Below are 121,896 nucleotides of genomic sequence, written 5' to 3' on the forward strand. Positions count from 1 at the left end.
TTTAATCAAAGCTCGTCCTGCACCGGTGTAATAATTCACAAATGGTTGGCAGGTAATGGCCAGTGGAAATTGGATTCAGAAGTAATCTCATTGGTTGTTATTCTGTGGTTCTTTTCCTCCCCCCTGAATCCCCATCAGGTCACCTTCGACCCCTCGACCTATCAAATTGTATTGTATTTACATTGGTCTGACACACACAGACACACACACACACACACACGCCCTGTCTCTTTCATGCATCCTTCACCTGCCATCAGTGTCACTGATTGACAGACAGAAGCAGGTGGTTTTGATCCTCACAGTGCTGCCTCAGCTCATCACAGCACTTAAAAAGAAAGAAAAAGGTGTGGGTGTTTCATAAAATAGGCTAATCCAAACCCTTGATGAAGCACATGGAAATGTGTTTTCATGATGTGTAGTGAGCCCGTGTTTCAAGGCTCCGCAGCCCCCACTTCTAGTGTCCTGAGGCTGTGGAGAATAATCACTAGCCCACCCCCCTTAGCCCCTTCTCCACCTCCCCCTTAGCCCCCATCCATTATTCAATACCCCACGGAGGGGAGAGTGTGTATGTGCGCGCATAAATGTACCTGAGCATCACCTATCTGTGTTATATGTGTTGCCTTTTTCATGTCTACGTGTTAGATATGTGTGCTGTGGCATTCATATGTTGAAAGTGTGTTGGTGTGTGTGACTACAATATTTTCTGTGTGTTTCTGAGCTGGTGTGGCCAAATATCAGCCTCCCTCTGTGGGCCTTATAGGTGAGCTAATACTACTGGAGATTTCTATCATTACAATAAAGAGCAGCATGTTTTGTACACAGTAGAACGTGTTGGATATTTATTCTGGGACTCTGACAGTTTATTTTGGGAGACACGACGCCCAAAAAGGTCCTCCAGCACAATAACATGAGGTTCTTGTTAATAGTCATAGTACTGCTGCTTCAGCTCTGGCGCCACCTGCTGGTGCAGTTTCCTCACTACATTTATCATACAGCACAGACACCAGGGGAATGGAGATTAGAATGGGATTTACAAAAGACAGAAATAATCCAAACAATTTCATGTAAAAATGTCTTCATGTCTTATATATAATAACATATACATAGAACAACAGTATGTATAGTTTACTTTATGTAAAATTCAACTTCATCACATGTTGCTAACTTTTTGCCAGTGGGTGAAGTGTAATAATAAATAAAAACATAGTAACCATGGCTGCTAGCATACGTATCAGCTCATTAACGAATGAATGTCTTCTGCAGTATATTGTGATCTAGGCTCACACTATCATCGGTCTTCCACAGTTAGCCAAACAGTAACAATGACAATGAATTTCCTCTGCTCTGAAAGGAACAGTTCACCCAAAATGTAAAATCCAGTCATCATCTCCTCCCTCCATGCTGAGAGAAAGTCAGGTGAAGTTTCTCTGTCCACAAAACATTTCTGGAGCTTCACAGCAAAACAGAGTTGCAGCATTCTGCTAAACAACTGAAGTAGCTGGAGACTTGTGTTAAAACTGAAAAAACAACCAAAGAAACATAAAATTGCTCCACACAGCTCGTATGATGGAATCCAAGTCACCAGAAGCCCCTGCATCAAATTATCAAATTTGGGTCAGATGTTTTAATACTACTGGGGAGGGTTCTGCTCTTATATTTTCAAAATAAAATGAACCTCCTCCTCACCCCGATAACTTAGTTCTTCTCAGATTTGTGGGAGACTGTGCGTGTTTGTTGTAGTGAATGTTCTTCCTTGTTCGAGCGCCTGATTGCCTTGCATGAGGGGACTTCTCTTCATTGAGTGTGACCCAGTTCTGTAATAATTAATCTACATATTAAAGATAACATGTTCAACAGATGAATGTGTTTAAAATCTGCATGTAAGCATTACAAGAAAAATGTAGGGCTTCAAGATACAGGATCTTTGAAGACCAGACCTCAAATAGAATGATTTGCTAAAGGAGCATGTCTGGTGATCGCTTGCTGTTTTATTCAAATCAAATGAGAAGGTCAATATCTGTTTCATCTGGGCCTATCCAGATACAGCGGATGTAGTTGATTTATGGAACATTCTAATGCATTAACACGATTATGTTCATTGCAGGAGAATAAGAGGGAGGACCCAATACACCACATGTAATCTATTAGATCTAATAGAACTACACGTCTCTCCCCATTATATCTAGTGATACTCCTACTAAAGCCATCCCACTCAACATAATCAAGGATATATGTTAAATTTGTACTTCCAAATCTATGATGATAATTATAGATTAATTAATAAGATATAATATCATATATTAATATGATAATTAATAATAAAATAGTAATTATCCTCTTTGTTTGCTTTGTTTTTGAATATCACAATTGTAAATAGAAATCCAGGTCATAGAGATACTCGGTGATATGAGCCATTACATCCACTGAAGGTTTTTTTTTCACATAAAAAAAAAAAAAAGAAATACAGTAAAAGCAGAGAAGCTGTGTACAAAAGAAACATACACGCTAAACAGTTCCACAAAGCATTTGTCCATCCCACCCAGCATCCATAACACAGAATGAAATATAGATAAACAGCTAGTTAACATTTTAAAAGATTGTTTAAAAGGTTTGTTCATTTGAAATAATGTATTTTTTCATTTTGCTTGAATTTGTCAAATGTTAATCACTTCACTGAGTGATCAGAATTTCCCGTTACATTTGGAATGTTCTGTATTAAAGTTTAGATTGAAGTTAACAATTTTTTTTTGCATTTCTGGTGAATATGAAAGCAACTTCTCGGCATTGTTACCTAACGTGATGCTGTAAACTATATCTACATATACTAATACATAATTCAATTTGATTTTAATGTGTCTGATTTAACAACCATGTGGTGATGACATCCTCACTCCAACAGTGAACCTTGAAAATAAATAGCAGCTGCAGGCTTAGCGTGTGGTGTGCACACACAGACACACACACTGACCTCTGTATGTATGAATCCATACGCACATATGGTATCAGAGATGATGAATGAGTGTTGAATTAGCCAGATGTTCCTGCTTCAGTCGGGATTTATGGTCCAGAAGTTACTCATCCTTTTCATTCATTCACAGGTGGATATTACTGCACATCACTGCACACTGAAATCTGTCCTGATCTATATCTATATTCCTTTCCGTGTTTTTAGGTGATTAGTTAAAACATAGAAATGTAATCAATCAAGTGGCACAATATCCTTCACGGTAAATGGTATCTACATGAAAAAGTCATCATTTCTGGCCTCGGTGTAACCCCAGATGCAGCCATAAGCAGATGATGCAACTGGTTTTATAAACCCTGTAAATCCTCTGGTGCAGGATAGTGGTTTTTGATTAACAGGTTGGCTGAACACTAAGCTGCTCCTGAGATATGGAAGATACTCTACACTCAGCTCGTACCATACTCTATAATATAGCATTGTGGTTCCCTACAGATGAGGGTCTCAAAGCAGACAGATCTAAAAAAGAATGGTACGAATCCTGAGTTTTAGTCCCCAGCACAAATCAAACTGAATAAAAATGGATCATATTCCATTTCACCCTTCCTGCTTGGTAAACACTGTCTTTCAACAAATTTGACATTGATCAAGGAAATGTCAAAATTTGAGGTATAGTATGCAAGAGTTTTTTTTTAATAAAAATAACAATTTTAAAATATTTATGACCCTCTAGAAGTGTTTGGGGTGCCCTCTGCCTGTCTTTACAGATTTTCTTAGTATTTCACTTTGTTTGGATGTTTCTGGTTGTCAACCTTTGAGCAGTGGTGTGTAGCCCACAGCCAATAACAGGGTGTGAGGTCAAGACTCTATGAAAACGTAGCGATCAGGTTACATATCTATCTTCACCACTCTCCTCTCTGTCTGTCATAAAGAGCTGCATGTCTGTGTGTGTTTGACTGAGGGTGGGGCTGAGCTACACACACACACACACATACACACAGAGGCAGAGCAGAGAGGCTAACAGCTGACAGGATAAATGTGTACTTTGGCTGCATTCACACAAAATCTGGAGTGTTATGCAGAGGTGTGGGTGGGTGTATTTGTGCTTTAGAATGTAACCCTTTGTAAAACAATCAGAAAACAACTCGCTAATGCTTCCCTCTCTCTCTCTCTCTCTCTCTCTCTACGTTCACACCTAGATTTTTAGATTATATTTTTAGATTATATTTTTTTAACCCATCATGACATGTGTAGCAAAACACAGATGCATGTGTGTAAGTGACAAAGCAGCAGGTCATGTTTCCACATTACCTGTGTGTGTGTGTGTGTGTGTGTGTGTGAGAGAGAGAGAGAGAGAGAGGAGAGAGAGAGAGTGTGTGTGTGTGTGTGTGTGTACACTCCGGCTTGTCCGCCCTCCATTGTTTCTTTATTACACCAATCTGATTCTAGGTCAGTAGAAAAGACTCCTCTATTTTTGACCACATAATCCCCTCTAAGGTTGCACACACCCTCTGTGTGCACGCATCTGTTAGTGTATGTGTGTGTTTGTATGTGCGCGTGTGTCGTACGCAGTGTGTTAATACCTCCTGCATGTTACACACTAATCCACTCACAGTCGGCAAGACTGTCCTGCACTTGCGCCTCTTCCCCCCTTTCCCCATCTCGTACACACACATTACGCAGAGCACGCACGCTTCCATCTTGGTTTAGGCACTCCAAGTCAGTCACACATTGGATCTGTTTCACCCCGGGGTGTTGTGGCCTCTTTGGGAGCACCCATGAGCGCAGGCATGGTGGTTGGAGCAACAGGCCAGGTAAGCTTTGATTGGCAGGTCAGCCTCGAGTTCTCACCATCAACAACTCCATTAATGGATCGATTCTGAGCTCCGTGTGCGTGTTGTTGTCATGTCACGGAACTGTACTGACAGTGAATTGTTCAGAGTTTTAAAACAAGTTCAGTGTTTAACTTGTACATTTAATGGCCTGGATGCCAGTTTAAACTACCAAGTTGACTAAACCGATCACTTGTTGCTCTGTCTGAGTAATCAGCCTGCTGTGTGCAGTACTGTGCAGCAACCCTCTCCATCACTGTTTGAATTATCAAGTGCAAATCTAGTGTAAAACTAGTTTAAAATGTATTTGAAGTTGGAGTGAAGTAAATGTGAAATCGATGTGAATACGGTGCAAAATGTGGTGTGAAATTGACTTGTAGACTTTGGTGTAAAACAGTGGTGCAGTTGATGCAGCTGCATTATAAAAGTTGGTGTAAAAAACATAGAAATCAGTGCAAATTTCATGTAAAATGTGGTGTAAAAAGATTTGTCTACATTTGTTGTAAAACATTTGTAGACAGGAAAAAATTATAGACCAAATTCAGCATAATGGTGCATTCGAAAATGGTGTTTCTATGCACATCGCTAACCATAACTTGACTTACAGTATTTTCCACAGTCTTTCTGTCAGCAGAAGCTCACCGCTCCCCTCCATGTGGCTTCTTAATAAACCTGTCAGTTGGGCTCGAGTTGAAGACTTGCTGTGGTTTCTCCCCTCTCTCTCTATCGGGTTTTTAACCCCTAATCCCCCCAATAACCAGGATCCCCTGCTCTATCTTTTCACACCGGATTAAAATCTGAGAGACTCATTAGCCAGACAAAAGCTATCAGGCTAGTTAAGCAGGTCTTTGCATCAGTGTGCAACACTTGACTTAAAGTGGTGCTCATAAGACTCCATAAGCCTGACGTGACTGCACAGTGAATATTATAATTTGTGGGATATTTAAGAGGGGCTGGTCTGGAGTTAATCACATGATGGTGAATAGCTTCTGAAGTTTCTGATGATGCGGTTGTTTGTAGTCACATGAAGGCCAGGAATACTGCATTCATCATGTTCCAGCCCTGTTCCTTCTCGCTAGATATCAGCCGAGTACTGACCCACATGTAATCCTCATAAACAACCAGCGTCAGGATCAACATTTTAACATTATTATTTGAATTGCGGGGGCTGAGCTGCAGCTTGCCCTGTCTGTGAGACTATGACATTAGCTAACATAACATTAGCTTTGCAGCCAAAGTGAGACTGATGACTACATACTACATAAGTGCTCCGCCATTACTGAATGTAAATTAAAAGTATTTTTTAGAGTATTCATTCAATTCAAGTATCGTCACAGTAATGTCACCATTGAGCAGTTTTTATTTACAGGTGCCTGTAGTTCACTTTCTTCAGGACCACATTGTCCATCATATGATTTTATTATTAACTAAAAATTCTCATTTAACGACATAAAAAATGTATATTAAATTGCAAAATAACAGTTCTGTATTCTAATATGACTGTGCGTATATTTTTTAATGTACCTATGTGCAGTTTGACAGTATTATTTCCTCCCAGGGAGCAGTAACCTCGCACAAAAGTAGTAATGAGCACACTCTCTTTACTCCCAGTCTCAAACAAAACATTTACAAGGCAGGAAGTGACAAACATAACAAAGAGATGTAGGACGCAGAGTTTTTGGAGCTTGTGCATCAAGAGGTTTATCAAGATACCATATCTTGATAATCCTGTAAAGTGTAGCTCTGGTTTCTTTTGCTTTTTGTTGCTTTCCACTGGCATGTAACTAGTCTGCGTTGGTTATCTTTGTTGTTAGACATGATCTGTTTGTAGTACAGACGAGTGATGCTCAGACCTGAGATGTAAGTCATAATACGTCAGTGATATTTACAATGCTGCTGCAGGAGTGACTGAACTGGGCTGTTGTCAACCTGTTGTATCGAGTAAAAACACTCAACCTATTGGCAGGTTTTAGTAGCTGCGAACGGCCAGGTGTGTGTGTGTGTGTGTGTGTGTGTGCGCGTACAGGGATGTTCTCCACTTAAGTAATATTATTTTGCATGCAGCCCTCTAATGTCAAATTAGAGCACAAACTGGGACATGCTAAAGATGTGTGTGTGTGTGTGTGTGTGTGTGTGTGTGTGTGTGTGTGTGTGTGTGTGTGTGTGTGTGTGTGTGTGTGTGTGTGTGTGTGTGTGGAGTTAAATAATGCGTGAAGCAGCAAGGGGAGCAGAGATGGATGATGTCATCAAGGCCTCAGGGGAATTCTGGGACAGCTCATTTGGCTCATTCGGGCGGGTGCTGTTGAATCGAGTCCCACCCCCCACCCCTCTCTCTCTCTCTCCCTCTCTGTACTGCTCCCTCGCCCTTTTGTGTCCACTATCAGTACAAGCAGTAGGAGTGGGGACACTTGATAGTTCATTTCATGACATGTGACATTCAGAAGTGCCACACACACACACACGAATATGAGCCCTCATGTCTCAGTGTGTGTGTCAGCGTGTGAGCTCGTTAGGTGAGGAAGGATCGTACTAATGAAACCCAAGGGACTGGGTTATCTGACACACACACACACACACACACCCTGCCCATGGAGAGTCTTTTCTCTATTTTCCTTTGCTTCACTGTCTCTCCGTTGACTACGCCCTACACCCTTGTTGCTAGGCAATGGGCGATGGAAAGCAGCCGCTGTGTTGGGAGTGTTACTATGATGAAGCTTTCCATGATAGTGCAAGTCTAACAAAAGAATTAAACATAAATGTAAATTGCCGTATTTTCAATGCACTTTAAATCACATTTAGCCTCTTATTTCTCAAAATGAATGCTAGTGTTACTGTGTTATTAGTGTTACTGTGTGTCTGCTGGACGTATGACAAGATCTTTGTTGTCTGCAGCCATTGGAGATGTTCCTGCAGCCCTGCCCTGCATGTTCTAACATTTCCCTGCTCCAACACACCTCATTCAAACGATCAGCTCCTCATCAAGCTCTGCAGAAGCCTCATAACGACCCATTCATTTGAATCAGGTGTGTGGGTGCAGGGAAACATCAGGTCAGGGGCAACCAGGCCCAGGATTGTTGTGTTTACAGCTTGTTGCCCATAAGTGGCCAAAATATTCTGCAGCATAAAACTTTGTATCTGGAGCTCAGGTGTATTCTGCGGGTATCTCTCCCTTGAACAGATTTTCTACCTCTACCTCTGCTAATTTAATCTTAAATGCATGTTTGATGCTTTAATATCTAATTTATAACAACACTTTGACTAACGTTTGGCTTAAACCTAATCCAAAAGTAGGAGTTAGTCTGAGATGTTGCTGTTGGGTAGATACGGAAGATGCTAGCAAACCAACACAGAACATAAAAGAAGTGGTGAATGTTACAGTGATGGATGAAAATGACAACAGAAACTAACAAGTTTGCTGATTTTACATATCTCTCTAGTGCAAATCAACTGTCTCCCGGAAAGTGACTGTTGTTGTCAAAGCTCATCTGAAAGGCAGAATTCAGGGGCCTTGAAATCCCCTCCTGCTCAAAAACCTCATTTTACTGTAAGAGTATGGTACTAAGTGAAGGCCCATTATTGATTAGAACAAGTCAGGAAACTCACTTGGAGCCATTTTGAAGAAGTTACAGGTCCAAAGATCAACTGTACAAACAACTGTTTGTAAGTATAAAGTGCATGGCACAGTTGTGTCACTGCCACCATCAGGAAGAAAACACAAACTATCCCCTGCTGCTGAGAGAAAACTCATCAGGCAGAAGATTGGCTCCTGGGTGCAGTCATTTGGTCATACGATCACTGACACATTAATGGTATTGCAGCTATTGCAGTTAGAGCTGTAACATGACGCCTGGTCACACCGACTTTATTTGCCCCTCGGGATCCATCAGACAACTGGGAGAGACTGAAGCTGGTAAACAGCTAAATTGCTCCATTGTTGAATGTTGACACTATCTGGTTGGCACATTACACACACATTACAGCTCAATCTGAGCAGCAGAGCATCGTTTGGCTTTGGTTTTGGCAGGGGCAATAAATTAAAGACCCTTCCCCCAGGCCTCTGAATGACACACACACACACACACACTATCCCCAACTCTTAATGGTTTGATTCCTACATGCTCACATTTCAGAGGTGAGGGATTGTGTTTAAATGGTTTTGAGGAGCAGTTCATCACAAACAGACACAATGGGAGCAGATAACACTCCACATGTGACATATGTTTCTAATCACTTTAAAATGACGATTGTGACAGAAACAGAAGCTCCGCTCTGTTATAATAAATGTGTTAATAATAGTGTATGCTAGTGTTGGAGAGGGTAAGGCGTGGCCCAGGTTAGCGGTGCCTCTTTGTCTGCTCTGCACCCATGGGATACCCCTCAGGTCGGACACCCATGTCTTGGGAAGGAAGCCCCTCTGGGTGGTTGGAGGGATGTTTGTGTCATGTGTGGCGTCTCTCTGTCTGAGGTCATCTGTAAACATGTTCTGTGTGTCTATAATACCAGCTTTGCAACACTATAATAAGGGCACGGGGTGAATTGTTCCTTAAAGAAACTTGTGAGCTGTTTTTAGTGTTTACCAAGAGCTCTGGTGTCTGTGTCACACATTATTGTGCAACCCTAAAGTGTTCATGGTGTGAAATTGCATGTTTTATCATCAGTATCTCATCATCATCAAGATTATCACAGATCATTCTGCTGATAATAACCAAATCTTTCTGTCTTTGTGTTTTTTCTAGGTAAGTTCAAGTGGACACGGGGACACGTTGACATCGGGGCCTGGTTCTAGGTATTGTTGACTGATACCTAGATACCTAGATTACACTGATTGTAACACTTGGACAAAGCACATTTTCAGCTGAGTAGTGAAACCTGTGTGTGCTGCTCCAGATGGCCCACAGAGCTAATCCATTACCATTCTCATCATATGAACTCAAATCTTTTATATTCTCTGTTTTGAAGTCCACAATTTCTACTCCAAATAACCAACAAAACAAAATATAGCACAGTATATTATTATTATATTATATTTATGTGCTTTGGGTTTAGAAGTTGTTGCAATGATCTTTTGAAGACTGCAACACAACTGACCTGCTAACATGGTGACATGTTTTCTCCTAATCGCCTTTCTTGGCTCGCCCTCACTCCAGCCGGTTCTGAACTAATTACCTGAGCTAACTACCCCTGAGGCCACAAGGCTCTGAGGTCACGGCTCTGTCAGGGCCATAAACATGCATTTTGTGGAGGTTGTAAGCTCCAGTATTGAGGAATACTAGGAAGGTAGAAGCAGCTGGAAGTCCTCTTATCCCTGAGACCCTCAGCCGATTACTGATATAATACACACCAGCTCTGTTAGTGAAGATCTGGACCAGATTAGCAGACTTAGCACAGGCATCTGCTTTACTTCTTTCTTGCTTTGAAATGTTTTTCAGGATGACGGGGGTTATTTTGGATCTTATGATTGTAGGTGGAGCTGTCATTTTCTGTACACCGCGTTTTGTTTGTTTTTTGTTTTTTTTTCCCCAGACGAAGCAGACCCTGAAAGTCACAATATTGATTCATTATGTTGTTTTGGAGCTTCTTATATTCAGTTTATGGACTGCATGTCCTATCCCTCTGTTTTGTCCTTTACCTCCACTCAGCAGGGGTTGGATAGTCTCATATTACACCTGTTTTTAGCTGTAATGTTGGGTCCGGCCATGGGGTGGCGCCATGGTAATAAAAACAAAAAGGGGTGAGGCCTTGGAAAAGATAAACAATGCAGTCGATGTCTTCATAGAGAGTAAAGCAAAGACTTGGATATTATAGATGTAAGCGCATCACTTGGTGATGGATACTGGTGCAGTTTATTTCTGTGAATATGTTTGTGTGAATATTTATGTGAATAGATGATTGTTTTCTTGGTATGATGCATGATGCTGCCTGAACTGAGACTGTTGCTGATAATGCCAGTGAATACATTACCACTGCATTCCTCCATAGTGCCTCTGACCCAGACTGTTTCACACTAGAGATACTGGCTGGTAACACTGGTTAGGTGCCCTTCAGTGAGCAGCGTTGTAATTTCAGCACCATGGACAGGGATTGTGTGGCATGAGGACTGCTAAACTGAATCCTTGCTCATATTGCTTCAGTCTCTGCATCATAGTACAGAAATTATATTAGGGCTGCAACTCATGATCATTTTCATTGTCTATTGTCTACAATTATTGTCATGATTTATCGATTTAGTCTATAAAATGTCAAATTATTGTGAAAAATGCTCATGATAATTTCCCAGAGTACAAAGTGACGACTTTAAATTGCTTCTTCAGTCCGAAACCCAAAGACTCTTCATGTACTATCATACACCCCCACCCAGCCACAGTCTGTTTACCCTGCTGCCATCTGACAACAGATACAGAAGTATCTGCTGCTGTACCACCAGACTACAGAGCAGCTTCACTCCTCAGACTGTGAGACTGCTCAACTCATTCTCAAAAATATGTTTTCTTGTGGAGCATAAGGGGACTACAGCTTGCATTTTGTTGTACATCCCTGTGTACTTTGAACCTTGAAATCCTTAAATGTCTGGGACCACCAAATGGCAACATTTTTAACTTGAAAAATGAGTGAAATTAATACTCCAAATAGTCTGCAAATTGACGAATCAACTAATTGTTGCAGCTCTATATTATGTAGAAGTGTTGGAGGTCATGATACATTTGATTTCGGCTCATACCATGGCTTCTATGCCCTTAATGTGTCATGAAATCTAGACAGAAGATGTGATGCTGATGTGCATGCAAATATGCACAAAATAGCTGCAGTCAGGTATTTTTGACCTTTTTCATGACTACAAGCAAAACCAACTGTAAACATGTGCTTGAGGAAAAAGGACTTATGTGTCTTTCTGTGTGTATTTATGCTTGTGTGTTTGCTCTGGAGCTGTGAAATCTCACAGTCACTGAGGCAGGCCGTACCATTACACACTTCTTAACAAGGGGGAGGTTGAAGACCCCCCCTCTGACTCCAGGAGAAGTGGTACCTTCCCTTACTCTTTTTCCAAAGGACACTCACTGATGCTTCCGTGTCCTGTTTCCCCTCCCACACATCGTTTCCTCCTCCCTCCTCCCTCACCCCGCTTTCTGTAATCCCCCACACACCCCCTAGCCCTACCTCCCCCGTCTGGTACATGATGAGCAGGGAAGTCGTGTGTTTGGAGAGTCCAAATCAGAGGCTTCCCAGGTTCCCAGTGCATCTGCTGCTACCTCTGCAGCTGAGCGGTAATGGAAAGGGAGGAGCTCTCTCTGTCTCTTTCTAGCTCCTCTGCCTTTCTATTGGTCTCCTGGTATACCTCTTGGTGGCGTGCTCCGGCCCACCCCTCCTCTCTCTCCATCCCTGCCTCAGATGCAGTTGTCCAGGCAGCAGGGAGGGAGGCTTTACAGACACTCACACTTTCTGCATGGGTGAGGAGAGCTGGTGGGTTAGAGGACTAGAGGATATCAGCGTCACCTCTATCCTCTCCCCGCTTACATTCGCTTGCATCGATTTGTCCTTTCAAAGAAAGTCACCTGGTGAGGTGCGGGCTTGTTTCCTTTGATGACAGGCTTGCCAATAAGGCAAGAGGACTTCTGAAAGTGATCTAAAAGCTTTAGTTTTTCTTCGTGTGGAGACAGAGACAGTGCAGCCATGGCTCACGCTGCGGCTCACATTAAGAAGGCCAGGTCCGAAATGGATCAACCTCCGGACCTGAAGGCTCTGGAGAAAGCCAAAGAGAGGAGGAGGCGTTCCCGGGAACGGGCTGAACGCAAGCGCAAGGTACTGGGCAGACTCACTGGAATCACCCATCTATTCATTCCTGCTTTGTGTGACCAATCGCTGTTTCACTGGTTCCTTCATCCCACCTCCAGTCATCCCTCCACCTCATCATCATCACTCCACCTTCACTGAATGAAGAAGACTTTGTCAGACTCCATTATCACGGATCGCAGAAGAGTTTGCAGAACAGAAATCATCATCAAAGTCTGTCCATGTCAGAATGTTCTGCAGCTGAATGACTCCCAATCAGATACAATTATAATCACAATTAACAATCCTACTCTAGTCTGGTGCTTTATCTAATACTGTGTTCGAGAAGAGGCTCAAAGCCCAGGTGTTATTTTTGATTCAGGATTGTCTTTTGATGCTCAGGTGACTAAAGTGCTGCAGTCCTAATTTGCTCAACTGAGACAATGAACCAAGATCAGGTCGTTCATTTCCACTGCAGGCTATGAAAAGGTCACCTATTACTGCCCTTCACTGATTCCCTGTCAGTTTTAGAAGTGATTGTACGACTTTACTGCTTTACTGTTTGTAAAGCCTTGAATGGACTAGCTCTTGCCTATATCTTCAATCTGCTAACTCTCCATGAGCATGACTGTTGCTTGAGATACTCTGGTAAAAACAACACTGCCTGAAGAGCTTCTTTAAAGGTGCAATATGGAAGAATCTTTGTTTAAAACAAACAAACAAAATTGTTCTCCTTTCCACTATCTGCATGTTTAGGTTTTCAAAATTCCTGTCGCCACTGGAAGCAACAACCTCCAAATGGCAGGGAACCCTAACCTTACTTGTCCAATAACAGACCAAACCTAAACAAGCTAGCAGCTGTTACCCTTTATTTTGAGGGGATTTCCCAGTTCCCTCAAACACTATTTTGCAGGGCCTCTGTTGCTGCATCCTGGAAACAATTGTGATTGGTTTAAAGAAATACAAACAAGGCATAACTGTACCACAATGATGGTATGCTAACACAACAATTCAAGAAATAACCATACTGACGTACCTTAAAGGCATCCATGTGCAGAGATGTCTGCTGAAGTTAGCCTGCTAACCCGCTAGCCTCGGTCAGCCCTGTCTCGTAATACCACTCGGAAACTCAAGATCAATAGTCTAGTATTGCTCAGGTCCCCGGTGGTTGGTACTGTCTGATGCCTGACCTCCTTCTAGCTTCTCCCCCACTTCACACCCCTCCTGTGGTCAAACTGGCTTCAGGTAAAGGTTTTTCACTGAGAGGCTACTGAGCCTGATTCTGTTCCAGCTCGCCTGGTTCTGGTGCAGTTCCAGCACTGTTCCCTGCCAGAATTCCCCTCTATGCCCCCCTCGTCCTGGCCCTGAAAACCTTCGCCACCTGACGATCAAACACTACTGAGCTAACAGTGTAAAGAGCAGCAACACACCCCTGGTGCTCTGAACTCCCTGCTCAGACCACTAGCTGCATGGCTAACTGAGCTAACTAGCTAACTATAGCTGCAGTTAACAGGAGTTGGTGGTCATTCTGGTGATACGCTCCCCCTCATATTTAGTGAGTATGAATTTGACAGGTTGCCAATTCTTACATATTGCACCAAATCACTTCTACCTTATTTTTTTTCCACTTCCACCATCACTGTCACCTAGTTGTATGCTTCAAGGGAATAAGAGAGTAACAGGGACAAATTTATAAAAAACACTGTGTTCAGAATGAAAATCTTGCACAAGATTGAAGCTCTAAAGCACCAAACACTGTTCTGTGATCAGTGTTATCAGTCCATTGTCACCCACAAGAAGCACAAATAACAGTAAGCTGTGATTCTGACAGAACAACATGCACTCTGCATGATCCCTGCTGCTATCGGTGCTTGTCCTCATCTCATCTGCTGGAGGATCGTCCTCACTCCATCCTTCATTGCACTCATCATTCTGTCGTTATGTACCTGCCATAATATTATAAATGACCTCGTCATCAATGACAAGTCATCAATCACTCAATCAGTGCCGTGTCTCCCTGCTCAAGCCGTCCCTGGATGGGCACCATTATAACAGTCTTTGTACAGTAACATTCCTTCATACAGCTCTGCTCGTCTCCATAGATGTACCTACGCAGATCAGCCTCTGGTGCATCGCTAGGCTGCGTAGTGTATGTTCCCTCTATTTGCTCATGAGCAGACACATCCTCTCATGCCAACACAAAATCCTACTGTGGGGTTTTATTGGCAAGTTGTATCGCAGAGATATGCTGTGTTTTATGGTGAGTGGTTTTATAGTGAGGTGTTTACTCTAACAAGCCATTTTAGGGAGCATATTTGTGGGCATGATTCTGTGCAGGATTACTGTAGTGCATGCTTTTTTGGCAGCAAAGCGCATGATGTGCGTGCATACAGGCTTTGGATACACACAGATTAGATCATTGCACTGTTAGAAAAGTCAAGTGTCACTTAGCAGAATTTATACTGATGCCAGTAAATGTTGTATGAAAGGAATGGGCCCCCCCATTTTATTCTCAATTGTGATATTTAATGAAAACAACCTGGTTATTAAGCATTAGGAGGTGTTAGCTTGGACCACTGCAAGCTACTGTTTTATTCAATGGAAACGGAGGATGACATAAGGAACTTAAAGTTGAATTCAAAATATTTTGTCAGGTTTCAGAAAACATCATACTTTGGGTTAAGATAACTATGTTAAGTCTCGCAATGTAACTTGTGTCGCATAATGTAAGTGTCATCATTTACGTGCGATAACTTACTGACGTAACATTAACTTAATTACGTAAAATAACATTAAAACAAATCACTGTTGACTCCCGGTCACTAACGGGACGTTAACAGTCCAGTGTTTCACCCATCCAACGCACCGACTGTCCCCTGACTCTGACTGTTCCTGCTCTTTACATTACTGCAGTAGAGGGGGACTTCAAGAAGTGATGTGACGGATAACTACAGTGTCTGTCCAGGCTGCTGTGTTTGACGTGTTGGAGTGAGAAAGGGCTAGACAGGTAGAGGCAATCAGGAAATGGGAAGAGAGGCACTGGACCAATGACAGTTGCGACCATGTGCCCTGCACAGTAACTCAGCTAATTAATTAGTAATTCAGCTACCAAGGTGGTCCAATAGGCAGCTATGTGAAAACTAACTGTGAAGGAGTGTAAATCCAAATGTCCACCCTCTGGACTTACAAACTCCAGAAGTCCTTGTGCACTTCAGTTGTGCGTACTGTGATGTGAATGTCATGACGCTAAGCCTGCAGTGGAACTGCTGATAGACAGGCCTAAACACTACATTACAAAATCCATCCTTACAGCCATACATTTTTCTGTATTGTGATATAGTTGAACACTATTTCATGCTAGTATTGTTCAAAAGAGACATGGACATTGTCATAAGCAAGTAGCATTTGGAAAGATTATTTTATGTGTAATCAGTGTCTAACTGAAACATCCAACCAATGTTAGAATATTTTCCTCCTGTGATGGCTGATGGTTATGATACCGACTAACAAAGGTGAAGCCCATGTCTGACCTTTGGAGCTGTTCAGATGAAGAGCTGTCATGTTGTTTACAGCGTTTTCTCTGTCTCTGCCCCCTTCACTGCTATTACTACTGACTGAACGGCAAGGGAGATTATCACATGGGATTATTGGTGTGCCCTGTCTCTCTGCCTGTCTCTCACTCTTTCTCTCTCTCTCTCTCTCTCTCTCTCTCTCTCTCTCTCTCTCTCTCTCTCTCTCTCTCTCTCTCTCTCACACACACACACACACACACACACACACACACACACACCTAAAAGTAATTAATAGCTTCAATTTGGTGGATTGTCCAGCAAGTGCTTGAGGGCTGACATTCACATCACAGCGACACGCACACTGCTGTCAGATCACAGTTTATCACCGGCGTTCAAGTCCTGCTGAAAACAATTAAGCCATGTAAATGGTATCAGAGGGCTCGGCCCGGACAGGGCATGGCTGGAGCGTCTTGTTATGAAATGATGAAACTCATAGTGGACACTATATTGGATTTCCCCTCAAATAACGTCATCATGAACGTACATTTGCACGCGCATCACCATTATTATTACATAACAGAGCAAGGAAGATGCATCCCGAACATGTTGCGAATGCAGTGAATATCCATTACATGCTCAGGGACCATCTGGTGACCCGAGCCCAGTCTTAAACAGGATTTTTAACTTAGCAGTGCGCAGTTATGTAGATTAGTAATCTGGAAGCTCTTTTTATATGCACTGAAATGATAGCAAGGAAACAGGCTTGTATTAGAGACAGTTATAATTTGAGTAAAATTAATAATTTCCACGGTTTCGTAAATATTCTTTTCATCATATGTGAGTGAGAAACCCTGTTTATGATGTCCATCTGTTTTAGTTCATTGCTGATGTTGTTGATAAATGTCTGTCATCATCTGAACACGTCCTCGATGGCTGTTGCACATTAAAGGCCTTTCAGCAATTCAAAATCCTTCCTGTTCCTGGTATTTATTTTGCTAATCTCACAGAGGTGTTCATTAACATTAAAGTATTTCATTTGATAATGTCCAAAAACAACAAAGAAGCATAATAGAAGTGACTGGACCAGGGAAAAACTGACTATTCGTTGGTGCTGGCCGCTCAAATAGTTATAATTTAAGTGGAGTGTTCTTGCCTCCACTTTGTCCATTAGTTCCTGATCATAGACACCTAGAAGGGCATCAACCCCTCAATATCTTTGCGTACGTTTGGCAAACAGTAAATATAATTCAATGGTATGTTTAACAACAAGACCAGCTGGCTAGCCAGACACGTCACTATCCCCGGATCAATATCAAGATTTTCACGAGCAAATGATAGGCCGTGTGTCCTGCTGGCTTCGTAGCCTGAAGCAGCAAGTTGAATAGTGAATGTGATGTGAGGTGAATGCTTGATACCAGTAGGTTCAGAGGGACAGTGTACTTCCACTTTGCCAGCTGATTCCAGTGCCACTAATTTTAGAATGGTGAGCAGACAGTTTCACTGGAACTACTTGAGTAGGTGTATAGCAGGAGTTAATTGACACCCTGCGTCCAATCAGAATGAAGTAATGGTATAACACACGCACTCGACTCACAAAAACTGCATGTGTGTACCTTGTGTTTGAACCAAACTGTAACATTTCACATCTTCAAAAAACAGGAAAAACAAACAGACAGTTGATCTTTGTGACCTTTGACCTTTGACTGTAGGTATATAAATGGCATTGGACCCACACTTCTTACTGGTTCCAGAGGATACACAGTAACTCCTGAAAGTGGGTGAAGGTGTAGGGCAACATTTTCAGGTTTCTGGGTCAGGTCCTCTGCACTGAAACAGGTGGTGCTCTGGATTTACACACAGAATAGTATTTGTGTTATTTGTTTGACATAATCCAGCCTTTTACCAGCCGGAAAGCTACTCTCACACAGAAAACAAATAGGCAGCACACGTAAAAGCACTTTAGAAAAACACATTGTGGAAATAAACCTACAAAATAAATAAAAGTTGTCAGGTGAGATGTATTAGTGAGCCACCTACTTCCATTAAGGAGTCACAACAACATTAGACAGAACATGTTCACTTGTTCAGTGTCTACACATCTCAGCATGTTAATCACTACACTACTATTTGGTAACATGAATCACTGCACCATCGAACATTAGTGATTTAATCACCCACAGTGAGTCAGGAACTTGAAATCACAGCGCTATATGGCGTGCACGAATCCAGATTTCTCTCAATGTAAAATCCCAGGAGAAGATGAATGTGGCACACCCTGCCAGCCTCGCGTCACAATATATCTTTAATGAAACTCTCTTGGTGTTTTATGTGCTGTGGCACTGGGCGAGATGTAGCAGATGTTGCAGAGTTTTCATTAGTCTCCGGGAACATTAAAGAGTAATTCAGCGCTGAATTACAGAGAAACTGCCACACCTTAATCTGTGATGTCACAGCAGGTGTCTTCCAGTGGCTGTCCATGAACTGTTTGAATAGCTTTTAACACGTTTGAAGAATACAGCAGTAAAAGTACAATTCAGGTCCGAATGTCTGTAAAAGCCAATGTACGTCAGCGTGTAATGTAGTCATCCTCTCAACCTCTGGGATCTTAATGAAGTGACTCCCACACCACATATATCACAGTCCCAAAAACAACCCTTTACATCACCTATCGCTAACTTAAACTTGTCATTTCACTGATTTGTGCTCGAGCTAACCAGTGGATATTTACCAGCTTTTGCAGAGCTTCAGCTGTGTTTAACATTGGTGTCTTATCTGTCGTTCCTTCTTTCTTTAAAAGTTACACTGTGCTGCTTTTGTCCTGCTGATGATTCATTATTCAAAACAAAATGAATCATTGCAGTTGGTAGGTTGTTTATTTTTTGCAGCTGTCGTCACTATTGAGACTTTAATCAGCGAAACTGACGAGCCAACATTTACTAGTATGCCCAACCTCACACAGGCGCAGAGAAAGACACGGGTATGCTGGGATACATTTGCTTTAGTCGACTTCAGGACACATGAAAGGTGAATGCGCATTTTTAGCACTGAGCAGCACCCTGCTCTGCTGCAGTACAGAGCCGAGACAGAACAAGGGGAAGGAGGGAAAGGACAGCCAAATGTGACAAGGAACATGTTGGAGGGGAAGAGATAGCAAACCGGGGGAATCAAAGCAGGTGAAATGTTGCAGCTTTTCTCAGTGTATTATACCTGCAGAGGAGATAGGTACACTTGTCAGGATCGCACTGCAGTGCTGGAGTAAAGGCAAGGGATGACAGACAGACAGAGAGAGAGACACACACAGCATTAACCAGCTCACATAAGGAGAGTCTTAAGACTCAATTAAAATGCATGAAGCAGAATCTTACTGTCAGATAATGAGAGGCAGTGCGAGGCGAATAACAATAAAGGATAGGACAGGAATTTGGACAACAGGTGAAATAGAATGGTTACATAATCTCAATCTGCAATGACAGCAATGTGAAAGATACACACCAGGTAAATTGACTCCTCTTGTAAAAATTAGGGTAAACTGGTTGGTGTATGCCGCACCACATGTGAGGATACTGTGGTAGTAGTGGAGTATCAGCTGTTTCAAGCTGTCCTGTGTCTGTATCAGCTGCCAAAACACACAGATGGAGAGAAGGGATTTTTTTCTCTCTGTCGATTTCCCGCATGTTGAGTCATGTGGCCAAGCTGATTCTACGGGAACAAAAATAACTGTAGGAATCTTTACAGGAAAAACATTAGTCACTAGGTGTACATCAGTGGTTCAAGACTGTGGGATCACATGTGACAGAGGAGCACATGCTGTAAGAGTTCTGTCACTTCAGCATAAATTGGACTGGTATGACCGATAGCGTATGGTGGCTAATATTGTATAAGAGTCAGTTTGTTGGCCTTTTACTGTTTTACTTTTCTACTGTGTTACTCTTAGATATATTAGAAAGGGATATCTGCATCCATCTAGATTGCTGATGTTGTTGATATAATGGAAATAACTTCTATATATACTTTTTTTAAAAACTCAACAGCAGTGTCTCCTTCCAAATCATGAACCGAGTACTTAAGATAATCCACAGACCGTGCTGTGAGTAGTTTCTTATTGGAACTATTTTCTTTCTACTAAACTACACCTGCCAGCTATATCACCGTGCAGAAGGTGAAGGAAGTTGCATGTAGTCATGGACGAGAAGATGGCTAACTAAGCTAGAAAACATTACATCTCAGCTGAAGAGGATGACATTGATGTTAACCTGTGCTTCCATCTGCATGGTGGTACAGTAGTAAGACAATAGTTTTTATATGAAATTGTTCGCAACAAAGTCTGTGGATTATATCGAGTGTTGAAGTTTTTTAAGTATTGCTGAGTGATATATCTCCAAAGCTTGGCAACTCACACCAAAACATTGCCTACTGCTGTTAGGGGATTACGTAGTTCCACTTAAAAAGTCATGATTCCTGATGATTTACTCACCCAGCCTACCCACCATCTGCCCTGAGGAGTTTTATTAGTTCTAGCTTAAGTAAAGAGTTAGTATCCTGTGATGGTTTGAATGCTGTTTGCGGCGTGTTTACACTGCCTGTGATAGAAAACTGTTCACTAACTTGTGAATATACATCAATGCAGAAGGATTGCTTCAGGTTGGACTCTAATACAGTACTGTTTTTACCTTTACCAACCAGCATATTGTTTTGGGATATTGTTTTTTGAATTCTTGCCAATGCACCTGGTCATACACTGGGATACTGTGATGTTTATCTAGTGCAGCATAAAGTGAGAGTGTGGGGGATGGGAAGGAAGGTCACATTAAACACTGGAGACAAGTCAGTGCTGATATCTTTATCACATCACCCTGACCATCATTCCTTCACAGTCACTCTCTTATGTTTTTGTAGTTGGTGTACACTGAAGAAAAACATAACAGTGGCATTATATTTTTCCCAAAATTGTATTTGGCTACAAACTGCATGTGCATATAATTCACGTGTTAGCAGCTAACAGGGAAAAGAACCTTAGACAAGTTGAATTTGCAAGACAGTGCCACATTTGTTCCACCATCTCCAGTTCTGCTGCTAACTGTTGTGTTACTACATCAGTACGACTGCAGAGAAATCTGACTTCTCACCCAGAGGCAGTTGCCTTGACGACAGTGCCAGCTGTCAAGCAGAAAACTTATCTTACAAACTTGTTTGGCTCTAACATTTCATACTTAATTACTTGATCGACTCACCCAGAGGAGTTGTTATGAAGCTCCCGCCAGAGTCTGATTGAAATAAATTGAACGATTACATAATTCCCCTCCCTTAATCTTCCCCACCCTAGTCTTTCTGTTTTCTGCTGTTTCTGTCTCTATCTCTAAAATATAACGGGAGATTGATGGCGTACGACTAATCTGCTGTAGGGCCCGAGCGCTGTGGTAATCCATTTGCCATTTTCGTCATGGTTGTTTTTATGGCCATTTGTGTTAGACACAGTGCATTTTAGTCTTAACCTTTTTAAAGTATTAGATGGTCGGAGTAAATGGACTTCAGCTGGAACATTATTTAGAGCTTCTGTGGACTTGCAAATTGAAATAAGAGTGATGTATAATGGATTTGTACACAATATTTTTTCAGATGCATTTAAAAGCTGTAGGGAAAATACGCAAAGACAGAAATGGACAAATAGTTCTTTTGAAACGGCTTGCCAGTTGCAGCATCACACTGTGACTGCCTTTGTGTGTGTGACTGACTGTGTGTGTGACTGCCTCTGTGTGTGTGACTGACTGTGTGTGTGTGACTGCCTCTGTGTGTGTGACTCATTAGAACACCTGTGGTTGTCCAAGTGGGTACTCTGTCTCTACACACCTTTTGATGCTCTTTTTAGTATGTGGGCAGCACCGACTGAGAGGAACATACGCATTAAACATTGACTGGAGTGTTTTACACACAAAATATTAACTTTTATATTACTCTAATTAATCATTTCTCATAGCCTTGAATGCTGGATGAAAATGTGTAACCACATACCGTATGTCTCAATGAATACGTACATTGAGCTATTTAAAAATAGTGAATATCAAAACATTTTCGTCAGCCGAGCCAGGTTCTTAGTCTTTTAACCAGCAATAGCAGTCTGCAGCATACGGGTAAAACGTGCAGTCTTCAGGCGAAAGCCGAGGCTGATTATTTTAGAAACTTATTTTAGAAACCTTTGAATCACCACCTACAACTTTAATTTGATCACTGATTAAAACAGGTCTGGTGTTGTGCTTACTGACAAAACAGGGACACCATCATCCTACACAGCTACCATAGCTACCCAGCTAGCTCCATGAAAAATACAGATAGAAAAATAGACACAAAAAAGGGGAATAGCCATTTTGAGCAGAGATAGCTGAAGCTGCACAGGGTGTTGTAAGTCGACTTATAAAAATAACAGCTTTGAAATCAAGTGTCTTTGACTGGCATGGAAAACATTAAGGCTAGTTGCCTCCACCCCTACTGAAGCTTAGAGTAGATTCTCCATTTGTCATTGATTCATTCAAACAGTCAGGTTTGTCTTATACAAAGGCTTATACTAATTGTTATGAGTTGACGATGTCAATATTTTAGGGCTGGTGCTCTGGCACTGGGTATAACTCTCAGCCCCCTAGCCCCCTTACCCTTTTAGGGACATTTGGTGAACTTCTTTGACCAAATTCTTCATGGAGACAAACCTGCCCTAGAGTTTGCTCGCTAAGCCATCTAGCAAAGACTGCCATTCAGCTTGGCTTATCTCCAGAATGGAAGGTGGGAGAGAATCACAGAGAAGTTCCATCAGTATGTTTTGTGTATTCTGAACTAGAAGTGTGAATCTTCACTGGCCTCACAATTTCGATTACGGTTCAGCTGTCAACGATTCAAATGCAAAATGATTCTCGATGCACCACGATGCATCTCAGTGTATGGCATCCTCAATTATCTATATTACTGCACATGGCTACTTTTTCATCATTTAAATTCCCCTTTTATTCAGAAAGTCCTTCCAACAATCAGACTACAGCAGTCTACAAAATAAAAGCTGCATCTTTTCAATACATAAACATTACAAATCTACAATAATATTGTTTTCACATAGCAGCTTTAAGATAACTTCTTAAGATCACTCTGCTGCACACACCTCTCTCAGAGTTGGATGGCAAAGTTGACAGCACCTCCTCAGATCTTGGCTGATTAGCTGGGCTTACTGTTACAGTTATTATTTATGGCTGCAGACATTAGCTTCATGTGAAAATGGCTTATTAATTGTTGTGAGGCAGAAGTCACGCTCAGCATGGGTCGCATCCAATTTGTGCTTCCCAGAAAGTCATAAAATCCGACATGTGCCCGACAGATATCGAAGCATTCTGAGGTCTTAAAGTTACTCAACTCTGGGAACTCACAAGCACATTAAAAGGTCAACATGTTTGGTTTCAAAGCTCAAATAAGTTTGATTATGGCCACAAAGATGAGCCAAAAATCATGTCATGGTACCAATACAGCTAATGCAGTCTCACTGTCCATTGAATGTGCTCTTAATGGAACATGATCATAGAATCTGAAAAGCCACATTAGTATGAGTTTGGGGTAATGGCTTCCAATGGACATACAGTGTGTATGAAAATGTTGGCAAAATGTGTGGGTTCTGTTTCTACCAAGTGCATTCCATCTGGGTTGGTTTGGATACTCTGAGCCTCCTACCCCCTCCAAAGCATTAACGTACATTATTTAGCTGCCCTGCTGGCAAAGCCACTCTCCTGTCTGTTTTTACATCTAATCTCAGGCCACAGCTGGGTGCTCAGCTGATGCAATTTAGGAGAAAATGTTTGTGGAGATGTTAATCACTGGCTGCACCAACCCCCTCTCACCTCCTTTCCATCTATATATGGATGTATTTTGTTATCCGCTTTAGATTTGGGCAGAATGTTTGCACACTCTGTTTATGTTAATGGTGCGTTACTGTATTTCAATCAGTGTAATCTGTTCTGGTAACTGTGTTACATTCTTTAAGACCTGGTAACGGTTTCATTCATTACCACGGCCTTTCGCCTGTTGGGTAATCATTTGACTGGAAACTTTCACAGAGTTTATTCTGGATTTTATGGTGGAAAAATAAGCACATGCAAAATATTCACTTTAGCCGTGCGCGCGCACACACACACACACACACACACACCCCACTGATGGTACATGGATGTTGAACATGCACCACTGTGTGATGCTGAACTGGGATTGGCAAAATCCAGGATTAGAGCATTTATAATCTGGTTGCTGTGGCACTATGGGACACTGCGGCTCAGGAGAGATACCAATCCTATCCCCATAGCAACCAAGAGAAGGAGAATCCACCATAGAGTGTAACAGCAGGGTCTACCCTGTAAGTGAGAGATTCACTATTACTGGGTTATGGCTCTGTGGTGAGACAGGAGTGCAAGCAGGAGGTAGCTTTTGCGAATTCTATTGTAGTTTTAGTGTCCCATGATGTTTATCAATGGAGACCACCGTTGTGTCTTCCAGGTCTCCATGAGATCTCAACAGATTCAGTCTGCCAGTCTGTGAATCTGATGATTTGTTGATGTGAAACTGAAGCACATTAGACCAGCGGGAGTGTCAGACACCATCATCAGAGTGACGTGGCCCAAAATTGGACGAGCAGCGCAGTATAGCAGATGATTGTGGGGCTTAGTTATGGAAGGGGAGAGATCACCCAAAGGAGCTTAGCCCGAGACCAGACTTCTCCTGGAAAAAAGCTATCTGCCTCAACGTCTTTTCCCAGAAGTCAAGATTTAGCTACTTTAGGTCTTAATGGACTACACTCACTTTTAGGGAATTTGGCCCATGAGGCTTGGCATTGAAACCACCTCTGGCGTGAGTACAGCGCTCTAGATAGCTCCGCCTTGTTTGCAAAAACATATTTTCTCACCTACCAGTAGTGGTGTCTGGTCCGATAGTAAATAGATGGAAGATGAATTTAATTTTTTCAGGTTTTGAGGTAACTTTTCCTAGGTTGTTGTCCTGACTCTAACACAACAGAGGTGAGTTGCATGGATGGGTAGGGGGGCCCTAAAGGGACATTACAATACACGGTTTTGCCTCAAGTTTGTGGCGTAACCATGTAGTTGCAGAAAAATTTTATTAAATTTGTTTGTGAGAAAGTTTACAGTGATCAGTACAGTATTTTTTTTGTTAAGGGTTATAGCTGACTGCCCTGAATTCTGTAACTTTTTTTATTGGTAGATGTAAATCTGGTTCAGTTGGTTGATGATGTTTTCAGGTACATTTTGTTTTCTCATTGAGGCGAGTGTATTTCGGTCTGTCGCCATTAGAGAAGCTGAAAGGCTTAAGGGGAAAGTAAGAAAAGGTATTCTGTTAGTTCCTGATGTGGAGGATGGTTTCCCATGTGCACCAGAAGCTTGATAAATAAAAGTTTTGGCTCATGTCCCCTTTTAGGGGCTTAGTAGATAAGTAAATAAAATAGACCTTACTCCTTAAGTTTATATGGTGAGCATGTTAGGGGACGTTAGCCTATTTACACAGTAATATTAGCAACCATTTGGACTTTGTGTCCACCTGATTGATATGAGTGCAGTATTTACCTTTCTTCTGGCTCTGTTTTGGTCTCCACCAACTCCTGAGAGAAATGTCTGGTTGTTGAGATGGAACCAAACCATAAAGTAGTGGGCCATAAAACCAAAATGTTGAACTTAAAGAGGCAAAAAACGCTCCATAGCTGATGGGAACTGCAGAGTTGATAACTGGTGATGATTCTCTGTGGTTGGTTCAGCTTTAGTTATGGAGGAGTCTACAGTTTGGACCCTGATGGCAATAATGCAGATTGTACATGAGCAATGCATTCGAGAATTGATGGAAAACAACAAGGAAGGAGCAGACAGCTCAGTGAAGAAAAGGAGGTAGAAACAACAGTGGGTGGTGGAGCAAGAGGCAATTATTTAAATTCAATGTCAACACAGACACACACAGCGTCTGAACTCCAGGCAGAACGATGTGGTGCCAAGAGGTGTGATATTAGGGTTGCTACCTGGAGACTGTGTGTGTGTGTGTGTGTGATTTAGTTTTCAAATCTTCATCTCTTTCCTCTCTCTGTCTTTTCTCTTTTCCTTCTCCAGTCAGAGCTGTTCTTCTTCTCATCGCTCATACAGCTCTGTGGGTGTTTGGGCTGCTATTTTTGGCAGGTTCAACGTACCTCCACACACCAGTTTCTTCTCTGGGTGATGGTGTTTTTGAAATGCTATGCTAAGGTTGCAAGGCTTGGAACAATGTTAATGTCACACCAATTCAATTAAACAGAGCAGGGGTAGAGAGGCTCACTGAGATTAATTTGCTTTGCTGGATCCAGGCCAGGCACCAACAGTACCTACAACTGTGTGTGTGCGTGTGTGTGTGTGTGTGTGTGTGTGTGTGATTACTAACTGTTTGTCCTTCAGGGTGTCAGACACCCTCTTACAGACAGACTAAAATGACAAGAAGAGGCAATTTGAAGCGTATCACTTTTTCAAAAACAACAAAATCAAAGTCCATCTAATATCCAGATCAGTGTAAAAACATATTTTTTCACATATTTTTTTTCTTGATTAAGTCTGCATTTTCTTTATATAAAGTGGTAAAATTTTCCAATTTCTTTATTTTCAGCAAAATTAGTTTAAAGGTGCAGTACAGCAATTTAGCACTAGCATTAATTTAGCCTGCTTTTACATGCAACGGTTAAAAATAATGGTCAATAATGGTTAGGCTCTAGTATGCTCCAAAAATCCCTTCCTACAGTGCAACTTGGCAGCATTTTATAAGACCTACCCAGCATGTTAAATGTCTTTCATACTCATGTAGAATGACTGGATTGTCCCTTAATAGGAGTGTAAAATGGAAGTCAAAGAGTTATAAAGTTGTGGCCTATCCAACACGTTCTCACTACCAACTTGTCAGATACTGAAGCTTGGTCAGTGGTCAAATGTACTGTACAGCATCAAACTGAGAAGCATATGGACATTAGCCACTCACCAGGTGTTGGAAGTGATAATGGACTGGGTTTATCTGAACATATACATAGTTTTTAAGTTCATATTTTGTAGATGATTGTGTATTAAACTTAATATCATCAACTTTATTTAAAAAAAACAACTAACTTTAGTTGCATGTTTGCCCTCTCCATTTCCTGTCATGTTCCTACTGTTGGCTATAAAGGCATAAATGGGTCCCATTTTAATAATTTCAACAGTTTACAAAATTGTTTTCGCAAGTTTAGTTTGAGATAATGTTGTACTTCATCAGGTTATCTTATCAAAGATAAGGTCTAAGTACCAAAACGTTGTTTTTTGTCATCCTTCGGTCTTCTCCTACTCACCTGTCGTATGGTGTGCAGAAGCTGTGCTCAGTTTACAGATATTTGGAATATGATTTTCAATATTTAAAATCGCTTTTTTTTTCTTTCTTCTTTTTTTTCAAAAAAGGAAAACATCTAACCATCTTGGTGTCTCTGGCTAACTGTAGGTTGAAGATAAGACATGATGCAACTTTAATGATCCACTTGGAGAAACTGGGACACCATCAGGAGAAAAATGTACAGTAGGATCCAGCTAAAAGGAACATAAATAAGAACAAAACACAGAGGACAGTGTTAACAGAGCTTACTTAGGCAAAGAAAATTATGAATAAAAAATGTATAATTTCAGACTTTTATGGAGAATATAGATATAGTAATAAAAAGCTTTCATATTTTCTTACTACCTGGATGTCAGACTGAACTGCAGAACCATGACTCCTCTGTGACACATGACCTGGGTCGTGTGGGAGGTGTATGATCTGGATTACCCTGCTAATCTGTACAACATACGTATGTACACTGAATACATGGTGTATGCTGGATTGGTGAAGCTGGAAATTCAGTCAGTGTTTGAGTCAAGCGGCTGGTTGGTCCTCAGCAGGGAGTCCCAAGCACTAATTTCTGATCGGACATGCAGGCTTTGCAATTGCTGCAGGACTACAACATCTGGCCCATCATAATACCCAGTACCAGCTGGATAGTGTAGCACCAGTCTAGTGTGGTTTGACTCTCGCAATCAAGCACCAAGTCATTGGTATTTTCTCCACAAGTATCTCAACTGTAACTCAAGTCACAAAAAGATGGTCTTGGGACTTGACTTGGACAGTAAGACTTAACTTTAAAACCCGACTGTTGCTGCACTATCTTTCTGGTACTGGATGGTATGATGGGCCAGATGGGCAAGTAGAATTAAGCACTAGTTGCAGCCACTGTAAAGCCTGTATGTCCATTCAGCAATGAGTGCTGGGGACTCCCTGCTGACGAACAACCAGCTGCTTGACTCAAACACTGCGTTTACATGATGTTAGAAAAAGTCGGACTATTGTGTTAGTCCGACTTAAACCAAACTTTTAAGTCCATGTAAATGTGTTAGTGCAACTGAAATTGTACTAAATCGAATTTCTCAAAGTCAGACTAACACACTCATTTAATGCTGTTGGAAGTCGATTTACTCTATCATGTATATGCCTTAGTCAGACCTGAACTGGCCTTGGTGTTCAACAAAAGAAACAAAAAAACAAAAGAAGAAGATGATGACAAAGGTATTAATACAATATATATTATGTAATGTACAGCACCGAAAAGTCATCTATGTTTTCACCGTTCACTGTGCATTCACTGTTCTGGTATGTGACGTAATGTGAGGTTAACCTGATGAAGGTCCAGTAGCAACTTGCTGAAACAGGGGGTCTGGTACCGGGACGTTTGTAGTGGATCCTTTGGGTTGTATGTTGGGGGGTGGCGCCTCCATGACATGCCTCTGGACTTGTTCCAGCACGTCCCACAGATGCTCGATCAGAATGTGATCTGGGGAATTTGGATTGCTGTTGCCATAAGGTAGTAATTGGTCTGCAACAGTGTTTGGGTGGTTGGTGCATATCAAGTGGCATCAACATAGATACTAGGACCCAAGGTTTCCCAGCAGAACATTGCATTGTAACGAGAAGATCAATATTACTCACATCACCTGTAGGTGGTTTAAATGCTGTGGCTGAACAGTGTATATCACTCAGCAAGGTTAAGGCAACAAAACTAGGACTTTAGATTAGATTTAGTCGCTAAAACTACTCACTAAAGTTCAGGAAAACGTTGCAGTTTAGGTTAAAATGACCATGGTACACCTGTAACTTTAGTTACAAACATAGCTACGTTACTTACATAACTTAATTTATGTTATGTAGATGACATCACCCTACGATGTTAGTAAGGTAAAATAACTTACTGTTACTGCTTTCACACTGGACAAAAAAAGTGGCCTCCTATGTGAAGTTCCTGTTTTTGTTTGACCTGACCATCCATCCCCAACCTCAACCCTATGCAGACTTTGTCACTCTTCATGAATTCCTCCTTTGCTGTCGTTATAATTACTACAGCCACTAGAGGTCGCTGTCTAACAACAAATGTGAATCTGGGTTGTAATGAGCTGTTTTCATAGTCAATCAGTCATGCAGTTGTTTTTTAATGGCTTGGTTAATGTAGCTGTAAAAGCACACATTACAATTGGAACGCAATCTGATTGGCCAGATCACTTCTGTACATTCTGTAGTTTGCATTGTGATTGGATCTTTTCCTGGTGTAAATCCAGTCCATACAGCCAGATCACAACCTAAAGAGAAAAATCCACCCAGCAACATCTTTTCATTGGACTCTCTGATATGATTCCAACATGTCACTCTCCTGTCACTTTCAGGTCTATACAGTAGTATAGTCAGATATGTCTTACTGAGGTCTGACACAGAAGAAGCCATTTTCTGCAGGTCTCTTATTGTGTGGCAAAAGAAAAATCCATGTATAAACCTTTTCCAAATCTGTGTTTCCATAGCAACCTGGCCTCCAACTTCTATAATTCATCTTTTTTTCATAGCAGTTGTGTTAAACTGTAGACTGTTCCTTATGTATAGACCCTGCAGCACGAATCAAAATAAAACTGGGTTTACTTTGTGTTTAACACTGATTAATGCGTATATGTACATGTGGCAGCAATGTGCTTGATACAGTGTGTTGAATATTAAATCCCAGACTTGTGTTTACTTGGATAACTGACTGCACCCCCTGCTGCATTACACATCTCTGTTACATGGGATGCACTTCTTGTTAGTTTTTATATCTGACTTGTGCACTAGTTCAGCCTCAAGCTAGTGTTAGCTTTAGCTGGTGGTCTTATGTTAGCATTAAAAACAGGTTTATTGAATGACCCATTGACTGTCGCACATTCACGCTATGAAACTTATAAAATGAAGGATACTTCAGTGATTTCTTTTGTAATTTGTAAGTGTTAAACCCTACGTTAGCATTTAGCTGCTAATGTACAACGCCCTATATTATCAAGCATTTCTGTTTCCTTTCCACCGCCATTAAACCCGTCCATGCAGCTATTGTACACACACACACATCATCACATTTTCCCCCACAGCGGGAACATAATGCAGTACAAGTGGCTTTACCCAACGCCCCTCCTCCCACCGCAGCCAGTGAGCCATATGGTCGATCACAGATTAAAAGCATTTGTTGTCTATGCCTGCCCCGCCCAGTGGATTACCAACCCACAGAGGGAGCACAGAGGAGGAGGGGAAGAGGAGGAGGAGGAGGAGGGGTTGTGTGGGATGGGAGGGGAGAGGAGGAGTAATTCAGTTAGCATTGCGGAGAAATGAAAGTTGTGACTTTCCTGTTTAAACTTCTGATGAGTTGAAGACATGATATAACCTTCCTGTACCATGTCTTGTTTGACCTTTGTCTCTTTGAACCACACACACACACACACACACACACACACACACACACACACACACACGTCTTCATCAACTGGCTAACCTAATTGAATGACTTATTTTGGCAGATGATGGCTGTTTAGAGAGGAGATTGGAGGAGACGTTAAGTGAATTACATCCAGGAGAAGGTTAATGAAACTAAAAAGGCCCATTAGGTGACAAAGCAGTGGAAGGCCATGTCTAATTGTGTGTATTTTAACTAGTGATGGCGCTGCACTGAACTGAGGTGATACGGTATGTGTGTATATCTGCAATTTGTTACTACGCTAGCGTTTAGCATGAATGTGTGCGCGTTAACCGCACATGTCATTTAGTCAAGAATGGCTCCTTAAGATTTCTTGAGGCAAGACTAATCATGACTTCAAAGAAGAAATAGCACATTCTTTCTCTTCCAAATGAAAAGTCCAATTCATAACCTTTAAAACACACCCTTGCACAGTTGAATACAATCAGGAGTTTTGCTGCTACAGCCTTAGGTGGTCTGTTATGACCTGAAGCTTATGGTAGCTAATGTTAGCAACCCTTACATAGATATTGGTTTCCAGTTGACATTACTGAGTCAGCTGACTGTCAGACTCCACTTCTTGTCCTTCTGTTAAACTTTTTAGCATGTGACAGATGAACATATCAAAGGTTTAATTTTTTTTCCTTAATGCTTACACAGGAGACTCTTAAATGGCCATTACGACCCTCAAGGCGGGGGTCACATGATTGATTTGAGTGAAAAGATACCAAACATCATTGTCAATGACCAGTTCAAACTGAAATCTGCTCAACTTAACATGTTTCAAAGAAAAAAACCCATGATACTGACAACCTCACTTGGTATTCATTTGTTACTTTGCTTCTCCATCTGACATGTACACTTAACATTAGTTCAGAGCTGTCAGACGCTGTTTATAGAGGGATATATAACCTTGTATAACCCAACAGCAACTTAATGACATGCGTGTGCTTATGTGCATGCGCAGTACTACTACATACTGCTATGAAACATGACCACCTACTTACATCTCACCATAAGAGAAGCAGGTCATTTTTCTCACCTTACATCTGCAGTAGAGAACCAGACTCCACATGTTTACAGCTAAAGATCATATACAGCCTCACCTGACAGGCGTTGGTCATGTGTTTGTCACTCGTAATCAGCAGATGTGCTAGAAATAATCATATTTGCCTTTGATTGGTTGCTCAGGTCATACTCACATTCAGGGAAACTGGCTTAAATCTTCTGAGGATGTACAGGATACCCTCTTCATTCAGTGGATGTTTTTGTATGACCATTTTCACATTTTGTCACATCTTAGATAATTTTGTCACAAGTTACATAACCAGTTATTAACCATGTTACTCAGACAATATGACATTTGGAATGATCTATTAAAGCCTTTAAAATGTATTCAGTGACAAAAAATTCCAAATAACAAGGCCTTTGATTGGGTAATAGATGGAAATTAGATTAGATTAGATATCAGTGTATATCAGTGGTGTCAGCCTGTCAAGTCTCACTCTGCAATGGTATTCTTAGTAAGACCACATATCTCATGATATTTTAAATGTTTGTTCAGAAGACTTTCAACCATCTAATGATAGAAAACTGTGAAAACTAGTTAGGTTTAGGCATATTTTAAAATGATCCAAACCTGCTCTCAGCTTAAATCCAAAAACAAAGTCAGTATTGGCTTTCTAACAGGGAGACAGTTTTAAAGGTTTTTGAGTGTGTTTTATATAACCGTCACTTTCCATATGGTGTTCCACAGGGTATACTTGGTCCACACATTTTTCATTAAACATACTTCTGCTTAGAGTTTGGGTTCAGTAGTTTTTTATTTACCCACCCTTTTCGGATACTCAACATATTTGCTGTTTAGCTGAATGGCTCCCTGAACTTTTAATTTTCTTAACTTACTGAAAAAGGGAAGAGAAAACTTGGAACTGGAATCAAACTGACACAGCTCTCATAACCCAACCCAACTTCCATTCAGCCACTTAAGATGACAACACAGTGTAAGATGTAATAGCTATGCAGATGACATAGACTTGTTTATTTGCAAGCACCTGATGACTGCATGAAATTCATGCTTTGCTTTGCTCTTTTCTTGACTATGGAAATTATTTTTTTAACTCAACTACACACGAGCTCAGAAATTAGATGTCACTTGTTACAATAGATTCATGTAGATGGATGAAATTCTGATAATCTCCAAAACCAAATCTGATCTGAGTTTTCATTTTTAATTGGCCAGACATGTTTTAATTAATAATTCATTACAGAGAGACACTCTGTTTTTGATCGTAATGTTTTTCAGTTTCAGAGCTTCTTGTCTCAACTAAAAAGCTTAGTGTGATTTTGTCAGATAGGGGAAATGTGAAGATCATGTGCTTGTTTACTCAGTTTGTATTCATTCATTCATTCATTAAAAACTCCAAAGCTGCTTTCTCATGTGGTTTCTGTGACTCTCAACAATGAGGAGTCTTTCTCCCTACGCTAACATATTCCGTGAATGAGAATTGTTTGGCTGATATTTTCTACAGTGGGAGTATTGTGTGAGTCATGACCTAGAAGAATGGGGACATTTACCTCCCTGATGTGATCAGACAAGGACATATGTGCACTAGAGGTGAATACAACATACATCTGACCGTGGATAAGACATAAACCGACGTGTAGAGACAGCAGGGACAGAAGCTTCTATTAAACAGCATTCCATTTATTCTGTGAACCAATCAATTGCCTTGAAAAGGTCTGTGTTACTTTAATTTGCATTCAGTCCAGCTGGATCGATGCAGCTCTGCTGTGGGCTATAGTCTGACACCAATCTGCGTTAGCAAAACACCATGTCTGCTTCCATTAAACAGCCCATGACGTGAGGTCTAGTGATAACAATACAGAGGAAAAGTCACTTTGGGGGCTTGACTATGTTAAAAGCCAGGCATGCTGCTTGTGTTGTACACCAGACACCAGGTGGGCTCAACTCATGCGATGACCACTAGTGCTCATACTTTTAATTAGTCTATAGTCTAACTGTGCCAATATCCAAGACAGTAATGGCAGATAGTGACATGGATCTAGTGTTCTCCCCCGTAATTTTCTTGCATAAGGAAAAAAGCCACTCTTACTCTTTTCCAAACAGTTCATCTCGGAGATAGAGAAGCACACAAGTACACATTGACAGTGTTTTTTACTAGTATCATTTACTGCTATGTGCATGTACTGGCTTACACCAATATTTCTTTTCTGATGTTATTTTCAGCTATTTCACCATAGTGAGGAAAACTTTTCATACATACAGAGAGTTAGAATCAGGTTAGTAAGACTGCATCTGTTTGGTAGATAGTGCTAATACTGTCCCACTTTGTCACTTCAATAATAGACTGACCCATTCAGTCAAACATCGTCATCGCAGGACAAAAACAATGAAGTGAAACATCTGCACAAACACAAGACCTGACACCAATCTTTTCTTGCTGTAATCTGAACCTGTGGAAATCTACAGATTGCGACTTTGGCCCCATTTACATGTGTAGTATCTCGATATAATTCACATATTATTTAAAAAACATTTGCTTACGCCTAGCAGTACAGATATATCTCTGTTAGCCAGGCCACAAATCTGATTGTATTCATCTTGCTTTTCCCGGGCTAGATTCAAACTGGGTATGCCTTCTCCAGTGCATCTGAGGCTGTTTATTAACTGCCAAAGACACTAACAGAACAGTATCTTGTGGAAAAAAAACTGCAAATAATAGTTTACTAGCTAACAACTTTCCACCAACTAGCACATTGGCCAGTTCTTACCAGGTCATCTGTGCAAGCAGCTTAGTACAACCACTGTTATCAAGTGCCAGGTGGCAACAAGCACAAGACTTTCACCAAGATAATATGACAAGAGTAGTATTAGTAAGTAAGGATAAAATAAATGAAATACTAAAAAAATAAAGTACTGAAATATAAAAGTACTACAATATAAATATATAACTATGATATTTTCCTAACCCTAAGTAAGTAGTTCTGGTGCCTAAACTGTTTCACAATATTAAACAACATATCAGTGAAGGTCCGGTACACCTGTCATTTATACTCTCCATCAGTCATATGTGTCGTTTAGTTAGTAATAGGTAATGGACCCATTCACTTGTTTAGGTATCAGGACATGTAACCAAAAGAATGACTCACATGGACTATTAGAATAACACAATGTGGCAACAAAGGCTGTAATTTGAGTCGACGGACCATTATCACAGGGAAAGAAGACCTTGGAAATGTCCATTTCACTGTAAATCAAATACTGTATCAGTCCATAAGAGTCATTTATTATGGTATTTATTGGTCATCCAACAGTGCCTGTCTTTGAGCAGGGGTACCACTGATGGATGATGGATATAATATTGGGTTTCACTGGAGTTTTAGTGTCTAATTGGAATATAAAGTGCTTGATGTGACAAACACAGCATATTATCACAAATTATAAGCACATATAGGCCTTGTGTCAGTCCCTGCTCTGTGTATCTACTGTGTGTCCTCCCCCTTCCTGTTTTGGCATGCCACCCTATGCCGACCACCCTCTCCCTGCTCTCTCTCTCTACATGCATAGCTTGGCTGGTGGGTGTAAAAATAGCCTGTTTGGTGGAGTGGGGAGGGGGTGTTGGTCAATGGTCAGAGAGTTGGAATTAGCATTGAGGAAGAGCTAGCACTGTGCTGGCAGCAGTCACAGGACACAAGTCCAGTTAAGTGCTGTAACAGGGACAAGAGCGTTTAGGCTGAGGCCAAAGGGAAGTGAGGTGTAGCTGGACTGAGGGGGTCGCCCCCTGGATGGTAGCCTGTGAGGTTTTTAGGGGGAGGGTAGAGGAAGCAGGGACAGAGAGTGGATTATCAGAGTGATTAGATGCGCTCACTTAGATTCCTTCTTTTACGTTCTGATGGGATAGACTTGTAAACCTTGCAGCATGGGCAACGCGGCCATGTGTAAGGTGTGTGGCTCGGACAAGGGCCTGAGGACCACCGGAAGCCTGTCTAACCTGGACCTGAATGCTTTGCCAGACTACTACTGTGTGGAGCATTTTCCTGTACAGCCCCCACTGATGCTGGTAAGAGCCCTCACTGGCAGGTGCAGCCGGCACTTCCAGGCAACAGGGACGCTCCTGAAGTGCTCTTTTTGGGGCATTTTAGGAGATTTTTTATAGATGAGAAGGTTTCAAGTAACTTTTTTAAAGCAGAAACTTTGAAGCACTTCAACTCGTGACTTTAGAGTTATTTTTATGTGGATACAATCATGGATGGCAGAACTGTTGTTTGTATCTGGTACTGACAAACTGCACAACTTGCATGTAACACCTTGAATTGACCTGGTACATTTCCAGTTTCTAATGAGAGCATGTGTGACATACTTTGAACGTCTGACTTCAGAATCAATCCTCATCTGTATCTTAGAATAGGTATTAATAGACAAATGGTTCAGGTGTTTAGGTTTGGAGCTTGTGTGTATTAGTGGTGTAGGTGTGTGTGGGATGGGGTGGGGTGTTGTTATCTCTCCTCTCCCTTTAAAGGTCAGTGTGACATTTTTGTTCCTAAAGTATCCCTGCACAGCAGCATGTGGACTCTTGTGGCTAATTTGAAAAGAGATGTAATGACTTTAGCAGCATGTTGCTACTGCTACTGCTGGAAGTACAAGGCAAAAAATATCACTCATTGAGTCTGCTGCTGAGTCTTAATGTGTGGCTTTTCTGCATTTTATTTGTTTCTAAATGATATTTCCCGAATTAAGTGACATTTTTGAGACAGTATTTGACCTGCCTTAATGTCTAGTTTTAAGATACTGGAACTTGTTTCTCCGTGCAGCCAAATACAATGCTATAAATGTAGTATCTCAAACTATTTCTGATCATCAAAAATACGTGTTTTAAACTTTTACATAAATAGGGGCTGCTATTGTTTGGCCATATGATAAGCCAACAATAGACTCAAGGTGGTCACACTTAAGAAGGTTAGGACCCAAAAGCATAACACAACTGGACAAGCTTTATTAACAAAAAGCTGAAATTATGCGAAAATCAAGAATCCAACAAAAACCAAGAAGAGCAAACACCAAAAAACAAAATAGAAAGACAAAAGACTAAACAAAGTACCAACTAAGATGAACAAAGTACAACTAATTGAAAACAAGAGGACCAAAAAAACAGAAACGTACCACAGGGTAAAACAGGGAGACGCTGGAGAACACTGGAAGGCACTTGACTGGACTGGAGATATACACAGGGAACCACACAGGCGGATTACATAAGGGGAACACAAGGGGAACGCAGGAACGAACTGACAAAGACAGAATGAAGCACACTTCAATGCAAACAAAACAAACAAGGGGATGAGGTGCAGGTGGAGTGAGGCGGGGAAAGGACAGGTGAGGGAAAGGAACAGAAAAACACTGGAAGGAGGGAAAATCACACAATATGAGGAAAAGAAAAGCAACACACGACACAAGACGGCAAAACTTCAAAATAAAACAGGAAATCACAGAAACACAACCAGGATCATGACACTAAAATTGTTTACAGGGCTTCATAAGCATCATGATAGTGGATTTGCATGTTTTTACTCTGAAATGATCACAATTTTTTGTCTTTTTATATTGATGTACTACCTGTCAGGCAAGTTTTTAAACGTTAGCATAAAAATCAACCTGCAGATACTTAAAACACAACATAATTGTCTTTTAGTGATGCAGTTACAAGCAGGGACTATTTTGCAAAGATGTCATTGTTGGTGCATTCAAGTGCTAAAGGAAAACTCTGGTGCCCAAAACTTACCTGGTGAACAGTAGTCTTTAAAGGTACAGAACTAGTTCACATGATCCAGTATGTAGTACAAACTAATGATTATAGCACAATGTTTTCCATGAACATACTTTAGTATACATACTTTTAGATTTTATCATACCCTTTTTTTGTCACTTTTGTGAACACACTAAAAGCCTGCTTACAATCAGTGTGTAGTTTAGGACATGGCGAGAGTTTACTGCATTACCATTTAAAATAACATCATCTTAACAAAACAAGCTTCAAGCTGCACTAATGGGTCAAAGTTTTGCCCATATAGTGATGAACCACCAGATAATAACCACTTGACTTTGCGGTTCCCTTGGGCTCTACAGAGCTTTTTAGATTCTTTCAGTTCATTGTTTTGGTTGTATTAGGGACTAAATTACAGATTCGGACTCTTATGAACATTGTTTCCAGCTGCAGCAGGCTGCATGAGTAGCTGGTAAACATTATGGAGAATTTAGCAGCTAAAAAGCCATATATACTTTTCTTAGATGTACGTGGAGAACAAACCAGAGCTTAAAGACAGTAAATATTACACTTCTATTCAACAGGTGGACCTGGCCTGTGTGTGTGTTTCATTACCTGTTTGAGCTAATTTCAGCCTGGGAGGTAGAAAATCGTTTGTAAAACATGTTGTCTTCTGAAATAGTCAGCAGTAGTGGGAATTTACAGGAATAAGAATTAGCTAAAACATTCACAACGACCCATATGGTCTTTAAAAGTTACGTTCAGACTAAATAAAGCGCAGTTCAAACTCTCATATCTCATACCACAGTTTTTGTAGACCTGAAAAACACCTGAATGGTTGTAGTGTAACTCAGTGACGGCCGCTGTAATTGGCCAGTGTAGGAGGAGGAGGCGGTGACCTGACAGCCTGCAGTGACCCCTGGCAGCACAGGTTCCAGCTGAGCTTCTGTTATCTGATGGGATGAAAGAGAGTGGATGAGAGAAGAGTAAGTGAAACAGCAAAGCAGTACAACAAATAGAGCTGGACCGTCGAGTAAATGTGTGCCTGTGTGTGGTGGAGTCACACATGTTGACCCTCAGCAGTCAGTTTTCTCCCTCGACACACTACAACGGTCCGTTACACCAGCTGATTAACACGTGAATGGATAATTACAACAGATCCAACAGACCGACTGACTGATGGTGCCATCCATGGAGCTACTTCACTGGCTCAAAAGCAAACACAAGGTCCATTTGAAAAACCATGATATGCGGTCTTAAATGTTGGATGTCATTATATGGTGATAGGTCATAAGTGCTCTACTTGTTCTAATACTTGTCTTTATCCACTTAGCCATTATATCCACATTATTGATGGTTATTGATCAGAAATCTTACTGTGTTCATATTTTGTCCATTAGTTGAGGTATTTGGTCAAAAATAGTGTGATATATGATTTTGTCACCTCAGTTGAAAATATGGAGGTACAAGGTAAATTTATGTATTTGAATATAGCATATTGTGTGGTAATATAGACTAAAAATATTGCATTATTATTTTAAGGCTATATCACCGAGCCCTAGCACAGAGGGCTCTCTGTCCTGCTGGTGGGGGGCTTCAGAAGTGCTATGACAGATAACGTACTGTATTTTTGTAAGTATGAAGTGATGGCATATAGTTTGTACACCTCTTCTTCTGACATATTAATGTATAGAAGCAGGAGGTCAGTGACACTACTCCCATTCACTACTGATACTGTAGTAGCAAGGGTGCTTGCTGGTTTTCATGGCACATTCTGTGGCTGTTTTAGAGAGCTAAACTTCCAGAGCACTGAAAGGGTGTTGACTATTGGAACATCAGAGAAAACATATGACTTCCTGGCCTGTTCACAAGCTGCTAAACCGAGGATCACGTTGGGTTTAGCCATTCTATTTTTCTCAGCCCCATATCTATGTGCTGGTAACTCTGGTAACACAACCAGCTTGTGAAATCAGCTGGCTTTTTATTCTGTGTAGGTTGTTGGTGTGACATTAAAACTCCTACATCTTCTCGAAAAGGCACATCCCACCCACCTCCTGATTTGGACACGATCTATTCTGGAGAGCTATACGTCTTGACCCATAACCCCTGACCCACTGCACACTGATATACTGTAGCCATGGGCAGCTTTAAATTGCCTGCCGTTTTCTCCTTCGTATGAGCTGTAAGTGTAACATTTACAGGGACATAATAAGAAACATAGTCCTGCACCACAAATGAAGATAGCCAATACTTGATAAATACATACATGCATTGGAAAAGTAATTCTTTAAAAGTCTTCTTTTTAAGATATTTTCTGTCAGAATAGTGTGAAAAGAGACATTGGAGAATGGTCCTTCTTACATAATGTACTGTATTTGTAAGTTCAAAGTATATACTGTATACACCTATATTGCTTCAGTTGTAGAAAACCTCAACAAGGACAATTCCCCAGCCCTATGTCATTATATCTAAATGTATCTGAAACAAATAATCCTCCAGGTCCTGCACTGTATGCTAAGAGGTCCACAGGGACAGCTCTGATTGGCTGGAAACAGCCTGGGGACATTTCTGAGTTGTCTTCCAAGGCTGGTATCGAAGGTAATGGAAATTCAGTGAAGGTGAAGGTGGGGTATATAGTTGGACCTACTATAGTTCCAGTTATGTCAGCTTGATGATAATGAATTAGAGCAGGCTATTTATAGCACTCTGCAGGAATACTCTGTAGTATGTGATTATTAATATGAAAGGCTCACGCCTCCGACTGTAAAATAAAAGCAGCCTTTTAATTGGCTAATTGTGGGGGTTTGGCGATTGTTATGATATCGGCTGCATTGATTGAAGTGCTGTTGTAATTGCCAAACAGTGGGTGTGTTCATGGTCTAATGTGTGCAAGGCAGCCCAATGGAGCTTTGAATATCAGAAACACACACACACACACACACACACACACACACACACACACACACACACACACAGAGGCAGCACTAAGAGAGAAGTGCAGTTGCTAGTAAACACAGATACTGTTATTCCGTCCTGATAGCTCAGAATAGAATGTGCTCCTTCAATCAAATAAACAAGGACACAGCTGCAACTTATGTGTGTGAATGTGTCACTCTGGTTCTGATGTGGGTCACATGTCCTCTTTGAAGTCATTCAAGTTAAAGAAACCCTTCAAGTTAGAAGTAGGTTTTGGTTTAATTTGCGGTGTTGATTAATGGTATAGCAATTGGCAGTTAAAGTAATGCGTTCCGTTCTTGGTATACGTGATGAGAGCGTACTCCTATTAGCTTACTTGGCTTTGGCTTAAAGGGACAGTTCCTCTCCAAAATAAAAGACAAAACAAACATATTTTCCCTCTTACCTGTAGTGTTATTTATTGGATTGGAGTGGTTTTGGAGATATCAGCTGTAGAGATGTCTGTCTTCTCTCCAATAGAGAAGAACTCAATGTCTTCTTCCAGAAATCATGACCCCATTAATCAAGATAATCCACAGACCTTGTTGTGGGGAAGTTTTACGTAGGAAATAACTTGTTTCTGCCAACTGTATCACTGCGCAGAAGGAAGTGTGCATCTACTTATGGAAGAGAGGCTAGCTAACGTTACAGCCCGTCTGAGGAGGATACATGTTAAAGTCCTGCACCGTCATGAGCACGAGCCTCGACCATGTTTAGATGCCCCTTTCCCTGTGCTTTCCTTCCTTGTGCACAGTGATACAGTCCATTACTGTATGTTTGAAAGAAGGCAGACAGCTCTATGGACCATATTTCCAAATTTTGGCAACTCACACCAAAACAATCGAGATGGATAAATAGCACTACAGGTAAGAGGGAAAATATGTATTTTTGATTTTGTGCTAAACTGTCCCAAAGAACTCTAAAACAAGCTGACAGACACACACGGGTGAAATATCGCTACCTCTATTAACTTTATCTCGCTCATATTTATTTGGAGTTGTGTTTCTGACCCTTTTACAAATCTCCAGTGTTCACTCTCAGTTATTTATATTTGGTTTGCCCATCACCAGTCTGACTCTTTAGCTACTGGACCCTCCTCTATGTCCTTATGTACCTTCTTTTGAAAAAAGCTGCCTGCTGTTGCTGGAAATAAGACTGAACCATTGAGCTGTGAAACTAAAATGTACATTAAGTTACTTATTTTACATAATGTACTTAACTTCATCACATACGTAACATCACATATTTAACCTAACGTAATGTTTTGTATTTAATTTAAGAAAACCATCTTTTCCTAAACCTAACTAAAGATTCTTGTTGCCTAAAACTAACCAAACTGCAAATGTTTCACAACATTCATGTCATAACATAACACAACATAACGTAACATAACACAACATAAGATAACATAACATTACACAACATAACATAACATCATATAGTGTACGTTATGTCGTTTTGGGAGCCATCGGAAAATGACCTATTGTTGTTCTTATAACACTCTCTCTCTCTCTCTCTCTCTCTCTCTCTCTCTCTCTCTCACACACACACACACACACACACACACACACCTATAAACCCAGTAGTCAGTTCTATACCCTTCATGTTTTCTATGCTTACTTTACTAACTCTGCTGACAGATAGAAAGCCTTGTTGTCATGGTTACCTCCAGAGAGGGCAGTGCTCGTCTCCGTGGTAACTGGGAGGGGCAAGGATGCTCCCAGCCTGGGCACTGGTGTCTAACAGTGTGTGTGTGTGTGTGTGTGTGTGTGTGTGTGTGTGTGTGTGTGTGTGTGTGTGTGTGTGTGTGTGTGTGTGTGTGTGAGGGGGGCGGGATTGGTTTGCATTATTGATAAATCTCCTTACACTCCACAGATAAACTGACTGACTTTGTAAATGAATGTTTGATGCAGTGTGTTGCTGGAGGAGCTTTAGGACTGTGCTTTATCATGCTTGGCAGGTTTGATTGAGTCATGAAGTGATGTGTCTAGACATAAACTGAAACAGACTTATTACAGAATGGACACATGACACGATTATATGTGATTTTTATTTTCACTTTATTAAACTACCTATCCCCATTATAAAATCTACTCTTTAAAAGTGGTGAAAGAGCAAAGACCTTCTTGTTTGACTAAGATTTTATTTTTTTATTCCAGTTTATTGCCAACTCACCCCAAACATGACCTTGATGTGACTGCAGGCTGTTTACAGCAGTTTTTCTGATCTGCACAGCACATTCATAACACTTTCCCATCAAAGAGAGTGACAAACTGACTAAGCTCCTTATGACGAGGATTTATGAAACTATTTCTGTAGGAAGCTGGCTGCCACAATTCCCCCTCTCTCTGTAATGTTAAGTGTTTTCCATAAAAAAGCCACATTTGTCTGAGTCCTGTTGGTCGAAGTGTAACTATAGCAACCAGCCAGTCACAGAACCATGATTAGGGCAAGGTCTTGCATAATGTGACTCTGCAGCCCTGGAGGGAATGTGAGGATATTATCAGCCTCATTGTGGTAATGGCTGCTTTGTGCAGTGCTGCGAGAAAACAATGCTAACCCTGTACGCACATGTACGACATACTGTATATGAACAAGTCTTTCCAGAACTTTTCTATTTCATTGTGAGTGAGCGTGCCTGGGTTCTCCATGCTTTCCATTAGGGACATGCACGTGATACAGCAGCACAGACACAGGTTTTGATTTGGATAATGCAATGTTTGCAGCGTTATTCATTTATCGTGAGCTCTTCTGAGATCACAAAACCTCACATTCCCAACATACAGTACATTCGATAGTCAACCGAAATGGCCATGTACTGACTCATCTGAGCTGCTGCAGTTAAGAACATCACGCTCTTGACTCCTTAGTGTAGGGTGTAGAACTCAGCGTGTGACCAGATGTGATAAAACGGCTGCTATTCTGACCTTTTGACTTGGCTGGTGGTGTGTCGGTTCAGTGTGATCACTTTATAAAAGCACTCTCCAGGATGAAAGTGCTAGCCTAGCCCTATCAAATCTGCAAGTAATGCCATGTGCAGGAGTATCAATAGATACTAGTATGATAGTACCTTATCTAATGTTGAAGCTGTCCAGGGGGAAGGTTGGACCACCACATTTCTCTAATATTTTATAATGGAGTCACTTCCTGCCAATGTTCCTGTCATATGGCTTCCTCAAAGCTTGGCACACTGAGAAGAAAGTTTGATGAGCCATAGAAGCACTGGCAGTGTCTCCCATAATGCACTGGCTCACGTATATGTCATGAAAGACTTGCATTGCTCCTTTAATGAATTGGGCAGTGTGGTAAAGGGAGAGAGAGAGAGAGTGAGAGAGAGAGAGAGAGAGAGAGATGGTAGCTGGAGCAGACAGATGTTGTTGATCAGAGCAGAGAGGAAAGTTGAGCAGAGAAGTTGTCCAGTGGCAGTAAATGCACAGTACAGCTTACACCATTATAGCATGAATAAACTCTGCAGCTCCTCAATACACAAGAGGAACTTATGTAAGAGTGACAGCTATCTCTGTCCTTGCTAATATCCATGCTATCGCTATCCATGCTAATGATGTTTATCTTGCTAGAACGTCAGTCTGGTTGCGATGTGAATGAATTACTTACGACTATTAACCACATCCCCATTCTCTGTTTGAGACATATCTTTACAGTAAGTGGGGGAATTTCCCTGTTTACCCTAACCATCATGGGCCCCTGAAGCCCAAATTGCTGTTGTGAAACAATAGTAAAGCACAATCAGCTGTTATTATAAGGGGTGTACCCTGCATTATTACATGCGGTCTGCCTAAAAATGTACAGGGTTTATATTCACCAACAAAACTGTGTTGATGGTCAGTAGGTGCCCCTTATCTCATCTATGCCCCTGGGCCCCCTCCAGATGGATCCGCCCATGTTAATGAGGTATTAGTGTTCAAATATATTTTGTAGTTTTTGAATATACGACAGAACTCATGAATCTTAAATTCAACTGCACCATCTATCTCGAAGAGGCTTCAAGTCTCTGCAACTTGACTTCTGTGGTTGTGGCTTTAGTGTTAAACTGCTGGTAATGTAAACTTCAAGGTGATTGTGGCGATGTTGCAGAAAGCTCCAGTAGCTGTGAGTCTGAGTGATGCAGTGCAGTCCTCTGCAGCTGACTGCAGGTCAGCCAGAAACATTAGCTGGGACGTGTGTGAAGTAGACATCAGTGCTGCAGTGTCACTGCTTGTTTCATACATCATCAGTGCTGCATTCTTCTGTGTGAGGACATGTCAGCAGCGTAATGCTGTAGGTGACTGAGCCTGGGACAGACTGTGATAAAGGAAAGGACACTGAAAAAGCTTACTAATAGAAAAATGACCTTGCCAATGAGAGACCATTCCTCAGCTAGAAAACAAATGCTGATTAGCAAGTCAGTGAGTCTCCACCATCCTCCATGTGGTGCTACAGTATCATTGTATCTGAACTCTGACCTCCCTGTGGAAGGAGTAACGCAGTTTGAATGCAGTAAAAATAAGCATCAGACGGTGTTTTTCCACCACAGGAGCAGAGAGCTGGGAGCTTTGAACAAGCTGTGAGTGTGAGCCAAGATTTAGCTTTAGTGAAGGCACTGAGAGGAAACTGCTGAATCATTCTGCCTCCTTACAGTCTTGGTCTGTATCCAACTGCTGCACAGTCAGTATCCAAAAACAAACAGGGGACATGTCCTTCCCAAATCACGGGCATGCACATTATTTTGCACCAGGGAAAATAATAATTATTGCACAAAATGATTTATCATGTGATTCTGCTCACTTCCAATTTTAAACTTGAAGAAACCAGTTTTTCCTCTATAGATGACTTAATGCATCCATGTTACCAGTTTATTTTAGTTTATTTTTTCTTTTATTGTAACGTACAGGACAATGCACAATACATTTGCTATATTGAAATAGTGATATATTACTTTCAGTTCACTTTTCAGTCTGGTTTATACAGATTATGTAATGGTTGCATTGATGTCGTATTTGTCTGAAACCAGGTTGTTACACAGTATGAGAAGTGTGACAGTCCACTTTAGTGAATGGAACTGTTTTATGGGAAGTGTAGTATTCATATTGTTGCGTACCTTGTTCATGTTCCAGTGGTTGAAGCTTTTGTTTCAAGTGTTGTATGAATCTGGCTGTTTGAGTCCATGTCAGGTTAATGGTTCTTCATCATGGCTTTACAGGAAAAATACTCATCTATCATTTAATAGCCATTAAACGGGATTACTTTGAGACTCATTCAGCCGGAACGACTTGGTTACAATTCTGTTTGACAGCCAGTGACAAAATATGAATGTGGTTTGGACATAATGTGGACTGTTTTTGAAAATGTGTTTCTTCTGTCTCCTCCAGTCGGACAGTAACACCAGTTTCCTGCGAGCGGCGAGGGCAGGGAACATCGACAAAGTTTTGGAATATCTGAAAGGGGGAGTGGACATCAGCACCTGCAATCAGGTAGGAGACGGATAACATCATTCACTCACACACTCCCTATCGAGCACAATACAGACAAAAAACTATGTCTTTGATTCATGGTGGAAGTGTGCAAAGACATTGTAAAAGACCATGTAAAACACAGTGACAATAGCCAAGGTCATTTAATCCCAATAAGAAACAACACAACACAAACTCTAAAATAAAGTTTAATCTTTTAAACCTATGAAACAGGTCACAGGAAACACATACCAGCAGGGGAACAGACTTTGACACAACACCGGAGACGCTCTCCATCAAGTGAATGTCCGTCTGTCTCTCAGTTTCTCTCTCTCTCCCTCTTCACCTTCTTTGCGTACTCCATCAGCGGGCATCTTTTTCTTTTGCAGTGTAGAGTTTCCACAGTTATTCCAGTTGTTCCACCGTTACCTGGGCATTGTGACCGGGGGAGACAATGTATCTTCCTGTTTTAGTTGTGCGATTGCACACGTGCTTCCTTTGTATGGTGAAAAATTCCGCTGATGGCAGACCGCCGAATAGCATTGTGAAAGCGAGACTTAAAGGACACCAGTCTATACGTGGATGGTGTCATTTTCTCTACAGACATTATACAGTGACAGAGTGTTTACTTCAGAATACGAAAGTTGTCTCTTGCAGTTTAAAAGGAATGGAGCCATTGCTGATGTTATTAGTAACCCCTGTAATTTTCCTGCTATACCAAGTCAAAGTGCAGGCCTTGAAAAAGGTCTCTATGTAGCATTAGACTGTTGGAATTTAAAATATAACATAGACAGACAACTGGTTTGGTCTCCATCACTTCCTGAGGAACTGGTTATTTAGCTGCTAAATACTCCACTATGTTCATCAGCTGGTTGCTATCAGTGTCTGTCTGCTGTTTATTGCTAAACTTATATGTTTATCAGAGCCTTTCAGCTACTGCTGTTAATGGAAACGATGTTAACGAGAGTGAAGTTTGCAGGGCATATACCGAAACACTAAGCTAAAAAATGCTAAAATGCTGTAAAGAACTGAGGAAAACTGCAAAGCTGGTAACACCCCTACATGTGATTGTCACTATATGCAACATCTTTGACATTCCACATAGTCATTTGATCCATTTGTGATATCAAAAAATATTGATAATGCAACTTTAACTTAGCTGTTATGTGAGTCCAATGGTTTTTGCTACCTAATTAGCCTACAATCCACAGAACGTATTATTCTAAGTGCTAACGTGCTCACTTTGTCCACCTCTAATCTCCATGTACACATTATGTATTATTATCATCAAAAATGGCTCTGCGTTCTTGTAGTGGAGAGGACTGTGTTTGACCAGGGAGAGTTTATTTAGACCTGCTCATTATCTAGTCTCCTCTAAGTCCATTAGCATTCCAGGAATGTGCGAGGGGGCAGTGAAACCTGATAGGATGTAAACAGTCCTGTCCTGGCAACAGTCATGAGGACCAGTCCAATAAACAAAAGTCACACTGAGTACACGATTTACTGGTGACTCTGTGGTGTGCGGAGACTTTGATTGAGCTGATGTGGTAGGAATGATGTTGGCACAGACTGTTTTTTGCCCTTATGTTTCTGGTTCTGTCCCACTGTCTAGTAAACTTGGAGCAAAGGGTCAGGGTAGCCTGACAGCAAAGGAAGTGTAGAGCTGATCAGATAGGTTTAAATAGCAATCATAGTAAATGTCATATGTCAAACTAGCATGTGAAAAGAAAATACACATCTTGTAGGATGTTCTTGGGAAAGTGGTTTTAAAATATTTGACTACTTTAATGTTTTATAGTGGATTGATACATTATCCTTCCACACATCATAATGGCCTGTTCTGACATTTGCATCAAGACACCAAAGCACAAAAATTGGACATTCAAATTTTTTTGTGTCATAGTGCACATCCTCTCTTTCCATTTTGGATAAGGTGACCAAACTTTTCAAAAGTTTTCCGCCTTGCGTCCGTCTGTAACTCAAACTCATTGTAGAGCAAGCTTCACTTAACTAACAATTAGCAGCAGTTAGTGACTTCAGTGTTCCAAGAGAAGAGATGTGTGTTACAACCCTCCCCTGGTACTTTTGTATCAAGGTGCCACTCCGACACTGAGCGTGAGGGGTTTCTTTTCTTGCGACTAATGCACTGATGCTAATGCAACAAAAACTTGGTCAACTAAGATCAAGGGGGCAGCCCTAGTAGATTCAAGTTAATCTATGACTTTCACTTTTCAATAAGAACTAACAGGATTTATTTGAACTGCTACACTCATTTAAGTCCTGTGGTATATCTCAAGTGGTACCTTGTGGGTGCATTAAAAGGGGGTTTATATCAGCTATCAATATAAATAATTCAGGTTTTCTAAAACTAAACTGCCCTTCTGTTCATAGAGAGGTTAGGCAGAGGGTTAAAGACGTTATTGATGTTTGACCATGAGAACACCTTGAGGTTTTTTTCGTGCACACACACACTCACACTTCATGTGCAAACACATATCACTCAATCAGGCAAAGAACCATTATCATCGGTCAAAACTTACACCAATGCAGGTTCGACACCCATGGGACCATAATGATTCCATTACTGAGATGGAGCGTTAGTGTTGGTCTGTAGTTACTGTAGTAAATGCTTTTTGATAGGACAGGGGACTTTCATGTCTCACTGCTAATAATAATAATATCAGTGTCTAGGGATAGAGGGTGTCCTACTATACACACTGTAAAGCAAATTTGTGATTTGTGATGTTGGGCTACATAAATAAAAACTGATTCAAGGGTGACAACTGTTAACCAGGTATTACAGAGCCTATTCAATCCCTATCCCAAGCCTGGAATTCCTGAGAAACCATCTCCATTCACTGTCCATGTGATGTGGATGAAAGCTTTGGAAAAATCGAGTGATGGACCTCAATATAACCTTGATTTGTACTATTAGCATGATCAAGAATGAACTTAAACTTTCAAATATCATTCTTATCAACAATCATGTTTGTGTAATAAGGTGTTGCTTGACCACTTTAGCATCTATAAGCTCATAGTTTGATTTTCTTACTCACAAATTCCATTCTTAACAATCATGTTGCACCATTCTTCAAGAATTAAACAGCAGACAGTCACTATTACAGTAGTGTCTAGACTAGGAAGCACTTTGTGGAAGCTGATGGGGGTCCAAATAAAGAATAGAGGCGGACACAAACACTCCAAACTAGAAGAGTACGGTCAGTATAGTGACGATCTCATCCAGGCTTAAAGCCAAGATGGCGGGGAGAAGATAATGAAAATGGGGGATTTATTCATCTCATATAATGTGAGGCATGATCATAACATACAGAATTAATCTGCAGATGCACTGGTTCAAGATTAGATTGAACTTTTCTATGAATGTGGGTTTTTGAGCCTCAACAACGGCCAAAATATGGCCTGCGACAGAAGTGCTTTTTGCCAAGTCCATTGCCAGAAATGCATTATTTGAATTTACAACACAGCCCACTCTCAAGTTACCGAAATTATACAACAGTTGATCTTACATCAATAGGTACTCGGTAGTAGACCAAGAGTGTCTAGTGGAAACCAAACTGAACAAGTTGTTGATCACTTGCAACCCCATGCCAGCTAGTTAAGAGGAATACAGTGTAGTCATGGCTGTAAAAAATCAAACAAAGCAGTCCATAAAATAGGTTTTTAAAAAACTGTGAATAACCGCAACCACAAGAGGTCCTTGTGCACACAGTCATAAATGTGCAGTAAAATATTGGGCTGATGGGTCCAGTTGTATGCAAGATTAACTGCAGACACATGCACACATACACACACCTGACAAAACTGTGCTTTGATGCTCATTATAGCTCAATAACATACTGCACTGATGAGATGGTATTTACTCTGATTATAACAGCATCGCTCCCCTGAGACGACTCTAGCACTACTAAATTAGTTTTTCAGCACAACCCACTTGCATTGCTTTAAAATTGATAGCTAACAGATCTAGCAGATGATTGGGAATCGTCTCTTAAGTGATTGTGTTCATGTGGGCTGACAGAATGAGGTAACAGATAATATGGATAGAGGCGTGGGAGGACATGCCATGGTACATGATGAAGGGGTTGGTGGGTTCTTGGAGGTGGATGGAGGGCATGGTGGAGGGGGTGTACAAAGATGTATAGGGTCCCTCAGGGTTATGGTAGAACTGGAGGTTGTTCTTTTATGAGTGGTAGCTGCTTATGTTTCATATTAAATAAAGGAAAACAGAAAGTATATCATGATTTTGCATACAGAGGATTCATAATTAGAACGTTGTGAATCACCAACATGCAGTACTTTTGAAATTTGAATATATATTTTGTGACAGCAAACAAAAAGTCCCTCCCCGACCACATGGGAATATGGTGTTGAAATAGCATCTTTTATCATCGGACTTCCTCTGTCTGTGGACATCCTGTGGGTCAAAAGACAGGAACTCATTCATCTCCGCAGCCTCAGAGACGCAGCTGAAAAATAGCTGTCTGGTCTTTTATGGGAGAACAGTTGACAGGTGCTACTTCAAACACTGCTGGATGCTTGTTCTGAGATGAAAACGGTGTATACAGAAACCAGGAGTTAGCAGTTATGATCCGTCCTGCCATTCCACTGATGTCCTACATTTTCTTTACATGCTTTGATGATGATTATTAACCATCATAACGATCCAAGGTAGACAAACCAAGAACTATGAGATTGTTTCTTAAACAGTGATATAAAGCCACAAGTCCATATGATATCAAGTTATAAGAAAAGCATGTCTGTGGAGAAGCACTACACTACCCATAATCCTAAAGTGTAACAATGATCTGAGGCTCTGTTCTCTTTTCTCTCTAAGCTTTTCAGCTCCTCCTTTATTGTTTGACATTTTCATCTGATCTTGCTGTTGTTGATTTTGTTGATGTTGTTTTTTATTTGTTATAAAACCGTTTTCAGACATTCCCATAGCCTAAGGCAAAATATAGATAGATAAAAAATCTCAGAACCAACCATAATAGTGAAGTACAACCAGGGGAAATGGTATATATATCTGTTGCTTAATCATTGTATTAGAAGGCGATACATGTAAAACTTTTAACCTGGTTAGATGACGACAATGAGCGATAGAAAGGTAGGGCTGGTGAAGAGGTCTGTCCGGCTCAACAATGCGGCGACCCGCCGGGATTTGTCCCAGCGTGCCAGATGGCCAGTCGACCACTGCTTGGTATCGGATCGAATCCAATTTTTGTGGTATCGCCCACAAAAGTACTCCCCAAGACCTGTAAACACACTTCAATGTGGAAAAAATTGGAGAAACCCATCAATAATTTAGCCAAAACACACTGTAACAGATGACTTCCCCATACAAATAGACATGCTTTAAGCCTCTCCATTTAAAATGAAGAAACAGCAGGACAGAGCTTGAATATATATACTGCTTTGTTACTGACCTCAGGGTAGTGAAAACTGAAACATAGTCAGATGATTCTGGGACAAACATTGGCTCTCTCTTTGGGATCCCACAGGGAGCCTCTGTAGGGACCCTAGGAGTCTAGTGGGACCATCAGCCTCAGGGGGCTGTGTGACGACGGTTAGTTTGGCTGTGATGGAGGAAATTACTTATCGACTCAGCAGCTCTTTTTATACTGCAGCCTTATGCTCATGCTAGGGTTATTAAATCAGCACTGGGTCATTTGGAGAGAGGCAAACTGGCCCTAAATGCACCTCTATTGTTTTCCTTAAAGAGGTAAAAGAAAGAAAGGGAGGCTGGTAAAGAGGCAACGTTCAGTTTGGTTGTTCAACTGTTTTTAAATGTCTTCACTGTCATGTTACTATTATAGCTGCACTAATCAGTATTATTGATATTAACAATGAATGACGTGACTGTGGGTAATGTAAAAGGTGTTACTCATAGTTTACAACCCCACAGAGGATCATCATTAAGAAGCTCTAAGAAGGCTTTAAGCCTCTTTTAGCTCATTGTTTTGGTTTTACAGCCTTCAAACGCAGCTCACTTAAACCTTGTTTTTAGCACCTTCAAAAACAAAACACTCTAATAAGTCCATTATGCATACCTACCTGGAACACCAGACAGTAAAAGACAGCACTAGGAAAGAAACTGGTGCAATTAGTAGCTAAAGACAGACACAGTCATCTCTGGAGTTGGTGGAAACTAAAAGCTAAAAGGAATACTTAACTTAAAGGATTTTGTTCCATGTCTGCTGAATGTGTAAATAGGCAACTGGTTGCTTGCTTCTTTGACCCCAAGTGGCCAAAGATATCAAATAATGCAGTTTTACAACTGTGAGTATTCACCACAATGCTTCAATATGTTTATATGCTGTTAGCTACTGTTTGCTAATGGCTCAAGTACTAAAGGTAGCAAGCAAGGCTAGGATGTGAGGTTTTCCAGCTCGTTCTGACTCCCAATGCGTCATATACAGTCTGGTCAGTGGCCCCAGACTGTAGTTACTCCTCTAGTGTCATTTCTTGAACTGCCCTTTGAGTTCAATAGTATAAAGAGCAATAAAAGTCTGTGTTGGGCTGGGTCGGGTTGGGTCGGGGTAGCTGGATGTGTCATACATAGAACTGACTGGTGGTCAAGTCCCACCAGTGATCAAGTCTCAAGATTGACACAGTAAGGTAACTCACATACATTACACAATTAAAGTCACATACTGTAAGTGACATAATATTTAACCTGAAGCATGAGCTTTTCCTAAACCTTACCAAGTAGTATTAATGCCTAAACAGACCAAACTGCGACTGTTTCACAACATTAACAGCAGTCCAAAAGTCATTGTATTTCATATTATGTGAAATGTTTGTTAGCAAGCTTTATTTTGAAAGTCTGGCTGGATGTTTTGTATTATTGGTAACAGAGCATCCAGGCTGCTGACCAAGCTGCTGTATTTGACCAGTTGGGTTTTCCATAACAAACTAATAGGTTGATAATGTGTCAAATGTTTTGTTTTCAGATTTGTCCACTGCTCCCAAGTGGAAAAATAATAATAATGCAGCTTTAAACTATAGTTAATATGTACTTCCTTGATTAAAGCAAACTTATTTAAAGCGTAAAGTAAGTGTAGATATCTCTGACACTTAGGTTTGTGTGGTACTCTCTCACTTTGTGTATTGAGTCACATCTCGGCTGAGCAAGCCCCTCCCATCTCCACCCTGCCAACCGAGCAACACATGACACTCGAGAGCCTGATACAGATATTAATAGAGGTCATGAGTGATTTAAAACTTGGAACTTTAAACAGCACTTCTCTGAACTACCCTGGATGTCTAGTCATGGAAAAGTCAGTTGTCATTGTTATTGCCAGTAGAAATATATCAAGTCTTAAATAGAAAGACAAGCTTCTGTACGCTTGTTTAAAATGTGTTTCTGTTCCATGTGGTATTTTAGAATGAATCCCCCATAAATGTATTGTCTCAGCCATCACCAATCAATACCAAAGACATTGATATGTGAGTGCAAGGGATCGATTGAGAATAAAAATAAGAGGATGTTTGCCTGACCTACACACACACACACACACACACTCACACACAAAACTATTTTTATCTTCATACCCAGAACTGGCTCCTCTCCACCACAGCATAACATGGCACAACATCTAACCCAACTTTGATTGCCAGCTTTGATATTTCAGTCCCTCTCTGCACTTGTGAGAGTAAAGAACAGCCGCTCACGGAGAAAGAGAGGCAGGCTGGTTTAGTTATGGACCTGGAGGAGGTAATCCCTTCTCTTTCCATTCGGATCTGTCTTTGTTCTTTGTTGATGTTGGGTTGTCGGACGTTAGGACTGACCTGTCCCCCCTCGTCTTTTTTTCCAGAATGGTCTTAATGCACTCCACCTGGCAGCCAAGGAGGGACATGTGGATCTGGTCCAGGAGCTGCTGGATAGAGGTGCAGCGGTGGATTCAGCAACGAAGGTGGGTTATCTGAGCTTCCCACTGAGAGAACTCCGGTTCCTGAAAAGTCTTGGAAACTCCTTGTGGGGAAGCTGAACACACAGTTCACACTCAATTCATAAACAGTATTTACAGTAAGGTATGGAGACATCAGTGTTTACTGGAGGGTATGACAGTGTACAGGGAAGTTCTTCTTTTTATTATTATCATCACCTTTATATTATCTATGGCATTACTTTACAAACTTAATCTAATAAAAAAAAAAACAATGATTCATTTAATAAACCAAAAATTGTTATGTTGATACTTTTCAAGTATTTAACGTCTGATGGGGATATTTTCAGTTTCATACTTTCAGTGTGAAACTTTTTCTGCCATATTTCCCAGTGTTCCACCAATAGAATCAAACAGGGAGTCATTTTGTACGCAGCCAATAGCTGTTTAAGCTATCTGCCTCGCTAACTGTCATTAAAATGTCAATACAAATATTAAATACAAACACCTACACTGAGTGGCCTCAGAGCCATCATGGCTGTGCCTGTCAAGTAACAAATACACTTGGTTCACTCTGGTTCAAATCTCATATTGGACTAATTTGACATTAATAACCATATCAAAACCAGACTGCAGGATGCTGTTCAGTGTCTGACTACAAACTAACTTTTTGGAACTGTTAAATTTAGACAAATCTTACTTTTCCTTATTTATTACATACCTTTCTTTCAGAGCGTTTTGATTAACAATAATTAGGAAAATCTGTGATAGTCTCTAACCAATAAAGGCCTGGTCACATTAGCATATAAAACAGTGATAGTAAGGAGTAAAATCAATCCATTTCAGTGGATCTACTTTGCAGAGCCAAAAGAAATCTGTAAATTTGGGCACCAATAGTAAATACACTGACAGTGCTGACATATAAGGGAATTGAGAGCTAGAGAGTCCAAACGCAATAAGCTATGATAGCTCATTAGCTGCGTTGCACAATCCACTTTATTTAAACCTCTGCTCAGCTGGAATATAAACAACAAAATAAGAAACTTGACTTGAATGAAGTGTGTTAACTTATTGTCCCGTTAGCAACCAACTACATACCTAGCTCCGCTGGCATCAGACTATGTAGAAGTTCATCATGAGGCAGACTGATCTTAGATTCGACTCTCAACCACAGCTGCGTGTTAGTAATACATTCATTAGCCTTCGCTAAAATAAAGAGTTGAGACTGTGACTCATCAATACTGTGAGCTGGAAATTATTGCAGACTTCACTCACTTCACAGCTGAATCGTTTAAATTCACAAATAGTGTCCTTCATTGAGGTTAGGTCATTATTATTGTAAGCAAATGCTTGTTCTCATTTTGCTTTTTATGTATTTCATTTGTCCAGAAAGGAAACACAGCACTTCACATATCCTCCCTAGCGGGTCAGGCTGAAGTCGTGAAGCTCCTGGTCAAACGAGGAGCCGACATCAACGCACAGTCTCAGGTGAGCCTCTCCACTCTGCTCTGTCTTTGACAGTTGTACCGTCTGTATTAATCATCACAAATATCATGTTGGAGAGCAGTGAATTTATTTCGAGCAGTGTTTGGTTGAATAGCTCCATGACCTGTTGTTGATTGGTAACCTGCTATATTTGCCTGTGTGCTGTAGAATGGCTTCACTCCTCTGTACATGGCCGCCCAGGAGAATCACCTGGATGTGGTGCGATACCTGCTTGAGAATGGAGGCAACCAGAGCACTGCGACAGAGGTGAGAGGACCCTGCTATGGAATCACACATACAGCAAACTGTAACTGATTAAGTACTGAACACAAAGAAGATTCGAGGCTGATTTGGCAGTATTTTGCAGGTACTTAGTCATAAAGTATTTGACATATTAAGATTTTGACCTGTTGATGGTGCTATATCAGAATTCAGGGGCCAAAGATTGATGGCAATCTATCCAGTATTTGTTGAGACACAAAGTGGTGGACTGACCAACATTGCCATCCCCCGAGTCCTGCTGCTAGCATGGCTAAAGAAAACTAATTAAATAATTGAGACTTTGAATTGATGATGGTGCTTAATGAAAAGTGATTTCCAAACTTATTAGGACTCTTGGAACAATAAATGTCCGTACAAAATTCTATGGTAATCTATCCAGTATTTGCCACAACATTTCAGTATTTGTTGATCAAAGTTAAAGGTCCCATATTTTAGAAAGTGACATTTCCTGTCTTGTTTTCTTATAAAGCAGGTCTAGGTGCTATATAAATACTGTGAAACTATCAAAAGAACCTCCACAGAGAAATGCACACAGCCTGTACTCAGAAACAGTGTGATGTCACTGCCCTCAGCCTCGCCCCCAGCACAGTCAGGGTTGCAAAAACATTAACAGAGCTAATGCAGAATCATGGTGGGTGGTGCCTGCAAAGGCCCGTGCAAGCTAAATAATCAGAGTAGACTACCACTAAACAGGCAGCATTGAGACACAGCATGAATAGAAGTGCTGCAGCAATGGACAGTGTGAAAGAAGTAATGTGTTTTTTGAACACAAAAGCATTTATTTTCTACATTTTTTAGTAAACATTTGAAATAAAACCTTAAAATAAGTATAATATGGGGCCTTTAACCAACAATTAGTAAAACATCCCATACAGAAGTTTCATATTTAGAAACTTCCATGGCTCAAACAGAATAGTCCCTCCCTGTCTTGGTAGGCTTTTAACTTGAAACATTTCCAGAAAGCGTTATAATGTATATAATTATATATAAATGAGAGTACATATTAGGTGTTAAATATTACAATAAGACTTGCTCAACATTCCCAGATGAAGGATTTCTTGAGAACCAGATGTAACTTATTCTCTTAACCTCTCTTCTCCTCCCTGTCTTCCCTCATCCAGGATGGCTTCACCCCTCTGGCCATTGCCCTCCAACAGGGCCACAACCAGGTGGTCTCTATCTTACTGGAGAATGATACTAAAGGAAAGGTCCGCCTGCCGGCCTTGCACATTGCTGCCCGCAAGGATGACACCAAGTCAGCCGCCCTGCTCCTCCAGAACGACCACAACGCTGATGTCCAGTCGAAGGTATGCCCACAGCGCCGTCTGTATCTGATGCATTGGCATGTGTGGAAGTCAAGCTACTGTGGTGCTACGAGTCTGTGCCAGTATGTCTAATCTGTGTCTTTTATGAAGTGTTTGGATTGTATGAGATTGTAGTGGATTTGACTATGTAGGATCTGGTGATATTTGAGGTACAGGATACAGAAGGTAAAATGTTGAAAACCGGTCTACCTCTCTTTTAATTGTCAATGGTTTTAGAATACTAACACTGGGGATCACCCATGGGTGCTGTGTAGACTCTTTGGCTGGACAGACCTAATTTACATCTGCTATTAAAATGTGATCTCTCTCTGGATACGTGATCCTGATAATCATCAGTCTGATCACGCTCTCGGCAAAGTGGGCGAGTAAAGCAACTACAGCTACTTAGAAGGTGATGTCACAGTCCAGCTGTGTAGAATTCTTCTGTGTGGGCTGAGCTGTAGTTGTAGTAATGACATTACTGCCTGTGGTGATGACGTCAGTACTCTTATAGATGAGGTTTCTACCCACAGTTATGATTTCTAAGCCTGTAGCAATGACATTCCTACCTAAACATGGTCTTCACAATTTCTAAACATAAATGTAATGTGTGGGCACGCAGTTCTACCTATGGTTACGATCATTCTAATTCTCAACAAAATTGCTTGAATCAGTAAAATGATATATAAACATCTTCAGGAGGCAACTGTGGTTTAATTTAAAGTCCCCATGAAGACAGTGTTTTTGTCACAGACAGTATGTCTTGCAATATATTCAGCAATGGCAAAAAAGTCATTTTGTAGGTTTTCTTAATGGTATTTTAGAATTTGTCAGTGTCGATAACGATGCCATCGATGAGTAAAGAGAAGGACGCAACCAGAGTGTTTCTGGCGGCCAGAAGTCATGGATTACTGTTCACAAACACAACTTTATATTTTTCGACAAAAAAACAAAAACAACTTATGACAAACGTGATCTGTAACGGTAACTTTGTTACTAAAGTAACCGCCAGCGACTGCTACATGTAGCTGCTGTTAGCTAGTTAGCTCAGTTAGCCATGCAGCCGTCCTCTCCAGGTCTGTGCAGTTCCATCCCGGTCCGGCTGTGTTCACTGGAAGCTGCCGTCAGCTGTCAGTTGTCAGTCGTCAGTCAGCTGATCGCTAGCTCTATGCCATTACATAGCGTACATTTAGCACTACTGGCTACTATAAACTACATTCAAATATACAATTCCCTACATAGCTGCCTGTTTTTACAGGAAACACATTACTATGTCGGAGGAAATGTCACTCGACTGGCCATTTAATGGGAACTTTTATATGACCACAAGCTTTCCTCAACCTCGATCGAGGTGATTTTAGTTGCTCAAACTCAGAAGCTCAAAGAAATGTTTCTTTACAAAATCTGTAGGTATACCAGATCAGAAGATAGTTCCTTACCCAGGTCACAGAAGGTGTGAAAGGGTCCTGTAAAATATTTATGTATGATTTTGTGTGTCAGAAGACCACATATATGCCGTGATATACTTTCCCATGTAACAGTGTACCTGTGTATTGTGTGTTGGAGTCTCCATCTGTCTGTCTGTGCATCTCTCTATGTCTCTCTTCCTCTCTCTCATTCAGTGTCTCTGTGCCTGCCACGTCACTCCTGGTCCTGCCACTAACTGGGTCTCTCCCTCTTTTTCCTTCCTTACTTTCAATGCTACCTCTCTCACACTACCTCCCCCATCACCCCCTCCTACCTCGCTGCGCCGGTGTCTAAGTGTAGCACTGTCCACTGCATGGAGTGTGCCACTGTCTGCAGGTTGTATGGTGGTGATATTTAAGGCTGCATGCGACCGATGGGGGGGGTGGAGGTTGAATTTACAATTGCTTTTCGACCATCCGCAAGGGATGGGAGGGGTTAACATGTCATTTCGGTATTGGTGGGAATTCACAGTTACCTGAACGCTGATCTTTACTTGTGACTGTTCCTCCGATAACGAATAGTGGCTTTAAGTGACGCGGCTAGAGTGAAGATGATTTACTGCACTACAGGTTTGTTTATCAATCTGCACCTGAATGTTAAATATTGCTTCTGCAGGAGCTACAGTATATTTCAACAAAGGCACCAATTATGTTGTTATGTAACAAAACACAGCTGCAGTAGCTCAGGGTATATTGCTTTAGTGTAATGCTATATGTGCATTTAACTGTTGCAGTCCTGCTCTCCACTGGATGAGTCATATAAAAGGCCCAGAGGAGAATGGTTATAAACGGCACCATGTACAGTCACATCAAACACATAGTGCTGTCACACACAGGGCACAGTTCTAATGTAATACCTCGGGAAAGCAGCAGTGACAGCTGCCTGAAATGGTCTGCTTACATCTCATCTCATTCTCTGAACAAAGATTGTTATGAACGATGTAGCTGTCACGGAGCGCAGCGAGCTTACATTGTTAAAAAGAAGCCCAACACAGTCAGAGAAGTTGTAGACAGACCCAGGTCAGCCAAACTTTTTCTGTAAGAGAAAATCAATTACAATTAAATCACTACCTTTCAACTAGGGCTGTCACAACATCACAGTTTCTCTAGAATTCACAATAATGAGATCAGTGCGATATCTACCTGCACTAAAGGGAAAGTGCAAGACACTTCTCACCTGCAATCTCCTCTGGCATAGCTTTGCATGGCAGTAGCAGCCACACTAGTAACATGATATCAGTATTTCATTTAGTATGACTGAAGGAAGTTGAAAAATATTGTTGGACGACAACGTTTACAGCAGCTTTAAAGTTTTAGAGCCAACAATTAAACCCATAAACAAAAGACAGATTGATCGATAATGCATCATTAGTTCGTTCTCCAGAAGATCTTAGGCTCTGATGTCCGTCTACTTACCTGTGTGTGAACCTGACATCATGCACTGACAGAGCACATTAAAGGGAAGTTGCCCACTCCAGCCACGTCACTTGCCAGTTTTGTAACTGACTGCACAGCTGCCTCGGAGCTGCTGTGCATCCGCCTACAGTGCACTGATGTGTTGAACAAGCCTAACTGAACTGATCTTTCCCTCCCTCATTCCTCCTGCTTCAGATGATGGTCAATAGGACTACTGAGGTATACACATGCTCCTTTAATTCTCCATAGATTCACTGTACAGTCCCATCCCTTTGTTACTTATCTTTTCTTTCCTACCACCATTTATTTTTCCACTTCCACAGCACTGCATGGTGTAAAGAGATCCTGAAGAACCCTTTTGGTTCATTTTCCCACCGTTTTCTTTTACTTTGTTATACCGAGAGGTCGACATGCACGGCTGACACGAATGGCCAAGCTGCTGCCGTGTGTCCTGCGCTCAGGGACTGCACACAGTCTGCTTCTGTTTAGTTTCTGGCTAAACATTTAGTTTATTCATTCTGTCTGTATGCATTTCATTCTTTTTTTAAGTTTATATTCATTTTGTCACCGGCTCAGACAGCCTCCTTTGTTTTTGTCAGCCTTAGAAAGAAACTAACCAACATCCTCACTGAGATGTGTGGTTTAGTGATTTATGTTAAATGATTACATTTTCCTCCTGCAAGGTTTTGATTGGATGAATACTGTGCTGATGCATTTTAGGAACAGCTGTGAATGTATACTGTCCACTAGTCTGTCTTGTAATTGTCTGTATGTGTTGTTGTGCATGATTTCTAGAGATGCACTATGAACTACTTAGTTTAAAACAGTATTGGATAAATAATATACTGCATACAATACATAACTCCTTATGTATGGAAGGTTGGTGCTGCCAAAATTAAAATGATTTTAATTTACTCAAATTGAAATGTAGCTTTCCATCTGTGTGCCGGTGATGTATGGTGAAATGATAAAAATGATAAAAATCAGACTTTTGTTTTAATGTTTGAAAATACATAAACACAGCCAGAACTAAATTGTTCAAATTTAGATTACATAAATTGTGAGCAATTCTGAAAAATGTTAAAATGAATAGTCCATTTGATGCTAACTGTATCTGACAGTGTTTTATTTTGGATAAATGGACATTTTTTGCCAATTTTCATTTTCACGCATTTTTAAATGTGAAAACACTTTTTTTTGTCTTGACGCCTCATTTGCACTTTTGTCAGATCTAGTGCTGTTTGTTTAAACCACAGAATCTTCTGCATGTTTTGTATGCCCGTCTCTATGGACACTTTCCTCAAGATGGCGACAGAATTATCCAATCATCGTGAAACCTTAAGCGCCCCACCCAGCCCTTTACCCAAACACTGACACTCTTGGGTTTGGTAGTCGGAGTTTGTTTGCTATGATTCAAATGAGACTTTCTGTCAGAATTCTCGGCATACAGGTGGGATCCAGATAGCGGCCGCTCATGAAATTCAGATCACATTCTCAAAGTAGGCAGTGCTGAATAAACGACTCAAGATGCTGTGATACAAGAAAGTTTGAGGCCAGCTTGAAATCAGACAAGTCAAAACCAAGAACCAGAACCAAGCACTGCCCAGCTCGCAGTGCATCACCCACAAGCTAATGGCCTTGGTGGTTGTAGGGTTTCTGCCTTTTTCAGTAAAAGGGAATACCACCGTCCAGATTTCTCTGGCTGTTTAGCACATATTTTTTTTAAATATTTGCATCTTTCTACAGCATAGACAGTCCAGTTTTATGAAAAGACTAAATTTACAGCAGTGAAATTTCTAAAATTGATGATTTTACTGTAATATTGGCAGTCCTGGTCTTCCATACTTACCAGCTACCTGAACAAATATTTCAAATGCATGCTTGTCTACACAAGACCTTCAAATCACTGATATATATCTCTTTTACTACTGCAAACAATGCGCATCAGTAACAGCATGGGAAGCTTAGAAAAAAAGCCTTACATACAGTATATGACCTGCTTGGCCAAAGACCTGGCACTGATTAGCATGTTGCATCCACGCTACCTTCATTTGCACCATTCAAAGCTTTTGACTGTGTAAAGTTTTTAAACCATCACGTTAGTCACTGTATTCTTCACACTTTGTAAACAACTTTTCCACATTAAATCGGACCACACTTACAGAATGGCAAGGTAAGGCAAGAATTTCACAACTCCTCAAACCTGCTCTGCAATCTCTAACTTTTCTCATATATCTCTCATTGCTAACTCTAATTCTTCTACGATGTACAGTTTACATAGTGCACTTTGGTGTTGATCAGAAATCTACCCCACGTTATGATTTTACTATGATTTGGTGTTGTTTGGGTACTTAATATTGTTTGTCCATCTTCATGTCAGTCTTGATGACGATCTGTGTGTACTGTACATCTGTCTGTTCTGCTTTTCTTTCTCACTTTAAATGGTTTTCTGAGGCAGAGGAAAGCTCTGCCTCTACATTTGTTCTGTGGTTGATAATCTGCATGGAGGTGTGTTTTGGGGTTGTGTGTGTGGGTGCTTCATATTCTGACTTGAATACTTTCAAATTTACATTTTTCTTTCTTTCCTGTGACTTTTCTGTTCACTTTTCTTTGCTTTGGTTCAATTTTTGTTCACCTGTGATGCTTGATGCGACTGCTGCATGCTGGGAAGACTAAAGATCAAGAGACATAAGTGAGTTCAGGGACATGAAGTGAATATGTCTGACCTCTCTGCCCTCCTTCCTGTGTGTCTGTCTCTTTCCTGTCTGTCTTCTAGAGTGGATTCACCCCCCTGCATATCGCTGCCCACTATGGCAACGTCAACGTGGCCACGCTCCTGCTGAACCGAGGGGCGGCAGTCGACTTCACGGCAAGGGTAGGATTCCTGCCTGATACGCACAGTGATTTGTTATTTGATCAGTACATTAAAAGACACTAATTTACTGGTTCATTTTATGTCCTAGAACAAAATGTGAAAATCTGTTAAGCTTGTGTTAGCCACAGACCTTATTTCAAAACCCATCGACTTTGAGAAGAGGGAACCGGTGGTACAAATATGGTTACTTGTTTCCGGGCTTTAAGACTCATTCCTGCGGCGTTCTATTTATGTACAGAGCTGCAGAGATGTCTACTGAACTTTGTTGGTCATAGTCCAATAGCCACTGTAGTTTCAGCTTGCTAGCCCAGGCATATGTGAGCTGATCAATCAGAGCAGACTGGGTGTTCAGTAGAGAGACACGAGCTAAAACAGAGCGTTTCAAATGTACCTCCAGCCGTCTCAGAGGATGCGTTCAGTCCCAGCCTGGCGTCCAGCTGCGATCACTCTCAGGCTGCCAAATCGTGTTGCGCTGAGCTGACCCTCCCTGTGAACTGAGGTCTCAGGCCACTGGCTCCACGGCTAACTGAGCCATGAGCTAGTCATGTAGCCAGCTAAAGCCAAGGATGGCGAGCAAGTTGTCGGTTTCTCTGGTGATGTGCTTCCCCCTGTGATTCTGAAGATACCATCAATGTCTGGCCATATTTTACAAATTAGTCACAGTCACAGTGGGGGGGATTTTTTTCTTTTTTTAAATGTGTTGTTCTCTCTCAGCTGCCATAATGAAGGTATTACACAATTAGAAAATCTAGATCTCAGTCCCAGTATCCTCTCTGTCATCCCTCTTCAAGCAGGTCCTTGTCTTTTAACTGAGGTTTTGAAAAGGCCTTTGCCTCCCCACCCGCTAACTCAGCAGTACACACTGCTAACTCTCATTTCTGGCCTGTCAGATGTGTATTTTGTCCCTTCAATCAGAATAATCCTGAAAACAAATTCAGCAGCTCTATTTTTATCCATGCGAGTGTGGATCAAAATAGCTCTTTTCTCACCTCTGCGGGAAAAGAAGAGAAATATACAATCTGCACTCAGTATAATATGTGGAGTTCAGAAGCATTTCTTCCTGAGCCTCATGGGATTGGCTGTGTTGTTTTAAATCGTGTGTGGTTAAAATGTTTGAGAGCTGAAATGGATTCTAAATAACACGTGAAGACAACTGTGTTTACCTTTACATTAAATACTCAACTCTAAATTCAATTTTGCTCAGTATATTTTTTACATTACTATCCAACTACTCATTATATACTTTAGTATTATTATATTTTTAGTATTACTTTTGACGAGATTATACTTTCAATTGTTGTTTTACTGTATTTCATATTCTTTAATTAATGACTTTAATAATATACAACTGTATACAGTTGAGTGTGAATTCAATCTCAATATTAACCTTTTAATCAATACTCAAAATGTAATTAATCTAAACATTAAAATGTTTTAATGTGTCTTACTACATCACTGAAAGTGATTTCTCTCCCTGCTGTAGAATGGGATAACTCCTCTACATGTGGCGTCGAAGCGTGGCAACACTAACATGGTCGGTCTGTTGCTGGACCGAGGCTCTCAGATTGATGCCAAAACACGGGTGAGTATCATGAAAAGCAACTGTGGTGATATCATTTTAGCTGTGGCTGAACATCCTGATTAAATGGGAATTAATCTCAAAACAACAGCACAGTATGCATCGTCTCCTTCCTCCTCCTTCTCTCCACAGGGGTCAAATGTTTCCGCTATTAAATCCACAGGAGCATAAAATGACCAGCTCGTTATCATTATCTCCATTAGTGACAACAGATGTGAATATGAGCTTAATGCTGTTGTTGTTAGTTCAGCTGGACCTCAGTGGGTCAGTGGATTAAATTCAGTATCCAACTGGATGGACAACCTGACCTTTGTGGTGTTATGTTGGTGTGTGGCAGCTAACAGGACAGTCGTGTTATTAGCTATATTTCATTCTAACCAGCACAAACAACATCCAGCCCGTGTTAGTCACTGGCTCCACCTGCATTTAGACAGAAACATGGCTGTATTTATATTATAGCAGCTGATGAGTTATTTTTTATGGACTTCTGCATGTAAACGATGAGCTAAGTGAGTGAAACCACTGTTTGTTGTCCTGCAGGACGGTCTGACCCCGCTTCACTGTGCAGCTCGCAGTGGACATGACACATCTGTGGAGCTGCTGCTGGAGAGAGGAGCACCTCTACTGGCCAGGACCAAGGTGTGTCACATGACCTTTCACCTTTTACAGTTAAAGAGACAGAAGCATGTTACTCAGCCACCTTTTCAAACTGTTTCATGTTAGCAACAACACAACAACAACCTCAGGGTTATAATTTCCTCACTGAGGGTTCTGTACGTATAATAGTCCAGTACATATTATATATAGACTGAATTAGAATATAGTTCTTTAGGCTTTGACCCTCTTTGTGGTGGAGTCAAGAACTTTTGAAACTTTTTAAAGGAACAGTCTAACTAATACACATGTGTGTTGAACAGTGTACAACCACTACATTACGATACAGTACAATACAACATATTAACATGTCAAACAAAGTTCAAACAAAGTGCATTGCTATACCTAAATGCCGGATGTTGGCAAATGTGACTAAACATAACATTTTAATACATTACCTCATCAGTGAATATCTCTGACCGAGCCATGTAGATAGATTTTCATCAGCACTTGTGGTTGTTTGACAATGAACTCCCAGGATCCCACTCTACCTCACGACATCATCAAACTACGTCTTCCCCTGGCTGCAGAAAATGCATCCTGTTCTTTTAAAAGCTGTATTGATATATTGATCAGTAGCATCCTAAAAAATCCTCTACTGTTTGTCTCCATCATTATCTGTCTTCTACATTTCAGAACGGGCTGTCTCCTCTTCACATGGCGGCACAAGGCGACCACGTCGAATGTGTCAAACACCTTCTGCAGCACAAGGCTCCTGTGGACGATGTCACGTTGGACTACCTGACGGCGTTACATGTGGCAGCGCACTGTGGTCACTACAGAGTCACCAAACTGCTGCTGGACAAGAGGGCCAACCCCAACGCCAGGGCGCTGGTACGACTCCGAGATAATGTGGAACTTTTTTAATCCTCTCAGGGAAATTCAATCAGTTCTAAGATACAATTCCAAAAGATAATTTAGTCAAGCGATTTATACAGACTCAGTCGGCTAAGATGAATAATGTGGATATTTAGTAAAGTTAAATATGGTTTGGGTTCACCCTTCACTGTGTGTGCCATGTTTAACCTACAGAATGGCTTCACTCCGCTGCACATAGCCTGTAAGAAGAACCGAGTGAAAGTAATGGAGCTGCTGGTCAAATATGGAGCCTCTATCCAGGCCATCACAGAGGTAAGTCACACACCTGAGTGCAACCTAACTCAACAAAAACTGTTTCTGTTTCTTTGAACCTAGTGGGGGGACACGATGGGTCAAGGCCTGGCTGTGTTGGGAAGGGGCTAGCTGGTTAGCATGCAAACTTAGTAGACACCTCTGCATCACAATATATTGGCATCTTTGACATGAAGTCCACAGTGGTGTTTCTTCACACTCTGTTGATAATGTTATAAACTAAAACACTTACATATTGTTGTTTTAAAGTTCACTGGTATCTGGACCTTTAAAGCTGTGATACAGATAAATATTTCATGTTTGCTAATTATTAATTGTCTAGTCTGATCAGCATCAATTATATTGTCTTCTAGGCTCCTTTCATGATAATTAGATAGCTAAGAAGGAATGCATTCATACGTTTTATTTCCTCCGTTTTCCCGTGAACAAGTTAATTTTATTTGTTTTCTCGAGATCTCGAGTTATTATCTCGAAATAACAACCGCCGTTTTCCCGAGATAATGGGATAATTTTCTCGAGATCTCGAGAAAACGAAACTTTGTTTTCCCGAGATAACGATATAATTAATTTGAGATCTCGAGATAACGAAACTTTGTTTTCCTGAGATAACGATATAATTAATTTGAGATCTTGAGAAAACAAAACAATAGTGTAGTATATTAAATCATTGCAGGAAACATCATTCAGTGTAGCAATGTCAGAGGAGCAGGAGCATATCGATCACCACGTCACATATCTTTTCAATCGAGGCCTGACACAGGCTGAAATAGCATTATGCCTTGCTATTACAGATAATATACACATTAGTGTGCGTAATCTAAAAAGACGGTTAGCAAGGCTTCAGCTATATCAGCGGCGCAATCTAAGTGAGCCTGATGTTGTCGTTAACTACGAGGTCCCGGGCGTCTCCATAATCTCAGGCCTGTCATATCACAGTCATTATCTCGAGATCTCAAATTAATTATATCGTTATCTCGGGAAAACAAAGTTTTGTTATCTCAAGATCTTGAGAAAATTATCCCGTTATCTCGGGAAAACGGCAGTTGTTATTTCGAGATAATAACTCGAGATCTCGAGAAAACATGAAATTAACTCGTTATCACGGGAAAACGGAGGAAATAAAATGTATGAAGGCATGGCCCTTTAGGGCTTCCGTATATTGGACACTAGAGCAGATACAGAAATTGCATGATAGAGGTACAAACATGGAAAGTAGTAGATGTAACAGACTGTTAAGTAAGACTGTTATAATGCAAAATTATATATAATAATGGAAGAAAGAAGAAGAAACTACACAGTCTAAACGCAAAAGTCAGACAGTTCCTGTATTTTTGGCTGCACAGACATTGCTAGCAATTGCCAGATTACATCATCACATTTTGCATATTAATGCCTTTGCTGAGTTCTCCTTGAGTCAAAAATTGATGTTTGTCATGACTGACATTTTATCCTATTTTTCCTCTTTTACTTTCCTTCCTCTGTCCAGTCTGGTTTGACTCCGATCCACGTTGCAGCCTTCATGGGTCACCTGAACATAGTCCTGCTGCTGCTGCAGAACGGGGCCTCGCCTGACGTCAGCAATATTGTAAGTAATGGGAAACGAGCGAATCAGAGACAGGGAAAGTGACTGAAAGGATTTAGTAGTTTTAAAGTGAGTCATCAGAGAGGTTAAATCAGTGCATATTTCAGTTGAAGTTGTGTTTGTTGACTGTTCTGATCCACCACTGCTGTATGTTGTGTCTACAGCGTGGAGAAACAGCCTTACATATGGCAGCCAGGGCAGGCCAGGTGGAGGTGGTCAGATGTCTGCTGAGGAATGGAGCACTGGTGGATGCCAGGGCACGGGTGAGACTGCTGTTATCTAAAGTGGCACCCCAGGAAGTGCTGTAGTTTTTTGTCACCATGCAGAATAAGGTATCATTATTCTTCTACTGTGTCATCTTCAGGAGGACCAGACTCCCCTCCACATTGCGTCCCGTCTGGGAAAAACAGAGATTGTGCAGCTGCTGCTGCAACACATGGCCCATCCAGATGCTGCCACAACCAACGGCTACACCCCCCTCCACATCTCGGCCCGGGAGGGGCAGGTGGAGACTGCCTCTGTCCTGCTAGAGGCCGGAGCTTCACACTCACTGGCCACCAAGGTGGGTCGAGGAAACATGTTCTGTCCTTTAATTTGAGTGCTTTCACAACAACTTACTCAAAGAAGCATTCAGGGAGCATTAAAGATTTCATTTAATGAGGATCAGATGTAGCCATGAGAAGCCAAGATGTGGTTAGCCTAGCTTAGCATAAAGAATGGAAGCACACAGCTAGCCTGGCTCTGTCCAAAAATCCCAATACATCCACCAACATGTCTAAAGCTCACTGATTAATGTTAGATATCATTTGGTTCATCTGGACACAAACAACCATTTGTGGTTTTAGGGGAAGTTGCATGCTGCCATTGTTTCTGACAATCTATTTCTTCACCTTAGCCGGAGCAGTGATAGGTGTTTCTTCCGGCCTCCTGTCTTTAAGCTAGGCTAACCAAGCCCTGACTCCAACTTTGTTAGCTATGCTGTTTTTTCTTCAACCACAGGGACAAAATAAGGACTCAAACAGAGGACTTTTAAGAATAAATGAGGAAGTAGCTGAGTATGACCCACTCCCCCAATACAGTTAGCATGTTAGCCTGCTGCACATTTTCCACAATGTCTCGATTTTGATTGAAAATTTACTGAAATGAGCTTTCAATTTATATCAGAAAGAAGAAAGAAAGAGAAAAAAACACTTAAATGCTAGCTTACTGTTAGTCCGCAGCTGCAGTTCCAGACACATAACCTATTTGCACAGAATAAAGAATGACTGCATGCTAGGAAGGTAACTCTGGCAGCATCTGAGGTGTTTCAGAGATCCTTTATTGATTTGTTTGGGGAGAGGGTTTACTCTGGACAGATAAGAGAAACCAAACTTTGTAACAAACTGAATTTCTATCTTCTGTTGTTTATTGTTGAATCACTGAAGGCTGGTATTTTTTGTTGAAGTCTGGACTCTTTATTTTTGGTGAATATTACTGAACTTGTCTAACACAAACCTGCAAGAGGACACCAGGATAAAGTCAAGCGGTTGTTGTAAAATCCAGATGTGAGACCAACAATAGCATTACCGTCAGTAATGAAAACAAAATCAAATTGTGGGTTTGGAGAACCGTGACCTCATCTTACCAAGCATAGGGAACTACAACCATCTGATGTCTACATCTGCTGAAAATGTGCAATTCGGGGTTGAATTTGCAAGTGCTGCTTGGAAAAATGATGAGCTGTGTGTATTTATAAAAACAAATCTGTTGAAACACAAATGCACTGCGGGATCTAAACAGATTAACTGAATGTAACGAACAACAACAACAACAACTTATTGTCACGCACAGATGAAAGAATAGAGTGCAAGTACACAGCAAGCAGTGGTCCCATGGTGGCCTCTCCTGAAGCCTCAGTGTTACTGCATGTGCAGGTCTCTGTCTGTTTGACCCACTTGTGATGAATGATTGATGACACTGTGAAGCTGCTGCCTTCCTCTGAATCGTGCGTGTAGCCTGAACGCAGTCAAGTGATTTATCATGGTCACCGTGTTTACCAGAGGAGGCTGCACAGTCCAAATCATTACTGTACATCCATTGTAGGACAGATAAGTCCTTCACCTGGTTGATACACAGTGTGTTCGTCAGGGTTCACTGCTTCTCGTCTCGCCCCTTTCTCTCTGGGCTCTCTCTCAGGAGGAAGGGTGTGGCCGTCGCTATGGAAACCAGATTAGGGAAAGTTGTTGTCATGCAAGTGTAAGACTCTCCATCCCTCCAAGCATGTTCATAATGGTCCTTATCCTTGATTTGCATAGAACAACGTGTCTTTTCCAGGCGTCAGTCTCCTCCACCCCTCTCCTCTCCATCCTTTCCGTTCTTTTTCCTTCGATCACCTCTTACATCACATATAATTCGGGGGTTTGACAAACAAAGGATCGCTCCCTCCGTGGGCAGGGCTCGGTCATAAACACACTGATCATGTGGTTTCTGTAAGCTCCAGTCTAGTTCTGTATTTCAAAATAGATAAAGTGCCCCCTCTGCTGGTTGTATTGTGGAAGTTAAAAGACTGTTTTGGTTTAGGGTTACACAGAATTGCATCAGCATGTCAGCAGCCGGGACTTCTTTATTGTTAATTGTCAGTAACAAGGTGGTGGTGAAGAAAGCTTATCAGAAGCCATTGTAGCACATTTTTATGATGTATGTATACAATGATGATGTCAGAAATAAATGTCAATAGTAGAATGTGTCTGTGAAAGAGACATATTTGTACTTCCTGAGGTGTTGGTCTGAAAACTTGTAATACAATAAACATTTATAAATTGTTTATTTGTGAGGGGAAATAATTGATCTGCATTCATTTAGTTATTGAAATGATATAAATATTTCTGTATGTAAGGAGAGATCAGAGGAACCAATAACACAAAACAATGGCCATTGCCAGTGATGTTTGACTTTGATGCAAGTTGACCAAAGTTGATTATATGTAAGGTTTCTGTATTAGAATGTCTAAAAACGACATCAGCAACTCAGCACTCAGCAGAGACTCTGGTTCTCTCTCTTCTTTCCTCCTCTCCTCTCTGTAACGTTACGTTCATGAAGTAAAGTACATTTCCCCTCCAGCTCCAATCAGCAGTCAACATTACAGAACATAAACACCCGACAATGGAGGTCACCTCCACTGATCACTGCTGCAGTCAGGCTGATAAACAGGAGTGGAGATAATTTAATCCAAAAGGTTAAAAAGTCATCTCTGGGCTCTCCTTCTGTTGGTAAACAGCTCCAGATCAGAACAGAATCTGATGTGACTCCGGGTGTTTATTCCTCCAGAAGGTCTGGATCTGCACTCTGGAGGCTCTGAGCAGCTGAGCAGAGATATCCTGTATTCACTGTCTTCAGACACGTCTCTTAATCTCCTCTCTGGTTGCTTCTTTCCACAGAAAGGTTTTACTCCCCTGCATGTGGCTTCCAAGTACGGGAGCCTAGATGTAGCCAAACTTCTGCTGCAGCGTCGTGCTCCACCTGATTCAGCTGGGAAGGTATTTATCCAACATAAAGGCTATACGCTATAGTTTTTACTGTAAATGTTTTGGTGAACCTTTTTCCTGCATGTTAAGATTTTAAATTGAAGTGGTTTGCTATTTTTCTGTATTGAGGTTAAGTTCACTGAAGGAGGACCGGTAAGACTAGTTTCATAAAATCAGCCGTTACTTTGTTTGGATTAACTTTGTTTTATTCCAGAAAGCATAAAACAGATAACAGAAGCATTTTCACATCAACATTCCTTTTTTTCCTTTGAATATGTTCGTCTTTGCATCATAATAAGGAGCCGCTCAGTGATCCTCTCAGCTGTTGCCGTCTAATATAACCTGCAGTCTTCTCCCCTATAACCCTTATTGTTAACTGTGTATGTGTGTGTGTGTGTGTTGTTAATGGCTTGGTGCTGCACTAACCGCTGTTTAATCCATGTGCGCTCACCGTCCATCCCTTACAGAATGGCCTCACCCCGCTCCATGTCGCAGCACATTACGATAACCAGAAGGTGGCGCTCCTGCTTTTGGATAAAGGAGCGTCCCCCCACACCATGGCCAAGGTGAGAGTCCACGGCAAAGAGCTGGAGACACTGTGCTGGAGATTAAAGAGCTGAGGGGAAGGTTCAGTGACAATAAGATGGTACAAGGAGGAAAAGGAAGTTTAGCCAGAAGTAGAAATATGTTTTCTTTCCTATTTAAGTCTAACATTAGCCTCAAAACTCATTTATTTTCTCATAACTGAGTCTAATCTGACTACACAGCCTCAGAAACATGCAGCTCTACAAGCAGGACTTTCCAGTGCTGCAGCAGAGAGGATGAAATTCACCTAGAAGCTTGACTGATGTTTCACAGGTCTCTCACCTCATGATGTGATGTTCAGGCTTGGTACGACTTGACAGTAGATTTTATTTCCATTATGCAATTCTTCCTGGACCAATAACAGTTAAACACATCTGTTTCACACTCAGTTGCTTTTTTTTGTTTAAATGTCTTTAGTATTTAATGATATAGGCATTTTATTTAAACATTACATTACCTTGTATATTCTAACACATATATAGGTCTACAGAATATGACAGAGGAAGGTGATTTAACATCTAAAATGAGGCAGTATTGTTTTGTTTTTTTGTCAAACTACTTTAAAAGAGGACTACTTTCAGCTTCGGATCATTGTGTGTGCCATTGAATATTTGGGGCAGCAGGACAGTGTATGTAGGATTGTGTGTTCATGGTAACAGAGGACCAGTGCAACAGTATGACTCTTTGATGTATTTTTTCAGTTTGTAGAGAACAATAGAGGAAGATACATCAGGCTTTGATACACATGCTTTACTTTTTAATAGGATCAGTTCATTGTTGGTTTAACTCCACACATGGGAGTCGTTGACAGTGAAAATAACGAGCATTATTCTTTAATACTAGTCAAACTGATGTGTACTTCAGTAATGTGTGTGTGTGTTGACACTACATGCTACTACCATGCCAAAACACTGTACTCATATTGTGTTAAATACATTTGGTGCTAATAAGATTATACAACAACACTACTGAATAAACTACAAGTTCATATTAACATTCAGCGGTGACACCAGTTCATCTCCCTCTCTGTCTCCACGCATCAGAACGGCTACACTCCTCTACACATCGCCGCCAAGAAGAACCAGATGGAAATCGCCACAGTGCTGCTGCAGTACGGAGCCGAGACCAACATTCTGACCAAGCAGGGTGTCACTCCGCTCCATCTGGCCTCCCAGGAGGGCCACGCAGACATGGCCGCGCTGCTTATAAGCAAGGGAGCCCAGATCAATGTGCAGACTAAGGTACTGAACAAACCTGGGTTGGATTTGTGTGATACATCAATAAATCCTCAAAACTACAGCATCGCATTAGCATACCAAAGGTGGTCGGCGTATATGACACAGTATAAGACACTTAAAATCATTTCAGCTAGTGTGGTTTCACCTATTGTTTACTGTTACCACAGCTACAGTATTTATGAATTACATTGAACTGACATTACATACGGTACTTGTGACTATCAAAGTCTAATCAAGTGTTGAAATCTCACCAAAAGTGCTGATTTTAGGACAAAATTGATCTTCTTTACAGAGTCAGATTAGCTGTGTTAGCCTACAGAACAGAATGTGGTGTGAATATGGCTGCTGTGTATGTATTAACTGTGTGTGTGTGTGTGTGTTCCTCATGCAGAGTGGCCTGACTGCCCTCCATCTGGCAGCACAGGAGGATAAAGTGGCTGTTGCTGAAATATTAGCAAGAAACGGAGCCAACCTTGACCAACAGACCAAAGTATGAACAATCCCATTGACAGATTTTCTTTTACAATTATTCCACATAAATGTAAGTTGTTATTCAGTCTTATTCATGATTGGAGGATTATAACAGACTTGTTGTTGTATTGCAGTTGGGATACACACCGCTAATTGTAGCGTGTCACTATGGTAACGCCAAGATGGTCAACTTCCTCCTTCAGAATGGAGCCAGTGTCAATGCCAAGACCAAGGTACTGAAACTGAGTGAAAGTAAATGTTTGCAGGGCTCAGATAACCGTTCTCATCTGAGCTCTTCGTGTTCTTTTTACAGTCAGTATTTAATAATTATGGTAATATCATAATATTCAGCTTGAATAAGTATAATAAGTAAATATATATACATATATATGCTATTTTTTCCTAATTATAACTTTGCAATTATACATATGTATTTTCAATAATTATTCTAATTAGAAGTCTGTGCGTACCATAGAGAAACAACTGTGAACATGTTCATTCATGTCATGGTGGATTTAACCTTTTCACTTTAATGTTGTTTCCTTCCAGAATGGATACACTCCCCTTCACCAGGCAGCCCAGCAAGGAAACACACACATCATCAACGTACTGCTGCAGAATGGTGCCAAGCCCAATGCTATCACTGTGGTGTGTACAGAGACCACACACACACACACACACACACACACACATATATATATATATATATATATATATATATATATATATATATATATATATATATATATATATATATATATATATATACATATATATAATACATATATATATATATATAATACATATATAAATATATATTTTCAGATATACATCTCATTCACTGTGCATTCTTGTCCAGAATGGGAACACTGCTCTGGGTATTGCTCGGAGGCTAGGCTACATCTCTGTGGTGGACACGCTGAGGGTCGTCACTGAGGAGATCATTACCACCACAACGGTAATTCACACACCTACAACATTTAACAAACTACATTTTTAAAATAATACACCTATGCTCAGTTAAGTCCACTCTGTTTCTGTTGATACAGCTTTCCATTTCCATACAAATACTAAGAACTCATGTTAACGTACAATTACCTTTCAATTGCAAGTGTAAGATTGAAATGTCCACCCTACTTATGTTAATGACAGTAAATGTTAGATAGACATTTCAGTTAAATGCAAACTGACAACTGTTTGAACGCAAACTGAACATTACAACCTTCATGAAGGTGGTATATGTTGCACTGCTGTTGTATTACACTACATTGGTTTCAGCCAGGTCTACTGGACAGACAGGCAGCTGAGTTTGGTGTGAAGTGAGTTTAATTGGATCTTTTTCCTCCCATGCTGCCAGACTGTGACAGAGAAACACAAGCTGAATGTGCCAGAGACCATGACTGAAGTGCTGGATGTCTCTGATGAAGAGGGTGAGTAATGTTGTCCACTTAAGCCTGTCAACCATCAACCAACAACACAGCCCTCATATGGAAAGAGATATCTTAGTGGTATTTTAAGTCCAAATTGTGTTACATGCTGCTGTCTTCCTTTTAAGGACAGTTTGAGGTGTTTGTCTGGCATTAGTAAATATTACGAGGTAGTGAGTGACTGTGCTATCAACCCACAGCACTGAGATGCATTGATGATGATGTCATGTCAGATGACCTGATGGACGAGGAAGGTATTCAGCACGGTGCTTTGTGTGACGACTTGCTGTTCTGATTTTTCCAGGAGTGGGGTGGTGTGTGAAGCATGGTGAATGAGCCCAGAGCCACTGCTGTTTGGTTGAATGCTACAATACTAACGATAATGTGATATTATGGGTGGCTGTGGCTCAAGGGTAGAGCCAGTGTCTAGTTATCAGAAGGATGCTGGTTCAATTCCCCTGGTCTGCATGTCAAAGTGTCCTTGGGCATGATACAGGAATTCCTTAAATTAAGGAAAAGTTTTGGGAAATGCACTTTTCATTCATTTACTTTCTTTCTGAATTTGAATTGAAGATCAATAACAGTCCTATGTTATAGTTCTAAGTTGCATAGGCAGCTGGTGTCAGGACATGTTTATGCTAGCTAGCATGAAGTAATGGGGGAAACAGCTTACCTGACACTGTCCAAAACTCAAAAGTATGCCTTCCAACACCTGTAAAGCTAACTAATGAACATGATGTATCTTGTCAAAGAGAATACAAATATATTTAGAGGTTTTAAGGGGAGTAACAGGGACAAAAACAGGCTGTTTCTCCTGGACTGAAAATTGCTTTGTTAGCAGGTATTTTTTTGAAGTGTTGACTGAAAAGTAAATGTTTGCAAAAAGGTAGGAGAATTCAGAGCAAATACAACAAAAAATAATATATTTCTTACCTAACAATGATACATTGGGAAATGCTAACTCCCTTGGAAGCTGCTAAGCTAAACTTTACCTCAACTTCGGCTCTGTGGGTGTTAGCATTACAAAAATATTATAATATAATATGATTTGAAGTGATAACCCAGAGATGTTTTTTGTGAAGGCTAATTGAGGGCAACTTGGGAATCGTAGTGTTTTGTAGGCGTAATCAGTGGATTGTGTGATGACACAGTGACCTACTTTGAGGACACAGTTAGGGAAACTGAGTCAACTGTAATTTGATTTATCTCCGTACACTCTTCCTCCTCCAGGTAGCCTGTATGCTAATGGAACCAGAACATCTTTGTCTAACTGCAGTATGTTTTTCACTTGTTATGCTGGCCTAGCATAATGCTATCTGCCAGACCTGGGCCAAAGGCAACGACAGCTGCTTAAATTTAAATTTTAACAAATCCTTCTAACTTTAAATCATCAAATGACGACTTTATCATCTGAGTGTCTGTTGCAAGATGTGATTTTTTCCATCAGCACCTTAGGCCGCTCCGAGTCAAACTCTGGCAGCGTTGATTTGTTTTTTCCATCACCGGTTTTACTGCAGCGAGTTGAGCCGAGCCACACTTGCGATGGACCTGCTCCTGGGTAGGGCCAAGCCGCGGCCGCCCCGCTTCTAGGCAGGCTGTGGTGATGTCTCGCAACTACAGCCAACCCAAAATAAAACACACGCCTCTCACTCAAATCGATACTCAACTCATGTCTGTGCAGAAAACCTGAGAAAGACGTTTTTAAAAGTCAGTGTGTTCAGCTCTCAGTACTTATGTAGCTTCTAACTGAATCTCTTTAGTTTCTCTCGTCCTGTTTGTTCTTTCAAACATCTGCTGTGTTTCATCGTGTTCACTTTCAGAGCTTTTAAATGACTAAATAACGGGGGGCTTTTATTGTGAAAATGTTATAGTAAATTAAATGTGTTAATTAAATTAAACTGAATTAGCAGAGCCACTTTGTTAGCAGTGATTCTTCAGTAGTACTGCAGGGATCAACACAAGCGCGTCAAGCAGGTAGACCAGTTGTGGTGTAAATGTAAATTCCAAGTCAAACGGAGCAGAGCTAGGCTGGCAGATGTAATGGAAAAATGGCACATGCTGATACAGAACATTTTGGCCCAGGTTAACCTGCACCCCTGCTGTACAGTAGTGGAACAGCAGTAGAGCTCTGCTATGATACAGATGACACAAGATATTGAGAAAGCTACTAAAACATGCTTCTGTTTGGTGTCAGACAACAGATGAACCAAAAGAAAGAAAACTGCTTGCCTGGACAAACTATAGATCATAGTAATCCTCTGGCATTATCTCAACAGTGAGAAGCTAAATGCTAAGTATGCTTATGTATCATCATTTTTCAGAAGTCTAAATCTTTAAGTAACAAATTAAACATATTCTTTCCTCTAACTCTATTTTCTTTGATACTAATTGCCTGTTTTTGCTTCTCTATGCAACATGTTTAGCCCCAGAGCTTCATTTAGATCATTTGATGTGAAGGCTCATATCCATCAATAGTGATCTTACCGATCCCAGAAACTTCATTCGTGAGTTCACCCTCTGTCTGCTCTCCCAAGGCGATGACACGATGACGGGTGACGGAGGGGAGTATCTGCGGGCCGAGGACCTCAGGGAGCTGGGAGACGACTCCCTGCCAGGACAGTACCTGGATGGGATGAACTACCTGCGCTTCAGCCTGGAGGGGGGGCGCGTCGACAGGTACGTCACACTCTGTCACATGTAACTAACAAGCAAGCAGAGCAACAATTGTGTGATTTTGGTAAACTAATTAACTAAACCTCTTCCTGAAAGTGAAATCTTTTTTCTATAGTAAGACAGAAACAAGTTATAGCTGTGTTGTTCTAACTTTATCATGAATCATGTGTGTCTGTATCTGTTTGTACCTTTCCTGCCGAGGACAACAAACTCACCAACTAACCACCTGTGTTTGTATATGTACGTGTGTGTCTTGCAACCTCTCCTGCTCATACTTCATCGTTGGTCTTCCTTGTCATGCCTCCACATAGTCGAATGCAAAGGTATGTGCTGACGCTAGCCAAGTATCTGTCCTTTTAAATCTTCAGCACTGCTGAAATAACCTGTCTAACAGTCTACATGGGACTGGTCGTTGAACTCTTTTAGACACAGGTCACAGTGTTTTCTTCTTTATTAAACTAGATATTAAAGTATGATTTAAATCATAGTTTGAGTTTTTTGGCAACACTAAACATCTACTCGAGGAAAGGCATTGTTGGTTTGGTACTCTGTCCAGATGTGACACTTTATACAGACATTCAGTATCTACAGAGAATGAATCCTGATGACTTTGGTGACCCCTTTTTCATATACGTTGCTCCATCATCAGGTCAAAACTTTAATTTGTCTAATACTAAAGCGCAGTCTGTCTTAAACTGATGACATTCCTCTTATTGAGACTCCACTGTGTTTACTGCTACTTAACAAATGTTAAATGTCATGACTTATCCTACCTGGATAATCTGGAATCTGCCTTGGTGACAGAAAAACTCTAATAGCCAAGTACATTGTTACAGCAGTACACGGCTGCTTGTGAGGCCAAGACTCCTAATCTTGTATGTTAACTTTTGTTCTATTACATGAAATCTATGAAGTAAGATGTGTGTGAGATAATGCTAGCCTCAGTGCTGTTAATCTTTTATTTTGACGGTGTCCCTGTGAGGTTTTGTGCAAAGAACAACTATTCCTCTCTGTTCCAGTTCTGACAGGTCCTTCACACCAACCCACCACAGCTACTACTCCCCGAAACATGAAGGCATGATGGACGAGATGCTCAACTGTCAGGTACAGCACATAGTCACAGCCTCCAGCTTTAATAGTCACTGTGGTGAATCTCTGATGTGAGTTCAGAGTGAAATTTTTTTTTACTCCATTACATTTCAACATTTGTTCGACAGCTGTAGTTACTGATTACTCTGAAGTTGAAGGTTTTAAACTCAAAACATAAGATACAAAGATCTCTCATAGGTCAAACACTGTATAACGCTGGTAAATAAGGATGCGAGTACACCCATATCTGTTTCTGTACCTATATATGAGCAGCCAACTAAATTATCTGTATCCGGAGTAGGCAGGGTTCTTACCGGGAGTGGGTGATGCTCAAACCAGAGGTGGGCAGGACTAACCAGCAGTTTTTAATTTAAGCCTGAATTGATATGGGTTGGCCAGTAGTTAGATATTAGAAAATTATTTACAAAGCAGCCTGAGAATTGAACTTCAGATGAATGTTTTTAGTCACAAGACTGAATTTCTTCATCAAGTGAACGGATGATATGTTATATCTTTGGTTTTTGCAGTTTCTTTCTTCTTTGATTCCAGGTTTCGTCACTTGCTAGAGAGAATGAGAGGGACTCATACCGTCTGAGTTGGGGCACAGAGAACCTGGACAACGTGGCTTTATCCTCCAGCCCCATTCACTCTGGGTACGTTCTGTCAGACTGGAGAGAATCCTTATTATTAAGTACACAAAGCAATAAAGATGTTACACTCTACACATGTTGAACACACAGTGCGTGGGCACAGGATGAAATGCACAAACACTTTGTATACATATACACACACATTCTGAAACATCTTCTAAATGAATGAATATTCATGAACAGTTAACCCAATCTTATCAAGGTCCTGATAGCTGAGCTGCTGTGTTTCAAATACTTAATTACGTTCAATTATAGCATTTCTTAATTAGTTAATTTGCTTTCATTTATCCGTTATGTCCCGAGAGCTCGCAACAAATTGCCTCTTCCCCTCAGTCTGACGCTGTCATGTCTGCTCTGTTCTCCTTCTCTTGGTTCCTCTTTTACTCGATTGTTTCTGCTTGACTTTTGATTCCTTTCTGTCTGATGTGGTATTTGTTTTTAGCCATTCCTCTCCGTGCCCTGATCATGGAGACCACAGCAGGTGACCTTCTGCACCTTGGTTAAATCACTGTCCTCCTCATCCTCATCATTCTCTTCCTCCCTTCACAGTGTGCTCTCCTGCTGGAGAGGTGTATGTGTCACTATCCTCAACAGACATTGCCTCTTATATTTTGTCTTACAATGTGTCAGATCATTTAAATCTGACTTCAATTGTCAGAGTATTACATCGAGAGTCCCAGAGTTTATGTCTCCACATGGGCAAGTTAAGGAACACAAACCTTAACTTGTGGATATCTGGGCCAAAAGAGGTGGTGAAAGTTGAGGATATGTTTGTTGATTTCATACAATGTCTTGTGAATTGTGCATTTCCACTAACATACCCGCCACAGCATTAAAACAATTATTATATAAAATGTGATCATATGGTAACAATTATTGTAAACCATATACAGGAAAATTAGGATCTTCTCAACCAGGAAGTGTTTGTGTCTTTGGGCTCTATCATGTGCTCAGTGCAAGGCGACTTCATATACAGAGTTGTTGATGGGACATGATTTTGAAACGGCGGGGCAGAGGGGCCAGCAGCAGAGAACCACATCCCTGTCCCTCAGCGAAGACGAGTGCCACTGTTTAATATGTACCAGGCCCTGGCACATCTGGCTCTTGAATGGGAACACCGGGATTGGTTCAATTTATGTCCCACCCAAAACACACCCATGACTTATTCAGAGTCTAAATACAACCCTTTACACCGTGCGCCTCACTTAGCGGCCTGATCATCCGCCAGTTAACCTGCAAAAAGGACGTGGATGCCCTAAATGCACTTGAGACCCCATGGATGGTCTAAATACGGCCCTTTGTGTTCTAACAGTTGATTGTTCATTTGTGTTGCTGAACTCAATAACACGTGTTTCTACGTCTCTGTGTGTTTTAAAAACTGTGTAGTTGCTTTACTGAAGCCAGGGCAAGATCACATTAGACCTGAGTATGGTGTCAAATTGTAAAGTCACCTCATCGCACTTACACACACCCCCCCTCATTGAGATGTCTGATCCATGTGCATTCAGTATTTGCCACTTGACAGGATTCATGGAGAGAGAACTGTTCATCTTTTACCATTCAGTGCTGAGAAAATAGATGCCAAATCAACAAAATGGCCACTGTAGATAACTGTCTGCATGGCTGATAAAATATAATGAGTAACTGTAGTAGCAGTAAAGACTGACTTTTTAAATATATATATACGGTATATTACAAGTTAAGTCCAGTCTTACTTTGACCAGTAGCATATGGTGGCTAATGTTAGCTAATTTTCAGTAGCTTAACCTAGATAATGCTGTTAAGCTGACAGTAATGAGTCGTTCACTGAGTTTATTATTACTGGTCTGTATGCGTATACCCATAACTTTGCATTTTAGCCTTCACCATCACTATGTAACTACCACAACTGGCCACAGGTGGCAATGTTTAGCAAAGTTTTCATACTACTGATACTTCTGATACTACTTCCAGAGGCGGATCAGAGCCGCAGACAAACTGTCCCCCCTCTCTTATAAATATACAAAAAAATAAATATGAATTTAGTCACAAACACTCTACCAGGTAGCTTTGGTGTCTATGTTCTCTCCACTTAATGGAATCAATAATGAAAGTGTTTAATTTGTGGCAATATCTCCTCTTCCACATCAGCTTTCTGGTCAGCTTCATGGTGGATGCCAGGGGCGGAGCCATGCGTGGTTGCCGGCACAACGGCCTGCGCATCATCATCCCACCCAGGAAGTGCAGCGCGCCCACACGGGTGACGTGCCGGCTGGTGAAGAGACACCGTCTGGCCACCATGCCCCCAATGGTTGAGGGCGAGGGCCTGGCCAGCAGGATCATCGAGGTGGGGCCGTCTGGAGCCCAGTTCCTCGGGTAAGGCTTCAGGGGTGGATGATAGAATGAATGAATGTCTTCAGTGTTGCAGACATTCAGGATTATGAGGAAAGGAAAATGGAGAGGTAGCTAAAAGTACAGACAGCACGTAAATGTATTGATACTACATGATAAAGTATTCATTGCTAGTTAAAGGTATAGTCATTGATTCTGGGGAAAGACCATTGATATTTGAATTTGTGGCCAAACAAACACACCCATCCCACCAGTGCTCATTCAGAAACTCCGCCCCCAAAATTCATGGACAGATCTGTGAAACATAACAACGCTCAAACTGCCCACCAGAAACACAGCAACCTCTGCACCCGCCTTCAGCCCTTCAAACTGTCAGAGGTCTCTCCACCTTTGAGAAGCCCCGGCAGTGATGACACGGGTCTTCACCCTGGCCTTATCATAGTCCTTCTCTCTCAATTTTTGTTCTTCTGACCTTCTCTTCTTTGGCTGTGATCGGCCATCTCTCAGTGCACGTGGCAGAATTACCTCGCGACCGGTCCGATTGCTCACTTTATAGCATTCCCACAGCTCCCCCTGCCTTGTGCGCAAGCACGAACCCCCCCTCTTGCTGATTGGCTGGAATGACTGTGTGGCCCGCTCCAAGCCACTATGTTTTGTTTTCCATTTACAGAGCCGGGGTGAGTATGAAGAGCTGTTTTGTTTTTTTCAGCGAGCACACAGAACCGACAGCTAGCAGCCCAAAAGGAGATACACACTGAATTTGACAGAAAGGGTGTTGGATTAGCATCAATGACTATACATTTAATGGTAGCTCTGAGAAAAGTTGTGTTCTGGTACCTGTAGAGTACTTCTACTCAGGTTTGAATATTCTGTGCCAATAGCCTTTTAAATAAAATGGGAAAATAGAATTTGGTAAGTGTATTTGTTAAAGATCTCTAGTGTAACAGGGAAGAGAGAGGAATCATGAGTCAAACAGGAACATGAGGTTCTGCAGTGGATGATATAGTATCTGTAGCTACCTCTACATTCAGGCTATTGACACTGATTTTGATAAGATGCTTTCAACTTGCTGCCCCTTTTCTTTCAGATTAATTTATCCTCTGCCTCTGCCTTACTAAAACTGTTTGTGTATTTGCTCTCGCTTTCTCCCAGCGCCAGGGATCTGTAAATCTTTGCTCTTCAGCATGCCCTGTTTTCTTTCATAACAGCTGCAGTCTAACTCTTTTAAACCTTACCCCTAACCCCTAATGACAGAAACCTTTCTTATTAACTCCACCTGCAAAATATTGCACCATGATTGGTTTGATATGTGCCCTCAAATTCTGATGTCTGCTGGAATGTTTGACGTAGTAAAGTATAAAAACATCTGCATTACGGTTAAGTTCGCAGTATGTGATTCAAGTTTTCTGTCCAGTTATCCATCACTCTCACCGCTGACATGATGTAGGTTCTCCCTGAACAAAGCTACTGAATATGTTGTTTTTATTATTATGTGTATATGAAATGTTTGAGTATTTAACTCTGCAGAACCTGATGATGATCAGTCTCATTATCAATGTAAATGATCACTTTTTGTTTTTCGTTTTCAAACATTTCTACAGCATATTTGAAACTGCGAAAATGTCGGCCTGTAAAACTTGGACACATACGTAGTGTAGAGAGACCAAACCTTTTCAAAATGATTGAAATACAATAATTATAATTGAATTAAATATGAAATAAATGTATTTAGTAATATATCTGTTTAAGTAAATGGACTTCTCTGGTCTAGTGACCAGTAAAAGCACTTTACAGCGATAGCCCCATTCAAGCACATTCATACACTGATGGCACAAGCTACCATGCAAGGTGCCGACATGCTCTATCCAAAGCATCACGTGGTATTCTATTCTCAGCCATTCACACATCCATTTAAACGCTGATAGAACAGCCATCTGGTTCAGTATCTTTCCCAAAGAAACCTCAACGTGCAGCCAGAGCCGCAGATCAAACCAACCATCCTCCGATCGGTAGATGACCAGCTCTTACCTCCTGTTTAATTTTGCGCGGTTTCATAGTAACATCGTTAATCAGCATGATTTCGTTGTTGCAGCTTTTATTTGGAAAATTCCTTTATTTCAATTTTTTCCATAACATCATAGGCTCGATGCTCATTCAGGCCAAAGCAACAATCACATCCAGGCTTTGCCCTCGTCGTCTTGATTGACAAAGACTCTGCAATCAGAAGTGGTGTATTGAAATAAGTTTTCTAAGTCTCCAGCTTTTTTTAAACTATTATTTCAGTCGGTCATTACTAGAGTACACACATGTACTCACACATACACATAAATACAGGTATATCAGGTGTATCACCTACATATACTTTTTAAATATAGTACATATAGATACTGTATATACTCCCACTGAAAGCGTTTTGTTTTTTGGTTTATGCAGTCAAAAAGAAAACAAAATTAAAAAAAGTAAAAAAGTAAAAATGAAGACTACTGGAACTGAATAAAACTGACAGTAATTAAGAAAAATAAGTAGGAGTAAGGAAACATTTCATAATAATGAGCTTTGTTTATATTATATGTTTTGTATATATTTATTCTTAATCTTATATAATTGTTAATTTCCTATTTTCTTGTTTATTCCTTTATTTAATTTTGAGCACTTTTGGCCTCCATAGACATGCAGCTAAAAATCACCCCACTCCACCCGACCAAAACATTGTGTGTGCTCTTTCTTCCTCACTGCTGCGTATGGACCACACAGTAAACTCCACCTCCCCAGTGCCCCTCCACCTCTTAATGAGGGCGAGAGTTTGGTTAGCAGAATCCTCCAGCTCGGCCCGCCGGGGACAAAATTCCTTGGGTAGGGTGGAAAATAATCAACGGTTTTGCATATGAAACAATCCATGGATGCCAGTCTCATTGTTTTCTTCCATAAACCCCTCCTTTCGATATTATTTTGTCCAGACATTATCGTCCTGTCATGCTTGCACCACTGTCTTGTACCCCACTTCTTCTGATACTCATGACCATCTAGACATCACATTGCTGGGACATTACTTGCTGTTGCTTCCTTTCTTTAAATCCCCCTTTACTGCTCAGCCTTCTCTCTTTCTGTGCTTCTGTTTTTATGCTTCCCATATTGTGAATAAATGTCTTAGACATTTTTTTTTTAAAAATCATTATTTTTGTGTGAGATTTAAATGGTTTTGTGGCCTGTGAGTTGCGAGGGAACCAGATAACATTCGACTGTAAGTCCCCGGTGTAACCATGTGTATTTTTTCACCATTTTGAGCCAAAACTAAAAAAAAGAAATATATATATAAGTGAGTGATGGACACAGTCACACTGTATGAATTCTAGGTATCCAAGTTTTACCTGCCACCACTTGGGGTGACATTAACATATTTGAAAGTGTAGTGTAAAATATTATGATGTACTTTCAGGCCACAGAACCCAGTAAATATCACACAAAAATATCAACAGTTCTGCTTTGATAGCTGAGTTTGTCCCATGTTGGATTGTACTTGTAGCATGCTTCTCATAGATACAGTATGTGTTGTAGCTATGTGTTGTGATTATTACACATCAGGTAAGTATTGAAATGATGGTTTAATACTTGAATATTTATTATAGTCAATTTAATATTAAAAAATGCTTTAGGGGGAAATGCATCTCCTGTAGGTATTGATTAATCTTGATATAGGGTCATTCCACACCAACTCACCTAGGACCTCCATGAACTGGGAGGATATGGAGGTTCGAGGAAATTAGAAAACTAAAACAACCGTAAAAAATAGACAGAAAAACAAATATATATGTTAATTATGTCAGCTGAAGAACTAAGGATCTAAGATTAATATTTTCTCCAATGACAACAAGATAACATCATCCAGTATGCAACTAACCAAGCCATTATAAACTGTAACTTTGCTGAATCCAATGAACAACAGGCTCAATAGGTATCACACATAGATGAAAATATCATACATACAAATACAAATACAAATATCTACCTATGAAATAAACTACAATTTAGTTGCAAGAAAGTGATTAATAGAGATATGAATTATTGAAAATCAAAGATGCTGTGACAGCTATTTAAATTAATATGTGATGTAAATTATCCTTAGGGTCACTTTGATGTTCAGGACAAATTTCAACCTAGACCAGTGAAAAGTACAGAAAAAAGGAGTACAGCTATAGGATATTGCAAGGTCCCGAAAATGTAATGGGATTTTTTACATGATTTATTTATTTATTCTGAGAAAATCCATGACATGAACTGGAAAAAGTTTTGAATTCTGTGTGAGTTGGGATGGAAGGACCCTATAGTATATTATAGTTAGATATAAAAGTAACCAGTGACTGTAGTAATAGCTACTATAGTGTCCAAAGTCAAGCTTCAGCCACCTTCTCAAACCGCCCCTGCAGCATCATCCACTTCTCTGCTGTGCTAGCTATGTTACCTGTAAATGTGTTGCCCATAACGAGCCTTTTAAATTGTGTTGAGCAACCAACAGCTCACAATCATTAGAAATCTGGAACGTTGTCTCGATGCTCAACAGGTAAACTGTAGAATTAACACAGTTCTACGAGGTTAACAACACAAAGTGATCAGCCTGGATTGTGCCAGTGCAGCGAGAGCAACTTGATCAATGTTTGGTCAATAATACATAGTTTACATGTCTCTACTTGTTCAAAAATGATTTATTAACCATCAACTTGATATAATGCATAAGCAGTAAGACGCTAATGCTAGCTGTGTCATAACGTGCATGTAAAGGCAAGAAGTTGAAAAAGAGACACATGCCCAGAGACAGTTAAACACACTTTATGTTATCATCCATGACATTCTGTATTTACTTACTCACACCACCTGGCCTCTACCCCTCCAGTCCTGTAATTGTGGAGATCCCCCACTTTGCTGCCCTCCGGGGAAAGGAAAGGGAGCTGGTGATCCTGAGGAGCGAGACTGGAGAGAGCTGGAAGGAGCATCACTGTGAACACACGCAGGAGGAACTCAACCAGATACTCAACGGCATGGATGAGGGTCAGTTCCTCTGTGAGGAAAGCAGACTAAGAACTATCACTTTGTTCCGACATTATTGTCCCTGACACATGTCACTTTCTGCTGCCCTCCTCTTCTAGAGCTGGACACGCCAGAGGAGCTGGAGAGGAAGCGCATTTGCCGTATCATCACCAGAGATTTCCCACAATACTTTGCGGTGGTGTCTCGCATCAAGCAAGACAGTAATCTTATTGGTCCTGAAGGAGGCATCCTGAGCAGCACTGTTGTGCCCCAAGTGCAGGCAGTTTTTCCTGAGGGGGCCCTCACCAAGAGGATAAGGGTCGGACTACAGGTAACTGACAAGAACATCAGTACATCTACAGCCACAGTCACAGTTTACATACACTTGTGAAGAACATGTACAGGTGCATCTCATGGAAAAGTATTTTTTTTCTGTAATTTAATTAAAACTTTCATATATTCTAGATAGCCTGTGGCACTGCTGAGGTGTTATGGAAGCCCAGGTTGCTTTGATAGCGTCTTCAGCTCGTCTGTATTGTTGGGTCTGGTGTCTCTCATCTTCCTCTTGACAATACCTCACAGATTCTCTATGAGGTTCAGGTCAGGCGAGTTGGCTGGCCAATCAAGCACAGTTATACCATGGTCAGCAAACCAGTCACTAGTAGTTTAACTGTGGGCTGGAAAAGGAAATCAGCATCTCCATACTGTATGGAGATGCTGATTTCATTCCCCAGCACTACTAGTAACTGGTTTGCAGACCATGGTATTACTGTGAACCAAAAAACTTACTTGTAATTTCAAGAGATCAAGAAGGTCATTATGTCTCTAGGTTATAAAGGTCTCTACCTAGCTTTGTCCCTCTGTGTCATTCCATCTCACAGATGCTCCAGCAAAAGACTTGACTTGCTGGTGATGTTTGAAGGATCGGCATACTGGCTAGGATTCATACTCTGAGGATATCTGTGCAAAATGTACAGTCAGGAGACCATCCTCAGTGCATGACCTAACGCTGTGTAGGATTTATTGACAGTAAGAATTGAGGTTGTTGTTTTCTCTGTTTACTCTCTCAGGCCCAGCCAGTGAATGTGGATGTAGTGAGGAAGATCCTGGGCAACAAGGCAACCTTCAGTCCCATCGTCACTTTGGAACCACGCAGGAGGAAGTTCCATAAACCCATCACCATGACCATCAAAGTCCCAAAGACCAACTCCGACCCGGTCCTTAATGGCTTCGGAGGGGACACCCCCACATTACGACTGCTTTGTAGTATCACTGGTCAGAGAGCGCACACACATACACACACAAACCTGCAAATAGACCAGCCAGACATATGCTCACATTCTGATATGTTAATCGTATCTTTGCGTCCATGTGCAGGTGGAACAACGCCTGCTCAATGGGAGGACATAACCGGAACCACTCCATTAACATTCATCAATGACTGTGTCTCCTTCACCACCAATGTATCTGCCAGGTATTACAAAAAAGAGATTGTTATTGCCCAAGTAAATCTATTACTGGTTTTACCTGACTCAGATGCGGCAGCCAACAAATACCCAATCTCACTGCTTCTTTCCAAACCCCCTCTGCTTTCTAGATTTTGGCTGATAGACTGTCGGCAGGTCCAGGAATCTGTCAACTTCTCCACTCAGGTGTACCGAGAGATCATCTGTGTCCCTTACATGGCCAAGTTCGTCATCTTTGCAAAGACACACGATCCCATCGAGGCCCGACTGCGCTGTTTCTGCATGACAGATGACAAGATTGACAAAACCCTAGAACAGCAGGAGAACTTCACTGAGGTGGCCCGCAGCCGAGACGTAGAGGTGAGGACGAAGAGCATAGGATATACTTTCTGAAATGCTATATTCAACAGTTAGGCTAGGTTGGAAATGTAAACAATTACTACTTGTCATTATTATGTGTTATTTAGCCCTTGTACTCACCTGTCTGTTATATATCTCAGGTACTAGAAGGCAAACCTATCTATGCAGACTGCTTTGGAAACCTTGTCCCCCTTACCAAAAGTGGCCAGCACCATCTCTTCAGCTTCTTTGCCTTTAAAGAGAACAGACTAGCACTCTTCATCAAAGTAAGAACTATTCAATATTCAACCATAGGTCATCATATTGATTTTCTTGCATATTGTGTGCATATAACATTGTTTTTTCCTGACTATTGCTGAACTGCTTTGCTGTTGCAGATCAGAGACAACACTCAGGAGCCATGTGGTCGTCTGTCCTTTATGAAAGAACCTAGGAACTACAGGTCACTCACCCAAAATGCCATATGCAACCTTAACATCACCCTCCCATCATACTGCAAGGTAAGGGCACCATACTGTTATCTGACTCAACAGAGGATGCTTTCTGTTGCATATCTTGTTAGTTCTTGTAAGTAAAACATGCAGTTTGCAGCTATAATTTAATATGAAAAGCACGACAATAAGCTGGACCATGCTGTAATCTACAGCCTATTCCTCCTGTAATGCTGTAATACATACTAATCTCCAACTTATCAGTTACAATACCTTTGCAAAACATAACCCTAATTTATTTTAAGCAATATTTCTAGTAGTAAATGGTTATTTCTTATATTAAAGTTTGACATCCCAAATAGTACGCTGTCGTAATGCCATGAGCAGCCAGCATTATTGACAGTAATGCCTGCTACTCGACAGTGAAAATTGAAATTGAAAGATATTCTGTAGGGTTCAGGAAAACAAGATGAATCTTATTTCTTTGCCTATACTGCTTTTTTAACGACCACTGTGGCTTTCCCAGAAATCACACTGACTGGTTGTCTTCGTTGCTGTGGTAACCATACATTGTCCACTGTCTCTTTTTCCCTCTTTAATGTTGCTATCATTTCTATTTGTACATCTTTCTGCTTCTTGCTGCTTCTTGCTCCCAAAAGGATTCCGATTCAGACCAGGAGCAAGAGGAAGAGGTAAACGCAGCCACCGCTTCTCTCTCCCTTCTACTAACTAGCTCTGCTCAGCTATCCTGTCCACTGCCTTGTCATCGAGACTAAATGAAAGACGTGTTCACAAGTAGTCAAATGTTATATTTTAGATACATTTTGTCTATTGTAGTAGACTAGAGTGTGATTTGTCAGTTGCATAGCTCATTTTTGCTGTTTTTTGCTGTTTGTCCTTTGTGTTCTTTTTCTCAGCTAGCGATTGTTGTAGTCGTAGTTAGAATATTAAACACATACAGTGGATGAAAGAAGACTAACTATGATCTATTTCCCATGTTTTTTTCCAGACCAGCAGAATGCTAGAGAAATGTAAGACATTGTTTTCCTATTTAATGTTCTTTATTCCACAATCTAATATACTAAAGCAGTTGCTATTCTTTAATAATATTGCATGTCTGCTTATCTTAACTAATATGACAAAAACACTGATATTGTATGGGTGATTAGTCTAATGAAGTGAAACAGAGCAATAACCAGACTGACACACTGACACTGCCATTGAAGCCCTTAGATCATAGCTGTAGATCACATCCATCTAATCAAAGCCCTTTAAGCTTCATGTTTTTTCGTCTTGTCAAACAAATATTTCTTTCCTGCACCTCCCCCTTTCAATGTTCTGTTTCTCCTGAGGCTTAACTTCACTCTTTACTTTCTTTTTCTGATTTCACAACTGCCACAATGTCTTCAATTTAACTCTATCCCGTCACAATTTGAGATCGGACATGTGGAGAAAGAGTCAGACGCTGCCATCTACGTATGTACACGAAAATTAGACTCATTCATACTGTGGTGATGTTTATTTGACAAAGGCCTCTAATTTTGCGCCGGCCAGAAGCTGCCAGTTACAGTGCCATTTTCGTCATTTATTATGTTTGTGCCTGTTGGGTCATTTAGTGACTCCACATTAGCTTGAGGTAGGTGCAGTGACGTAACTGGGGTTGTGTTCATACAGCCAGGCAGCGCATTTTAGCTACATATTTTGGAATTAAACTGCCTGCATTTTTAAGCTGCATAGACCATAACAACAAACAAATGTTGTGGTTTCGTTCACATCTCCAAAATCAAACTTTTAATGACATTAAGGCTGACTTAGTAGAGGTTAGGTCGCTGAGAGACTGTTAATATTGATATATATAACATCGATCATTATTATTATTAACAACTGCTTGTGGGATGTAAAATTTCCTATCCTTTGCAGTTGGTTAAAGGGGAATTCCAGTATTTTTTAATCTGGGCCCTATTTTTATCCTGTTTTAATGTGTAAGTGATTCATACTAACCTTAACCTCTGCCGGCATTTGTGCATGTGCTCAGTGTGTGCCATGCAGAACCAGGGTTGTGCAAGTACCCGCTGGCCACCCAAATCTCTGAACCTCGGTTGCTCACACCCATGTGCGCTTGTGCTTAGAGTTCCTGAAATTGGGTGCTAGTAATTGCAAAAGCACACAGTTCCAAGAGCGTAGAGTTCAGAATATTAGCATTCCCTCTAGTTGTAGTCCTCTTGTGTAATGGCAAAGCGAGTTTTCTGAATCCTTCCCCTTCTACCCTTCTAACCTTGTTCATGTAGTAACATGAAAATGGCTAAAATGGAAACTGGCAAGTAAGATTTACTTGGGCAATTTAATTAGCCTATACATATATGGGTGATGTGTTATTCTCTAAAATCCCATGTATGTGTTTTTAAGAAGAATTGAATATGTATAATATGTACAGTATATTTAATGTAGATATAACGGACAGTGTATATTATGGCAGTATTTGTGTAATTGGACCAAAAACTCACCACATTACTGAATGAAGACATATTAGCAAGCAGCTCTTGATCATGAACATCTCTTTTGCACTAAGTATAAATTTAATCAGTACACTGAACTTTCCACTCATTCTTTACCACAACCTTTCCATCAGCACTTCCCTTCGCTATGCATGGAAATAACTTGCCTTACATTAATGTGTATGCGTGTGCTTGTATGTCTGAATAGTTACATGTAATGTCTTGTTAATAAGAGCTAAGTTGTTTTTGTTTTTTTCTTGGTGTGGTTATGTTGGAATGTTCAGTCACAATACCATCTGCTTATGGTTTTGTACACAGTTATTTGTTTTCATTTGAGTTACATTTCACATGTGTAGTTAAACATAAGGCTGAATGGCGGGCAAAAGGAGTTACAGTTTTGTCCCTCCATGCAAGATGTTTTTTTCTAGTATTTTAGAGATCCTCCTTAGATTCTGTGAAAGTGATTGATCTGCTTTGTCTAGAATGAAAAGCATGACAACTCATCATAGACTATCACTGGCTTTCTTTGACAGAAGCAACTAGTATTCTAAGTTGTTTTCAAGTCATTTTTATCACATTGCCATTTTTGTCATACTGAGCAGTCTTGAGATGTTTTGATGTTCTTTCTTTGTTTCCTTTGTTTTCCCATTTTCCATTGTATTTGTTGGTTTCTTGGTTATTGAGTTATTCATAGTCCCTTCACAGTTGGTATACTTTTTCAAATGTCTTTCAGTCTTGTTCAATAGATTTGTCTTGTGAGTGTGGGTGTGATGAGTGTATAAGCAAGTTATTTCCTGCTCATATCATTTGCCATTGGTATTATTTAGCCTTTGCTCCCCCACAGTTCCCCAGAGACATGAAAGTATAAGCCCAATTCCTTCAATACCCTGATGTAGAACCCACTGTGAATTTGTTGTCCTATGATCCCTGCAGTGTGTTCCAATCTTGTCCTGACCACATTCTCCAATGTCTGTCTCCTTTCATTTGAATTTTTGATTTTCTTTACTCCTTACTTGTTCTTCTTCCATATGGAAGATGAAGAGACGGAGACATCAGTCCTGAAATCAGAGCTGATCCGAGAACCAGACCTCCTATCCGACGTGTCAGAGATGAAACAAGATTTGATCAAAATGACTGCCATCTTGACTGCAGACTCCACAGAGAAATCCCCTTCCTTAGGAGGGTGTGGTCTAGAGAAAGGGACTGAGGATGTTTCTGGAGAGCCATTAGAAATAATGGAGAAGGACTTAGAGAAAGTCAAAGAGGACCTAGAGAAAGTCAGTGAAATACTGAGGAGTGGAACATACGAGGGAGAGGCAGCAGAGGAGATAACAAAAGCAGCTAGAATGGCCGAGGAGTGGGTTCTCCTCTCAGACAGTGAGGTAGAGGAGGCCAAAAGGATGGCAACCTTAGAAATGCAAGAGCCTGTCTTACGTGAAAGTAGAGCTAACAGAGGGGCTCCCAGACCTAAAGCCATAAAGGACAGTGGTGACCTGAAAGAATACCTCCTGGATGCACCTGTGAGCTCCAAAACAAAAGCTAAAAAAGAACCAGCCGTCCAAGAAAAATTCACTGATGTTGTGCTACGCAAAAGTGCAAAACCAACCACTCCAACCAAAGTGCATGACAAAACAGCTGCTGGAGATGTTAAAAAGCCAGTCAGGAGGAAGGGGAAAGATCAGGGGCATGCAGAGGAATCAACAGACACAGGTGCTCTTCTAAGTGTGCCCGCAGCTCCTGCCCCAGCATCACCTGTATCCCCAGTGGTTGAAGAAACCCCCATTGGGTCAATAAAGGACAAAGTCAAAGCCTTACAACAGAAAGTAGAGGCAGAGCAAAAGAGCAAAAAGGTCACCGGAAGCAAGCCTTCACAATTGCCTGTTATGGGCAAAGCCTCTCCAAAACCCAAAGAAAGCCCTAAATCAAAACAGGGCCTTCCAAAGTCCCCCAAAGCTGAATCTGAAAAACTTGAAGAGACTATGTCAGTTAAAGAGCTGATGCAAGCATTTCAAACTGGGCAGGACCCCTCAAAGAGAAAGTCTGGGCTATTTGAGTTAAAACCATCCACCACACCAAGATCAGAGAAAACCACAAAATCAGAAGTCATCCAGTCAAAATCCACGACCAAAGCAATGACCTCACGTGTCTCCCAAGAACGAGAAGTATCTTTGGATTCCAAACCTCGCAAGAAAGAGACTACTCAGCAAGACAGAGAGAAAGAAACCAAGTCAGTTGCTGCTGCCCATTCAGAGCTAACTGAAACTGTAGACTTTGGAAATGGTGGCCTTGATGATAGCTCTGACAGCTTAAAACACGAGGGTGTAGCAGACTCACTAAGTGCCAGTTCTGGAGATGGAACCCCTCATATGAGCTCTGAGGACAGTGACAAACATGAGGGTCTAGCCACTCCAGGCACAAGCCCGGAGAGTGGGTGTCTTTCTCCCAAAACTGGACAGCAGACCTTGACAACTTTGGCATCAACTGCCACTACAGTCAAAAAAGAAAGTAAAGACACAGAGAAGTCTGGAGACTCTGGTATAGGGACCACTGGTGACCAACTGTCTACAGAATTGACCCTCCCTGTCTCATCCAGCGAGGCTGCAGATGACCACATTACAAGTGAGTCCATATCTGTTATGAGGAGTGAGTCTAAGCCATCTAAACCTCAAAAGCTTACAAAGCAAATTTCAGAGACTGTAGAAACTTTTCTTAGCGATGACGAGAGCCCTGATCGTCAGCTAGTATTGTCTTTAGTTGGTTCTCCAGCCTCTAGATCATCTTCTCAGCGTCATGAAAGCTTAGAACTGCCTTTAAAACAGGACTCAGATGCTCTCAGTCCATTAGCTGATGACTCTTTGACAATAAGCCACAGAGACTCTCTAGAGGGTAGTCCTCTCATGGAAGAAAACTCCTCCCATAAATCCCCAGACTCAATTGACCCTAGCCCAACCAAGGAATCACCCCCTCATGACTCCTTAGAGAGCAGCCCTGTAGAGCAAAAAAGCCACCCGTCCTTCCCATCAGTTCTAGATCCACCTAGTGAACCATCTAGCCATCCAGAGCCCTGCAAAGCTACAGAATTCCCCCAAGATGCTTTGCGTGGTAGGCTGCTTCGAGACCATGAGGCTAGTGCTGATGATGACAGTTGTGAGCAGACATCTCAGATGACAAGTTCCGGTAAGAGTCCCCTCTCCCCTGATACTCCTAGTTCTGAAGAGGTAAGTTATGAGGTAAACCCCAAACCCCCTGACCATACATTCCTCTCTGTTCCATCCAAACCGGCTGTCATCCCTGAAGATCCAGACGAAGAGGATACATCAGACAGCTATGAAGCTAAGAGAAAAATCACTCCAGAGGAGGAGATGTTTAAGATGGCAGCCAAAATTAAAACATTTGATGAAATGGAACAAGACGCGAGGAGCAAAAAAAACTCTAGAAAAGATTTATTTCCTTCAGCAGATGCCAAAATAGGGGATGACAGCTATGAAACATTAGAGCCCACAAGAGAGAAGCTTTCGCAGAGTGAATGTGGGCTCAATAGACCCGCTGAAGATTCAGAGTTAGCTCTTTTTGTTGATCCCCATATTAAAGTACAACCTCCCTCTCCTTTTTCAGCAGGTTTGCATGATGGATCCCACAGCAAAGAGGTCAAGAACACAACAGCCAGTGTCACTTCAGAGGGACCTCACTCTGTCTCAGGCCAGCATCAGTCAAAATCCAAACTCGAAACTGCACAGGCACAAACAGCCCTACCATCTGCTGATAAAGACAGTACAGCCAAAAAGTCTGCTGGAACATCAAGTGCTGAAAACAGGACAGATGAGCAAAAGGAGGAGAGTTTAAGGAAGTCAAGAGAAAACAAAAGAGATGACAAGAGTGGTCAAAAGTTAGACACGACCGATCAAAAGATTGGTACACAAAAACAAGGTAGCAATGTAACTGATGAAGTGAAAGGAGATCATAAGGTGCATACAGGAGCACCAGAAGCTGGAGCAACTGCTTCCATAGGTCAATCAAAGGAAATGTTCAAACCAGAGGTCTGTATCTATGATGATACAGAAGAGGATGATGATGCACTGGGACCTCCCAGAACTGAGTCAAAAGGTGTCACTGCAAGGGCAGACACTGACTCGTGGTCTACCATGCGGGAGGATGATGCTGCTTTTGCAGCTCGTGTCAAAGAGGAGGAACAAAAGATACTGAATCTGGCAGTAGATCGTCAGTCTCTCCAAGCAACTCCAGACACAACGCCTGGTAGAACACCAACAGAAGAGAGCACTCCTACCAGTGAGCCCAACCCCTTCCTATTCCAAGAAGGGAAACTCTTTGAGATGACCCGAAGTGGTGCTATTGATATGACTAAGAGGAGCTATGAGGAAGAGGCGGGTGGCTTTGCCTTTTTCCAGATAGGAGAACAGCCTTTAGAGGAGCCTCTCTTAGAAGAGCCCAGTCAGGATGTTGTGAGATCAGCAGAAGAACCTGAAGTTGGCCTCAATCTAACACTAGAGGTAAAGACTGAGGAGACTGAGGAATCAAAAGAAACAACCGACTTTGAGCTTCAGTCCCCACCTGAATGTGACCAGCCAGCCTTGAAAGCTGATGCCTCCAAATTTAAAATCCCTAAAATGGGCATTTCAGCTTCATCCAAATCTACAAAGAAAGATCAGACATCCCCTGAAGGTCTAGAGACTAAAACTGAAAAACATGTAAATGAAGGTTGCTTAGATTTAGAAACAACTTGCCCTGACCAAATGATAACGAATGTACAGACAGCAGAAACTACAGTCACTAGATCAGTTTACTCCGAGCAGGGCCAAGAGTCCTCTGATTCTTCTCCAGAGGAACCACAGTCAGTGATAGAAGCCCCCAAACCAACAGGCAAGTCCAAACAAAGTGCTTCCAGTAGTGTTAAAAAGACTCCAGTCAAAACACAAGCTAAGTCTGCTTCTCAAGGTCGGGGTAAATCCTCAATTCCCTCTCCATCTCATGCAACCTCCTCTTCAACAACTCTTAAAAAAGAGGCCTCCTTCACTTCTGAATCAAAATCTAGAATTCCCATCAAGGCTAGCGCTTTAAAGCCTGATTCTAGTGTCAAACGTGCTGAGTCAAACCAAGACAGAAAGCTTAAGGTTCCTGTAAAAAAGGATTCAAGGAGAAAATCTGAGACAGATGCAGGTCCTTCTGTGGATGCCAAAACCAAGACATCTTCCAAAGCCAAGAGCTTCTGTGAGGGGGAGACCACCAAGCCATCTGCTAAAAAGAGTGCTGAGTCAGCAAAATCTAAAAGCTTCCAGTCCAGATTGCCAGTCCGAGGAAAAGGTGGTCAGTCAACAACGCCCACTAAAGAGAAAAGTGAGCCATGCAAACAGTCCATTGAGTTCTTTGAGGAGATAAGTGATGAAGCAGCAAAACTTGTGGCAAGATTGGCACAGGCAGAGACAGAGAATGAACATGAGGCTGCAGCTGCCATCTCAGATGATGAGAGCAGTCTCATTGACCCATCAATAATAGAAAGAGAAACTTTCCCTGAGATGCAGTTCCCTCCCTCAGGAGACGTCTTTCCCATTAGACCACTGTGGGACGACCCTGTTGAGACACAGATGCAGCGAATCCCAGATGATAAAGCCCAAAGTCAAGGTATCCCCCAAGTTTAAGGGGCTATTCTCTATCTGTTGTGCCTCATTAGTACACTGCAGCTGTAAAGGTGCTGCCTCTCTGTCTCTTGTAGTTGAGTCCCAATTGTAGTTAAAGAATCCATGTGACTGTGTCACTTGTGCTGTGTTTGTGTCTGTAATGACGTCTATCTTTCCTTCTATGTGTGCTGAAAATCTCAAGATTGACTTAAAGGCTTTATGGAACTTGGGAAAACAACTTAGTGTCTAAAGTGTTTTAAAGATTATTTAAACCATTGCATGTAATGCCAATGCTCTTCTAGTTATTAAAATGTACATTTCTTAATTATAGTGCCACCACAAGGTTTAACATGACCATTCTATACAGGCATTTTATGTACTTTTAGGGAACAATTTCTGAATTCAATGTAATGAATTACCCCCCCAAAAAACTGTCAAGGAAGCCAGTGAAGTTTTTTGTCGATTCCTTTTGTAAATGTGGTTTGATTTGGTATACCTTGCGGCTCTGACCGCTCATGGCTGTCTGGTGGTATTTACAGTAGATCCACAGGATGAAGCAGAGAGAAAAGAGCAACGGTTGGCCATTATAGCTGACCATCTGGGCTTCAGCTGGACAGGTGAGTCACATCTTAGCTGCAGTGATCAAGGTATCAAACTTAAAATATACACTATTACTTAATTTTTGCTGCCAAACATTTCAAATGCATAATTGTACCATCAAAATCATTACTGTAATTTATTTTCCTCCATAGAGCTGGCGCGAGAACTGGACTTCAGTGAGGAGAGGATCAACCTTATAAGGATTGAAAACCCCAACTCACTTCAAGATCAAAGCCATGCCCTTTTGAAGCTCTGGACAGAGAGGGAGGGAAAGAGTAACACAGGTTAGTGATGAGTAGGGCACAAATGTCTCAAAATGAAATATTTTTGAACAAGTACAAAAAATAAGTAAATAATGTAAAATTTTAGGTCTGTTTTCTGTGTCACCAGAAACCACACTGATCAAAAGACTGACTAAGATCAACAGAATGGACATTGTTCACCTCATTGAAACCAAGATAATCAAGTCCACTCAAGACGAGACTTCATCACATACCTATGCAGAAATCGAGCGGACAATAGCATTGGATCATAGTGAAGGTATGCAAGCCAATGTTAACTTGATGCAGATGTTCAGGTTGTTGTTATACCTTTATAGAAAGTTCTAATTTATTCCTTCCCATTAAGATTCAGACTTATTTTTACCAACCAAAGTATGCACCTTTTCTGTATGCTTGCACTGTATCCTCTATCAGGTTTCTCTGCCCTTCATGAAGACATTGACAGCCCCAGGCCAGGCAGGCGTACAGAGGCCACACGTAGGAGTCCAGGCTCAGGACAAGAGGTACCCATGGTATCAGCAGAGGACCTGTCCTCCAGTTTGTCATCACTTCACGAGACAATGGCAAGATCAGAGACGGATTCCACAGCAACAGGTCTTCTTAGAAATGCCCAGAAAGAGAAACTACAAAAAGAGATGGAGACAACATAGTAAGTTATGCAGGAAGTTTATACATGTGCTCAAAAACATACCTGCAGATGTCAACATAGGTTGTTTTAGATGCTTACTGGTGTTGTGTACAACTTAAAAGATGCATTTCAAATATTTCCTTAAGACCTTTATTCTTCCTTCAATGATTATAATTTTGAAAAGGGGTGGGTTTTTAGATTTTAGTAAGACTTAAAGGGGCAGCTTGTAAGATATGGCCAGACATTTAGTTTATAAACATCAACATTATCAACAGAATGTGAAACAACAGTGTTACTGTTCTGTCAAAGGCATCTTTGTAATGTGTTACAGAGATGTCGACTGAAGTTAGCATGCTAACCAGCTAGCTTCAGCCCGTTCTATCTCATAACCACTTTATTACATTGGAGAAGAGGTGATGTCCGATAGTGAGATAGTCTGACAGTGAAAAAGGGCGATAGCTCCTCTGAGGTTTAGTCAGGAGATGTATGTGAGCAGCGAGTCTGCTACTTAGTCTAATAAATAAACAAAATAAACTCATAGAATATCAAGAAAGGATATATTTTACACATCATTTCTATACTAAACAAAAAAATACAACCGTACACCTTCTGAATTCAAGATGAGTGAACACACTTCATTCAAACTTGTTTACATGTCGCTGATGTCTTAGCTGGCATTTGTCAGTCTCAGATGGAGCCTGTTTTCAGTCCCAGTCTGGTGTTCAGCTGTGTTATGATTCCATTGCCTGTGATCTGAGGTTGTGGTCCAGGCTTACTCTGCTCCCCACTGAGCTACTTGCTGACAGCAGTTAGTCACTACACCCACAGATAGCTACAGCAAATAAGATAGTAAGCAACAGTTAGTGGTCATGCTGCTGCCTATAGTTTTGCATGTTAAGTTTAGACATTATGATAACATGAAGGGATACTCCTCATACTTCATACTGAATATTGAAAACCTCTTTTTTTCACAGCTCATCACAAAGAATTTATGAGGAATTGACAGACACGGTACACACAGGCAGTTTTAAACAAGTAAGTCCTTTCTTCACATTGTACTGCACCACTCCCTACAACCTCAGATCCCATGTGACAAGCCCTGTGTACAGAGGTGCACCCATGTTAGGCACCCAGGTTACCCCACCTCCTTATCCCACTGTTGAACCATGTGATGATGAAGGTCTTGTTGATTATGAGGGAGCAGAGGGCGGAGAGGAGTGGAGCTTGGAGTGCCTACAAACCACCCATTCTGAAGACAATGCTCATTATTTGTCTCCATTGCCTTGGCGAGAATCCAATAGCTCTCGAACAGGTGTATGCGAGAGTCGACCGTTGTCTATGACTGACTTTGGGGATAGTTTGATTGAGTGTGATCAGGCTGAGCAAGACTTCAAGAAACTGTCTATGGAGCTTTTGGAATCCAATGAAGTCTCAGAAAAGATTTCCTTTATACAACAACCAACAACAAGTGAACAAAGGCTTCAGCCTGCTGAGCTTACTTCAGATGCAATGACAGAATCCACGCAGACCAAACAAATGGACAGAAAACACCTGGATGAAGTTTCACATCGACTTTATAAAGTCCTGTATGGATATGATGTTGAACTGATAGATTCAGATGGTGACAATGTGTCTGTGGTGCCCGAAGACATAGTTCCAGCTGAAGTCAAGAAAGATGAAGTTGAGGGAGCTGCTACACAAACAAACATTAATGAAAATGTGTCAAACTCTATCCTTGACATTGAAGTTTACCATGCCTCAAGTTCAGATGACCTTGATCTCAAATCCATTCATGCCATTAAGCAAACCCAGGATATTACCACTCAGGCATTAGCAGATCAGGAACTCATGAGCTCGGGTGGCTTTATTCAGGTGTCACATGACTCAATTTGTGAACAGACAGATGCAAATTCAGTAAATAATGCTCTGTCAGTTATACCAGGAGCCGAGTATAGCTTTGAGCCACCACTGTCTTTCATACTAAATGAACCTGAAAATGAAGTTGTGGATTCTGTAAAGTTTACACAAGACAGTGAGGCATCCAGATATAGATCCCATTTACCAGAATCCACTTCTAAAGCTCTTTGTGAACGTCATAGCTTAGTTCATGATAGATCCTCTTCACCTGAATGTGTGACCGATGCAGCAGTATTACTAACAGAAAGTAGGGCCTCATCTCCTGAATCAGTGTCATCATTAAATGAGCTAAACTTTCTTGCACCCGATTCTCCAATACCTCAGTATAGGCCGTTGTCTCCCCTACCACCTCCTGTTTTTCCATGGGAAAATGTTGATGCTGAGGCTTCAGCCAGGGGGCAACCAGGAGGGACTTATATGCTGTTAACAGTAGAAGCAGAGGAAAGACCATTAACACCAATGGTTTCAAATAAAAGACCATTTGGAAAGCCAGTATCATTAGGCAGCGATTATAGTAATGAAGGATCCATCTCACCTCAATCATTAACTTTTGATTTAGAAGACAGAGCATCATCACCTGAGTCCATCATTTTAGAAGCAATGCAGTGGTTTTTTACATCCTCTGAGCGTGTGACTCCATCTCCTGATTTCCATGAGACAAGACCATCATCTCCTGAATCCTTTGGGTCTATCACTGCACATTGTCAGCTTCCACCAGACTCCCCTGTCCCAGAATTTAGACCAGTCTCTGAGATCTGTACAACCTGGCAAAGTAGGTCGTCATCACCTGAGTCCGTGTCATCGCATTTGGAATTTGAAACACCACTATTGTTATCAACACTTTTTGAAGACAGGCCAACATCCCCAGAATCTGTAGCATCTGTAAACAAATATAAAGCATTGTCAATTGATTCACCTATACCTGATTTCAGTCACAACAGACCTGACTCAGCTATTGTAATGATAGGGGAGAGATCCACTTCACCTGAATCTGTAAGCTCAATTGAAGAATATGCATCATCACTTAACCATGAAGACAGAGCTTCATCACCTCCTTCAGTTGCATCTGGAGATGAGTCTGAATCTGTTTTACCTGTGGTTGGACATACATCACCCTCCCCTGAATCAGTTGAACCTGCAGAGGTAGAGTGGGATTCCATACCTGATGATCATAGAACAAATTCACCTGAACGATTGGTATCTGATACACAGAGCAAACCATCAAAACCAGTGGAATCAGTGTCTGAGAGTGATGATGATTGGGTTGTTATATCGTTGTCTGATATTGAGGAAAGGCCACTTTCACCAGAGTCAGTTCCTGACTACAGTCCAATGTCTCCACAGTCAGAAGAGTTAGACATTAGAGCACCCTCTCCTGAATCAGAAACACTCAATGAGTGTTTATCCCCAGATTCTCCCCTACCACAATATACGCCATCTGTCCACGATGCTGTTACTGTAAATTATTATTCATCATCACCAGAATCTGAGTTGTCAGATACAGAATATGAGGCAATGCCATTGCTCTCAAATTTTGAGAATAGGCCTTTATCCCCAGATTCTAGTGGTTCTAAATGTGACAGGGGGCCATTGCCTAACCTTGTGATTGACCTACCTCTTGAACCAACAGGAGCTACAGTTTTTGTAGAAGCATGTGCTGAAAAGCAGTTTGAAACAAAAACAAACATTCATCGAGAAGAGTCAAAAACTGAAGAAAAAAATCTTCTGAAATTTAATGAACCTGAAGATCTCAAGAAACACTCAGTAGTACCTGATGAGGTTCAGTCTGACAAAACCATTGTCACACCACCCTCAGGAGCTGAGGTCTTACCAACTAATTCAAGTATAGACGTATTATCTCATGATGAAGGAAACTTTAAGGAGGGTCTGCACAATCCCATGTCTAAGAAGAAAAAATCTGTGAGAAAGAAGAAATCTAAGAAATCAATCACAACTGATTATGAACCTGTGCAGGATGTTACACAACATAAAAGAAAATCACCTGAGCCTATCACTAAAACATATAAAGAGAGACTAGAATCTGATCAAGCTCTGTCGCCTATTTTGCCTCCAGAAACTGCTTCTGATCTGACATCATTGGCATTCACTGCAAATGTCCCTGAAGATGAGCAATTATCTAGAGAGTCCTCAATTTGTGTGCCTCAGCATCATATGCCTTTATCCCAAACAGATGATTCAGTGTCAGCCTATAATGTAGCGTATGATGTAGAACATTGGCGGCTCATCTCACAAATCTGTGACCCTCAGTATTTAGGAGAAACCTTCATGGGTAAAAAAGGAGGGTTTCAGTTTGGTGTAACAGACATGGAGTCTTATCAAACAGAGGCAGATGTGACATTTGAAAATGTGTCTGTTGTAGAGAAAGCTTCTTTTCAATCAGGACGTTACCCAAGATCACTTTCACCAGATTCGGAGGCTGAATATAGACCCATGTCACCACATTCGCTGTTGGTGCTGGACTCACTTAGACGAGAATCCTTCCACTCAGGGGACTCTGTGGATAGTCAGCGAGCTTTATCACCAGATTCCCCTATTCCTCAGTACCTTGCCTCTCTCTCTGGAACCTCACACATTTACTGTAGATCAGTGTCAACAGAGTCAGTACTGTCAGATCTGGAGGCTGATTCGAATATTTCATTTGTTTTTGAGGACAGACCAGCCTCTTGTGATTCAGTAGCCTCTGTCAACCGTGTACTGTCACCTGAATCACCTATTCCTGATTTTAGACAGTTTTTACCAGATTCAGTTGTAATTACTAGATTGGATCGGTCTTCATCACTGGAATCAATAACCTCTGATCTGGAATGTGATTATTTCTCTTTGCCATTATTGTTTGCTGAGAACAGACCATCATCACCTGATTCTGTCGATGAAAATGGGCCACTTTCTACTGAGTCCCCCGTTCCTGTATTTAAACAGACTTGCCCAGAATTAAATGTTTGGACCACACTGGAAAGATCCACATCACCTGTTTCAGTTTGTTCAGATAAGGAATATGGTGCTATATATCTATCACAACTATCCTCTGACAGGAGACCATCCTCACCTGATTCAGTAGTTTCTGGGGATGACTACAGAGGTGACTCACCGATACCAGATTTCAAAACAGGGCTGACAGAATCAGTTTCAGTTGTTGCTCATAGATCATCTTCTCCTGAGTCAGTGATTTCTGATTCTGAATTTACACACTCAAGTATAGACATAAGTATTTGCAAGCATAGATCTGACTCACCAGAGTCACAAGTATCGGAGACCACAGAGAGACAATTAGGGGGTATTGGGGAAACCTCATCTCTAAAGGCAGTAAATGTGCCAGTATATAGACTTGTTTATGATGCTGAACTTTGGAAGCTCATTTCTCAAATACGTGATCCTCACTATGTTGGAGAAACTTTTTGCAGTAAAACCGGTGTTTTTGAGTATGCTGGAACAAGAATTGAGTACTTTCTAGAGGATTCAGATGTAAAAGAGGGAGAATTAGAGGATGGTGTGAAGATTGACACTGAAGATTCATCTGATGCAGATGTTCCTCAACCAATGCAAACAAAGACCAAGGGGGAACACAGACCAGTGTCTCCTGATTTTGGGTCAGAACACAGGCCTCTGTCACCATCAGAGTCTTTAAAAGACTCCTCTCCAGATCCCCAAGTTATGAATTCTGAATCAGTAGTTACTATGTTTCAAGAAAGGCAATCAGCTGCTAACGCAACATTTACAGTAAACCAGCTGATGAGTAAACTTTATGATCCCTTTTATGTAGGAGAAGCCTTTATAAGCACAACTGAACAGTTTGATTATGTGGAGACTAGTAAGGAGTACAGTCCCATTGATTCAGGTGATTCACTTCTGAGATCTGATTCTCAGGATACAGGGAACTCTGAGGATGAGTCTAGACCTTTGTGTCCAGATTCACCCATTCCCCAATTTTCTGTCTCACTTCCTGAAGCCCTAGTGGAACATCACAGGGCATCATCTTCTGAACCCGTGTCAGACACAGAACTTGAGCAATGTGATGTTGATGCTTTATCTACTGAGTCAAGGTTATCATCTCCTGAATCAGATGGCTCACTAAGCAAACACAGGCCTCTCTCTCCTGACTCACCAGTGCCTGACTTTAAGACAGAGTTACAGAACTCTCTTGCTTTAGTTGGCGGATATAGATCATCCTCACCTGATTCAGACACCTCAGATCTTGAGGATTCATCAAGATGTTTGCCTTCAGAATTTGACTTTCAAGACAGACCGGATTCTCCCGATTCAGTGACATCAGAAATTAATATGAGGCCACTTTCACCAGAATCGATTCCAGAATATAGGCCTATGTCCTCTCAGTCACTGCTGATAGCAGCAGGGTTAAGAACATCATCTCCTGATTCAACAACATCAGATAATGAGCTCAGGACTTTCGCGGCAGATTCTCCTGTACCACAGTTTAGGCAATATATAGAATCAGCTGTGTTAATTCCAGGGAGCAGGTCATCATCACCCTTATCTGTAATGTCAGACACTGACATGTATGTTCTGGACATGCAATTTATTGATGTGCAAGGGACATCCTTCACACCCGATTCTGAAAATGAGTTGAGGGCAATAGATTCACCCATACCTGAATTCAGACAGGCTGTACTTTACCCAGCCATTTCAAATGCTGAATACAGGTCTATGTCACCAGAGTCAGTCTTTTATTCAGATATAGATTATGATGATGAGCCATTTGCATTAGTATTTGATGATCATAGACCTTCATCTCCTGATTCAGTGGCATCCAAACGCCAGACCCTGTCACCTGATTCACCTATACCTCAATTCATTACAAGAGTATCCGAACGTTTTCCGTCATTTGTTGGGTTTAAGCCAGTATCCCCTGAATCAGCCATATCAAATGTTGAGTGTGCACCTTTGATGAATTTCCCTCCTGATACTGAAGATAGACCAAACTCTCCAGAGTCATTAGAACTACAAGTTGTAGAGAGACCACTGTCACCCGATTCGGAAGCAGAGTATAGGTCTTTCTCACCTACATCACTGCTGTCAATGTCCAATTTCAGATCATCCTCTCCTGAATCAATTGGCTCTCTGAATAAATTTAGGGCTCTTTCACCAGACTCCCCTATTCCAGAGTTTAGACAGGCCCTACAAGAGGCCTTACACACACTCATGGAATGTAGATCCTCCTCACCAGAGTCAGTGTTGTCAGATTTGGAAGTGGAAATGGAATTACCGTTCTCTGTGTTACTTGAGAACCGACCTTCATCAACTGAGTCTTTAGCATCAGTCAGTAAATACAGAAGACTCTCACCTGATTCTCCCATACTTGACTTTAGGCCAGCTTTGCCAATTCCACTTGCTGACATTAAGTCTTACAGGTCATTATCGCCAGAATCACTGACATCAGATGAAGAACTTGCTCCCCTATTATCTCAGCTTTTTGAAGTCGAAGGGAGCACAAATTCTCCAGAATCGTTTTATGAATACCAGTGTTTGTCTCCAGACTCTCCAATACCTCAATACACTTATACTGAACATCCCATGTTGGCAGTAATATATAGATCTGCATCACCTGGGTCAGAACATTCAGATGAGGATTTGGAGACAGATTTGTGTATCCCTTGGCTTTTTGAGGAGAGAGCAGCATCTCCTGGTTCAGCTTCATTCATAGATGAATTTAGACCTCTTTCACCAGATTCACCCATTCCTGAATTTACACTGGCACTTTGTGAATCCACCATATCTCACATGGACTTGAGGTCCACTTCACCTGAATCAACGTTGTCCGATTTGGACATGGAAATTGAGTCATCTTTCCCAGTGATCATAGAAGACCGACCTTCATCTCCTGAGTCCTTAGCATCTCTGAGTAAATACAGAAGACTCTCTCCTGATTCCCCTGTATCTGACTTCAGACAGGCTTTTCCAGAGACATATCCTGAGTTTAGTGCTTACAGGTCTTCATCACCTGAATCCCAGTCAACATGTTCAGATATAGAATACATCGTTACGAGCCTAGGAACACTAGTTTATGAAAAAAGAAACCCTTCTCCTGGCTCAGGAGAATCTGGAGATGAATACCAGGCTCTGTCACCAGACTCGCCCATACCTGAATTCACACAGGCACTTCATGAGTCCCCTGTTTCACATATGGACTTAAATTCCGCTTCCCCGGAATCTGTCTTGTCTGATTTGGACATGGAAATTGAGTCAACTTTCCCAGTGATCATAGAAGACCGATCTTCATCTCCTGAGTCCTTAGCATCTCTCAATAAATACAGAAGACTCGCTCCTGATTCCCCTGTTTCTGACTTCAGACAGTCTTTTCCAGAGAGATATCCTGAGTTTAATGATAACAGGGCTTCATCACCTGAATCCGAGACTTCAGATATAGAATATGCTCCTTTCATTTCACAGATGTCTGATTTTGAGGACGGAGCAGAATCCCATCAATCAGGCTGGTCTGACTCTGATGTTCGAGGGTTGTCTCCCGACTCTCCACTGCCCCAGTACACCATGATTGCAAACACTATGTTAGGAATAAGATACAGATCCACATCACCTGAATCAGTATTTTCAGATGAGGATTTAGACACAGATTTATGTATCCCTTGGCTTTTTGAGGAGAGAGCAGCATCTCCTGGTTCAGCTTCATCCATAGATGAATTTAGACCTCTTTCACCAGATTCACCCATTCCTGAATTTACACTGGCACTTTGTGAATCCACCATATCTCACATGGACTTGAGGTCCACTTCACCTGAATCAACGTTGTCCGATTTGGACATGGAAATTGAGTCATCTTTCCCAGTGATCATAGAAGACCGACCTTCATCTCCTGAGTCCTTAGCATCTCTGAGTAAATACAGAAGACTCTCTCCTGATTCCCCTGTTTCTGACTTCAGACAGGCTTTTCCAGAGACATATCCTGAGTTTAGTGCTTACAGGTCTTCATCACCTGAATCCCAGTCAACATGTTCAGATATAGAATACATCGTTACGAGCCTAGGAACACTAGTTTATGAAAAAAGAAACCCTTCTCCTGGCTCAGGAGAATCTGGAGATGAATACCAGGCTCTGTCACCAGACTCGCCCATACCTGAATTCACACAGGCACTTCATGAGTCCCCTGTTTCACATATGGACTTAAATTCCGCTTCCCCGGAATCTGTCTTGTCTGATTTGGACATGGAAATTGAGTCAACTTTCCCAGTGATCATAGAAGACCGATCTTCATCTCCTGAGTCCTTAGCATCTCTCAATAAATACAGAAGACTCGCTCCTGATTCCCCTGTTTCTGACTTCAGACAGTCTTTTCCAGAGAGATATCCTGAGTTTAATGATAACAGGGCTTCATCACCTGAATCCGAGACTTCAGATATAGAATATGCTCCTTTCATTTCACAGATGTCTGATTTTGAGGACGGAGCAGAATCCCATCAATCAGGCTGGTCTGACTCTGATGTTCGAGGGTTGTCTCCTGACTCTCCACTTCCCCAGTACACCATGATTGCAAACACTATGTTAGGAGTAAGATACAGATCCACATCACCTGAATCAGTATTTTCAGATGAGGATTTAGACACAGATTTATTTATCCCTTGGCTTTTTGAGGAGAGAGCAGCATCTCCTGGTTCAGCTTCATCCACAGATGAATTTAGACCTCTTTCACCAGATTCACCCATTCCTGAATTTACACTGGCACTTTGTGAATCCACCATATCTCACATGGACTTGAGGTCCACTTCACCTGAATCAGGGCTGTCCGATTTGGACATGGAATTTGAGTCATCTTTCCCAGTGATCATAGAAGACCGACCTTCATCTCCTGAGTCCTTAGCATCTCTCAATAAATACAGAAGACTCTCTCCTGATTCCCCTGTTTCTGACTTCAGACAGGCTTCTCTAGAGACATATCTTGAGTTTAATGCTTACAGGGCTTCATCACCTGAATCCGAGTCGACATGTTCAGATATAGAATACATTGTTACGAGCCTAGGAACACTAGTTTATGAAAAAAGAAACCATTCTCCTGGCTCAGGAGAATCTGGAGATGAATACCAGGCTCTGTCACCAGACTCACCCATACCTGAATTTACACCAGCAGTGCCTGAATGTGTTATTGTGAATATTGGTTTTAGATCATCCTCCTCTGAATCCATTGAATCAGATATTGAGTATGCTTTGAGTGAGTTGCTGATGTCCATGAATTCTGGTGTTGACGATAGACCAGTTTCTCCTGAATCGGCAGGATCAGAGGTACAAGAGAGGCCACTTTCAGTTGAATCCATACCAGAATACAAACCCTTGTCTCCGAAGGCATTGATGTTACTTGGAAACATTCGATCTGTATCTCCAGAATCTACTCAATCACTTGATGAACACAAGAGGTTGTCTCCAGACTCCCCTCTTCCTTGGTTTACACAAAATGTTGATGAGACTATGACTGCAGAAACACACTATGGGTGTTCATCCCCAGAATCAATATTGTCATATACTGAATGTGATTTGGCTTTATATGATGGAAACACCATTGATAGGCCACTATCACCTCAGGCAGAGAGGTCAGATGATGAATGTAAACCCTTGTCGCATGAATCACCAATACAAACTTTAGGCCAATTATGCACAGAAGAGACTGCAGTATCACCAGAGTCTGTTGAATCATGTAAGGAAGAATTTCTCCTGGCATCCAAATCTTTAGTATCTGAATTAAAAGTCCAAATTTCCAATGAAGCAACCATTGATACTACTGCTTCATCAACAGCGATGGCACCTACCTCACTTGGAGAATCAGTCATCATGGTAGCTGAGTATAATCTTGTTGAGGATGCGGAGTTGTGGAAGCTGATTTCTCAAGTACGTGATCCTCAGTATGTTGGAGAAACTTTCAGCCGTAAAACGGGATTTATGCAATTTATTGGCAGTACGATAGAAAGGAGAGTTCCAGATGATGAGCAGGATACTATAGTAGAATATGAAAATGGGCAAGATTCCTTTGCCACAGTACCACCTTCAGAGTTTACACATCCATTAAGTACAAAAGACACAGCTCCAACAGATGATGGCATTCTTTGCACTTCAAGTGCACAAGTCATATCTAACTTACCTGTTTTAGAGTCACCTCCACCAATGATTGAACATATTTTGTCCTCAGGTGAAGCTCCATACAGACAAGCTCAGTACACATTTGAATTACCTGCCACTGAGGCACAGGCAACAGATTCTGATGATGATTGGGTGGTTGTATCAGTATCTGACAGAGAGGATAATGATGAACGGTATTCACCAGAATCTTGGACAGACTCCGGACCCATGTCCCCTAATTTAGTCATGGTGTTAGAAGCAAGAGCATCATCACCAGAATCTGTAACATCAGTCAATGAGCACAGACCGCTCTCACCGGATTCCCCCTTACCTGAATTTACAATGGCGTTGCCGGAATGCATAACGTTCCTGAGATCAGTATCATCCTCACCTGAACCTGTAGCATCAGAAGATCGGAATGTGATCAATAGGTCATTGTCATCAGAGTCACAGCCTGAATATAGACCTATGTCACTTGAATCAGCCATGCATATGGCTGACAAAAGAGCATCATCCCCAGAATCATTGCCTGAGTTCAATGAGAACAGGTCTCTGTCTCCGGACTCTCCCATCCCTGAGTTTAAAGTATCATTGAAGGAGAACACTTATATGCATAGGTCATCATCACTTGAGTCATTGGGATTCTCAGATTCAGAGTGCGAGCTTGAAGTCACTTCATCAAGAGTTGCTGAGTATGACAGACCATCCTCACCTGAGTCTGTCAATGAGTTCAGACAACTATTGCCTGACTCACCAGTACCTGAGTTTATGAGAATATTGTCCTCTTATTTTATGGATGCTACCAACATGGATAGATCATCCTCACCAGTGTCTTTGTCATCAGACTCTGAATTTGTTGCTTTACCCATTGATTGTTGGATTGATGATAGCCCAAGGCCACTGAGCCCTGAATCTGCTGAGTCAGAGGAGGAATTAGGCTTTTGTTATGAGCAGACTGACAGATTTGTCTGTAAACCCAAACTTAGGAGTCATGTGACATCTCCTTTATCGCCTGATCTGTCTTCATCATTACCTAACAAAAGACCTTTGGCTGCCTCACCATTGCTAGTTCAAACTGCTAAGACAAAGTCTGAGGAAGGACATGTCAGTCCTGGCTGGCAAAATACAACAGGATTGAAATCAGAAGTCTTGTCATATAATGAATGGATGCAGCATGAATCAGAAGCTGAAGGTATCTCAACTACACAAACAACTGTTTGTGAGGAAGACGTCCAAAAAGGCTTTCCTGTGAAGCCATCACTTGTTCAAGACCCAAGAATGAAGCCCTTACACATCAGTCCTGGAGAACTTAAGAGCAAGACAGCCTCAGAACGGGTAAGACTGAGAGCATGACAACCAAGCAACAACACTTATTTTGGATGAATTCGTTAACGTGTCATTTGGATGGACTAAATAACTGTGTGGTTTGACAAACTAACAACAAAATTTAGTGCAGTTAAGTCGTTGAATTTGTCCGGACATTGCGAGGATGTTTAAAAGTTGCATGTCATGGCTTCACATCTATTGTTCTAAATCTAATAAGATGTTGGCTGGATGGAAAATAATCTGTCACTGCAGAGTGATGTGATGCTAACCTGATGAAATGTTAAGGTCAATTTGATGGTGCATACCAACCTGTGGGTAGATTTTTTTTGTGAACTTATTTAGATCATGTTGATATTCACTTACAGGCTCTTCCTCAGCCACCAGAGGAAACACATTTTCATACAGACGATGAGGTGCAAAGAAAGCTGTTGACTGCCACAACAATGAAACAAGACAACACTGAAATAGGTTTTCTGTTCACTACTGAGAAACCGACAAAATCAGTTCCACTACAACTTCCTGACCAGAGCCTATACACAACCCACAGAACTGTTACTCCAGTCCTACCTGAGAAGACATCCTATCCAAAGTCTGAAAGATCTTATGGGTACTCAGATTTGGAGTTGTCCCCTGAGAAAGCACAGATCAGTGAGCTTTTTTCACCCATGTCAACACAGTTTCTGGCGCCACCAGATTATGAAGCAGTATTTTCAGGACATCAAACCCTAAGGGTTTCCGAATGTAGCCAAGCCTCCTTGAATGATTTGAGTCCAGTGTCTCCAGTGTTCAGTGACTCCATTTCAGCTCAGGTTGTGAAGGAAGCAAACACCAAAAGAGAGTCTGAAAATCCTGAAGACTTTGAGTTTTCCCCAGACTTTGACAGAGTCCTCTCAGAATTTGAGAAAACAGTCTCTGAATTTGAATCAGAGGATCCAAAGGTCCTATCAAAGGACCTCAGTAAGAGATCAGAATCTCCAGAGCACTCTGACTCTGATCTAGAATTCTTTGACTGCAGACAAGCCGTCTCGGACTTCTCTGAACCAGAGGAACTGAAACTGGAACATGAGATTACCTATCATATCTCCGAACCCCCATCCCCAATGCCTGGGAGCAGCCCAGATGTTGGCTTCCTGAAAGAGAGCCTTCTGTACCCTGCTCAGCATTACCTCCGAGTGCAAGATTCCAAGCGCTTCTCCTCTGGCAGTGAAAGTCTTGGTGAATTTGCTTATGATTCAGAGGGTTCACGGGAGTGTCAAACAGAGGGTCACGCCCCCGTGTGTGAGGAGCTTCCTTCCAGAGATCAGGCAGGGTATTACGATGATGATGACTTCCTGGGAAGGGTAAGAGGTTGAGCATGAGCACGGTGCTACACTGGCTGGTGTTTTGCCTGGCCAGGCTGGTTGCTGTTGTGCGTCATTTGAGACTTAGAAGATAAATCACACAAGTTTGCACTTTATGGACTAAATGAGGCTCATGAGTGCTTTTGTGTGCATGTGTGCCTAAACTTTTGAGAAATAACAAAAATTTAACAACTGTGATGAGTTGCTGTAATAAATATTGCATCATGAGTGACTGCAAAAGCGTTTTTGATGTTGGTGTTGAGATTTATTTGCAGTTCCTTATTATGAAGTCAGTGGTGACATTTAAAAAAAACGGCTGTAAAGAACTGATCCCATAACATTTAACTCTTTGTTCACATCAGCACCTGTTTGCATTCTTTGATTTCTGCTTGTTGTTGTTCCCATCGGTGTGCGAAATATCATTTGGTGGGCCCCAGGCAGACCGCACCACTTAGAGCAGACCTACTACAACCACACAGTAAAGAAATATTTCAACCACCACATTTTCCATGAATTTGGACATCATGACTCTATCTGTCCATTATAGGCACTTGGGAAATGAAGTGACTCAAATAACAATATACTATATGTACAGCTTTCAAAAGAAATTACAACTTCCTCCACCAAGTAGGTTATGTTTTCAGCTGTGTCCATTTTTTGGTTGGTTTTTCAACAGGATTACACAACAACTATGTACCTGATTTTCACAAAACTTAGATGGAGGATGGGTCATGGCCCAAAATAGACTCCATTAACTTTTGGTGCAGATTCGGAGTAAGGGACGGATCCAGGAATTTTTTCTCACTTTCTTTAACATTGCTAGTAAGGACATTTTTGTTAACATCTCAGGGAATAATGCATGAATTTTGATGAAAAAATCAGGCATATTTAGGTGGCTGATATCTATCTATGAGTCAGTACAAAAGGGGACTGTTAGGGACCCTGGAATAGCCATGTTGGCTAACTGCATTCGGATCTCCGGTCCGGAGATGTTTTTTGTCTCCTGTTCAGAGATGTGAAAACCTGCCCTGTACCTGCAAAGCTGAGCTCTGGAATCAACCCATTACACTCAGTTGTCTCTAAATCAATCCTGACTCGCGACCTCACCCGTAATTATATGTGCTTCAAGCAGTCTGAAGGGCGAATGGCAAATGTCCAAATCTCATTTTGATTATTAGTTTGTTTTGAGATGTAAGGACTGTGCTCGAGATTATTCTGTTGACTAAATGAGGAATGATGTTTTGCAGATGGACTTGATTATGATCAATCAGCTATCAGCAATCAGCTGTCTCGTCATTGTCAGTGATATTTTCTTTGCCTCCTCACCTCTCAATACTTCAAAATCCAATCTTCACAGTAATGATCCACATAAATAATTATCTTATTGTTGTGACCCCACTTTCAAATTAATTCTAGGTGTTAATTGGGGGTCTGAGATTCTTTGTATTTCGCACACTGCTTCCCATCCATGCACGTTTACTTCATTTGAAAGTTTTTGCATAACTGTGCCTTCTCTTCATCTCACTTCACTATTGTGTACAATTTAATTTTATACCCTCATTCCCATTTGTCTGTACATATACCTTTTTGGTAACTGAACATAAAAGTGAGGTAAAGAGAGAAGAAGGAACAGCCACAGTCTGCAGGAGTGTGCTAGACTAACACTGTGCAGACCTGATACATTGACCCATGCTGGTTGTGTGCTGTCTCCCAGGAGATAGCAGAGGAGCTAGGGGTACTGTCCTCTGATAGCTCAGAGGAGGAGGTGCTGACCACCAGGGTGGTCCGACGCAGAGTTATCATTCAGGTAAACATGCATGATGAAGCTGTGCAGCCCCAGTGCTCTTTGGAGTGATGCAGGGTTAGTGGGTGGCAGAGTTTATGTGCTCTTCGGTATTTTTCTTTTCATGCTGGACTTGACTTACTGAGTTAATTGTATACTACAGAGCATCCAACAGTTACATTTGCTTGGCACAAATGTTACTTTTTGCGATGTAGCAGTAGAATTGGAGGCTGAAAGAGGAGCTCTAAACTACGTTGTATTTTGTCATTTAGTTGTTTCCTTCCCACTCAGTTTTATTTTTTTCATGTCATGTCATGTTTTTGTTTGATGAAGATTCAGTAGTGAGAAATTAAAGTCACAATGTGTACAATTTTTTAAGTTTTCAATATAGGCGACCCCAAGTGGAAGTGTAAATAAAGTCAATGGTTGGCAGTAATGCAAGACACCAATTTTCAGCAGAACAACAAAAAACAACAACATATCAAATCTGAATGATTTGAAAGAAAAAGTCTACGCAAAATATGTAAAAAAGTTTGCAGATTTAATGCTGTCGGTCATTCTTAAAATACTTTCTGTAATAAAAATAACTTGTTGTTGATTGTTCCCTTCTGTGAAGTACCACATGAATTGACAGTATGTGTTGTGTCTTCTTACAGGCAGATAACCTACCAGATATCCCACTACAGGCGGTCACAGAGGAGAAGTACACAGATGAGCATGGCAACATCGTAGTTAAGAAAGTAAGAGAATACTCAAAGATATGAACAACATCAAAATATCCTAAATTTGCCAAGTCATTACAGGGGAGTTATTTTCTTTCTGTGTTTTCCACCAGATCACACGGAAGGTGATTCGTAAATATGTGTCACCTGATGGCATGGAGACACAGGAAGTGACCATTGAGGGCTCTCACCAGGAGACAGTGCAGATCGAGGAGGGAGACACTGTCTCTAGAGTGGTAAAGAGAACTGTGCTGCACAGTGACGGAGATCAGAAAGAGGTTAGTGTAATCTACCAACTACTTTTATTTCGTTTAATAGCAGCGACATTTTATGATGAAAAACATTCATTGCTTTTAATAGTTACAATCCTGCCATTGTTCATTGCAACTTTGACACTGCACCTGGTGGTTGGTCATGAAGAAAGTTCTCTGCTGCGTTCAAGAGTTGTATGAAGTTTGTAAATGTAAAGCTGTGGCGAGAACACACTAAAAAGACACTTCACCTGTAACACACTGAAACTGCATCCATTAAAAATACCCATGTGGTACAGAGACAAACTCATACACCTGAAGGTTTAAAAAAGCATGTTTAGTTGCCAGAGTTCTACCTGAACTAGCTCGGTAATGTTGCTTACTATCATTACTATTACATAGGGAAAATGATGTTGCTTTTACAAGCCTACACCTTCTCACTGTAAAGGAAATGCAGCGTTCATGAATCAATAAATAATTGTATTCCTAATTTCTGTTATTATTCTGAATCTGTCCATATCAGTATTTTAACATTTTTTGGGTCTTTAAGTCTCAAGTCCTCTGTTAAGTTTAATTTAATCAGGCTAGCACTGTCCACACACACTTTGCTCACAAGGAACTACAGATGCGAATTAGCTTGAACCTATAATATAACCTATCCAGCACACTGGAGGCTGATAGGAATGTTATTAGCTTTGCGGGTATTTGGCCATGAAAGTATAGGATAAATTGAAATTTTGACCAAATGAGATATAAGATAAAACTTACTTACAAAGTACATTATACATTATACATACCAAGGTGCATATAACATTTAGTCCCTTGACATCTTGTCATCATCTCTCCAGTTGACCTTCTCGGAGCCCTTGGCCCTGGGTGCCGCCACATCATCAGAATTTGAGGTAGAGCCAGTTCAAGGTCGAAAGGTCAGCAAGGTTGTCAAGACGACGGTGGTGAGAGGAGAGAGGATGGAGAAGCAGATGGGAGACCCCTCGCTGGCTGCAGATCTCCCTTCAGCCAGAGAGGACTTTGAGAAGGTCAGTGTGTCCAAACTAGAAGAAAATCTTAAAAATGATGCTGTCAACAACTGATTTCACACATTACCTAGGTATTTTATATTAGTGATGACAAGAAAATTTAAATAAATGGAGGTGTTGCTGGTTTTTATACAAGAGTATGCTTTTATAAATGCTTTCGCAACACGCTAATGCATACTTTTATAACTCGTCAGTAATTACTGTTGAGCAGATCTTTACATCGTGTTTCCAGTGTTCATCTATCCTCCTCCCTCTGATCATTCTGTCCTCCCTCGTTCTTTCCCCTCCAGGCATTGAGTTATGCTGGAGGCTTTGGGAAAATGCTCCTGCCTCATGTAGTAGAGAAAGAGTTTGTGCAGGACGACGGCTCTGTGGTTAAAAGGTTGGACAGCAGCATGGGAGTGTGTAGAAATGACCACAACGACACTGGTGTTTGCTAAGAGGGCATTGATCAGAGCTTAACATGGAAGCATGGTGTGATTGCACGTTATCCTCTAACCTTTAATGTTACAGTCCCCACTTTGATTCTTGAAGGAAATTGTCAAAGGAAAATTTTGGCTGATATCTGAGATCCAGTGACACTTCCCACACACTACCTTCTAGGAAAAATTAGAAGCAGCAAGGTTTTAAAGCTCCAATTTTTAGATTTTTTATCTGTGTGTAGAATTTTTTGTGTTTGTCAAGTGCTTTTTGTGGAAAATGAGAGAATCCCAGTTAAAATAGTGCGATCATTTTATTGCTTTTATCCCATTCTTCAGTGTCCAATAGTGTAGATACTACCACTGACCACTGGGGGGCACCAACATTGGTGAATTTCAAGTTGTACACATGCTGCAGATCTACCTTGTTTAACACTGAACTGTGTTTCAAGACTGAAGCAGTTGATTGTTCTTTAAATGTTTTAGATAAGATGAAGTGTACATCCTACATGCAGGCTTGGGGAGTAATGAAATACATGTAACAGGATTAAGTAATTAGGATACAAAAAAAGGTAACTGTATTCCAGCGAAGTTACAGAAAAGAAATATGTAATAAGATTACAGATACATTAAAATAGGGGACAACTAACAGGATTACAGTTTTAATAAAGGAATGATATACTTATACATACACTTGTATACTTATACACTATATACAATTGAAATGATGGCCAAATGAAAACAAAGCCCAGATGAAAAACATTTTAAGCAGTGTTTTAGTATGAAATGTGGACAAAGTTGCATGACTTGCGTTCAGTATTTGACATACCATATTTAAAAATGCTTGTTTAACACAACTTGTAAGTTGCTGTAGCACAGGACTGTGAAAAACCACACAAATCATTCAACTACATATTTTGTGCATTACATCCATAAGAGGAAAAACCAGTCCTAACTACTTGTTTAGATATTTCTATTTTAACATAAACATGATCTTTCAAAATATCTACACACCTACACATTACGAAAAAGACAAAATAATTGCTACATATGTTAAAACTTTAATGACCATGGACTTCTCTCTATTCGCATTTAGATTAAATAAATGATTCGTAGTATTAATGTTATTTGATTGTGCCCTCGGGTTGCTAGTTGGCACTCAAGGTGCCACTTTAATCGTCTGCTAATCAAAATCAGAACAAACAGGGCTTTTAGGATTGCTTGAAATGCAAATCACTCTGTCCGTGGCCGAGTTGGGTTGTGAACAATTCGATTACACAATTAAATGTCAAATATTCATTGACAGCCCTTCTTTAGCATGGAAATGTCACCAATATTATGCCAATGTTATGATGAGTTGAGTCCAAGTGATGTTTGACAAAATCAAAATTAGAATTTAGAAAATCCACATTTTAGTTGGTCACCTGCCCAATTCATACACCTAATAAATAGGGAGCATCCGCTAACTGCTGATAACTGTAGCTGCCATGAGCTAGCTAGCTCAGTTAGCAGTGCAGCTAGCAGTAGTCTATTAGCTCACTTGACTCTGCTCAGAATGAAAGTTTGGGCATGTTGGTGTTTATACTACTAGCACAGGAGCCTTGGACCACCAGAAGGAGGAGGTTTTCAGCCGAGGGATGGGGGACCCATGCTAGGGGCTAGCTGGTTAGCATGCTACATAGATTCTTTGACCTCATATTCTGTAAAATCCCCACATATTGCACCTTTAACTACATACATAATTTCACAAATGATAAAGGGATCTTTCTATTTTATTTTGTATTACATCTTGTGCAGATGAATGGAACATACTTTTTCAAAGTGATTTAATGACTTAGTTGTAATATAAGCAGTCCTGGATTTCCACAGTCAGAAATAGTGACAGCTAAGATGTGGCTCATTCAACCCCTAAGAGAGTGAACTTGGAGGTGATCAATGTTTGGTCAGTCCACACCTGTACACATGGCCAGTGATGACAGTACATCGTAGTTAGTTTGGATGTGGTGTAAAGCTTTTTTTTTTATTGTTGTTGCTCCTACAGAAGCCACATGCGTAAGTCACGAACCCAGAAGAGGACTGTGATGAGGGATGCCCAGGGGAAGCATGTGCACCTGGAGCGTCTGGACGACACCCCAGACGCCCTGCAGCCCGACGCACTGCAGCAGCACCTGCACCAACTGCTCCAACGCTACTGTGAGGACGACAGGGAGGAGGAGGAGGAGGACAGAGACGAAGAAGAGGGAGGAGACGAGGAGGAGGAGGAGAGTTCTGACTGAGCAGCTGCTTCCACTGATCCTCTCCATACATCATCCACTGAAGCCTTTGGTTACGTACGCTTCCTCAGACCAGGATGTTCCAGATCCCCTTCCTGTTATCCTCGCTGATCACTGGATTAAAGTTTTTCTATCTTCCTCTTTTTGTTGAATGATGGAACAGTAAATTGTGCTTTAACACTCTTCCTACCTTCACATTGTGTTTCATTTGCTCTTTCTGTGACCAAAGATAGCACCCTTCATTTTTTGTCGGATGATGGTTTTTGTTTTTACCTTTTGGCTGCTGTGGTGTGATAACGGTATGACGCACCAAAGGTCGATCAAAGTCTAAGGGGGCATCTCGGACGTTTCACCTCATGCACGGCCTCTTCTTGAAGAACTCTTGTAAACATTTGTACATAGAGGAGATGAAAAATTCATGCTTGGACTGGGGGAAGAATTCCAAAAATTCAAAGCATTTAATACATTAGCCCACCTTAACCTGCTGTACATGCACCGATTCAGCTGGAGAATGGCCACCGTACAGATGAGATTAATGTTACATAGAAAATCAATTGAGAGGAGTGAATGTGTGTACTATCATGGACTCTTTCTACAGCCAAACATCACCCTGCTGATCTGTTTACAAAGGCTGTGTGATCACACCTTTTGTCATCCCATGATGCATCTGCCCTTTTTTTTGTTTATGTGTCTGTCCTTCTAAGGTGTGTTGTGCATTGTTACATGTCACATAGCTGCCACCTCTGTGTGTATATACGATGTGTTTATTGAGAAAGAAAGTAGTGTTGAGGGATGTTCTGATGCAGATCAAGCACTTGCCGCACTGTTCTTGTAGCTTTTGTCCTACACCTTCACATGTGCTGCTTGCTCATATAACTGTCCTACATCAAGCCTCTTAAGGGATAAGGCTGGCTGCATTTTTTGTCTTGTCAACGAATCCCATGTGGAGAGCCAAACCAACAATTAATGGATCCTACTAACTTGTATTGTGTATCTTCTTCCTCTGTGCCATAGAGCTCCATTGTTGTCCCAAAAACTATTGAAAACACATAATGGGTTTAAATTTAAGGTGTCTTCTGTGGCTCTGGAGGAGCTTTGACAAGTCCGACAAAGTGACCGTGACAATGTCATAGTGATGTGATCAGGGTTATCCCAGCCTGGGTTTGGAGAAAATAATTTAACAGAGAGCCGGTGTTCCAAAATGGAGGTGAAGGAGGTGGGTACGTATCAGGTAGGGAAGTTCTAATGAAAAAATGCTATTGAGTTGCATTGTGGGAAATGCAGTGGAGGATTGAGGATCTGGAGTGTGTTTGATATAGCCGTGTTGGTGTTGTTCCTAGAACACCATAATTAATGATGTTCTAGGACCAGCATTAAAACTGACCAATCACGTTACTGTGATGTCATAGTTTTGCGAGTAGTGTTGGTGTCGTTCAGGAACATCATGTCAATTTACAAAACAGTGTTGATGAATGAACTTGTGGCAAAGTGGGTTGTGTACAGGACCTGGGTTCATATCCTATTTGGAGCATAATATAATACTGTTCTCTTATTATATTTACACCAAGTTCACTTATTATTTCCAGTATTCTGTCGCTGTTTGGTCAGTTTTAGGAAAAGATGGTTTTATTTTTTCACAATGTTAAATACTTAACAAGCATAACTTCTCCCATGTGTATATTTTTCCAGCTAAGCTATGACATTCTCAAAATTTGATTTGTCACTTTCAATGATGGCTCTCTTGCAACATTAATTATGACGTCGATGGGACACCAACACGGAGATATCAGATTACGCGAGGTCATGAAACATCCTCTTCTTGTGTCTCATCATTAATACGTTTTATAATTTACTCTTTTATACCGGATCATGGCTCATATCAGGGAGAATACAGTCTTTATTTGATGATTTTTTTTTGTTATTGCTGCATGTTTTTAACCAATTAACGTGTTTTACTTAATTTCTATTTAATCGTGTGTGATGCTGCGAGTCGCTCTGTGTCAGGCAGGAACTATATTTTGATGTGAGCTTTATTTATATAATTTCCATTTTCCCTAAAACATTGAGGATACTTAATTATTTCTTCAAATGGCGAGGCTTTGACCACTGTTATTTATTATTAGTCGACCCACATACACTGTCCTGCTGCCCCAAATACTCGCTAGAGCAGAGAATGTGAACAATGCGCTTCTGAAAATAGTCCCCAACAAATGCACTTTCTTCTGTTTGCGTAACATTTGTTTTAAGAAATGACTTAGCTTTTTTAATGAAACTATATTTGTTAGTTGTTTGTAAAGTTTTATATCTTCAAGGAGCCAGTGGCTCTGGGGCTGAGTGGTCAGGAGGTCAGAAAGTATTAGAAGATGGATTATCACTTTGTTGGTTTTTGTCTTTTCATGGGGTTTGTTGACAATAAGAAAATATAGAATAACAGCAGACTTGTCCTTTAAGTTTATAGACACCACACATAACATACAGACATTTTTCTTTTCTAAATGTTGTTGATTTGACTTCTTCTTGTTATCACTTCTATCCAAGGATTGAAACATCAGCTTAAAACTCCAAGCGAAGGCAGAGTTCCACCGACTTTACTTATCACATACATACCTATTTATTTATTGCTGTCCATTTGTGACCCCTGTACACTCCAGCTGATATAAGCTGAGAGTGGTTTAGTGTGTGGTGTGTGTGTTTGGGTGTGTGTTTGAATGTGTTCTCAAGCTTAAAGTAAAAACAAGTGAAGACTTTTTTGTTTTTGCCACCATAGACAAACAGGATTCGATTGGAAATCTGGTTGAATTGTGTACAGACGATGTTTTTGTGTTCATCTACAGTTGAGACTTTATCTATGTAATAACACAATCCTCACGTTGCCATTTACTTTGAGTGTGATCCAATGGAAGAATAAAAGAAATGTCAAAAAGAGACCATTGATTTGATAAATGAGCATCTTGTTTCCATGGTGATAACAATATATTAACAGTGCAAATATCTATGCGGGCATGTATGACTTTATCAAATTATTACTAAAAAATAAACCTGAAACGCTAACAAGGCATAGCAGCTGCAGTGTGT

The 121,896-nt window shown here is 41.1% G+C and overlaps 1 protein-coding gene across 1 annotated transcript; it reads left to right on the plus strand.

Annotated features, from left to right (window-relative positions):
* Nucleotides 1-12,462: 12,462 nt before the first annotated feature.
* Nucleotides 12,463-118,824, plus strand: ank2b (ankyrin 2b, neuronal). Its single transcript, XM_073474654.1, has 53 exons — nucleotides 12,463-12,591; nucleotides 46,010-46,111; nucleotides 53,929-54,027; nucleotides 55,390-55,488; nucleotides 55,654-55,752; nucleotides 56,889-57,074; nucleotides 60,149-60,172; nucleotides 62,118-62,126; nucleotides 62,730-62,828; nucleotides 64,312-64,410; nucleotides 64,948-65,046; nucleotides 65,698-65,895; nucleotides 66,094-66,192; nucleotides 67,679-67,777; nucleotides 67,939-68,037; nucleotides 68,139-68,336; nucleotides 71,191-71,289; nucleotides 71,745-71,843; nucleotides 72,906-73,103; nucleotides 73,492-73,590; nucleotides 73,706-73,804; nucleotides 74,121-74,219; nucleotides 74,431-74,529; nucleotides 74,929-75,001; nucleotides 77,533-77,674; nucleotides 77,983-77,994; nucleotides 78,691-78,787; nucleotides 79,310-79,413; nucleotides 79,853-79,891; nucleotides 81,541-81,765; nucleotides 84,496-84,594; nucleotides 86,630-86,784; nucleotides 86,883-87,094; nucleotides 87,834-88,038; nucleotides 88,141-88,237; nucleotides 88,361-88,589; nucleotides 88,730-88,855; nucleotides 88,967-89,089; nucleotides 89,680-89,712; nucleotides 90,030-90,051; nucleotides 92,551-97,152; nucleotides 97,688-97,765; nucleotides 97,901-98,032; nucleotides 98,139-98,288; nucleotides 98,444-98,678; nucleotides 99,632-99,768; nucleotides 111,612-112,336; nucleotides 114,051-114,143; nucleotides 114,776-114,859; nucleotides 114,955-115,119; nucleotides 115,941-116,129; nucleotides 116,420-116,511; nucleotides 118,590-118,824. The coding sequence occupies exons 1-53, from the start codon at nucleotides 12,463-12,465 to the stop codon at nucleotides 118,822-118,824; spliced, it is 11,439 nt and encodes a 3,812-aa protein (XP_073330755.1).
* The last annotated feature ends 3,072 nt before the right edge of the window (nucleotides 118,825-121,896 follow it).

The sequence above is a fragment of the Pagrus major genome, chromosome 10 (genome assembly GCF_040436345.1).
Source record: "Pagrus major chromosome 10, Pma_NU_1.0".
Taxonomy (NCBI): domain Eukaryota; kingdom Metazoa; phylum Chordata; class Actinopteri; order Spariformes; family Sparidae; genus Pagrus; species Pagrus major.

Excerpts from the sequence above, each read along its gene's own strand:
- ank2b (XM_073474654.1), top strand. The coding sequence starts at position 12,463 with ATGGCTCACGCTGCGGCTCACATTAAGAAGGCCAGGTCCGAAATGGAT. Across the intron at positions 112,337-114,050 it reads ATGATGACTTCCTGGGAAGG|GAGATAGCAGAGGAGCTAGG; the intron begins GTAAGAGGTTGA and ends GCTGTCTCCCAG. Across the intron at positions 116,512-118,589 it reads GACGGCTCTGTGGTTAAAAG|AAGCCACATGCGTAAGTCAC; the intron begins GTTGGACAGCAG and ends TTGCTCCTACAG.